Genomic DNA, 112,993 nt, shown 5'->3' with positions numbered 1-112,993 from the left:
TTTAAAAAACTATTTCCAATACATATAGCTAATAAAACTTATGTATCCTAAATATACCATGCCCAGTGGTGACATCATTTTTCAAAAAGAAGTCTGACCAAACAAACTGAAATTCTTCAATTTTTTTGTAACACTTATTTAGTTATTTCACATTTGTGGCTGAAATATAAAATAATAACAAAATTATCAATATTAAATCATATATAAAGTAATAAAATAATTATTAAAATATATTAAATGTCTTCCATGTGGCAAACTTTGACAATTTCTGATTTATTTTTATTTCAAATAGATATGAACGGAAAACATAAAAAATTGACAAAAGGTAGTATTAAATGAAGTGAATGTACAACATCAACTATTTCTGCTACAAGGCATATAAGAAGCAAGAAAGAGAACTTTGGAGATCTGATTTGAGGTATTCCACAGGGTAACCATGTCTTTAAGAGCCAGAATACAAACTAGGGCTGGTATTTCCATGTTTTACTTACTAGAAATCTTTTTCTTTGAGAAAAACAGACCCATCATTTGGTCTCTAATCTGCTTGGTCTTGACACCATATACCAGGGGATTGACTGTGGGGGGAACTAGAAGGTACAAACTTGCAAAAATTATGTGGATACTTGGAGGTACGTTCTTGCCAATGCGGTGAGTTAGGAAGCTAAAAAGTGCAGGCGTATAGAAGACAAGAATAGTGCAGACATGGGCAGCACAGGTGCCCAGTGCTTTAGAGCGGGCATTCTGGGAAGAAAGACGAAAGACTGCCTGAAGGATTTTGATATAGGACGTGGCAATGAGCCCTAGGTCCAATATCATCACTGAAAGGGCCACAGAGATTCCATATGCTCTGTTAATGAAGGTATTGGCGCTGGCCAACTTCACCACAGCCATGTGCTCACAATACGCGTGATTGATGACATATTTGGTGTAATACGGTAGCCTCTTAATAAGAAGAGGAGAGGGCAAAACCATTAGGATAGCTCGAATTACACCAATGGCACCCACTTTAACAACCACTGGTGTCGTCAGGATGGTTGTATAACGCAGTGGGATACAAATAGCTACAAAGCGGTCAAAGGCCATGGCAACAAGAAGGCCTGACTCAATAATGCAAAATGTGTGGATGAAATACATTTGTGCTAGGCAGATATTAAAGACAACCCTGTGAGCATCAAACCAGAAGATTCCAAGCATTTTGGGTGCTGTGGAAGAGGCAAGAGCCATGTCATTCACTGCCAGCATGCAAAGGAAAAAATACATAGGCTGCTGGAGGCTTGGTTCTAGCTTGACAGTAACAATGATTACACTGTTCCCCAGCAGGGTCAGGACAAACAGGAGGAAGACAGTTATGCCAATCCAGCAGTGAAAATCTTGCAAACCAGGAATACCAATCAGGAAGAAGGATGAGATGTGGTAATGTGTAGCATTGTCTCCCATGTTAAAACTTGAGAAGTTGTATGTTTAATTCAAAGTAGGCAGGCAAAGCAGGATTACAATGCGATTTTTCCATGATTCTGCATGTGGGAGAATCCAGGCATACTGTGTAATAGCCTACCTGAAGAGCTGCCATACATTTCCTGGTAAACCATTTCACCATTCTGAGTTCCCACATATTCTTCTGAAAATGAGAAGATTTAGTGTATTTATTATTTTATTTTTTCTGAGTTTTGAAAGTTCATTTAATTCTACTACATAATTTCTATTTCCTCTAAGAAAAGTAGATAGTAATAATGTAACCTCATCCTGTGCCAAAGCAAGTGTTGGATTCTGTGACACCAACAGTCTTAGAACAAAAACCAAGCTGTGTTTTCAAGGAAATTTACATAAAATGTGAAGACAAAGACACATGAACACACACATTCATGCACAAAATGATTAACAGGTGTTTCAACATGCAACTACTTTTAAATAATACTGTTATCCTTAGGAAGTATAACTTAATCAGTAATTCAGAATAAGATTTCCTAACACTAAAGAATAAAAAAAATCAAAATTAATGACAATATATGCTTTATTATGCACCAAAGGCAAATGTATGCGTATTTTAGGTTAACTACTTAAGAAGATTTAAAGATGAACAGAGTAACACAACCATGTAAAAGTAATGAGAGATTTTATTTCCCAATTCCAGCAAATGGTTTAAAATTGCAATAAATAAGAACATCAGTTAATAAGTCCAGCTTATTTTCTACAAATTGAGGGATTTAATCTATAGACTCAGCTCTGCCTCTGGCTCTTGCATCCACCTGCATTATGAGAGTAAAGAGAAAAGCATCTATAAATCAGCCTTTTAAAAAATATATACAGCAAGAGTAGCTTCTGATGACTCTTGCTCTGACCATATCCTTTAATTTTGATAACAGCTCTCTATCTTTCTTCCTAGAATCCAGTGTCTACCTCCCACCAAGAGTGTAGAATACTTGCTACACACTTATATTTTCTCCTATTATGGCAATTTCTGGTCCTAAACTTCACTGATGTAAAAGATTAAGATATCTTGATGAATATATCCTTATCACATATTGTTATAAATATTAACATGTATTTCTAATGACAATGCTTCTTGCCTCGATGTCCAAATAATACCTGTGTGGGAGAACGTTTTCTTGTTTATGGTATCTGCATTCTACAATTAAAGATATACTATGCTGGGCCTATGTAGGTGAGAGACTGAAGTGTTTCATAGTAAAGAATTGAAAAAAGTTACTGTGTCACAAAACATGTTATAAACACTCAGAGCTTCAACTCCTACTAGAACACAGAGTCATGGAACAGATGAAGCCTGTAACCCCACAGATAAGAACTTACACAAAATGAGCAAATATTTAACATTCAAAGCATGAAAGCTTTAAAAGTATTTATTAAGTTTTGCTCTTTGCAACTCCTTAAATGGCCGTTTTTCATTTGTAATTATGCTTTGCCATGTACCATTAATGTATTCGTTTCTGGGAGAATCAGATACACAAGATGCCATTGGAAAATAATAGGGTATAATGTTATAATGTTAAGCATAGAGTTGTAGTTATAAGAAACAACTTAAGCCACCTAGAAATGTATACATAGATTTTAGTGAAGCAACATTGCTTAAGATTACAAACAAGCATAATTGTGCTTGGTAAATACATATAAATATTTAAAAACCATTATCATTTAGTTTCCCATGAATTTACTTATAAGATGGCAACATTTCTAATCTATACCAAGAGAAAAGAAGTAAAGTGACTTCCCGCTAACCAAGAGAAGCTTTCTATTTGAGTATCCGAAGTGAGACACCAAGAAATTTATGGAGAATACCTCCCAAAGTGTGGTCTGCTTGTGCAGTCAACCCTCCCTCATAGAAAGTCTTCTCTGTTTCCTCTCAGGCTTAATTTGAATGAAACTCTAGAGACATCCATTTGTTTCAATAAGGCCATTCTTGACATTATCTTCAGCAGACAGTCAGCTAAGTCAATAGGAATATCTTCCCAAACCTCTGTAACTACATGTTGGCACCATTATTCTATCTGTTTCTGAACCAGATAAATACCTGATTCCTTCTGAGAGCCTGGGGTTTGATTGTTTGCTTGTTTCTGGGTCAGTCCACAAAGCCCCTTGCTGGAACCTGCCAGTTCAGCATAGATGACTCTATTTCAGTATCATGGTGTTTTCTATGCAGTCTTTATTGAAAGTACTACATATTATATATATCAGTGCATTTTAGTGACATCACATAAATATACCTCAAACTAAATTCAGTGAGTTCTTTCATTCTCCTCTACTTGATTGTATTTTATTTGGTGGAAACAACAGCCACCCAGCCATTAAAGTAAGAAATCCCAGCATTATCCTTGTCTCCTTTATTTAACTCTAAGGCTTCAGACAAGCAGTCATTAAGTGTCTCATAGAACTCTTACCGTATTATTTGCATTTTGTTTATTTTTCTGTCAGCCTCCTTCATCAGACTGTGAGCGCCAAAAAGAAGGTGCAGAATTCCAGCAAACTCGCAATAAATTTCCAGAGGAGATCAGATGTTCCTGTAGATCTTCTCTAGTCTCTTAATAATTTCACAGATGTTTGCTCTTGTTCCTGAAGCTTCCGACTTTAGAGATGGTCAGTCTATTTACAGTTTTTGCCTACCCTTCATTCACTTCAGCTTCCTTCTTAGAATATCTTCCTATAAAATTGTTTTTAGCATGAGTTGCATAACCAGACACTACCCTTTAGTATAACTTTTCAATGTTTTTCCTTAAAAAGTAGCATATTGACTACAGCTTTTTGTGTGTGTATATATGTGTGTGTGTGTTTGTGTGTATTTGTGTGTGTGTGTGTATCTTCTAGGATGATTTACTCCTCTACTAGAAATTCACATTAATTCAAATGTCCACATGTCTTTTAGAAATGTGTAACATTATTTACATGTTTATACATTTTCCTTTCTCATTTACTTCCACCTGCTTTATCTTGAATACCATCTTACAGTACATAATATAGTGCAGATTGGAATTAAAAAGCTGTTGTAACTTATTTTCTGCAAAATCACAAATGATCATTTTTTCACTGCAGCATCTAGGGAGATATCCATATGTGGAAACGGTTAAAAACTATGACAGCATTTATCATTAAAGCAGAAAGTCTCTCTGGCAAGTTGGTAGTTATAGTTGCTTTGTAATAGGCTACACAAATGCTCAGGAGTCCCCTCAAGTTTGGAAAGCTGTTATGTCCCTTAGGAGACAGAAAATCAAAAGTAAAAGGGAAACAAACATACAGCAATGTTCCTCTGGCACAGCCATGTTCACATTGTATGCTCCCTGGAGCTTATATGTGCTTAGTGTTCATGCATTTCTCCTATGAAGACCAGAGTCTCCAGAGACTGTCTTATGGTGACCAGTCAAATGATATGCCTGAGGTGCCAATCAAATGTGTAGTTAACTAGTATTACAATATCAGACAAATGTGATTTTAAACAATGAGGCAATTGTAATATTAAGCAATTGCCTCTGATTGTTTTCAATAAATGTATTGGTAATAGGCTTTCTTGCATATAGTGAGCTGAGAGTCTTACCTTGAATGTTATTAGTGTATCAGAATGATACATGGACCAATGGAATAGAATAGAGAACTCAGAAACAATGCTGCAGACCTACAATCATCTGATCTTTAACAAAGCTGAGAAAACCAAGTTTTAAGGAAAGAACTCTCCATTCAGTAAATGGTGGTGGGATAACTGGTTAGCCATATGCGAAAGAAGGAACTGGACCTCTGCCTTTCACCATATCCAAAAATTAACTCAAGATAGATTAGAGATTTGAATGTAAGACTATAAAAATCCTGGGGAAAAAAACTAGGAAATACCCTTCTCAACAGTGATCTTGGCAAGTAATTTATGGCTATGTCCCTGAAATCTATTACAACAGCAGCAACAACAACAACAACAAAAATCAGAAATGGGACCCAATTAAACTAAAGAGTTTTGTTGCAGCAAAAGAAACTATCAACAGAGTAGACAGACAACCTACAGAATAGAAGAATACATTCACATCTGACAAAGTTCTAAAATCCAGAATCTCTAAGGTAAGTAAACAAATCAACAAGCCCCCAAAAAATAACCCCAATAAAATGTTAGTAGCGAACCAGAACACTTTTTATTTTTCTTTGAGACAGGATCTGGCTCTGTCACCCAGGCTGTAGTGCAGTGGCACTAACACAGCTCACTGCTGCCTCGACCTCCCAGGCTCAAGCAATCCTCCTGCCTCAGCCTTCTGGGTAGCTGGGACAAAGGCATGCACCACCACATACAACTATTTTAAATTTAGACTGGATCTCACTCTATTGACCAGGCTGATCTCAAACTGCTAGCCTCAAGCAGTCCTCTCACTTGAGCTCCCAAAGTGCTGGGATTACAAGTGTGAGCCATGACACACAGCCAAACACACACTTCTTAAAACAAGACATACAAGTAGCCAGCAAACATATGTGAAAGTGTTCTTCATCACTAATCATCAAAGAAATGCACATCAAAACACCAATAAGATAACATCTCACACCAGTTAGAGCGGCTACTATCAAAAAGTAAGATAATAATAGATGCTGGTGAGGCTGCAGAGAAGATGGAAGGCTTATGAATTGTTGTTGGGAAGTAAATTAGTTCAGACCCTGTGGAAAGTAGTTTAGAGATTTCTCAAAGAATTTAAAACACAGCTATCATTCAACCTAGCACAATTGCTGGGTACATACCCACAGAAAAATAATTTTTTCTACCAAAAACACACATGTACTCATATGTGAGTCCATGTCAGTAAAGACATGGAATCAACCTAGGTGCCTATCATCAGTAAATTGAATAAAGAAAATGTGGTACATACACATCATGGAATACTATACAGCCATAAAAAAGGATGAAATAATGTCCTTTGCAGCAAGATGAATACAGCTGGTGGTCATAATCCTAAGCATGATTAACACTTGCACAGAAAATAAAATACCACATGATCTCATTTTTATAAGTGGGAGCTAAACATTGGGCATTCAAGGACATAAAGATGAGAACAGTAGACACTGTGGATGGCTAGAGGGTAGGGGAAGGTGGGAACACAGGTTGAAAACTACCTATTGGGCACTACGCTCACTCCTTGAGTGATGGAATTTACAATCCAAACTTCAGCATCACACAATATACTCTTGCAACAAACCTGCACATGTACCCTCTGTCTCCAAAATAAAATCTAAATTTTTTTAAAAAACATAATTAATAGAGTAATAAGACAATCCATTGCTTTAAAAACTATTTCTAATACATATATCTAACGAAAGTTATGTATCCTAAATATAAATTAAAAAGATAGAAAATTCCAAATAAGTAAAATGAGATGGCACAAAAAATGTTCCAAAGCCATGAATGCGGGGATAGCGTAGACAATAATAATGAAAAGAGATGAACTACCTTCTTCCTTCTGTTTCAACTGAGTTAGAAAGTTAAATATAAAGATTTGACAATAGAAAGAAGATAAAATTGTGTAAATTAACATTATGCATTAAACAAGAACTATTCATGGGCACTGCACTTAAAAATATAGGACAATGACAAAAAATATTTTCCTATGTACAAACATTAACTCTCTCCCCTACCTAACACTAGCTGCTACTACTACCACCACCACCACCACTACTATTCAATACTCACTTTTTCTCAAAAAACAAAAAATCTTGCCCAAATTCCTTTTCTTTATCTAACACTTATTGCATGATCTTAATATCCCTCTAATCTGAAAGTTGCTAATGTTTGCCATTATGTTGCTTTTCCCATAGGAGTCCTTTTCTGCACTTTTCCCAGTTATACGCTCATAGTACCCTCCTCATGCTCCTTGATACTGTCCCATCATACCTTCTGGATCTCAGTTACAAATTTGTAAAAGCCTTTGTTACATGGTTCAAACATTCTATAGTTCCATTTGAACTTCTATTATTCTTTTCATGTCCACAAAATGTATACAGATTAAACTTTTTCCATCATGCTACCACCCTAGTTTCTCCATTTGCTTGTTCCAATTACAATGTCCATCCATTTTTGTAATCACACTGTGTTCCTCATCACCCAACATTTCTTCCCATTTTCTTTCCTCATCTATCATTTATTCTGTTACCTACTGAGTCGGTAGACTTTTTTTTTTTTTTAAAGCACAACTCCTGTGAAACTACTCTTGTGAAGGCAGAAATGCTGCTAAACTGAAACAATCTTGGAGTAGTCCATTCTGACATTGCTATGAATAATTACCTGAGACTGGATAATTTGCAAAAAAAAAAAAAAAAAAAAGGTTTAATTGCCTCACAGTCCTGCAGGCTATACAGGAAGATCGAGATATACTCGAGAGATCTCAGGAAACTTACGATCATGGCAGAAGGTAAGGGGAAGGGAGCATATCTTCACATATCAGAGAAGGAGAAAGAGCCAGTAAGAGGTTTTAAAGTGCCACACAGTTTAAAACAACCAGATCTCGTGAGAACTCACTCACTATCATGAGACCAGCAAGGGGAAACCTGCTCCCATGATTCAGTCACCTCCCACCAAGCCCCTCCTCCAACACAGAAGGATTACAATTCCACATGAGATTCGGGTGGGGACACAGAGCCAAACCTTATCAGCACTCTACATACTGATATAGGAGTTAAAAAGAAATCACTTAGGCAAATAGTAAGGGTGTGGGAGTCTTCGGTAAGGCTTTCTCTTTAACGAAAAGCAGCCCTAAAATATTTTCTAACAAGCAGCAGCCTGTAAAGTTGAGCTGCAGATATAGACAAGAAAGCTGGAAGTTTGCACAGGCGAATGCCAGCAGGAACTAGAGACTAGACATGTTCAAGATGGTGGCTCCATCTTCCCTTCTCTTTGTCAGCCACATGTAGAGACCAGACAAGATGGCACTGATCAATTGGAAAGCTCATTTGCATAATAAGATTAGGGTGGGGCCACTAGCCTTCATCAAGTACTATGTAAACGTCATACCTGTTGAACCAATCTGTAAGCCCTATGTAAATCAGACACCGCCTTCTCCAGCCTGCCTATAAACCTGCTGCAGTCTGCCACCTCCCCCTTTTTGGTGGTCTCTCTCTTGCAAGGAATTGCTCTCCTCTCTCCTTTTTTCTGTCTATTAAACTTTCCGCTCTTTAACTTACCCACATATGTCCATGTCATGAATTCTTTCTTGGCAAGAGACTACGAACCCCATGGTATATACCCTAGACAATGTAGCTGTTTCAGTTGGGTGTTCTCATCAGGGATCAAGACGAGAATGGAAGGTAGAATCATTGGTGTGGTAAGTATTGAGTGAACCTCAAAATCTGTCCTTTCATTCCAAAGATCTCAGCCCCCATTTTAGTATCAAATGAAATCAATAATGGGACCCCATAAGTCATTTTAAAATACAATTATCATGGTTGCATTCTTAAAGACTCGGATGTCAGGCTTACTGTGGAGAAAATGGAGGATCCCCCCAATACCCACGGGTTGCTAGGCATATTGGCCACATTCGAACCAGCTTCCTTTCATGGAGGAAATAGTCATTGTGTAGGAATGGAAGAAGTCTTGGGGCAGCTGTGGATTTCTGGCCGGGCCTATCCCCAGTGTTATCCAAAGGCTTCTGGACTGACCCCAGCCTCCGACTGCCCCAGTGGGGTGTCAGCAACAGGATCTATAACTTTCTCATTGTAAATTTCTCTTTTCCTGTCTGTGATCATCATATCTCTTATCCTGTCTGTGTATGCATTGTACAGAAAGTTTTACCATTCAGGGAAGTAATCTTGTTTGGCAAGATCGGTGAATGTCTTAATAACTGGGGAGATAGCTCACAGGAAGGCGTCTTTGTGATTTTATAGAAACAGAGGATTTCCCCCTCCACGGTGAGTGTCACTCTCTGCCCTTGGACTGAAGAGCACATGGCATTTCCAGGTCTCTCACTGCCCTTGGTCTGGAGAGCACATGGCATATAAAGGTCACTCTGCCCTTGGTCCAGAGAGCATATGTCATATCAAGGTCAACACTGCCGCCTAGTAGAATAGGGATCCTCTCCTCGAGTCATCTGTGAATGTGAAACTTTCCTCATGTGTTTTTATTTAAAGGATTCCATTCCAGAACTGTCTATTATCACTTGCCCCTCAAAAAAAAAATTATTCATGTATTTTATTCAATGTTATAGTTGCTTATGGTATAAAGCTATGTTCATTTACCATTATAACCCTCTTTCTTTATTAATAAATTTTGTTACTTCCTTGCTGATGCATTAAAGGTAAAAGTTATCTAATATATTTTGTTTGAGCTGTGAGTTGAAAATATCCCATAACACTCTTTTACCATAACTGGTGTCTGCATTCAGGCACTCACAGTGAAAATATATGAGATTTGTGGTTTCAAGCCTGAGTTGTCTGTGGTTAGAGCTAAAATGAGAGAATGCTTTTCAAGTGTTTTTTTTTTTTTCTTTTTTTTTTCCTGTTTTTCAGAAGATCTGACTCACAGATGATACATACAAGAGTTGAAACAAGTCTGGGATAAGGGTGAGGTCCAGAAGAGCATCAGTGACTCCTGAATTCAAACTCCACAGACTCTTTGGGTGAAAAGGGTTATCTGTATTTCTTGGAGAATGTGTGCTCCAAAGGCAGTTCCATCTTGCCCAGTGAAATTAAGATGTCAACCAATTTTTTGGAAAACAAAAGATGATTTATATTGTGAGGAATCCAAAAGAGACAGATGAACTCTGAGTAAATTTACAGAAATTACCATCTTGAATTGTATGATTACCAGTGTACTTATGACACAAAACCGGATTGGGGATGCAGAGTGGAAAATGTAAAGGTGTTTCAGGCACTTCTTTTTCTTCTTTACTCCAAGTCCTACCTTTATTCTATTTCAGCACATTATTTTGTGTATTCCCCGCTTTTCTGATTTTTTTTCACTTGCTCTAGAGAAATTCTCCTTGTAAACACACCCATGTTGATATGTATCAACGGTTTCCTTAGTGTTACATGGTCCATTTGAAAGTGCCAGTATTCACCACATACACACTATTGTTCTAAAACTGAGTTGGGTTCACTGGGAAAGAAAGTATAGAACAAATTAAAAGTGAGAATGTAGATGCAGTTGGAGAAAATTTGGTATCACTCTCATCTTTAAGATGTAATAGTATTAATATTAATAATAATTTGTAGTAGTAGTAATAAAATAACTGATATAGTTGTCTACAGTGATTCTGAACATTTTACATGCAGTATACTACTTAATCTTTACAGTAGCCTTAAATTATGTCCTATTTGTATCCATATTTTATGGATAAGAAAATTGCTGCACATTAGCAGTTAAGAGTCCATCAAAAGACATACACTAGTAAGTGATGGTGCCAGGTATTAGATCCGTCAGAGACTGTCCTCTACTATGCTGTACTCCTTTTATTTGGGTATAGTTATTCTTCCTGGGAATAATGTGAATATCCTCTGAAATTAAAGAAACAAGTCTGTAGCCTCTTTTATAGATTTGATTGTAATATAAATATAAGAACCTAATTTTATGCACATCACATGACACTAACATTATTTTGAATAAGCGATATGGAGGCATTAGTGTTTGAGAGGAATTAAGATATTTTATGGCAATTACCCTGTTGATTGAAAGACACTTTTCTCTGATATCATTAAATCTGCACTTGGTTTCACATAAATTCCATGTAATTTACCAGGTTATGTTGTGAGCTACAGAGAACTAGTTTTGTGAAATTTCGACTATAAAAATTTTGCCACATTTAGCTCACGTAGACATTTTTAGCAAATAAATAGGGATTAAAGTTTGATTCAAAAGGAATATAAGCTAACCAGATCCAAATCCTCTGTGATGTTTACCGTGACCGAAAATATCATCTCAATTTTCAAAACTATTTCTTTGCCAGTGACCATCCTGCCACAGGTGAAATTTTGGATATCTTGGGGTACAGAGAAAAATCATGGCCTTCTTTCCACATATTATTTTCTGAAACTAAAGTTAAGCTTATTTCCTTGAGAGATCTTGTTGAGAAAGAGTAAATGAAAAACAGAGCTATAAACCTTCATTCAGATAAGATTAAGAGATTTTTGGGGAAGTATTTCTGTAACTTACTAAGCCATTTGTTGATTCCTTTTTCTTGTTACATTTTGTTATTAGGGAAATATAGAATACATTTAGAAGAAAATAAAAACATTTCTAAGTTTATCTAGTTCAAATATCTTATAAAATTTGGGAAAATACTATGAAGTAAGCTACTGTTAATGTCCCTTCATGGGAAAGCTTTTAAAGTAAAAAGTTCATCTTTAAAAATCAGGGGTCTCACCCAGGTGCAGTGGCTCATGAGTAAAATCTAAGTATTTTGGAAATCCTGGAGGAGGCAGGGGGATTGCTTGAGACTAGGAGTTCGAGATCAGTCTGGGAAATATAGAGACATTCTGTCTCCACAGGAGACAGAAATATCTCTTGATCCCAGATATTCAATGCTGCATTGAGCTACGACTACTCCACTGCACTTCAGCCTTAGCCACAGAGTGAGACCTTGTCTCTTTAACAAAGTACAAGTGCTAGACTTTACTCTTTTCTTCACTGTTTTTATGTTTATTATAAATTATAATTTCATATACATTAATAAAATTAAAGATTCAAATTTAGAACAACAGAAAAGTAAAAGAAAAAACTTTTAATTTTTTTCAACTGATACCTAATTTGACAAATATCTATCACATTTCTACCATGTTTCAAAAAATTGCTGGAAGCAAAATATACAACAGTGAACAAAATGACACTTCCCCTGTAGGAAACATAGATGAATATGGAAACATATACATGCAAGTTCTATATAAAATAATAAATATCATAAGGCTAGAATTGTAGTTAATTGTTAAGATAATGTAGGTGATGAGCCCATTATTCTAATTCATTAGACTTGGAATGAGCACAGGTTGGAAAATATATTCTGGTTATACTAACACTTAGGGTGACAACTCAAAAGTTTTTTTAGTTACTAGAAGATTTCGCATCATTCTGAATCTCTAAGAAGCCATAAAATATTTGTATTATTGCTATAATAGTGTATTTTAGGGAACGAACTCAAAAGAGATAGAAGATTTAGAATAGTATTTATTTTAATGATTCCCCATCTAACCTAAATAAGGGATTTCAGAGTGAACATGTGTGATGATTTAATATTTGGGTAGCAATGACATACTTACCTTCAAAAATATTTCATTAATTTATATCCACATTAAAATACATATAAGTACCTCTCTGTAGAATCTTACAACTTCAGCAATAATGGATATTGATAATTACATACATTTTTCCAACTGTAAACAAAATATGCAATAATTTTGACCTATGTTTAAAAAGTTTTTGTTGTTCAATTTTAAATGAAGTTGAGCCTCTTTAATATATGTCAACAATTTGAATTTCTTTTCTAAGTACAGACAATTTATATCTTGCATTGTTCCAGTGGGTTTATTTTTTCTCTTACCATGTTGATTTATATAATGCATTCCCTATGTAAATTAATTCTTGTCAAGTGTTAAATTTTAAATATTTTAATAGTTTGATATTCCTCATAACTGGAGTATATGTGGTCAATGTATTTATCCTCACTTTATAAATTCTTGTTTTCTGTCCTCATGTAGAAGGCACAGCTTATTCAAAAATACTTTTTTTGAACAACAGTAGTTCCTTAATTTCAAAGTTCAATTTTTACACATATAATATTCATCTAGTTACAGGTTATTTTGGAATATTGGAATATTTGTATTTGGGTTAAGAAATTAGGCATACATTTAGCTTTAAATTTTCCCAGATGGCTATTACATAATACATATTTTTCCAAATAATAGAAAATATCACTTAATATCACTAAATGTTTCACTATGACTTCTATGTATCTACTGTTCTGTACTTCATGTTCTGTTACAGCGAAATATTTGTGGATTCTTCTTTCACCTACTTTACTATATAAAATAATATTGCTTTATAATACGTTTTAGTATTCTTAAAATCTAGTCCAACGTATTACCTATAAAGTACTTTAAAAATTTTTCTTGTTTCTCTGACTTTTAACCTTCCCTAGGAAGCTATAAACATTTGGCTAGGTTAAACCTATTGTCATTTGTTTAATTACAGCTCAGCTATGGAGTTGTTTTAGGACAGCAAATCTAGTTAGAGTGAGGAAAGTGTTTCTGTTCTCTCAAGTGTCTGCTCTTACCAGCCCCTGTCAGGGTGTTAACAATTTCTACATGTGTTACACATAATTGTGCTCACAGTTGCTACATTTTTGCATAGGATGTGTCATGCTATCTTACTTTCAAATAGTGTTTTTACTGTAAAGAAAAATCTTATTTTAAAAATGTATTCCTTGCTGAATGCTTATAATTTTAACAGATTATTAGAAAAAGCTATTAAATTTTACACATTTATAGTAAGTTTTCAGTAAATAATTACATTTCTTCCATTGCATTCTTCTACAATATATATCTTAATTTTCTTAATTTATTTTGTTGATTAATAAGTATAATATTACAGTATTATGCTGTTCTTGTTTTTTACTCTTTTGTACTTATAGAAAATATAAACAAAAATATATGTGAAAAACATTTTTATAAACAAAACAGTCATTGCTGTTTTAAACTCCACTTCTTTTACTATAAGTTAGATGGAGTGAAAACTATTTCCCTAATTGGATTATGGATGATGGTTCTACTCATTTCACAAACTGAATAAGCATATCAACCATAGATCTTTGGCCAGACACATTTATGTCATAGCTTTATTTACATTGTGGAAATGGCTTCCAGGTTTCTAATCATTTGACTAATTTTTCTTACTTTCCAAGTTACTCTGGACAATTTACTTTTTGGTAAACAATTAAATGCGTTTTAGTTAGAAATTGAAAAAGTACTAATGTTGTAACCCGAATGCCGTATTACCCTTGAGGTGAAATTTTTAAAATCAGTCTACTGTACAAATTATTATTTGTTCAAGCCTTAAATTTTCAAAACATAAGTGAGGACCCAAATAATCTAATAACAACCCTACATTTTCCTTGAGTAAAATAGTTAATAAAATCTTCTTATAACTCCATCTTGTAAATTTTTCTGATTTGTATTAGGATTTAAGAGTTATCAGTTTATGTATTTTTGTATTTGTTGCCAGCCAGCTTACCTCATACACATCTGTGTGCCTTAATATATTTCACATTTATGTCAAAACCAGCACAGCCCCTTCAAGATAAATGCTATGAAGATTAGTCATGGGATTAATGAGTCAAAACATATGTTTTAGAAAAGGGGAGGCAAATATAAGTAAGAATATCTGGAATTTTTTTTTCAGGAGGTTTACCAAGTTTCTTCTCAGAAATTTATGGCAATTTCACGAAGGAATGAAGATTCGCTTTATCTAGTAGCATATATGTTAATTTTTTCTGGGGATTTTTTGGGGGGATGAGGATAAGGATGCTGGAGATTACTTTTTGCTGGAGATAAAATAGTTAACAAAACCTTCTCCATTTGAAGGTCCTTATGAGGCTTTATTATTTTCCAAATTGCTAGCATTGTTATTTTCTTTTTTTTATTTTTTATTTTTTATTTTTTTTATTTTTTATTATTATTATTATACTTTAAGTTCTAGGGTACATGTGCATAACGTGCAGGTTTGTTACATATGTATACTTGTGCCATGTTGCTGTGCTGCACCCATCAACTCGTCAGCACCCATCGACTCGTCATTTACATCAGGTATAACTCCCAATGCAATCCCTCACCCCTCCCCCCTTCCCCCTCCCCCCTCCCCATGATAGGCCCCGGGGTGTGATGTTCCCCTTCCCGAGTCCAAGTGATCTCATTGTTCAGTTCCCACCTATGAGTGAGAACATGCGGTGTTCGGTTTTCTGTTCTTGTGATAGTTTGCTAAGAATGATGGTTTCCAGCTGCATCCATGTCCCTACAAACGACACAAACTCATCCTTTTTGATGGCTGCATAGTATTCCATGGTGTATATGTGCCACATTTTCTTAATCCAGTCTGTCACTGATGGACATTGGGGTTGATTCCAAGTCTTTGCTATTGTGAATAGTGGTGCAATGAACATACGTGTGCATGTGTCTTTATAGCAGCATGATTCATAATCCTTTGGGTATATACCCAGTAATGGGATGGCTGGGTCCTATGGTACATCTAGTTCTAGATCTTTGAGGAATCGCCATACTGTTTTCCATAATGGTTGAACTAGTTTACAATCCCACCAACAGTGTAAAAGTGTTCCTATTTCTCCACATCCTCTCCAGCACCTGTTGTTTCCTGACTTTTTAATGATTGCCATTCTAACTGGTGTGAGATGGTATCTCATTGTGGTTTTGATTTGCATTTCTCTGATGGCCAGTGATGATGAGCATTTTTTCATGTGTCTGTTGGCTGTATGAATGTCTTTTTTTGAGAAATGTCTGTTCATATCCTTTGCCCACTTTTTGATGGGGTTGTTTGTTTTTTACTTGTAAATTTGTTTGAGTTCTTTGTAGTTTCTGGATATTAGCCCTTTGTCAGATGAGTAGATTGCAAAAATTTTCTCCCATTCTATAGGTTGCCTGTTCACTCTGATGGTAGTTTCTTTTGCTGTGCAGAAGCTCTTTAGTTTAATGAGATCCCATTTGTCAATTTTGGCTTTTGCTGCCGTTGCTTTTGGTGTTTTAGACATGAAGTCTTTGCCCATGACTATGTGCTGAATGGTACTACCTAGGTTTTCCTCTAGGATTTTTATGGTATTAGGTCTAACATTTAAGTCTCTAATCCATCTTGAATTAATTTTCATATAAGGAGTAAGGAAAGGATCCAGTTTCAGCTTTCTACTTACGGCTAGCCAATTTTCCCAGCACCATTTATTAAAAAGGGAATCCTTTCCCCATTTCTTGTTTTTCTCAGGTTTGTCAAAGATCAGATGGCTGTAGATGTGTGGTATTATTTCTGAGGACTCTGTTCTGTTCCATTGGTGTATATCTCTGTTTTGGTACCAGTACCATGCTGTTTTGGTTACTGTAGCCTTGTAGTATAGTTTGAAGTCAGGTAGCGTGATGCCTCCAGCTTTGTTCTTTTGACTTAGGATTGTCTTGGCAATGCGGGCTCTTTTTTGGTTCCATATGAACTTTAAAGCAGTTTTTTCCAATTCTGTGAAGAAACTCATTGGTAGCTTGATGGGGATGGCATTGAATCTATAAATTACCTTGGACAGTATGGCCATTTTCACGATATTGATTCTTCCTATCCATGAGCATGGTATGTTCTTCCATTTGTTTGTGTCCTCTTTTATTTCACTGAGCAGTGGTTTGTAGTTCTCCTTGAAGAAGTCCTTTACATCCCTTGTAAGTTGCATTCCTAGGTATTTTATTCTCTTTGAAGCAATTGTGAATGGAAGTTCATTCCTGATTTGGCTCTCTGTTTGTCTGTTACTGGTGTATGAGAATGCTTGTGATTTTTGCACATTAATTTTGTATCCTGAGACTTTGCTGAAGTTGCTTATCAGCTTAAGGAGATTTTGGGCTGAGACAATGGGGTTTTCTAAATATACAATCATGTCATCTGCAAAGAGGGACAATTTGACTTCTTCTTTTCCTAACTAAATACCCTTGATTTCTTTCTCTTGCCTGATTGCCCTAGCCAGAACTTCCAACACTATGTTGAATAGGAGTGGTGAGAGAGGGCATCCCTGTCTTGTGCCAGTTTTCAAAGGGAGTCCTTCCAGTTTTTGCCCATTCAGTATGATATTGGCTGTGGGTTTGTCATAAATAGCTCTTATGATTTTGAGGTACGTTCCATCAATACCGAATTTATTGAGCGTTTTTAGCATGAAGGGCTGTTGAATTTTGTCAAAAGCCTTTTCTGCATCTATTGAGATAATCAAGTGGTTCTTGTCTTTGGTTCTGCTTATATGCTGGATTATGTTTATTGATTTGCGAATGTTGAACCAGCCTTGCATCCCAGGGATGAAGCCCACTTGATCATGGTGGATAAGCTTTTTGATGTGTTGCTGAATCCGGTTTGCCAGTATTTTATTGAGGCTTTTTGCATCGATGTTCATCAGGGATATTGGTCTAAAATTCTCTTTTTTTGTTGTGTCTCTGCCAGGCTTTAGTATCAGGATGATGTTGGCCTAATAACATGAGTTAGGGAGGATTCCCTCTTTTTCTATTGATTGGAATAGTTTCAGAAGGAATGGTACCAACTCCTCCTTGTACCTCTGGTAGAATTCAGCTGTGAATCCATCGGGTCCTGGACTTTTTTTGGTTGGTAGGCTATTAATTATTGCCTCAATTTCAGAGCCTGCTATTGGTCTATTCAGGGATTCAACTTCTTCCTGGTTTAGTCTTGGAAGAGTGTAAGTGTCCAGGAAATTATCCATTTCTTCTAGATTTTCCAGTTTATTTGCGTAGAGGTGTTTATAGTATTCTCTGATGGTAGTTTGTATTTCTGTGGGGTCGGTGGTGATATCCCCTTTATCATTTTTTATTGCGTCAATTTGATTCTTCTCTCTTTTCTTCTTTATTAGTCTTGATGGCGGTCTGTCAATTTTGTTGATCTTTTCAAAAAACCAACTCCTGGATTCATTGATTTTTTGGAGAGTTTTTTGTGTCTCTATCTCCTTCAGTTCTACTCTGATCTTAGTTATTTCTTGCCTTCTGCTAGCTTTCGAATGTGTTTGCTCTTGCTTCTCTAGTTCTTTTAATTGCGATATTAGAGTGTCAATTTTAGATCTTTCCTGCTTTCTCTTGTGGGTATTTAGTGCTATAAATTTCCCTCTACACACTGTTTTAAATGTGTCCCAGAGATTCTGGTATGTTGTATCTTTGTTCTCATTGGTTTCAAAGAACATCTTTATTTCTGCCTTCATTTCGTTATGTACCCAGTAGTCATTCAGGAGCAGGTTGTTCAGTTTCCATGTAGTTGAGCGGTTTTGATTGAGTTTCTTAGTCCTGAGTTCTAGTTTGATTGCACTGTGGTCTGAGAGACAGTTTGTTATAATTTCTGTTCTTGTACATTTGCTGAGGAGTGCTTTACTTCTAATTATGTGGTCAATTTTGGAGTAAGTGCGATGTGGTGCTGAGAAGAATGTATATTCTGTTGATTTGGGGTGGAGAGTTCTATAGATGCCTATTAGGTCTGCTTGCTGCAGAGATGAGTTCAATTCCTGGATATCCTTGTTAACTTTCTGTCTCGTTGATCTGTCTAATGTTGACAGTGGAGTGTTGAAGTCTCCCATTATTATTGTATGGGAGTCTAAGTCTCTTTGTAAGTCTCTAAGGACTTGCTTTATGAATCTGGGTGCTCCTGCATTGGGTGCATATATATTTAGGATAGTTAGCTCTTCCTGTTGAATTGATCCCTTTACCATTATGTAATGGCCTTCTTTGTCTCTTTTGATCTTTGATGGTTTAAAGTGTGTTTTATCAGAGACTAGTATTGCAACCCCTGCTTTTTTTTGTTCTCCATTTGCTTGGTAAATCTTCCTCCATCCCTTTATTTTGAGCCTATGTGTGTCTCTGCATGTGAGATGGGTCTCCTGAATACAGCAGAGTGATGGGTCTTGACTCTCTATCCAGTTCGCCAGTCTGTGTCTTTTTATTGGAGCATTTAGTCCATTTACATTTAAGGTTAATATTGTTATGTGTGAACTTGATCCTGCCATTATGATATTAACTGGTTATTTTGCTCGTTAGTTGATGCAGTTTCTTCCTAGCCTCGATGGTCTTTACATTTTGGCATGTTTTTGCAATGGCTGGTACCGGTTGTTTCTTTCCATGTTTAGTGCTTCCTTCAGGGTCTCTTGTAAGGCAGGCCTCGTGGTGACAAAATCTCTAAGCATTTGCTTTTCTGTAAAGGATTTTATTTCTCCTTCACTTATGAAACTTAGTTTGGCTGGATATGAAATTCTGGGTTGAAAATTCTTTTCTTTAAGAATGTTGAATATTGGCCCCCACTCTCTTCTGGCTTGGAGAGTTTCTGCCGAGAGATCTGCTGTTAGTCTGATGGGCTTCCCTTTGTGGGTAACCCGACCTTTCTCTCTGGCTGCCCTTAAGATTTTTTCCTTCATTTCAACTTTGGTGAATCTGGCAATTATGTGTCTTGGAGTTGCTCTTCTCGAGGAGTATCTTTGTGGCGTTCTCTGTATTTCCTGGATTTGAATGTTGGCCTGCCCTACTAGGTTGGGGAAGTTCTCCTGGATGATATCCTGAAGAGTGTTTTCCAACTTGGTTCCATTTTCCCCCTCACTTTCAGGCACCCCAATCAGATGTAGATTTGGTCTTTTTACATAATCCCATACCTCTTGCAGACTTTGTTCATTTCTTTTTCTTCTTTTTTCTTTTGGTTTCTCTTCTCACTTCATTTCATTCATTTGATCCTCAATCGCTGATACTCTTCCTTCCAGTTGATCGAGTCGGTTACTGAAGCTTGTGCATTTGTCACGTATTTCTCGTGTCATGGTTTTCATCTCTTTCATTTCGTTTATGACCTTCTCTGCATTAATTATTCTAGCCATCAATTCTTCCACTTTTTTTTTCAAGATTTTTAGTTTCTTTGCACTGGTTACGTAATTCCTCCTTTAGCTCTGAGAAGTTTGATGGACTGAAGCCTTCTTCTCTCATCTCGTCAAAGTCATTCTCCGTCAAGCTTTGATCCATTGCTGGCGATGAGCTGCGCTCCTTTGCCGGGGGAGATGTGCTCTTATATTTTGAATTTCCAGCTTTTCTGCCCTGCTTTTTCCCCATCTTTGTGGTTTTATCTGCCTCTGGTCTTTGATGATGGTGATGTACTGATGGGGTTTTGGTGTAGGTGTCCTTCCTGTTTGATAGTTTTCCTTTTAACTGTCAGGACCCTCAGCTGGAGTTCTGTTGGAGATTGCTTGAGGTCCACTCCAGACCCTGTTTGCCTGGGTATCAGCAGCAGAGGCTGCAGAAGATAGAATATTGCTGAACAGCGAGTGTACCTGTCTGATTCTTGCTTTGGAAGTGTCCTCTCAGGGGGGTACTCCACCCTGTGAAGTGTGGGGTGTCAGACTGCCCCTAGTGGGAGATGTCTCCCAGTTAGGGTACTCAGGGGTCAGGGACCTACTTGAGCAGGCAGTCTGTCCCTTCTCAGATGTCAACCTCCGTGTTGGGAGATCCACTGCTCTCTTCAAAGCTGTCAGACAGAGTCATTTGCATCTGCAGAGGTTTCTGCTGCATTTGTTATTGTTTACTGTGCCCTGTCCCCAGAGGTGGAGTCTACAGAGACAGGCAGGTTTCCTTGAGCTGCTGTGAGCTCCACCCAGTTCGAGCTTCCCATCGGCTTTATCTACTTAAGCCTCAGCAATGGCGGGCGCCCCTCCCCCAGCCTCGCTGCTGCCTTGCCGGTAGATCACAGACTGCTATGCTAGCAATGAGGGAGGCTCCATGGGTGTGGGAACCTCCCGGCCAGGTGTGGGATATGATCTCCTGGTGTGCCCGTTTGCTTAAAGCGCAGTATTGGGGTGGGAGTTACCCGATTTTCCAGGTGTTGTGTGTCTCAGTTCCCCTGGCTAGGATAAGGGATTCCCTTCCCCCTTGCGCTTCCCCGGTGAGGCAATGCCTCGCCCTGCTTCAGCTCTCGTTCATCCCCGCATTGTTATTTTCTATGATTATTAAGAAATACATGAAATTCCCATATGAAAAAGTCTTGCCTTGCTAATATTTATCAAACCCAGAAAAGATGAGCAGTAACAACTATGCAGATAAGTGGATCATTTACTCTGAACAGTAGAATGATACCAATTTCTGAAAGACTAGAATTAAGATTGTGATGTTAGTGACTATTTATGGAAATGTAAAATGTAAAATACAATCTCATTGATATGTGGAATCTAAAAAGGAAAAAAATGTCAAATATATAGAAATAGAGAATAAACCGATAGTAACAAAGGTCAAGGTCAGGGGAAGAAATGGAAAGATGTAAGTCAAAGAATGCAAAGTAGTAAATATGTAGGATCAGCAAGATAACATATTCAATGTACAACATGAGGACTATAGTTAATAATAATGTATTGTATTCATGGTTTTTGCTGAATGCGTAAAGTATATCTGCTCTCATCATGGGCTATTGCAGATGGGTAACTATTTGAGATTATGTGTATGTGTATTTGTTCTAATACAGTAATTATTTACTACACATATATGTTATAATATCATGTTGTATACTTTAAATATACACAATAAAATTCATTTCTAAAATGATGATGATAAAAGGTCCTCTGCAAAGCAAGTAACAGAGTCATCTGTTCACGGGTTAGTGAGAAGAGTGATAATGTTTTGGAATGGTTCATGAGTGAACTATGAACATAGAGTCTGATGATATCCATTTGAGGTTAGAGACCAATTGTAGATCAATTAATCTATGTTGATCAAGACAATATCAAGTGATTAAATTGTGCTTCCTTTGATGGATATAAACTCTGTGTTTAGATGATTTCTTTGTAGATATTTCTTACACGATAAATGCATATGGACAATTGAAATATTATCTTTTCCTGCACAGAAATTGTAGGCACATGTGATGCATAACTCTACTATTAGAAATTTCAACACTATATGTGAAGGCAAAAACATGGGAAATAAAACCAGGCTTGATCCATATAATTCTTACAGTCAATGCCATATTGTATAAAGTCTTATTTCTTTGTTATCTTATTTTTACCTTCCTTATATAAACGTATTTCTTTCCCTAACCTGCCATACTGTTCCATATCGAAGACACTTACCCCTGTTTGATTTAAAGTGTTTTACTTTCTCTTCAAGAAGAACCACCTCTGAATTCTGACACGGATCTGTTGTGTCTTCACACTATAGATGATGGGGTTCATGAGAGGTGGGAAGATGATGTAGATGTTGCCCATGAGGACCTGGACCACAGGAGAGAGGTGCTTCCCAAAGTGATGCACCATGGTGAGGCCAATGATTGGGATGTAGAAGACCAGGACAGCACAGACATGAGAAACACAGGTCTGCAAGGGCTTCAGTCGCTCTTCTCGGGATGCAATAGCCAAGACAGATTGCAGGATCAGCATGTACGATATGATAATTAACACAGAATAAAATAAAAGCGTACAAATCACCAGAGCCAAGGCATAGAAGCTGTTGAAGCGGATGTCAGAGCAGGCTAATCTCAGCAGATCTTGGTGAAGGCAGAAAGAGTGAGAGAGGACATGGGAATGGCAGTAATGAAAATGCTTTAGGCGGATTATGGGTGCCATGATGAACGCAAAACTCCTAAATAAAATTCCCAGCCCAATTTTGATGATCCTGACATTGGTGAGTATAGATGTATACCTTAGAGGGTTACAGATAGCTGTAAAACGATCAAAGGCCATGGCGAGGAGGACTCCAGACTCCATAATTGATAGACCATGAATGAAGAAGGTTTGAGCAATACAGGCATCCAGACTAATCTCCTGGCTGAGACCCCATAAAATTCCCAATACTGTGTGTACTGTACACAGCCCCATGAACAGGTCAGTGAGACCCAGCATGGCCAGGAAGTAGAACATGGGCTCACGCAGGTTCGGCTCTGTATGAATCACACGCAGCACCAGGCAGTTCCCTGAAAGTACCATCATGTAAATACAGGAGAAGGGAACAGAGAGCCAGGGATATTCTCCTTCTAGGCCGGGGAAGCCTGTTAGGAGAAAGGTTGAGGAGTTGGTATTGTGAGCAGAAAAAGCATGCATTTCAAATTCAAAGTGTTATTTCTATGGCTCGAAAATTATTTCCATTTGGTAGATCACTTTCATACAACTCCTTTTTCTTCTTACAGGACAGATTTGAGCAAAGATGAGGGATCATATAATATGAAGTTCTCTAGATTAGTTTACAAAGCCACATTTACTGATGTTCACATCCTCTACCCAAGGACATCTCCATATTAAGAATCTTACTCTCTTTCTGTCTAGCAAAGAAGGAAAGTAAAGAAAGTTAAATGTGATCTAAACAAATTTTCCCTTTTCTCAAGTAATTTAAGATTATGATAGAATTTGATTCTAAAATTCATATTAAACTTCTATTTTCATTGGAAAAACTAGTTACCTATCACCTTTTCATGTACGCTGAAATTCAGTCTGTTTCTTTTATTCTTGTTCAAATCTTAACTCAGTTGCTCAAATCTCAACTCAGTTGCGCAAATCTCAACTCTAAGACATATTTGCTTCTCTAGTCTCACAAAGATAGGTTATATCTTTTTAAGTTCTTGCATCAAGAGAGAACTCTAGGGCTGTGATTTATATTATCAGAGAAGAGACTATTGGGCATAACATTATTCCATATCCCCAGAGACATTCTGTTACTTCTTAAAGCAAAAGATGAAAGTAAAAATCATCTGACTGCAGTTGGGAATTATTTACAGACAGCGCATTTGTAGTATGTGACAAACACATAACTCATCTGATGTGCTAAGCCCATCCAGGCTTTACAGTTAGTAATGTGAGTTCAAATCAGGCTTAAGTAGTTTGCCAACATTATGAAGCTAATAAATAGTCAGTATTTGAATTCAATTCAGCAAGTCTGATTCTGTGCCCGTGTTCTTTACTACTCTACTGTTTTAGGTTATTGTATTCACTAGGACTTCCTGAGTTCACATTTAGTCCATGCATATTGAGCTGCATATTCTTCCAATATTCTTTTGAAATGGCATTTTCCTTGCCCGAACCTCAAACCTATGTTAACACTTACGTGATGGGCCTATCTGTGGTGGATAACAGATTGTGGTTAATTATTATAGACTATAGAATGCTATAAACAGAATAAATAGTCACTTTATCCAGATAATCATTACTAGATTTGTAACTCTAATGTTATGTCTTATTTCCCTTAAGAAAACTGGTGTTTTCCCAATCATGAAAGAGAGTAATGGGGTCTGGAAATGATGACTCATACCTGTAATCCTAGCACTTTGGGAGGCTCTGGTTTGCAGATCGCTTGAGCCCAAGAGTTAGACATCAGCCTGGGCAACATAGTGAGACTTTATCTCTACAAAAAACAAAAACAATAGCCAGGTGTGGTGGCATACGCCTGTAGTCCCAGCTACTTAGGAGACTGAGGTGGGAGAATCTCTCGTACCCTAAAGTTTGAGGCTGCAGTGAGCCAAAATCGTGGGACTGCATGACAGAGTGAGACATTATCTAAAAGAAGAATAAGAAAAGGAGGAGGAGGAGGAGGAGGAAGAATAAGAAGAAGAGGAAGAGGAAGAAGGAGAAGAAGGGGAAGGAAAAGAAGGAGAAGAAGGGGAAGGAGAAGAAGGAGAAGAAGGGGAAGGAGAAGAAGGAGAAGAAGGGGAAGGAGAAGGAGAAGAAAGGATTGTTTTTCTTCTTGATTTTAGTGTACACCCTCAAAAGATGCGCACACCATCAAAGACAATAAATATAATCCTGTTCGAAAGAAATAATATAGATAGCCCTAATTCAATCTACTGCCTTTATTCTATACTCTTAAAAACACTAAATAAACATTAACAATTATGATTGCCTATTATCAATTTTATTATTATTAAAGCATAATAAAATTATTGCAAAATATCAGATTCCAAATTTGGCTAATTGGTATAAGTAACAGAGGCAACAATTAATTTTTACCAATTAGCAGCATTTCTAATAATAATAAAAATTGACATTATTTTAATTTATTTGTTATAATTTTCAGCACATAAAATTTATAATCAAATTTATACAACAGCTCTATAATTCATATGCAGTTTATCTCAAGTAAGGTACACAGTATTCCCCCATTATCCACAATGAATATGTTTCAAAACCTTCAGTGGATGTCTGGAACTGCTAATAGTATTTAGCCCCATATATCCTGTATATATATTCTATATTTTTCCTATAGCATAGTTATTATAAAGTTTAATTAATGCATTAGAAAAAGACTGACAATAACTAGTGATAAAATAGAACACTTACGACAATATAATAAAAGTTATATGAATGTTCTTTCTCTCTCTCTCTCTTAAAATATTAATATCTTTATTGTACTCTACTCACCTATTTTCTGGCCATGATTGGCCATGGATACTGAAATCATGAAAAGCAAAACAACAGATACCATATGTGCTTTATCTTTTGCTGTCCTGCAAGTTATCTATTATATAACTTCATTCTCTCCTATTAACACATTCTCAGTGAAAAATAAAAGCATGTTCAAAGTAATAAAACTAGAAAAAATTCTAATATTTATTTTTATGATCATGTACTTCATTTTATTTTTTAGTTGGGAACATCCTTTACAAATCAACGTTGTAATTAAAAATCAAGCAACTAAATATGCAAACATCTATGAATCTCTTTAATGAATTATGTAAGATATCTACCTTGAAATCTGTGTGATAAGTTAAGAAGACTCAGATAAATGGTAGACTCACACTTATGATTGAATTTAAAGACACAGTATTGTAAATAATATGATTTTCCCTATAAAGATATTCAGATTCAATGCAATCTCAATAAAAATTTCTGAAAGTCATTTTGTGGAAATTTTCAAATAGCATTGAAAGTTTATATGAGATGTAAAGGTCCTGAAATACTCAAGGTTTTCCTGTAAAACAAAAACACTGAGGGATAAACACAACCAGATACAAGATTGATACTAAATAGATGTCAGAACCATATTTGCTGTAGTTTGACTCAAGGATAAGCAAGTAGGCTAATGAATCAAAATAGACAATGTAAAATCAAACCACTAATATAGCACACAAAGACAGTGTACTACTTTGAGAAAATGATTTTTTAAAGGAATGGTGATGAAAATAGCTCATGTATATTAAAAAAACAAAATGAATCTCAATCCCTCAATGGCACTATATACTAAAATTAATCCCAGAGGAATTTTAAATCATAATATAAAAGATAAAACGATAAAGTCTTTAGAAAAAATGTTGGAGGGAATGTGGAGAAAAATGAACTCCTATATGCTGTTTGTGGGAATGTTAATTGGTATTGCTATTATGAAAAACAGAATGGAGGTTTCTGAAAAATCTAAAAATAGAACTACCATATGAGGCAGCAATCTCATTACATCAAAAGGAATTAAAATCAGGATGTCAAAGAGATATCTGTACTCCCATGCTCACTGCAGCACTATTCACAACAGCTAAGACATCAACCTATCCAGAAAAGATAAAGAAAATATGATATGCTATGTATACACAATGGAATACTATTCAGCTTTAACAAGGAAGAAAATCTTGTCATTTGCAACAACAGAGATAAAACTGAAAGACATCATGTTAAATGAAATAAGTCAGGCATGCAAAGACAAATACTGCATGATATCACTTATATGTGGAACACAAAAAAGCTGAACTCATAGGAGTAGATAGTAGAATGGTAGTTACCAGAGCTGAGGAAGGTAGGCAGTGATGGGGAGATACTGGCAAAAGGGTACAGAGTTTTAGTTAGACCAGAGGGGCAAGTTTTTGAGATCTATTTTACAGTATCTTGACTATAGTCAATGATAATGTATTGTGTATATCATAACTGCTAAGAAAATAAATTTCAAATGTTATTACCACAAAAAATAAGTATATGAGTTGATTTATATGTTAATTGGATTGATTAGATATAAGACTCATCTGAAATGAGTCTTATTGCTATGCATGTGCGGTCCCAGATGAATTTCTTCTCTTTCCTTTCTTCTTTTCCATTTTGACTACTCTTGTCATCTGGGACTCTTAATACTGGAAAATCTTGCTAAGACCCTCACTAAGCCACTCTGATAGTGCACTGAATATTAATGTTTTGTTCTTCTTGACCGCAAGAAGATTGGGCACTTTTCTCATAGACCTAGGCATTGGCTAGAATCCCACTGATCATTCATGGACATTCAGAACTATGATGACTCCAACCATTGATATGGAGAATATACTCACGCAGCTGTGTTATAGCCACACAATTTTACCTTCTTCACTAGTGAAACATTCTATCTCCAAATCTTACTTTATGATGCCTCTTGGGACTGCATGTTGTACTGTTGACTACCTTTTTTTTTTTTTTTAATCTCTAGCTACTACTGCTGTCCAGTCTCAGCTGTTACTCCTACTCTTATAGGTTGCTGAGAACCCAGCATATTTTTCATCAAAGGCTGCTCAGTTTTGAATCAGCCACAAAATAGCCATATGTCTTTGGTCTTGACTTTAATGTTAATAGTAAGAAAGGTTGAATTTTATAATCTCCATTTTTTTTATTCAATATACTTGCAGTTAAAAATGTCACAACAATAAGCTTATGGGCATTACTTAATATCCTAAATATATGAAATATTATGGAAAAAGTCTCATATAGAAAATTTCAGGTATGGATTATAATAGGTATGCAATTATAATTGCTGATTATGAAGTGATTATTGTTCCATTAACTGCATATTTGACAGAAGAGTATATTAACTAAAATAAAATCAGTTTATCATTCAGTTTCCTGACATCATTTCAAAGTTAATATAAAAAATAAAAATAAGATCCTTATTCATCAGATAATTTTAGAAGAACACTTTAACAGTTATACATATTAGAAGAATAAAGTTATAATAAAAAATAATAATGCACTTATGACTAGAATCATCAATAGAAATTTAAACTCATTTAATTTAAATAAAATAAATGACCAAGAAAGTTAATATTAAAAACCAGTGGTCATAGGCAGGAAAGTCACAGCAGGAGGATATATAAAGAAATAATATTTTGGGGCTGGGGGCGGTGGCTCATGTCCCAGCACTTTCGGAGGCCAAGGCAGGCAGATCATGAGGTCAGGAGTTCGAGACCAGCCTGGCCAACGTAGTGAAACCTCATCTCTACTAAAAATACAAAAAATTAGCTGGGCATGATGGTGGGCACTTGTACTCCCAGCTACTCAGGAGACTGAGGCAGGAGAATCGCTTGATCCCTGGAAGCAGAGGTTTCAGTGAGCCGAGATTGTGCCCACTCCAGCTTGGGCAACAAGAGTGAGACTCTGTGCCTTGTCCACAGTAGATGTACAGTACCTATTTGCTGAATTACTGAATATATCTGTCTGATTTTCAGTACCGTGCTTGGATTAAAGTGACTGTTTTGTCATGTAGCATTGGAAACTCACCACTGCTCCATTTCTGGCTCATGCTGTACATTACAGCAGGGTTTCTTACAAGTGCTATCTCATAGGCTCCTACTTGCTGGTTCTAGGTTTGTCCTCTATATGGCACACAGATCAAATATAATTATTTTCCAGTAAAGCAACATTCAGCCATTTGAACATAGCTGCTAATCCATCTGCTCCTGAGCTTTTTTTTTTTTTTTTTTTGGCTAATTATTATTGTCTCAATTTCAGAAGTTTTTATTGGTCTATTCAGGGATACAAATTCTTCCTGATTCAGTCTTGAGAGGGTGTGTGCCTCCAGGAATTTATCCATGTCTTCTAGATTTTCTAGTTTATGTGCATAAAGGTGTTTATCTCTGGTAGTTGTCTGTATTTCTGTGGGGTCAATAGTGATATTTCTCTTATCATTTCTGATTGTGTCTATTTGATTCTTCTCTGTTTTCTTCTTTATTTGTCTAGCTAGTGATCTATCTAATAATTTTATAAGTTTTTCAAAAAATCAGCTTCTAGACTCATTGATTTTTTGAAGTGTGTTTTTGTGTCTCTATCTCTGTCAGTTCCACTCTGGTCTTGGTTGTTTCTTGTCTTCTACTAGCTTTAAGGTTTGTCTGGTATTGTTTCTCTAGTTCTTTTAGTTGTGATGTTAAGGTGTCGATTTTAGATCTTTCTAGTTTTTTGATGTAGGCATTTAGTGCCACACATTTTTCTCTTAACACTGCTCTAGCTGCATCCCAGAGATACTGGTAAATTGTCTCTGTTCTCATTAGTTTCAAAGAACTTCTTGATTTCTGCCGTAATCTCATTATTTACCCAGGAGTCATCATTCAGGGGCACATTGTCCAATTTCCCTGTAGTTGTGTGGTTTTGGATGAGTTTTCTTAATCTTGAGTTCTAATTTGATTGTGTTGTGGTCTGAGATGCTGTTATGATTTCAGTTTGGGTTTTTTTTTTTTTTTTTTTTTTTTTTTTTTTTGCATTTGCTGAGGACTGTTTTACTTCTAATTATGTAATTGCTTTTAGAGTAAGGGCCATATGGTGATGAGAAAAATGTGTATTCCATTGTTTTAGGGTGGAGAATTCTGTAGATATCTATCAGGTCTGCTTGATCCAGAGGTGAGTTCAAGTTCTGAATATCCTTGGTAATTTTGGTAATTTTCTTCTCGATTATCTGTCTAATACGGACAGCAGGCTGTTAAATTCTCCCACTACTATCGTGTGGGAGCGTAAGTCTCTTTGTAGGTCTCTAAGAACTTGTTTTATGAATACGGGTGCTCCTATATTGGGTACATATATATTTAGGATAGATAGCTCTTCTTGTAAAATTGAAGCTTTTACTATTATTTAATGCCCTTCTTTGTCTTTTTTGATCTTTGTTGGTATAAAATCTGTTTTGTCAGCAGAAACTAGCATTGCAGCCCACGCTTTTTTATGCTTTTTATTTACTTGATAAATTTTCCTCTATCCCTTTATTTTAAGCCTATGTGTATCTTTGCACATGAGATGGGTGTCTCAAATACAGCACACCAATGGGTCTTGACTCTTCATTCAGCTTTCCATTCTGTGTCTTTTAATTGGGGCATTTAGCCCACTTACATTTAAGGTTAATATTGTAATGTGTGAATTTGATCCTGTCATCATGATGCTAACTGGTTATTTTGCAGACTTGTTGATGTAGTTGCTTTATAGTGTCATTGGTCTGTGTACTTCAGTGTGTTTTTGTAGTGGCTGGTAGTAGTTTTTGCTGTTGTTGTTTGTTTGTTTATTTTTGAGACAGAGTTTTGCTCTTGTGGCCCAAACTGGAGTGCAATGGCATGATCTCGGCTCACTGCAACCTCTGTCTCCTGGGTACAAGTGATTCTCCTACCTCAGCCTCCCAAGTAGCTGGGATTACAGGCATGTGCCACCATGCCTGGCTAATTTTTTTGTATTTTTATAGAGGTGGGGTTTCTTCATGCTGGTCAGACTGGTCTTGAACACCCGACTTCAGATGATCCACCTGCCTCAGCCTTCCAAAGTGCTGGGATTACAGGCGTGAGCCACCGTACCCGGCCAACAGTTTTTCTTTTTCATATTTAGTGCTTCCTTCAAAGTCTCTTGCAAGGCAGGCCTGGTGGTGATGAATTCTCTCAGCATTTGCTTATCTGAAAAGGATTTTATTTCTCCTTCTGCTACGAAGCTTAGTTTGTCTGGATATGAAATTCTGGGTTGAAAATTCCTTTCTTTAAGAATGTTGAATATTGGCCCCCTATCTCTTTTGGCTTGTAGAGTTTCTGCTGAGAGGTCCACTGTTAGTCTGATGGACTTCCCTTTATATGTGACAAGGCCTTTCTCTCTAGCTGCCCTTAACATTTTTTCCTTCATTTTGACATTGGAGAATCTGCTGATTATGGTTTTAGGTTCAATCTTTTCATGGAATATCTTACTAGGGTTCTCTTTATTTCCTGAATGTCAATGCTGGTCAGTTTTGTTAGGTTAGGGAAGTTCTCCTGGATGATATCCAGAAGTATGTTTCTCGACTTGGTTCCATTTTCCCCGTCTCTTTCATGTACCCTAATCAGTTGTAGTTTTGGTCTTTTTACATAATCCCATAGTCCTCAGAAAGTTTGTTTGTTTGTTTTCATTCTATTTTTTTCGAATCTTGTCTGCCTGTTTTATTTCAGCAAGATAGTCTTCGAGCTCTGAAATTCTTTCCTCTGCTTGGTCTATTGTTATTGATACTTGTAGTTGCATTGTTAAGTTCTTTTGTTGTGTTTTTCAACTCCATTAAGTCATTTATGTTCCTCTCTAAACTGGTTATTCTGGTTAATCACTCCTGTAAAGTTTTATCACGGTTCTAAGCTTCTTTGCATTGGGTTAAAACATGCTGCTTTAGCTCAGCAAAGTTTGTTATTACCCACCTTTTGAAGCCTACTTCTCTCAATTCAGCCATCTCGGCCTCCACCCAGCTCTGTGCCATTGCAGGAGAGGTGTTGCAATTATTTGGAGAAAAGGTACTCTGGTTTTTGAGTTTTTGGCATTTTTTCATTGATTCTGTCTCATCTTATTTAGTTCATCTAGCTTCAACTGTTAAGGCTGCTGACCTTTGGATGGGGTTTTTGTGGGGACATGTTTGTTGATGCTGCTGCTGTTGCTTTCCGTTTATTTGTTTTTCTTTTAATAGTCAGGCCCCTCTTCTACAGGCCTGCTGCAGTTTGCTGGGAGTGCACTCCAGACCTTATTCATCTGAGTGATCTTTTGATATTTAGTAAAAGGTTATAGAGTCTAGAGGGTATATCCAATCATCTACATATCTTCATCAGAACTTATTACAGATCCCACAGCCTTGTAGTTATTTATCATTATTTATCGAAAATTGTCAGTAGAAAGTGTTACTATTAATGAATGAGAACCATATACATAATAAATTCGCCTTGCTCATGAAACACTTTCTTGAATGGTAGGGTACAAATTATGCCAGCAATTATTTACAGATCTCTCCATACTCTTGCACTTAGAATACCTACTTTGGTACATTAAATGAATAAATTATCAAAATAAATTCATACAAAATAAGAAATTTCCTGTGGGCCACAGAATTTTAAGAACACAAAAGAGACAGCAGAAAAGGATGGATAAAAGCATAAAATTTGTCATCAGCCTCTGCTAAGTGCCTCATTTGATTTAATTGCTTCAAATGTCCAATGCAGAAATTGAGGTTTGTGGAAATTAGTAACTTTCACAGTATCAAACTAGTCCATGGAAGCGCTGACAGTCAAACCCAGGTATGCTTGACTTCAAAACTGATTTGTTTTCCACTGTAATTCTTCCTCTTAATCAAACATTCTACATTCTAACCTTTGTTTTTACATCAATATATGCTCTCTTACTCATACTGAGTTCTAAACTTCATTGCTTTTAATTTAACAGCATGTATCCCTTTCTTATTCTTGGGTGTCTTTCCTTGAGTTATTTCAGAAATGTCCTTTAGAGAAATACCTTCACTTAAAACACACACACGTGCGCGCACACACACACACACACACACACACACAAAATCTATCTTCCAAAGAACGTTTCAAATATTTCGTCATTAACCATGTCTTTCCCCAAAATCTTTGACCTTAGCATTCAATGTGACCTTTCTCTTCTTTTAAACTCCTTGGTATTTTGTACATACAGTTCTGATAACATGTATTAAAGTCATATTTTACACTCCTGTTATTTTGATGTGTGATACATTTTCAAAAGTACCAACGTTTCTTCATAATATATAGTATGTCTTGCTCTTTTTGCATTTCGTATCAAAAGCATTGCACTGTGGAAGAGACTTTAACAATCCCCCAGTATGGATTCTGTCTCTGTCCCAGTAACAGAGTCCTCTCCACCTCCACCAGCCTGTAGTTTAAGCTCATCTCATAGCCACTCATCTAGAGACTGCATTTTTTTCACTCCTGTCCCTGGTTGTGACCATGTGGTTGGGTTTAGGCCAAAGGAATGTGAGAAATGATGCATATGACTCCTTTGACATAAATAAAAATATTTGAATTAAATTCACAATATGATGCTACTGTACACATGCAAGAAAATGAAAGATTGATGACACAAAATGCTAGCAAAGATGTGAAGCAACTAGAACACTTAAAAATTGCTTGCCTAGGACTTAGGTGTGTGTTGTTCTCATTACCCAACCTTTCTTTATCTTGACACCTTAAGTTCTGATGTTCAATATTATAGTAGGGTGACAATGGTTAACAACAATATATTGCATACTTAAAAAACAGCTAGAAGAGAAGATTTGAAATCTTTCCAACACAAAGAAATGAAAAATGTTTTAAGCTGTGGATATCCCAAATATCCTTACTTGATCATTACATGTTGTATGCATGTATGAAAATATCTATTAGGCTGGGCACAGTGGCTCACGCCTGTAATCCCAGCACTTTGGGAGGCTGAGATGAGTGGTTCACAAGGTCAGGAGATCGAGACCATCCTGGCTAACACAGTGAAACCCCGTCTCTACTAAAAATACAAAAAAATTAGCCAGGCTTGGAGGTGGGCGCCTATAGTCCCAGCTGCTTGGGAGGCTGAGGCAGGAGAATGACGTGAACCAGGGAGGCAGAGCTTGCAGTGAGCCAAGATTACACCACTGCACTCCAGCCTGGGTGACAGAATGAGACTTTGTCTCAAAAAATCAAAATCAAAATAAAATATCTCATCTACTACCTAAATATCTATAAATATGATTTGTCAATAAAAACTGCAAAAAAATCCACTGTAATCTTACAAGTTGCTACAATTACTTTTTTGCAAAATCAGTTTTCAAAAAAATTTTTTATCAAGATCTGTTAATATTAAGCTTAGGAATATCATATTATCTCGCAATTCTAATTCTATACATATACTCCTTTTAATACAGCGATATATTATCAATACTATGTAAAGTAATGCTCACAGCAACACTACTTTTGATAGAAAAATATTGTGTATTACCTAGCACCCCCACAAAAAAAGTATATAACATGTAAAGAAATTGTAGTATATTCATAAAATTGAATTTTATAACATAATGAGAAGAAATAGCTCATTTTTATGTGCAACAATACAGATAAATCTTAAAAACATAAAGTTGAAGCAAACAAATGAGTATTTGCTTCAATATTTCATTTATGTACATTTCTCAAGAAGCCAAAGTTGTCTTGGTAATAGCAATCGGGACAGTGGTTATCCAGCGTGGGTAGGGACAAGGAAACAAGTGAAGGAGAATTTCTGCTTTGACAGTCATGTTGTGTTTCTTGATCTGGATGCTTTTTTTGGCTCAGTCTGCCCATTCTATGAAAATTCGTGGCCAGGTGCAGTGGCTTACATCTGTAATCCCAGCACTTTGCAAGGTGGAAGTGGGAGGATAGCTTGGGCCCAGAAGGTCTATACAAGCCTGAGCAACATAGAGAGAGCTTCTCTATACAAATAAAAATAAAAATAAAAATAAATTAGGTGGGTCTAGTGGCATGCACCTGTAGTTCCAGCTACACCAGAGGCTGAGTAGAATTGCTTGAGCTCAGGCAGTTCAGGTTGCTGTGAACCATGATTGCGCCACTGCACTCCAGCCTGGACAATTGAGTGAGAGTAGAGCTCAAGGAAAAGAAAAGAAAAGAAACATGTAGTATTAGGACTGGTGCACCTTTCTAATTGTATGATATACTTCAATGAAACGTTTAAAAATTATAATTTGAAATAAGTTAAAAATTAAAGAAAAAGAGAGATAAGAGATACGGAAAAATTAGAAGCCAATAATTAGATGGAGGATTTAAATATAGACATATCATATAACACTACTTAGTTTGGTGTGAAATTATTGTTTGTTTTATTGTTCTAGACCCTAAGCATGCAAATGGAAGCTGGTTTCATTGAATAATGGATTTAGATAGGAGAAATCTCTGAATCATAGTTTGCAAGTTATAATGTGCTTTCACTTATCTCTTTTGGCAGCATCCAGCCACACTATTGTGGGTGAGTGGGTCTAATGGTGGGTGTTTGTGGAAGGCAAGTGGAAAGAAAAGGTGTAATTTCTGTTTTAAGAAAATAAATAAGCTAGGTGTGGTGGCTCACACCTGTAATCCCAGCACTCTGGGAGGCCAAGGTGGGCAGATCACGAGGTCAGGAGATAGAGACTATCCTGGCTAACACGGTGAAATCCCGTCTCTACTAAAAACTACAAAAAAATTAGCCAGGTGTGGTGGCGGGCACCTGCAGTCCCGGCTACTCTGGAGGCTGAGGCAGGAGAAAGGCGTGAATCCGGGAGGCGGAGCTTGCAGTGAGCAGAGATCACACCATAGTACTCCGGTCTGGGCTACAGAGGGAGACTCTGTTTCAAAAAAAAAAAAAAAAAAAAAAAAAAAAAAAAAAAAAAAAAAGAAAAGAAAAGAAAAGAAAAAGAAAAAAGAAAAAGAAAAAGAAAATAAATGTAGCAAATTCTGTTAGGTAAATAATAATGGCAGCCTAAATTTACTTTTTTTGTTCCAGTTGATTTTTGTGTGTTGTGCTGCTTGGATAACTTTGAACTGAGTAAAAAAAAGTCACAACATGATGGTGTAGGCATATCATTAAAGAAAAGTTGAGAAAGGAGGATAGGCTTTTCTTAACAGAAGCTTGTTGCAGGAAATTTCACTAAAGCTGTCTAATAAGGTTTAAAATTAGTACTTTAGTATCCCATACATTTGTTTATAAATCTTACAAGGGCTAAAGAAACATCTCAGGGAGTACTAATTTCTATCTTATTATCTAATTTTTCTTCAGGGGAAATTCCAGGAAAATAAGCTATCAGTAAACAAACAATTAGGTTTGGCTCCAGAATTGATATCTGCAATCAAAAATGTCAAAAAAAAAAAAAATACTTGTTCTTTACGACATCAAAGTATTCTAGAACTTTACTAATTAAACTAGTAAAGCATGGTGGTATGAGGACAGTCAGAAAATAAGGACAGGAAAAATACACAAAGTTATGGTAATATATTAAACGAAAAAACACAGAATAACATGGAAAGATAATAAATTGCTTAATACAAACGCTATTTAGCAAAATAGAGTTTCTTCTATTAAGCTTCCTCCATTAAGCTGTGTAATTCACTTTTTGCACAAAAACAAAATCCAGTGTGAATTAAAAATAAACTCAAAATAAAACCATGTGACTTTCAGTAACAAAATTATGGACTCTTTTTTTTTTATTTTTTGGTTAAATTTTAATAATATAACACGGGGAAACAAGTACTTGAATTTTGCTTATGGAAGTATGAGCTACTGAAATTGTCTAAAATGAAATGACAATACTTATCAAAAATTAACAGAACAAACTTTTTATACTGCAGTTTCATTTCTATTAATATACCTAGAAAAATGCTTGCACAGATATGAATATATATATGTGTGTGTATATGTGTGTGTGTGTGTGTATACAGACACATTAATTTATTCATCAATCATAATGATACCCCAAACCATTGACTGGATCTCATAGGTCTAGTAACAGATGAGCTGTTACCTTTTCGAAGAAACTATTTCAATCAAATTTCAAGCCTCATCTTTGGAACAGAATATTTTTACTATCTCATCTCTAATGTGCTTGGTCTTTATCCCATAGATAAAGGGGTTGAGGATTGGTGGGACTAGTAGGTAAATACTGGACAAGGTGATGTGTACATATGATAGGATATAAGATCCAAATCTGTGAGTACAAAATGAAAAAAAAGTAAGGAGATAGAATTGGAAGAAGACACATATATGGGGAATACATGTATTAAATACCTTAAGTCATGCCTCTTTCAGAGGCAAGTGAAAGACAGTGATAAATACTTGAATATAGGTGAGGGTGATGAAAATGAAGTCAAGCCCACCAACAATAAATGCTCCAAGGATGCCATAGAACTTATTAATGTAAACATCCTCAGTGGCAAGCTTCACAAGGGCCATGTGTTCACAGTAAGTGTGGGATATTAACTTGGTTCGGTAGATTTTCAGACGGCATTTTATAAGCAATAGACGTGGAATTACCAGAATGGCAGGCTGCAATGTCACTCCAACTACAATATAAGTGACTAGCTGTCGAGTAAATACCATAGCATGCCTCAGAGGATAACAGATCACTACATAGCAGCCCAGAGCCATGGCTAGCAGGATTCCTGATTCGATGCCTTGAAATGTGTGGATGAGCCACATCTGAAAGAGGCAAGCATCAAAATATATCTCTGGCAAATGGAACCAAAAAATACCAAGCATCTTGGGCACAATGCTGGTGCTAAGTGAAATGTCTGTGGCTCCTAGCATGGCCAGGAAGATATACATGGGTTCCTGGAGGCTTGGCTCAGATTTGATGATGATCAAAACCAGAGAATTTCCAATCAGAGCAATGATGTACATAGCACAGAATGGAATCCCAATCCAACACCGTACAGATTTCAAACCAGGGATCCCAATAAATGTCAGCACAAAGGGCATGAACAAGGTACCATTTGTAATAGGCAGAGCCATTCAGGGGTCTTCTTAGAAAGGGGAGAGAGTTTGCCAAGCTGTGATTCTCTGTACTTTTATATATTTTATGCTTATCCAATCACAAAGTTGTTGAATAGCAAGAGTAAGAGAACCAACACCATCAGTTTACTTATCTTTTTTTTAAATGAATGAAAAAAATGCCAATATAGAGACCCATAGAAAGGTTCACCAGTTTACACTTTAGCAAAATCATCTAGCCACATTCAGTGATATCCACAGTGTGAAGACTTTGAAAGTCTTCACTTACTACACTTACTGCTGAAGGAAAGTCGAAAGCTTTATTTTTTTATCTTCTGGGAAAGTTGACATAAGAAAAATATGATGGGATGTGACTATTTGAGAATTCTTCAAGAAATTCCATAGGAAATAATTGACAAACATGTTGAAGTAGAAGTGCCTTGGGAAGCCGCAGAAATAGAGAAACATCCAAAACAAAATTCTGGTTGCAATATAAAGGCTGTGGCTGGGACGCTTAACAATTTCTAGTAACCATATACCAGCAAATAACTATGGTTCAGTTGCAGGGCTGATAACACAATATTATGCATCACTGATTTTTTTTCTTTAAAGTGAGAGCAGAGAGGTTATGCAAGTGATGAGTTGTCTAGGTCTAAATCAAGGTGATCTATATATATATATATTTTTTTTCTGTGAGATTAAGCAGTTTTCTTTTTTTTTTAATTTATTTATTATTATTATACTTTAAGTTGTAGGGTACATGTGCATAACGTGCAGGTTTGTTACATATGTATACTTGTGCCATGTTGGTGTGCTGCACCCATCAACTCGTCATTTACATCAGGTATAACTCCCAATGCAATCCCTCTCCCCTCCCCCCTCCCACCTCCCCCCTCCCCCCTCCCCATGATAGGCCCCGGTGTGTGATGTTCCCCTTACTGAGTCCAAGTGATCTCATTGTTCAGTTCCCACCTATGAGTGAGAACATGTGGTGTTTGGTTTTCTGTTCTTGTGATAGTTTGCTAAGAATGATGGTTTCCAGCTGCATCCATGTCCCTACAAAGGACACAAACTCATCCTTTTTGATGGCTGCATAGTATTCCATGGTGTATATGTGCCACATTTTCTTAATCCAATCTGTCACTGATGGACATTTGGGTTGATTCCAAGTCTTTGCTATTGTGAATAGTGCTGCAATAAACATACGTGTGCATGTGTCTTTATAGCAGCATAATTTATAATCCTTTGGGTATATACCCAGTAATGGGATGGCTGGGTCATATGGTACATCTAGTTCTAGATCCTTGAGGAATCGCCATACTGTTTTCCATAATGGTTGAACTAGTTTACAATCCCACCAACAATGTAAAAGTGTTCCTATTTCTCCACATCCTCTCCAGCACCTGTTGTTTCCTGACTTTTTAATGATCGCCATTCTAACTGGTGTGAGATGGTATCTCATTGTGGTTTTGATTTGCATTTCTCTGATGGCCAGTGATGATGAGCATTTTTTCATGTGTCTGTTGGCTGTATGAATGTCTTCTTTTGAGAAATGTCTGTTCATATCCTTTGCCCACTTTTGGATGGGGTTGTTTGTTTTTTTCTTGTAAATTTGTTTGAGTTCTTTGTAGGTTCTGGATATTAGCCCTTTGTCAGATGAGTAGATTGCAAACATTTTCTCCCATTCTGTAGGTTGCCTGTTCACTCTGATGGTAGTTTCTTTTGCTGTGCAGAAGCTCTTTAGTTTAATGAGATCCCATTTGTCAATTTTGGCTTTTGCTGCTGTTGCTTTTGGTGTTTTAGACATGAAGTCTTTGCCCATGCCTATGTCCTGAATGGTACTACCTAGGTTTTCCTCTAGGATTTTTATGGTATTAGGTCTAACATTTAAGTCTCTAATCCATCTTGAATTAATTTTCATATAAGGAGTAAGGAAAGGATCCAGTTTCAGCTTTCTACTTATGGCTAGCCAATTTTCCCAGCACCATTTATTAAATAGGGAATCCTTTCCCCATTTCTTGTTTCTCTCAGGTTTGTCAAAGATCAGATGGCTGTAGATGTGTGGTATTATTTCTCAGGACTCTGTTCTGTTCCATTGGTGTATATCTCTGTTTTGGTACCAGTACCATGCTGTTTTGGTTACTGTAGCCTTGTAGTATAGTTTGAAGTCAGGTAGCGTGATGCCTCCAGCTTTGTTCTTTTGACTTAGGATTGTCTTGGCAATGCGGGCTCTTTTTTGGTTCCATATGAACTTTAAAGCAGTTTTTTCCAATTCTGTGAAGAAACTCATTGGTAGCTTGATGGGGATGGCATTGAATCTATAAATTACCTTGGGCAGTATGGCCATTTTCACTATATTGATTCTTCCTATCCATGAGCATGGTATGTTCTTCCATTTGTTTGTGTCCTCTTTTATTTCACTGAGCAGTGGTTTGTAGTTCTCCTTGAAGAGGTCCTTTACATCCCTTGGAAGTTGGATTCCTAGGTATTTTATTCTCTTTGAAGCAATTGTGAATGGAAGTTCATTCATGATTTGGCTCTCTGTTTGTCTGTTACTGGTGTATAAGAATGCTTGTGATTTTTGCACATTAATTTTGTATCCTGAGACTTTGCTGAAGTTGCTTATCAGCTTAAGGAGATTTTGGGCTGAGACAATGGGGTTTTCTAAATATACAATCATGTCATCTGCAAACAGGGACAATTTGACTTCTTCTTTTCCTAACTGAATACCCTTGATTTCTTTCTCTTGCCTGATTGCCCTAGCCAGAATTTCCAACACTATGTTGAATAGGAGTGGTGAGAGAGGGCATTCCTGTCTTGTGCCAGTTTTCAAAGGGAATTTTTCCAGTTTTTGCCCATTCAGTATGATATTGGCTGTGGGTTTGTCATAAATAGCTCTTATTATTTTGAGGTACGTTCCATCAATACTGAATTTATTGAGCGTTTTTAGCATGAAGGGCTGTTGAATTTTGTCAAAAGCCTTTTCTGCATCTATTGAGATAATCATGTGGTTCTTGTCTTTGGTTCTGTTTATATGCTGGATTATGTTTATTGATTTGCGAATGTTGAACCAGCCTTGCATCCCAGGGATGAAGCCCACTTGATCATGGTGGATAAGCTTTTTGATGTGTTGCTGAATCCGGTTTGCCAGTATTTTATTGAAGCTTTTTGCATCGATGTTCATCAGGGATATTGGTCTAAAATTCTCTTTTTTTGTTGTGTCTCTGCCAGGCTTTGGTATCAGGATGATGTTGGCCTCATAACATGAGTTAGGGAGGATTCCCTCTTTTTCTATTGATTGGAATAGTTTCAGAAGGAATGGTACCAACTCCTCCTTGTACCTCTGGTAGAATTCAGCTGTGAATCCATCTGGTCCTGGACTTTTTTTGGTTGGTAGGCTATTAATTATTGCCTCAATTTCAGAGCCTGCTATTGGTCTATTCAGGGATTCAACTTCTTCCTGGTTTAGTCTTGGAAGAGTGTAAGTGTCCAGGAAATTATCCATTTCTTCTAGATTTTCCAGTTTATTTGCATAGAGGTGTTTATAGTATTCTCTGATGGTAGTTTGTATTTCTGTGGGGTCGGTGGTGATATCCCCTTTATCATTTTTTATTACGTCGATTTGATTCTTCTCTCTTTTCTTCTTTATTAGTCTTTCTAGTGGTCTGTCAATTTTGTTCATCTTTTCAAAAAACCAACTCCTGGATTCATTGATTTTTTGGAGAGTTTTTTGTGTCTCTATCTCCTTCAGTTCTACTCTGATATTAGTTATTTCTTGCCTTCTGCTAGCTTTCGAATGTGTTTGCTCTTGCTTCTCTAGATCTTTTAATTGCGATGTTGGAGTGTCAATTTTAGATCTTTCCTGCTTTCTCTTGTGGGCATTTAGTGCTATAAATTTCCCTCTACACACTGCTTTAAATGTGTCCCAGAGATTCTGGTATGTTGTATCTTTGTTCTCATTGGTTTCAAAGAACATCTTTATTTCTGCCTTCATTTCGTTATGTACCCAGTAGTCATTCAGGAGCAGGTTGTTCAGTTTCCATGTAGTTGAGCGGTTTTGATTGAGTTTCTTAGTCCTGAGTTCTAGTTTGATTGCACTGTGGTCTGAGAGACAGTTTGTTATAATTTCTGTTCTTGTACATTTGCTGAGGAGTGCTTTACTTCCAATTACGTGGTCGATTTTGGAGTAAGTACGATGTGCTGCTGAGAAGAATGTATAATCTGTTGATTTGGGGTGGAGAGTTCTATAGATGTCTATTAGGTCTGCTTGCTGCAGAGTTGAGTTCAATTCCTGGATATCCTTGTTAACTTTCTGTCTCGTTGATCTGTCTAATGTTGACAGTGGAGTGTTGAAGTCTCCCATTATTATTGTATGGGAGTCTAAGTCTCTTTGTAAGTCTCTAAGGACTTGCTTGATGAATCTGGGTGCTCCTGTATTGGGTGCATATATATTTAGGATAGTTAGCTCTTCCTGTTGAATTGATCCCTTTACCATTATGTAATGGCCTTCTTTGTCTCTTTTCATCTTTGATGGTTTAAAGTCTGTTTTTTCAGAGACTAGTATTGCAACCCCCGCTTTTTTTTGTTCTCCATTTGCTTGGTAAATCTTCCTCCATCCCTTTATTTTGAGCTTATGTATGTCTCTGCGTGTGAGATGGGTCTCCTGAATATAGCAGACTGATGGGTCTTGACTCTTTATCCAGTTTGCCAGTCTGTGTCTTTTAATTGGAGCATTTAGTCCATTTACATTTAATGTTAATATTGTTATGTGTGAACTTGATCCTGCCATTATGATATTAACTGGTTATTTTGCTCGTTAGTTGATGCAGTTTCTTCCTAGCCTCGATGGTCTTTACATTTTGGCATGGTTTTGCAATGGCTGGTACCGGTTGTTCCTTTCCATGTTGAGTGCTTCCTTCAGGGTCTCTTGTAAGGCAGGCTTAGTGGTGACAAAATCTCTAAACATCTGCTTATCTGTAAAGGATTTTATTTCTCCTTCACTTATGAAACTTAGTTTGGCTGGATATGAAATTCTGGGTTGAAAATTCTTTTCTTTAAGAATTTTGAATATTGGCCCCCACTCTCTTCTGGCTTGGAGAGTTTCTGCCGAGAGATCTGCTGTTAGTCTGATGGGCTTCCCTTTGTGGGTAACCTGACCTTTCTCTCTGCCTGCCCTTAAGATTTTTTCCTTCATTTCAACTTTGGTGAATCTGGCAATTATGTGTCTTGGAGTTGCTTTTCTCAAGGAGTATCTTTGTGGCGTTCTCTGTATTTCCTGGATTTGAATGTTGGCCTGCCCTACTAGGTTGGAGAAGTTCTCCTGGATGATATCCTGAAGAGTGTTTTCCAACTTGGTTCCATTTTCCCCCTCACTTACAGGCACCCCAATCAGACGTAGATTTGGTCTTTTTACATAATCCCATACTTCTTGCAGGCTTTGTTCATTTCTTTTTCTTCTTTTTTCTTTTGGTTTCTCTTCTCGCTTCATTGCATTCATTTGATCCTCAATCGCAGATACTCTTTCTTCCAGTTGATCAAGTCGGTTACTGAAGCTTGTGCATTTGTCACGTATTTCTCGTGTCATGGTTTTCATCTCTTTCATTTCATTTATGATCTTCTCTGCATTAATTACTCTAGCCATCAATTCTTCCACTTTTTTTTCAAGATTTTTAGTTTCTTTGCGCTGGGTACCTAATTCCTCCTTTAGCTCTGAGAAGTTTGATGGACTGAAGCCTTCTTCTCTCATCTCGTCAAAGTCATTCTCCGTCCAGCTTTGATCCGTTGCTGGCGATGAGCTGCGCTCCTTTGCCGGGGGAGATGCGCTCTTAATTTTTGAATTTCCAGCTTTTCTGCCCTGCTTTTTCCCCATCTTTGTGGTTTTATCTGCCTCTGGTCTTTGATGATGGTGATGTACTGATGGGGTTTTGGTGTAGGTGTCCTTCCTGTTTGATAGTTTTCCTTCTAACAGTCAGGACCCTCAGCTGGAGGTCTGTTGGAGATTGCTTGAGGTCCACTCCAGACCCTGTTTGCCTGGGTATCAGCAGCAGAGGCTGCAGAAGATAGAATATTTCTCAACAGCGAGTGTACCTGTCTGATTCTTGCTTTGGAAGCTTCCTCTCAGGGGTGTACTCCACCCTGTGAGGTGTGGGGTGTCAGACTGCCCCTAGTGGGGGATGTCTCCCAGTTAGGCTACTCAGGGGTCAGGGACCCACTTGAGCAGGGAGTCTGTCCCTTCTCAGATCTCAACCTCTGTGTTGGGAGATCCACTGCTCTCTTCAAAGCTGTCAGACAGAGTCGTTTGCGTCTGCAGAGGTTTCGGCTGTGTTTGTTATTGCCCTGTCCCCAGAGGTGGAGTCTACAGAGACAGGCAGGTTTCCTTGAGCTGCTGTGAGCTCCACCCAGTTCAAGCTTCCCAGCAGCTTTGTTTACCTACTTAAGCCTCAGCAATGGCGGGCGCTCCTCCCCCAGCCTTGCTGCTGCCTTGCTGGTAGATCACAGACTGCTGTGCTAGCAATGAGGGAGGCTCCGTGGGTGTGGGACCCTCCCGGCCAGGTGTGGGATATGATCTCCTGGTGTGCCTATTTGCTTAAAGCGCAGTATTGGGGTGGGAGTTACCCGATTTTCCAGGTGTTGTGTGTCTCAGTTCCCCTGGCTAGGAAAAGGGATTCCCTTTCCCCTTGCGCTTCCCAGGTGAGGCAATGCCTCGCCCTGCTTCAGCTCTCGCTGGTCGGGCTGCAGCAGCTGACCAGCACCGATTGTCCGGCACTCCCCAGTGAGATGAACCCAGTACCTCAGTTGAAAATGCAGAAATCACCGGTCTTCTGTGTCGCTCGCGCTGGGAGTTGGAGACTGGAGCTGTTCCTATTCGGCCATCTTGCTCTGCCCCCCGTGATCTATAAATTTTATAAGTGGAGTGCTAAGCATTTCTAATGTCTCTCCAGAACTCAAGTCATCACATCCAAATATTATTCTGTGTTCTTCCCTGGCCCCCATCACCATAATTATCACAGATTTAAACTCTGTAATGTTTTGGAGATCATTATATTGTTAGAGCCCAGAAAACTAATATCCCTGAATATAGCACTTTAACATTCTGAACTAAAGAAGCAACCGCAAGGTTTCTCTGACATCCCCCAGGCCTTCCTGTCTTTCACTTCTTTGTCTTTCCCAAAGCATGGGATGAGGCTATTATCTGAAGTTCCCTTATCTACCTAGACACCAGACCCCTAAAGAGGAACACGATTGCCTCCCATCCCTTCCCTGAAATTCCATTAACCAGAGAAGATTAAAACTCATATTACAGAGGACGACACTGAAAACTAAACACCACACCTGGAACCCAGATGAACTTCATCTCAAACTATTGTCTCTTCTCAGGTCCCATTCAATCTCTCCCCTCCTCTATAAAGGAGGAAATATAAGCATCTATCCTTAATTCAGCTATCAGGTGATCATTCTCCTTAGATTTCTCCATGCTTATGCATGTTAATAAAATTCTATGTCTTTTTCCTGTTAATTTGTCTTTTGTCAATTCATTTTAACAGACATAGACTTGAACCTTCAGAGGGGCAGTTTGAACTTCCCTATACACTCATGATCCTTCTCTCTTTCAGGTAAAACATCTGCAGGTCTAAATTACTTCTCCAATAGCAGGATCCTAACTGCCCTTAACATCTCAATCTTCCAAAGCAGATTCTTCAACTTATCATTATTTTTCTTTAATTGTAGTTCATAGAATTTCAAAGTCAGACCCTAACAAAAATATACTTATACTCTTCATGCTTATGATTTGGATTTTTTCTGGAGTCTACATTCATTACTGCACTTGTACTCATACTTCAAGATGTACTGTTTCACCTCCACTTGAGCTGTACACATTCCTAACTATAATTTACTCAATATCCAGAAGCAGCAGTGAGAAGTGACTGGCACAGAGGAATGTTGCTCTTTGCTGGTCCCAGCTGTGGAATATTTGTGGTTTGTAAAATAATTTTCCCTGATTACCAAAATTTTATTAGCCTCTCTCAAATCCTGAGAGATATTGTTTTTTTTCCTAGGGCAAAGATGGAAGTTTAAAGCCAGAGGAACAGATGCCACTTCTAAGGGTTAGCGTCCTGCTCAATTCCCTGGGGGCCTGGCATATCTAGTATGGCCAGGAGATGGCAGTGTTGAACCATCTTCTGTTAGTAAAACACATTCCTGTCTCTCAGAGCCCCAGAGATAGGGTTTATCTTCTTCTCACTTGTGACAAAGAAAAAGGACGCTAAAATAAGGCAATGCATCGATTGAGACTCCATTTCATTTCTGAACAAATTGGACAGCGTTATTGTATGCTTGCTAAGGAAAAGGAATAGAAAACAAAACAAATATTGTATCTTATATTTACTCTTGACCATCAAAGGACTTCCAGAAGGCATTTCAGTGATAGAAGGAAGGAGTGTGTTTGGAAGTGGTAGGCAGAACAGGGTTTAGAATACAGTAATCCCTGTAAGAACTAAGACTTGCTAAGAGAAAGGGAAGAAAATCAATTATGCACAGATGATTTTTGGTCCCATTTTAAGAGACAGAAAATTATAACAGTCCTTCCTAGAAAAGTAAATTACAGGCCTTTTTTTTCTTTCTTTCTTTCTTTTTAATCTGTTGATCCCAAGAAGTTCCCTACTCTTAAATATCTTTAATAGAGAGTTTAATTTAAAATGCATATATGTTTTGGCTTTTAGTTTTTCCTTATGTAAAATTAATTAATGCAGAATGACACAAAGTAGAGAACCTAAACAAAATGGACTAATTCCTGGAAACATACAACCTCTCAATGTTGAGCCAGAAAGAAATTGAAATTTTAAGCAGACCAATAACAAGTTCCAAAATTGAATCACTAATAAAAAACCTACCGACCATTAAAAGCCCTGGACCAGATAAACAGCTAAATTCTACAAAGAAGTATAGAAAAGAGCTAGTACCCATCCTACTAAAATGATTCCAAAAAGTTGAGGAAAAGGGACTAATCTCTAACTCATTCTGTGAGGCCAGATTTGTTCTGATACCAAAACCTGGGAGAGACACAAGAAGAAAAGAAACCTTTAGGCTAATATCTCTGATGAACATAGAGTCAAAAATCCTCAACAAAATACTAGCAAACCAAATCCAGCAGCACTTCAAAAAACTAATCCTCCAAGATCAAGTAGGTTTTATTCCTGGGATGCAAGGTTGGTTCAGCATACACATAACAATAAATGTAATTTATCACATAGACAGAACTATAAACGAAACCGCATGATTATCTCAATAGGCACAGAAAAGTTTTTCATAAAATTCAACATCCCTTCATGTTAAAAGTCCTCAACAAAGTAGGCATTAAAGGAACATACCTCAAAATAATAAAAGCTGTGTATTACAAACCTACACCCATCATATTAAATGGGCAAAAGGTGCAAGCATTCCCCCTGAGAAATGGAACAAGACAAGGATGCCCACTCTCACCACTACTATTCAACAAAGTACTGGAAGTTCCAGCCAGAACAATTTGACAGTAAAAAGAAACAAGAAGCAAAAGGGATCCAAGTAAGAAAAGGGGAAGTTAAACTATCTCTCTTCACCTGCAATATGATTCTATACCTAGGAAACCCCATAGTCTCTGCTCAGAGGTTGCTAGAACTGCTAAACAACTGAAATAAAATTTCAGAATACAAAATCACTGTACAAAAATGAGTAGAATTTCTACACATCAACAACATCCAAGGTGAGGGCAAAATAAAGAATGCAATTCCATTCACAATAACCACAAAAAGAATAAAATACCTAGAAATACAGCTAAGAAGGGAGGTGAAGGATTTCTACAATGAGAATTTAAAAACACTGCTCAAAGACATCAGAGTTGACACAAACAAATGATAAATAAAACATTTCTTGCTCTTGGATAGAAAGAATCAATGTTGTGAAATGACTGTATTTCCCAAAGCAATTTACGGATGCGATGTTATTCCTATCAAATTGCCAAAGACATTTTTCACATAATTAGAATAAAGATTCTAAAATTTATTTGGAACCCAAAAAGAGACTGAATAGCCAAAGCAATCTCAAGCAAAAGAACAAAGTCATGAAGTCACACCAGATGACTTCAAACTATACTCCAAGGCTACAGAACTAAAGCAGCATGGTACTGGTACAGAATTAGACACATAAACCAATGGAACAGTTTAGAGAATTCAGAAATAAAGCTGCATGCCTACAACTATTTGATCTTTAACAAAGTTCACAATATGAGTAATTGGTAAAGGATGTCCTATTCAATAAATGGTGCTGGGATAACTGGCTAGCCATATGCAATCTTCTGCATCTGTTACAGAAGATTGTATTGGCTAGCCAGTAATCCCAGCACCATTTATTGAATTGAACATCTTTTACCATATATAAAAATCAATTCAAGATTAATTAATGTCTTAAATATAAGACCTCCATCTATAAAAACTCAAGAAGAAAATCTAGGAAATACTATTCTGGACCTTCTGCACAGCAAGAAAAACTATTAACAGAGTAAGTAGACAAGCTATAGAATAGGAGAAAATATTTGCAAAATATGCATCCAAGAAAGGTCTACCAACCCCATTAAAAAGTAGGCAAAGAACATGAACAGATATTTCTCAAAAGAAGATATTCATGGGGCCATCAAGCATATGAAAAAATGCTCATCACTAATCATTAGAGAAATACTAATCAAAAGCACAATAAGATATTACCTCACATCAATCTGAATAGTTATTATTAAAAGGTCAAAAAGTAACAGATGCTGGTGAGGTTGTAGAGAAAAAAGGATGCTTATACACTGCCAGTGAGAATGTAGATTAGTCTATCCAATGTAGAACGCAGTTTGGAGATTTCTCAAAGAACTTGCAACAGAACTACCATTCGACCCAGGAAGCCCATCCCTGGATATATACCTAAAGGAATGTAAATTATTCTACCGAAAAAACACATACACTTCTGTGTTCATCACAATGCTATTCACAGTAGTGAAGACATGGAATCAACCTAGATGCTCATCAGTGGTGGACTGCATAAAGAAAATGTAGTACATGTACACCATGGAATACTATACAGCCATAAAAAAGAAAGGGACTATATCCTTTGCAGCAACATGGATGCAGCTGGAGGCCATAATCCTAAGTGAATTAATGCAGGAACAGAAAACAAAATAACACATGTTCTCACTTATAAGTGGAAGATAAATTTTGAGTACACATGACCACAAAGAAGGGAACAATAGACACCAGCATCTACTTGAGGTCAGAGGGTGGGAAAAGGGTGAGGGCTGAAAAACTACTTACTGGGTATTACATTCTCTATCTGTTTGATGAAATCGTTTGTACATCAAACCCCAGTGGTATGAAATTTTCCATGTAAAAAACCTACACCTGTACCACCTGAACCAAAAATAAAGTTAAAAAAAAAAAAAAAAAAAAAAAAGAACATTGATTCATCCCCAAGGAAAAAAGAAAAATGTACAGTATAGGAAAATTTAACATAGTTCTCTTTGTAACTGAAAAACAAGGCAATAATTAAGCTTTAAAAATTCTACAAACATCATATTGACACATAGAATATATACTTCAATGTAAGAAACGGGGCTGCACCTTTATGTTCATTGCCTTCATGAAAATTCCTTTATCCTAAATTCTAATCATAGTTCTTAAAGCATGGAATAATCTTAATAAATATTTGCTAAAGAAACTAAAACACATTAGGAGATATTTTTACTATGAATATAAAAATACTGTTTATCTTCTGTTAAACTCAGTGGTTTGCCAAGTACTACATCAGGAATATATTCACTTATCTTTTTTTACCAAATATATACAATAAAAATATATAAAAAAATAAATAAAGCATAACTAAAAATCCCATGTAACCCATCACACTGTTTCTTGAGGGAAGGTTCAATACAATTGAATCATACTACTTCTGCACTTCCACAATATTTCCCACCCTCCTTCCAGAGATAATTAATATCCTACAACTGGAGAGTATTATTTCTAATGTTATTCTTTGTATTTTTACCAGTTCACTCTCCTCAGTCTGACTTCAACAACACTTTGACAGAATGAGACACATTAAATCTGTTGATTTCACCTTATTTCTGCTGTGCTTCATTTCTTTCACAGTTCATCTACGATCTTGCTTTCATTCTTTGCTTTCCATTCAACTATTTTATCTCATCTGGTCTCATCATATCTAATCTCATCTTTGAATTTAAACATACACTTTGTCTATTCCTTCTTCCCTGAAAATGAATTTTACTGAAGAAAAATGTTGATGAGACTGGTTTTAAATGTATGACAAATAACATCAAATGGGTCTCTTAGTGATGTTTTTTAATGAAAGCTAATGATAGCCAAAAAGTGAAAGCATTGTAAATGTCTATCAACTGATGGCTAAATGAATAAAATGTGGCATACCCATATAATGGAATATCACTCAACCTTAAAAAGAAATGCATTACTGATATATTGTACATGGATTAACCTTTAAAATATTACATTAATATAAGAATTAATTGAAAAGAGTTGAAAAAAGTCAATAGAAGAGTTCACATATGAAATGCTTTATTTATATAAAACATCCAGACAGGAAAATCCATTGAAACAGAAAAGAGATTAGAGATTGCTAAGACTGGAAATGGGGGGAACAGAAGTAATCCGGTGTGGCTACTAATGTGTATAGATTTTTTTTTAGGACGACAAAAATATTTTGGAATTAGGTAGTGATGATGGTTGCACAGCCTTTATAATACACTAAAAATCATCAAATTGCATACTTTAAAATTACTAATATTATGTCATGTGAATTCTATCTCAGTAAAAATAAACAGTTGAATAAAGATCACCAAGGTATTCTGTTGTCTCAGTTGGCATGTTTCTGAGCATGTTACACACACACTCTGCCCAAAGACATTGACCTAGCTCCAGCTAGAGGATCGTCAGCCACACAGCTATCCTGGACTCTGCTCCATTCATTTCTGTCTCTTTGCACTTAAACCTGAAATCATTTTTCTCTGAGTCTTAATTCTCAGAGTATGTACACCTGGGCCTACATGTTTAAGGTGTGTTTTAGCCTAGATCTGTGCTACATACTTGAAGACCCTTTTCTCACATATTCCTCACAAGTCTCTGAGGCTTGTATTGTTAGCCCCATTGTAGAGAAGAGGAAATAACATGCCCAGGGGTATGTAGAATGTTAAAGGAAGGATAATGGAGAATCACAGACCTTTTTGATTCCTAGCTTTGATACCTGTTTATCCATCTTTAACTTAAGGCAATCCCTTCGAGCCCTCAAACAATTCACTCTTGGAATAAATGTCTCGTTTTAAGATGTTCGTTGCATCATAGTCAGGGCATATGAGTCTGACTCATATCTCAGCCCTCTAGCTGCTATAAGTGGCTGTCCATTACCTCAGACTCTGCATCCAATTAGCCAGAGCCCTCAATTGAAGAGCAATGGAGCGGACTCCCAGAAAATATCTGCACAACCTCATTTTGAAGCCAGGTCTCTTTTTTTACACCTTAAAAAAAGGTAATATGAACCCAGATCTTCAGCACGGAACAAATTTGACCTGTAAAGAAGACCAAAAGGCAATCAAGAGGTCAAACAGATCTGTGTGCTGACTGGCACCTAGCTGAAACCAGCTGGACCAGATGCCATACTCCATGTGGAGATTGCTTCAGCAGACTGGCTGGGGTTTCTTTAGCAGAGAACACTGGACAGGGACAACAATGTTACAGAAACTAGTAATATTATTATGCGCTGTAATTGTTCTTTTTATTAATTACAGATTTAAATGACTTGAAATGCCAACCCACAGTCTAATTATGACACAAATTTTTCATTTAATTTTTTCCATTAGATAATGTGCGTTTTTATGATCTTTGTTGTTTGTGTTCCCTCATACTCCAGAGAAGGAAAAACAACATGTGTTTTTTAGGATATTTAATGTGTTTTTTCTGATAGACTTATGTTGAATTTTTATTTTCTGTTGATATTTTCCAATATGGGTGTTTTGTCTATTTTCATTTATATAATTTGGTGCATTTTTATACCAGATACTTTGAAATACAGTTTTTTCATTCACTCGTGATTAATCTGTAGTTATCATCATATTGTTTGTTTTGGTTTCTTATTTAGGAATATCACATGCTTATTATCTTTATTCTTTATCCTTCATGCATACTAACTTTTCTGAAAGAATTCATATATTTATGACTTTTTTTTCTTTTGGGAGAATAACTCCTCATTAATTATTCTTTCTGCATTATTAATGGCATAACTACTGAAATATTTAATGCTCTAATACAGAATTAAAATGGTTATTTCATGATTAAGTTTTGCTTATATAATTCAACAATTTTTAACATGTCTGCCTATCAACTAACATGTTGTTTTATCTTTTGTCATTGTATTTTTGATTCTTTCTAAATACAGTTAATGTTTACATAAACTTTATTTAACAAACAAACATATTATGACTCAAAGTTATTTCTACATTATTGACAAGATTTTTCCCCAAAATTACATGAATCTATATCTGCCTCTTGAATGATATGATTTTTTACATCAGAACGTTTTACTGTATTATTTATTCCTTCGACCATGCATCTTTTCAAAATTAGTGATTCAGATGACTCTCTCTGTCAACTTGATTCTTAGGAAAAAAAAAATTATTTGGTTCTGTCTTGACTAAAGTCCTTATTCAGGAGGTGGTTTCTTATATGTCAGTTCTGTGTTTAGCCAATATATTATTTCAGGTTTGCATAACGATTATTTCAAGTCTTCACCTTTCTTTTACCCTGATAATACGGAAATAAAATCTCTAGTATGCAGGTTTTCTGTATGGTAAGATTGCATATTACCTTAGAGTCTCCAAATTTGTGGCTTTTGAATACCATTAATTGACACAAATAAAATGTTTACTCTGTTCATTATTCAATGTCATTTTTACTTAGATTCTAAGCAATACAGAGGCATTGTCCTCTGTATTGCTGATAAAGGGTAAATAAGATACAGTTTCTGTACTCAAGATGCTTTCAGTGGGTAACAGAATTTGTATGTTCAATTATTGAACTTAAACTTCCAAACGTGAGTAAAACTCAAATTAGGTAAAAATCAATAAAATTATCTGGTTCTAGAAGGATATTTGATATGTAAACCCAGATCCCTGATTTTATTTTTCTAAAAATGATATTTGTGAATATGTTTAATATTTTTCAATTTTTTTGCATTCTCTCCTTGTACATTCCTTGGTGTTTATAGTCATTGGTTGAATTACATAAGTTTCATGTTGCAGATGTTGGTATTACTGATTTCATATTATTTTTATATTGATAAGTATTTCAGATAAAGTAGATAAGACACATAAATGATTCCAAATTTATCAAAATATAGATTCAAAGCAAATACTAAAAAGTGAGGTGTACTTTAGAATTACAGGTATGTGTTGAGCTAGTAGTTTGAGAATATTGATCTGTGACTTTCATTACATTTAGGTTTTTACTTAGAACCAACCCTAAATCTCTATAGGAGTCACTAATGATCAAGTTACTTTTTTGAAGAAAAACACTTTCAGAACATGGTCACGAATTTGCTTGGTCTTCACTCCATAGACAATAGGGTTGAGAAAAGGTGGAACTAACAGGTAAAGATTTGACAAGAGGATATGAACATATGGTGGTATATGTGAACCAAACCTGTGTGTGAAGAAAGAGAAGAAGGCAAGAAGGTAGAACTGTAGGAAGACACAAATGTGGGCAATGCATGTATTGAAGGCCTTGAATCGTGCCTCCTTCTGGGGCAGCTGAAAGACAGTGATAAAAATTTGGACATAGGACAAGGTAATAAAGATTATGTCAAACCCTAGGATTGCGAAGGCAACAAATAGGCCATATATCTTGTTGACTCGGATATCTTCAATAGCCAGCTTCACAATGGCCATGTGCTCACAATAAGAGTGAGAGATGACTGTAGTTCGATAATGTTTAAGACAGCATTTGATGAGCCCTAAGGAAGGTATTATAAGAATGGCAGCCCTGAGTGTCACCCCAAGTCCAATATGAGTTAAGAACTGCTGGGAAAAGATGGTGGCATGTCTCAAGGGGATACAGATGGCCACATAGCGATCCAGGGCCATTGCCAGAAGGATACCTGATTCAATTGCCTGGAATGAATGAATAAGCCACATTTGCAAAAGACAGGCATCAAAAGAAATCTCTGGCAAATGGAACCAGAAGATGCCTAACATTTTGGGAAGAATGCAGGTGTTAAGTGCAATGTCTGTGCCTGCCAACATGGCCAAAAAAATGTACATGGGTATATGGAGGCTGTTTTCATGTTTGATTATAACTAAAATTAGGGAATTTCCAATCACACCAATAAGATACATGGCAGAGAAGGGAATCCCAATCCAACACTGTACTGACTCCAGACCGGGAATCCCAATTAGTATAAACGCAGAGGGCATGAAGACTGAGCCATTGAATGTCGGCATGATTTGTTCAGCAGAATCAAGTAGTAGATTTGCTGTTTCATCTTCTATTCTCTGTTGAGCCTTGATGAATTAAAATTAAAAATATGTTAATTTATTTTAGGAAAATATACTTTAGTTATTTTAGGAGTGTATCATGTTATATTTTCTATTCTAACTAATCTTCTCGAATTTTCTCTCTCCTTTACCAAAGTCACTGAAAGATGAACATCAGGTTCTATTTCTCCATGTCTTAATCATTTTCAGTGGGCAAAATTAGATGGATTAGATCGCTTCTTTCTGATTCATGACTACTGGATCAACAGTATTTTATGTTTGTTACTCAGCATATGTGCTTTTTCTGTGACTTACCAATTGAAATTGTAAAAAAAAAAAAAAAAAAAAAAAAAAAATAATGCAAAGCAAAGAATTTTAAAATGAGACTTCACCTACATTAGCCATAAAGAAAAGATCCACAGGCCGGGCGCGGTGGTTCACGCCTGTAATTCCAGCACTTTGGGATGTCAAGGCCGGCAGATCACGAGGTCAGGAGATGAGACCATCCTGGTTAACTCCGTGAAACTCCGTCTCTACTAAAAATACAAAAACTTAGCCGGGCATGGTGGCAGGCGCCTGCAGTCCCAGCTACTCGGGAGGCTGAGGCAGGAGAATGTCGTGAACTACTCGGGAGGTGGAGCTTGCAGTGACCCGAGACCGCACCACCGCACTCCAGCCTGGGCGACAGAGCAAGACTCTGTCTCAAAAAAAAAAAAAAAAAAAAAATTTACTATAATCAGTTTATGTGTGTGTTCAGTAAACATATATTAAACAGCTGCATACAGTGGAGACTGCATTTAAATATATATAAACATGAACCATCTCTCAACCACACGGTGTACTATATTTAAATGTTTATAAATATAAAATATCTCTCAATCACATGGTATAATGAAGACATACACATTGAAAAATAGTTGCACCATGGCCAGGCTTGGTGACTCATGCAGGTAATCCCAGCGCTTTGGGAGGCCAATTTATGCATTGGACTTAATTAAAATTAAGAACATTTCTAGTCATCAGACACATTATTAAGAAAGTACAGGCCGGGCACAGTGGCTCACGCCTCTAATCCCAGCACTTTGGGAGGCCGAGGCAGGTGGATCATGAGGTCAGGAGATCAAGACCATCCTGGCTAACCCGGTGAAACCCCGTCTCTACTAAAAAATACAAAAAACTAGCCGGGCGACACAAAAAACTAGCCGGGCGAGGTGGCGGGCGCCTGTAGTCCCAGCTACTCGGGAGGCTGAGGCAGGAGAATGGCGTGAACCTGGGAGGCGGAGCTTGCAGTGAGCTGAGATCGTGCCACTGCACTCCAGCCTGGGCTATAGAGCTAGACTCTGTCTTGAAAAAAAAAAAAGAAGAAAAGAAAGGATCCACAGTGCTGGTAGACCATTCTGGTCACATTCAGAAGACAAGTTTGAATGAAATGTTTTTTAGTTTTGAAAATCATTGACTGCCTTTTTTTTTTTTTCCCAGGTTAGTTTTTTTCATAGTCTGATTCTTCTCATATAGACTCAAAATTCTTTCAACTTAATTTTTCAAACTTTCAGTGTCTTCTCAAAACCCAAACATATGTCGTATACCTAGTCCTGTGCATTCTCTAACAAAATTAATTCCTTATTTTTGAATTCATGGGTCTTTTCTTCAGCACTTCCTATGAAAGCTTGTTCTCACCTACCATGCTCTGCCATGTGCACATCTCTTGTATTTAATATCAATTGCCAACATATACATTTTAATTCTCATTACCTGGAAATAGGCATTGTTACCTCCCAAAGCCTGAACCATCATCTCTTCTTAACAACTTGAAATTACATGAAAAATGTTATTTTTTTTCTTTACATAAAGCTTTATATATCTATACATCTTCTATCCACTCAAATACAATTATTTCTGTAGAGGTGAAAATTTTCTTTGGCACATTATTTTGCATAGGAGTATTTCAACACATTTTCTGTCTCTGCCCTTCACTGGTAACTCCAACATGTAACACTCTAGGCTTTCAGAGCCTCCTATCTCTGTTACCAGGGGACAAGTTTCAGTGTAGAGTGGCTTTGCCTTTTCATCATCCAAAGCTCAATGGCTTTTTATTGTCTGAATTAATCTCTATTTCAAGAAAATATTTGCACCACAAAATATGTAAAATATTAAATAATTTATATATTACCTGTATTTTCTTTTAGTAATTGCAAAACTCACTTTCTGAAGTAATTTAAGTAGACTGCAAAATAGATAGAGATAGTAGTGGAAGGCCAACAAGGAAAAATCCCACCAATCTGCCAGCCTCATCACCTTTCATTTGTCTGTTTGTTTAATTTTTTCCTTTTCCGCTGATATACTTAGATTATTTCCGGGAAGTGAAAGAGCACATATAAGCTATCTCCAGTAATTGCAGAAATATCTCTTTCTTTCTTTCCATAAAACTTATCCAAGAAATAAATTAGATGTTTATTATTTAATGATTTTAATTAACAAAGATTTATTAAGTATCCACTATGATCCAAATACTGTTTGAAGCTATTGAGAAACAAAGATAATTTTATTTATTCCATATTTATTAATTATCTACATTTTGCTGAATGCTTGGACTTCAAAAAGTAACATGTACTATTTATTAAATATGTGTTAAATATCACTTAATTAATATCTTTAAACATTTTACATTGTTTTACCATTCTTAACTTACGAAATTACCATTGATTATATTAATATATTAATGTTAATATTAATATAGTTGATTATATTAATGAAAGCCTAGGACTTCTTGTTATAAGTAAATATACTTGGATCAAAATTTTATGCTGTATTTACCCAGAAAGAATAAAATATGCAAATTTGTGTCCTCTGAGATTTTATAAATATAATTCTATAAATAAGGATTAAAAGATCTGTGTATCAGAGTATAATTACATCAGGCTGGGTGATGTAAAAATATACCAACTATTTTCATCAGTGAACTTGTTAAGATTCTGATGGACATTACTCCTCAGTCACTTTAATTTACCACATAGGTATAGGACACACAGTATAGAGCATGTTTATTATATGCTACCTGTTTGATATATGTCCACTTCTTGAAAACATACCATCCGAATGTAAATAAAAAATAAAAGTTTAAGTCCCTTCAACCATTTGAATGGACTTTCTCCTGATCCAGGGCACTCTAAAATTTAACCTGAAAGGCTGGTTCAGGCCATGAAGGGAAGTAGGGGTGAGACATGCCTCATTATATCTCTCCAGCATTAACATCAACACAGACCTTAAGTCTAATAAGAAACATTTACAATCTGTTCTCTATCAAGCTTGCTACTCAGAGACTTCATCTGCATGATAAAACTTTGATCTCCATAACCTCTTATTGTAACTCAGATATTCCCTTCTAATTGCCAATTAGAAAAATTTTAAACCTACCTACAAACCTGGAACCACCCCTGATTCCTGGACATAATCAACGTATTTCTTAAATGTATTTTATTGAAGTCTCATTTCTCCCTAAAATGCATAAAACCAAGCTGCACCCAGACTACCTTGGCACATGTTCTTAGGACCTCCTGAGCACTGTGTCCCAGGCCATGGTCACTCATATTTGGCTCGGAATAAATCTCTTCAAATATTTTACAGAGTTTGACTCTTTTTGTTGACACATATACTGGGCAATAATCTCCAATTTGGCTCAAAAATATTTAGTATTGCCTTTATCAGAAATAGTGCCTTGATTAATTCAACAGGGTCACTTGAGTAATAGTTGCACTGGAGACTCCTTGAAAGGTAACATACAAATTCGAGCTTTGACAAAGTATGTACTGTGTAGTCAGAGAAAAGACAGCAAAAAGAGATGATGAAGCAAGTGACCAAAACAGCAAGTAAATGAAATAGAAAGCAAGCCTTCAATCAAAAAGCCCATAGATCAGGTTGAGAAAATAATGACCTTTCTTCTGGATAGTTTTTTATTTCCATTTCTATTTCCACCTCCACTTCCACCTTCCAATAGGCCTAATTTCTTTTTCTAGGGCAGGCTTTCTCAATCTCAGCACTGACATTTTAAGCCAAATAAATTATTTATTGTGGGAGATATCATCCGTATTGTAAAAGGTTTAGAAGCATCTCTGGCTCTTATCCATTGAATGCCAGTAGCACTTCCTTGTAGCAACAATAAAAAATGCCTTAAAGCATTGCCAGATGTCCCTTGGATGCATGGAGAGGGACATATCACTGGTCGTTAGCAGTTATAACCTAATACTTCATATTAGAGGGGAAAATAAGCCCTTAATTAAATAAAGATTGATGAATTTATGTATTTTAAATCAAACTGGGCAGAATAAAACTGGGTATTGAGAGAAATAATTCTTCAGTAGATACTGGCCAGATAAAGGAGACAGAGAAGGACATTCCTTAAAAACAAAATAGTTTGTATAAAATCACAGAAGTATGAAACATATGCTGAAAATACATATCAATAAATATTTTACTACATAAATTAGTTCATAAGCAGAAATATTAGTTGGTCAAATGTAAAAGGGAAAAGATCAAATGTAAAGTTACTATTTTAAGCCAAGTAATTAAAAGTTTGTAGATCATAGGCCAGAAATTTGGCCTTTTAAAAATTTTATCTGCTAGCAAGTTAGCAAACGATTTTAAGGGAGTGAAAACTAGGGCACAGTAAGATCTTGCTAGAAATGTATTTGTGATAGTCCAGATGGAATATTATAAAGTAATGTAACAATAGTGAAGGATTAACAACAAATCAAAATCTGTGAGGACTCACCCACATGATGTAAGGGTAAATTGAGAGAGGAGCAAAACATGTTCTTGCACTGAGAATTACTGCACTGGATGAGAAAAGGCAGCCTAGGGAAGAACTTTGTTTGCACAAGTATGCATATGTTTAAAGGAAGAAGAAAGCTTCCTGAACCCCTTGAAATTCCTGGGCTAAAGTCAACACTCTAGAAACTTACATCTTGGATGTGTGAATAAACCCTAAATAACTACCACTCCAGTTCTGACACAAGATAATTCCAAGGATCTAAAAGTACTAAGGGATTTAGGAGTCTAAATTTACACTCCCTCCTAAAGTTAATCCATACTATCCACAATATCAGAAATCTCATCCCTTTATATCATCTTTAAAGTTCACAATTTGATCTCTGCCTGAAACCTTCCCATGACAGAAAACTCTCTCCCTCTTTTTTTTTTTTTTTTTTTTTTTCTGAGATAGTGTGCCACATTGCAGTACAGCTTCCAGCCTCATCTAGGTCTTTATACGTAGCCCCAAACTGCCTCCCTCTTAATTTCTCATGAAGGTCTGAAATCTACATTTTAATAATAGACACCAGTCATAGTGTCTATGACAGTGAATTCTACAGAACCTGGAGCCAGTCAAGAGAGGTCAAATCCTAGACCTGCTATTGCTTGACTTTGTATGCCCTTGAGCCAGTTGTGAAATTCTAACTACCTCAGTTTCCTCATTGGTAAAATAGAAAGAGACACATTACAGAGTGATTGTAAAAATTAATGACATAATCCATTTCAAATATTGAGAAATAAACAAAAACGTGTTAATTGGCACCAGCTATTTTTCCATAAGACTTTATCCTTCTTATCCCATGAAATAACTTCACATATTTGATGGCACAGTGAGCATTTCTCCTAAATCTTCCCCAGTCTAGGCACGTTCAGTTTTCTTGGCTTTTAACATTTGCTTATCAGCCCAGATAATCATTCTCTAGATGTCCTCCCATTATTAAATCTCACTCTAAAATTTGTCACCCAGCATTTCATCAACTGATCCGTAAATATTCTGAAAACCATGAGATACCATGAGACATCATTTTAGAGTTTGAACACTCAACTATTTTAAGATTCTGTTGCATTTTTATCATTCTGGCATATTGAATCACAGAAGATATATGTTCTCTTTAGAATGAATTCTCCAATTTCCCAAATACAATGCAGAATCTCAAGCTCAAAGACTTACCAGGGATATCAATGGACTTATAAGTAGAAGTCATAGAGTAGAACTCTCTCTCTCTCTTTTTTTTTTATGTTTCAGGCAGTGAGCCCTCAGCGTTTTGTATTATAAAAGGCCCCTTTGGGATTGGGGTCTCACAAATCTCTGGCCAGCCTTGAGGACCACTTGGGACAAGAGACAGAATTTGGTTAAGAACTCACAAGATTCATTAACTAATCGTGCTCTGTATCTAAAAATAAAAACAGAAACAAAAATACTAAATCTCTTCAGGACTTGGAACCAAAATGAACTCCCTTTTACAAATTCACAAGAGATGACAGTGTACCATGATGACAATGTCATCACAGCACTTACTTATAAAAATAATGAGCCAATAAAGAGAAATTAACATGTCTTGAAATATTCAGACTAATAAGTGTAGACAAATGCTGACAGATAATTAAAGGAATATTTTTGTAGTTTAATTACAGTATGACAGGCAATTATTTCTCATTAGGTTCACGAAAGAGGCTGACTTTGAAAAGTGTACCTCAGGGCCCCAATCACAGTCACTCTCTAGGCCTCTTGTGCATGAGCTTTGGTGACACAAATCTTTCTTATATACAAACCAGCCTTCCTCAAGTTGTCCCAGTCATGTCAGAATTCTGACACAATGATATGTATTTTGCAAAAATTTTAGTGTAGTCATAATATCTGTATCAACTTTGCATTGGAGACTAGAATTTTTTAACATTTATTTCCTTAGTTGTGATAAAAGAAAAACTTCAGCCAAATTAAATTTAGAAAAGTTTAACTGAGCAGTTTGCAAATTGGGCAGCCTCCCCGCTAGAGTAGGCTCTGAGACTCCAGCGCAGCCACATGGGGGAAGATTTATGGACAGAAAAAGGAAACTGAGGTAACAGAAAAGAGAAGTGAGGTACGGAAACAACTTAATTGATTACAGGCTGGCATTTGCCTTATTTGAACATGGTTCGAGCGGTTGTCTATATTTGATTGACAAAAACTCAGTGATTAGCACAAGTATAGACTACAGTCTGTTTATACCTCCACTTGCTATAGTTCACAATATACAGAGAAACCCTTGGGCCGAAATTAAATTATGTAAGGAGGCAGCTTTAGGCTAAACTTGATTTTACAGTTGAAAAACGTTTGTGCCTTACAAAATGGATTTTACAAGTTAAACTCATAAATACAAAGAATAAAGGATGGTTACCAGACTTTTGGAAGATGGGGGGATTGGGGAAATGTTGGTGAAATGACAAAAAAAAATTCAGTTAGATGGAGAAAATCAGTTCAAGAGATATATTGTACATCAAGGTGACTATAATTAATCAACATATCATTATATATACTTGAAAATTGCTAAGAGAGCAGGTTTTTAAGTGTTCTCACAACAATAAAAAAGATAAATATGTGAGGTGCACATGTCACTAATAGTTAGCTCTATTTAATCATTCTATAATGTATACATTTATCAAGCATCATGTTATACACCATAGATTTATATAATTTCTACTCATCAATTAAAAAGGAAAAAGGAAAAGGGATTGATAGCTTTGGCCTAAAGTAGACAGAGGGAAAAGATTCCCATTCTCTGCATGGTACAAGACTGTATTTCTTGCTCTGCCTGAGAGATACGCTCTTACCAGGAATCACACTGCTTTTCTCCTGTGTTATTGGATCTGGACTTATTCAGGAGACCTGTTCTTTTTACATGTAAAAAGCATGTGACTCCATCTTGTCAGTAACTTCCCATAAAATTATACCCAGCCTAGAAAAACCAATGGTATTGAATTAAGAACAGTTATATACTAGAACGAGCTCATATCATGCCTGTAAGGGCTGGTTTCAAGCATCTCTTTCCAGCTTTGCTTTCACTGACTTCATGTTGGTAGCTTGAAATCAGCCGTGGTCAGAGTATTTACAACAGGAAAGTGAACAAACAATGCAAACAAGGATTACAATCCCCGACACAAATAACAACATATGAACTCCAAATAAAATGAAACATCTTCGGGAAAAGTAAGATAAATACTTTTCAGATAGATATGAAGCAGGCTCAGGTAAAATCTGTACACTTTTGAAATCTAAATACTACTTTATTATTTATAGAGTAACTAACAAATATAGACCTACTGAATGGCTCCAAAGACACTTTTGGAAACATGCAAAAAAATGTATGAACCTCAAGGAATCACAATGCTATAGAACACTGGAGACAAAAATATTACTAGATACTATTTAGTTAAAACCCATTACTAGATACTATTTGATTAACACGGGGTAAACTTCTGTTTTAGGCACAAGATGACTCACTACTTTGGTGACTGATATGGATCCTTAGTACTCATGCTAATAAATAAAAATAATTGTTTGCATAAGCATTTTAATGGAAATGTATACCTCTGAAAAATGTAATAGGAAATAAAAAGTGTTTTTTTAAAAAGACTCCTATCTGCACATATTTTCCAGAGAAAAGCAGAAACAAAGCATTTGAGTTAAAATATAACAGAAACAAAATTTGAATAGCTTTTACTATGGATCGTTGATAAAATTCATCTAGTGAAAAGAAATGAGTTTTAATGAAATATGAAAATTTAAAATAGAAAGGCCTGGCCATATGTATATGATGTGTAGAATTTTACGAATTAAGATGGATGTCTTTACCACCCAGAAAAAGAAGGGATCATGGAAGTTTATATTGGCCAGAGAATTGCCTACTAAGTTCAAGAGTAGACTCATCTATATGATGGACTGTTAATCATAAAGAGAAATGAAGTTCTGACTTATGTTAAAACATCGATGAACATTGAAAAGATTATGTTAAGTGGAAGAAGCCAGACATAAAAGGCAACATGTTGTATAAACTCGCTTATATGAAGTATCCAGAATACACAAATCCATAGGGACAGAACGTAGATGAGTGATGACCAGAATTTGGAAGCAGGAAGAAATGGAGAGTGACTGCCAGTGGGTATGGAATTTCATTATTGGTGTGATTAAAGTGTTCTGAGGCTGGGCTTGGTGGCTTATGCCTATAATCTCAATGCTTTGGGAGGTCGAAGTGGGCAGATAACCAGAGATCATTAGTTTGAGAGTAGCCTAGCCAACATGGAGAAATCCTGTCTCTACATAAAGCAAACAAAAAAAAAATAATACAAAAATTAGTTGAGCATAGTGGCACATGGCTGTAGTCCCAGCTCCTTGGGATGCTGAGGCAGGAAAATTGCTTGAACCTGGAGGTTACAGTGAGCCGAGATCATGCCACTGCACTCCAGCCTGGGTGACACAGTGAGACTCCATCTCAATAAGAAAAAAAAAAAAAGTTCTGAAATTACAGGATGGTGATAGTTGTATTATTTTCTAACTGTACTAAAATCCACTGACTTGTACACCTTTAGCAGGTTAATTATTTGATATACGAATTATATCACAATTAAAAAATAATAATTGGCTTAGCATGGTATACACATACTATACAAAAAAAAGCACTAGATATATGTTTTGAAATATTAGGATCTGATAAATAAATATGGTGATGTAATTTGATAAACAAGGAGGAAGCATAGCTTCAAATGTAAATGCAAAATCTTTATTCTGGGTAGAAGGGATATATGGAAATCTTTTGTACTTTCTACTCAGCTTTTCTGTAAACCTAAATTTTATCCAAAAACCAAAGTATATTAATGAAAAAACAATAAAATAATAGAAAAAAATTTTTTTTTTTTTTTTAGGCAGAGTCTCGCCCTGTTTCCCAGGCTGGAGTGCAATAGTGCAATCTCAGCTAACTGCAACCTCCGCCTCCCAGGTTCAAACTATTCTCCTGCCTCAGCCTCCCGAGTAGCTGGGATTACAGGTGTCCACCACCACACCCAGGTAATTTTTGTATTTTTAGTAGAGATGGGGTTTCATCATGTTGGCTAAGCTGATCTCAAACTCCTGACCTCATGATCCGCCTGCCTCAGCCTCCCAAAGTGCTGGGATTACAGCTGTGAGCCACCGCACCCTCCAGAAAAATCTTTATCCTACGGTAATAAAATATTATGTAACTAATTTATTTTAGTCTGGAACACCTCTTAATTCATGTGTCCTTCCGATTAATCCCAGCACTTTGGGAAGCTGAGGCGGGCGGATCATGAGGTCAGGAGATGGAGACCATCCTGGCTAACAAGGGGAAACCCCGTCTCTACTAAAATACAAACAATTAGCCAGGCGTGGTGGTATGTGCCTGTAGTCCCAGCTACTCAGGAGGCTGAGGCAGGGTACTTGCTTGAACCTGGGAGGCGGAGTTTGCAGTGAACCGAGATCACTCCACTGAACTCCAACCTGGTGGCAGAGTGAGACTCCATCTCAAAAAAAAAAAAAAAGTACACAATTCAAGTGCAACAATTAACTCTCATGCACATTGTTAAAGATTTTAAATGTCTTTACTTTCTAATTGCTTTATCCAATATGTTTTTATTAATGGCTAAAATGTTTGAAGGTTGAATCAAACTGACCATGAACTACCTTCGAACTTTCAGTCAATCCTCTTTTCTAAGCTGTTTTTTGTTGTTGCTCTTATTTGCAAAATAAAAAGTTCTAACTGATGTGGACCATGAACAAACTCAAGACAAACCAAAAAATATTTGTAATGCAAATGACAAGTAGTTAAAATTTCCAATATACATATGGTAATTTTTATATGACATGTTTCAGAAAGTCACTAGAGTTAGCATTGTAACGTTAACATCTAGTCATCTTCATGTATTACGTTTTGTTTTTCAGAGAGCCCTACGCTTCTTTCATTTTCTACAGAAAGGAAGCTGTTTGAGGCATCTGTCTGCTGTCCTTTATACTACATTTGCCCATACTTGTACTTTTTTCACACTATACATCAATATTAAAAAGAAAACAATATTTTAAAATGTAGAATATATGGATAGCCAGCTTATATAAGATGAAATACAAATGACAAAAGAACAATGTAAATAGACACTGAAACTCACTATAAGTTAAAGAAATATAGGCTGGGAGTGGTGGTTCATGCCTGTAACCTCTGGGAGGCCAAGGCAGGAGGATTGCTTTAGTATGGTAGGAAATCATTTTTCATTTATAAAACTGGCAAGAATAAAAAAAATTGATGTTACTTGGGGCTGAGTTTATATAGAGAAACAGACTCATACTATTAAAGAGAGTGTACATTGGTGCTAAATATGAATTCTGAATTTCTCTTCAAAGAATTAGTATGTCAGTATGTTCAATTCTTTGCCTTCTACTTTTAAACTTAACTTCCTCGTAAAGCAACGTTTTCTGATTACCTGCTCCACCCTGACTCATTCTCCACCTTGACTCGTTCTCCACCTTGACTCATTTTGATTACCTACTCCACCCTGATTCATTCATTCCGATTACCTACTCCACCCTGACTCATTCATTCTGATTACCTATTCCACTCCAACTCATTCAGATTCATTCTCCACCCTGGCTCATTTCATAAACATTTTTCCTGCCAAACCACTCACCCTGTCACTCTCTTTAAATCAGTCAGTTGGAATTAGTTTAGCCTGTGCGGTCTAACCCTAGCCAATAGGGGAATGACACAGCAGTAAGGACCACGGGCGTCAGGAATAAGAACCCCTTTCCTTTCCTTGTCCAGTTGTGTACTCACCATTACTCCAACTGTAAGGGCACACCCTTCTGTAGAAGTAACTTGCCTTGCTGAGAATTAAAAAGAAAATTTTATATTTGACTGCTATTTCCTTTGTGGCACCAAAACTTTATTTATAACATTGATGACTTTCAAGAGTAATTACACAATTTCTATTAACTTTCATAATATTTATAGATTATTATTATTTATATTTATACATTTAAAGATTTTTATATATTTATATATTATTACAATATTTATAGATTGTTATTATTATTATTATTGAGACAGAGTCTCATTATGTCACTCAGACTGGAGTGCAGTGGCATGATCATGACTCAGCAGCCCCAACCTCAGGGCTCAAGTGATTCTCCCACCTCAGCCTCCAGAGTGGCTGGGACTATAGGTAGAGGCCAACATGTCCAGATAATTTTAAATTTTTTAGTAGAGATGGGATTTCCCCATGTTGCCAAAGTTGGTCTCAACACCTGGGCTCAAGTGATTTGCCTACCTTGTCCTGCCCAAGTGCTGGGATTACAGACATGAGCCACTGCACCCAGCAAATATTCATAGCTTTTAACTTATCAATTCCACTCCTGAAATCTTAGGCTAAAATACCTAAGCAAGTAGGCAGAGTTATATACAAATACCTTGTAACACTGTTTATAATAGTAAAATACTTAAAAATTCCAGTTACTCATCAATTCAGAATTAGTTAAATAATTTAAGTTACATCTATGCTATGGAAATATTTTATAAGCTTAATAAAGGATGAAGAGATTCTATATACTGCCAATGAAAGGTGATTAAAATACATTATGTGAAAAAATAAAACTAATATGATACTGACAGACAGGGCTAGCTGGATTTCCTAGGCCAACTTAAGAATCTCTGAGTCTAGCTGGGAAGGTGACTGCATCCACCTTTAAACATGGGACTTGCAACTTAGCCCACACCCAAGGAATCAGAGAGCTCACTAAAATGCTAATTAGGCAAAAACAGGAGGTAAAGAAATAGCCAATCATCTATCGCCTGAGAGCACAGTGAGAGGGACAAGAATCAGGATATAACCCCAGGCATTCCAGCCGGCAACCTCCTTTGGGTCCCCTCCCCTTATATGGGAGCTCTGTTTTCACTCTATTTCACTCTATTAAATCTTGCAACTGCACTCTTCTGGTCCGTGTTTTGTTACGGCTTGAGCTAGCTTTTTCTGGCAGTCCACCATTGCTGTTTGCCGCCATCACAGACCCGCTGCTGACTTCCATCCCTCCGGATGCAGCAAGGTGTCGGTTGTGCTCCTGATCCAGCCAGACGCCCATTGCCACTCTGGATAGGGCTAAAGGCTTGCCATTGTTCCTGCACAGCTAAGTGCCTGGGTTCGTCCTAACTGAGCTGAACACCTAATTGAGCTGAATCACTGGGTTCCACGGTTCTCTTCCGTGACCCACGGCTTCTAATAGAGCTGTAATACTTACCACATGGCCCAAGATTCCATTCCTTGGAATCTGTGAGGTCAAGAACCCCAGGTCAGAGAACACTAGACTTGCCACCATCTTGGAAGCAGCCCGCCACCATCTTGGGAGCTCTGGGAGCAAGGACCCCTTGGTAACAATACATTGTAACTATAAGTTACATAGTAAAATCATCTGAAAGAACCTCATCATACTGTTAACAGTGATTATATGTGGGAAATGGGATTAGGGTTCAACTCAGCCTCTATTCTGTCAGATGCCCACATACACACATATACACATACACATACATAAATACATAGACATTTCTAGCCACCACCAGGACCAGATCCTGCCAATCATACTAAACTGCTACTTTAGTTTCTTACCTGATATTTAACCTGTTTCAAGCTGTTTTCTACTTTATGGCTAAAGAAGAGTGGGATGGTACATGTTTATGGGGGATTTTATACCTGCAGTAAAACTGACTACAAGTTAAAAAATGTGCCATGAATTGTGTGGATCGTGAGCATACAGATAAATTAGACGTATGATCTTGGTGAAGGAAGCAGTTACATAAAGAAAAAAAATTGGAGAGCAATGTGGTAGCTGCTATGAAAACTTGGATGAGAGGGGTAGACAAAACCAGGGAAATGGCCAAAATTTACTTTAATTAAACAACACTTCTAACTAAATTGTCTTAACTAGAGTCTAAAAGCTGGCTAGCAGTGCAAAAAGGTACAAGTGTTGGCACACACGGTATAAAGAACAGCAGACAGATACATCAAGCAGCTCAATTTCTGTGGAAAATGAAAACAAAAACGTAAGCCTCTCTGAAAAACTAACATAATACATGAAGATGAAGAAATAGATTTTAATGTTATAATGCTAACTCGAGTAACTTTCTGAAACATGTCATATAAAAATTACCAATAAACGAAAGATGCAACGTTTCATTATTTTACATACATTATTATGAAAGAGTGAAATAGGAAAGAAGTAATGATAGATTTATTACTTCATCAGTGGGAGAGAAGGAAATACTTTTAAGAATTATTTAACAAATCACAAAGAATTGGTGATTAAGTAGGTGTATTGTATGAAATTGAGGTCACTTTCAAAGAAAATGACTAGATTTTTGGATGAGTCAAGTGAATAGATAGTGGTGTTTTTTCCTGAATTGAGGATGGTTTAAGAAATAGTGCCACTTTAAAACTTTTTAACTATTTATATAATTTTAAATATATAGAACTTTGCAGTAAGAGTATGAGAAACTCCCTTATAACATGTATACAAAGATTCACACGTACCCATAATCACGAACTCTTCATATTTTGCCCCATTGTGCTTTATCACTAGTTCAGTAGGTAGGAAGATGGAGAATTTTTTTTTCTGATTGGTTTACAAATAAATAGAAGGCATGATGCCCCTTTACATCTAAATTTTAAAGCTTGTATTTCTTAAGGAAAAGACATTATATTGTATAACTATGGTATTATAACCAAGATGAGGACAGTTAGCCTTTAAATAAAATTATAACCTAATATAAAGTCCATGTTTAAAGTTAGACAGTAGTCCCAACAAGGACTTCTATAGCTGTATTTTCCTTTTTCAGAATCCAGTCCAGGAACAAATAATGCAGTTACTTTTCATGTCTCTTTAGACTTCCTGAATTTTCAAAAGCTCCTCAGTTCTTCTTTTGCTTTCTTGATAGTGGAATTTTTGAAGAACATCCATTTGTTATTGAGAATTAACATCATTTTAGTTTCTTTGGCGTTTCCTCATGACTAGGATTCAGGTTATACAGTTTTGCTTGTTTGTTTTTAATGCAACAGAATAATGTAGCCTTTCTTCATGCACAATATCATTAATCATATGACGCTGATATGTTCTAATATTAATGTGGTTAGTTTCAGTCACTTGGTTAATGGGATGTCACTCTGGATTCATGGTAAGTTGCTATTTTTCTCTTTGTAATTCATAGAAATCTGTGAAAGTATATATTTATTGAGACTATTTAAATGGTCCGCTCCTCAGAGCACTTTCACTCATGAGTTTTATTATTCTGTTTATGAATTTTTAAATGCATCATACCTTTTCTCTTTATTTATTGGCATTACACTATAAGGAAGAGCATTCCCCTTTCCCAAACTTGTATTGCTTTACTTACATTTGTATAGATTCACAGAATCTGATTTTATTCAATGGGCTACAATCCTTTGCCATAATTATTTATTTTGATGCTCAAAATTTTCTAAATTATGCCATAAGGAGCTCCTTCCAACTAGACCTTGGGTCCTTTCCACATGTTCCAATCATGCTTTGAGTACTTCCTTATTTTCTATCTCTGCATCGTGATTTCAAATTACTTTATGCTTTTTCAGCTCAAGCCACAGAAACAGATATTTTTCCAAAAAGCCCTGATCTTTTTCTGTGAACAAAGTTATTAAGAAAATCAATATCTTGAAACAAGGATTGTTTTTTCATTGCCATTGCTTGTTCCTTGCTTTTGGTTCCTATAAGTGAACAGAGGAAATACATGCACACACACGCGATTATATAATTACGTTTGCGTATGTCTGTGTCTCTCTTTATTAAAAACAATGAATCCGTACTTGCAATTGCAATTGGAATCCAAACCTTCAAGATTCTTTCTAGTCTCAATACTTTCCATAAAAGTAATTATTTTCTTCACAAGTACAAAAATTATCTTCCATTATCCTCAACAGTGTTTGTTTATACTCTTTTGTTACTAAGAAAAGACAGTAAAATGTATTGATCTTAAGCTTATTTTTTGCAAATATGTTACTCATTATCCTATCAAGATATAGAATATTTCCTGCACTCAAGAAAGTTTTCCCAACATGACTGTTCCCACCTTTTCAGGGGAAAGCATTGTTGTTTAAAAAAAAAATTACTTTCAATTAATTTTACCTGTCCTAGAACATCATATCAATAGAATACTAAAATATGAACTAATCAGTTTTACTAAGTAAAAAGTTTTTTTCTAAATTATGATCCATACTTTTGCAGAGCTTATTACTTTATTGCTTTATGAAGTGTCTGGTAAAGTGTTTTGCACATTTTTGTTTTTTACATGGAGTTATAAGGGTTATTTATATAAAATTTTAAAACTATTTATATAATTCAGATTTAAGTTTTTTTGCATGATTTTATAGTCTGTGTATTGCTTGCTAATTTTCTTAGCAGTCTACTTTTGCTGAAGTCCAAATTGTTGATAAGATGATATCTTGTTGCTTTCTGTGTTGTAAGAAGGAAATCTTTGCCAATCTTCAATATATTAAAGTATTCTGATTTCTTCTTCCTAGAAGTCTTATTTTTTACTTCTATATTATCCCATTTGGATTAATATTTTGTGTGGTATTAAATAAATTTTTAGATTAAACATATATATTTATAAAATGTATAGATATATATGAATACCTAATTTTGTTTAAAAGGCTGTCTATTTTCCATTGAATTGCTTTGATACTTCTGTATAAAATCAATGGGTTGTACAAATGTGGGCTTACTTATGGGCTCTCTGTTGTGTTTCATTAGCTGTCCTCATGCTGATATCACACTGTCTTTATTATTAGAATTTTGTAGTAAGTCTTGATGTTAGGTATTCTCAGTACTTAACATTTATTCTTTATTTTGAGATTGCTTTGGCTGTAGGTCCTTTGATTTCTCATGTAAAATATAAAATTAGCTTCTCAATTCATGGCAAAAAAAAAAGGTTGTTATGATTATATTTGGGATTGCTTTGAATCTTTACATGACTTTAAGGAAATTAACATTTTAACAATAATGAGATGTCTAATCCGTGAATATGGCACAGCTCTCTATTTCTTTATATTTTGCCTTTCTTTCAACAATGTTTTGTAATTATCAGTGTAAAATTTTTGTAGTTTATTGTGTGCCTAAATATAAATTGTGTATCTTATGCTTTTACACTTTATGGCAAATTATTGTTATTTTCTAATTATTGGATTCCAGTATGTAGATTTATAAACTATTTTTATGTAGACTTCAAACATTAAACTTTGCTAAATTCACCTACTAATTCATGATATCTGTTGTATTTGTATACCTTTTAGGATTTTTCATGTTAAAAAGTTGTGTTCACTACAAATAAAGGTTGTGCAATTGTCATTGTGTATGTTAGTCTCAGACCTTGCATGGAGGGGACAACAGTTACTGTCCTCTATTCCCGTCCTCGACTCTTTAGAGAGTCATCATCTAAAAGACACTGAATCTTAGAATATAGGGCAGAGTTATTTATCAGAACTCTATCATACATTTCACTCTTAGCTTTTACTTCTTGAATTGAATATCTTTTTTTTAAGCATTTGCACTTATGCCAGAAAAGTTTGATAGCCTTCTGCTTGAGATTACTCTACATTTCTAGATTAAGTTTAAAGAGAATTGATATCTTTACAATACTGAGATTAGCACATCAGTGGTTGAAGGTGGATGAATTCCTACAAGCTTTATTTTGTCCCAGTGTTCTTTCTTTAGTAACTTGTAAACCATGATGTTGAGTCTCTGACGTCGGGAGGTGCTGTAGTTACCTGCTCTCTGCCTTGGTTTTTTTAATTCTGAATAGTTGAAGGTGTCAATTTAATTGGGGCACAGTGCCCAGATTCTGGTCAGATACTATTCTGGATGTTTCTGTGTGGGTATTTCTGGATGAGACTGGCATTTAAATTAATAAATTTTGAGTAAAGTATATTGTCCTTTATAATGTGCCTTCCAAGCAGTTGAAGGCCTGTATAGAACAAAAGACTGACTTGCACCAATCAGGAAAGAATTCTACCAGGAGGCTGCCTTTGGACTTAAAGTACAACACTGGCTCTTCCCTGAGTCTCCGGCCTATTGGCTCTCCCTGCAGATTTTGGATTTGCCAGCCTTCATAAGTGTAAGTCAGGTTCTTAAAATTAATCTATCTCATATAGATACATAGATACAGATATATATGTATATGTATACCTACCTGCATATATGTGTATATACATACATGTATGCATAACCTATTGGTTTTTTACCCTGAAGAACCCTTATTAATACAAATTCTGAGCAATTTTAGAAATTATAAATAGATGTGGTAGGATATCGCTTTTTTTTTTTTTTTTTTTTTTTGGAGATGGAGTCTCACTTTGTCACCCAGGCTAGAGTGCAGTGGAGCCATCTTGGTTCACTGCAACTGCCACCTCCCGGGTTCAAGCAATTCTCCTGCCTTAGGCCTCTCGAGTAGCTGGGAATCACCTGCATTTTTAATACTGTTTAAATACAGGCATACAGCTTAGTATTAAAGTCAAATAGGCCTGCTAACCAAATCTCAAAAGGTCATAAATTTAACAATAAATTAAGGATAATACTGTTGTATTCTCACATTGCAATGGAGACTACTTAGGAATATCAACATAAAAGGCTTGTTGCCAAAGGACAGTTCTCTACCAAGAAGGGTGGAAATGAGCCAAATGTTGCAAGTTATTTTTCCCAAATTGAACATTTAAATGAAGGGGTGCAAAAAGCTAGAAGGGTCAGTTCCTGAAAGCAATTCTTTTTTGGGAGGACAGAGTCTTACTATATTGCCCAGGCTGGAGTGCAGTGGCACGATCTCGGCTCACTGAAAGCTCCACCCTCTGAGTTCAAGTGATTCTCCTGCCTCAGCCTCCTGAGTAGCTGGGATTATAGGCGCCTGCCACTGCCCCGGTCTAATTTCTTGTGTTTTTGGTAGAGACGGGGTTTCACCTTCTTGACCAGGCTGGTCTTGAACTCCTGACCTCATGATCCACCCACCTCAGCCTCCCAAAGTGCTGGAATTACAGGCGTGAGCCACCACGCCCTGCCTGAAAGCATTTTTTTTTCCCAACAAGTGTTCTGCTCCTAATAGGTCAAATATCTCCAATATTAAGACTTTTTCCTTTTCCTTTTCTTTTCTTCTTTATGCCTGAAGTCACTTCTACAAGAAAATGCCAAGAGCCTATTGGAAATCCTCGGGTAAAGTCCTGAGCAATAAAGCCCTTGGAAATAATTCAATATTTACTCATCAAATTTTAAACTCAAGAAGAAAATAAATGGACACAAATTAGAAAAATGAACAAAGGAAACAATGAAGTACTTCACATAATATACAAACGGAAAAGAAGATAGCAGCACAAATATTTCTTTGTTAAATGATAATTATAAAGGGAATCATATTTTACCTATCAAGCTGTCAAAGATAAATGTCAGTAATAACTAGTGTTGTTGAAAATTTAGACAAACATTATTTTAGTCATTGTTCAAATTGATGTAATCTCCTGGAAGTTAATTTTGTGATTTCTAGAAATCTTTCTTTAAAATTATCCTTACAAAAAATATTATTATCTTTCAAGCGATTTTATGTTTAAGAATGTTTTCAATAATTGTCCCTGTCGAAGTGTGTAAGAGGGTAGAGGGTCCTGGTTATCCTCTTTTCCTTGTAATGACCCATTTGTTTTTTCTATTTTCTATCAGTAAGTCTCAACTTGAGACTGAGCCTGAAATTTGAAGACTATAGTAATTAAACAATATGAACTCTGGACTACATATTTTATGAGATATTAAAATTCGGAAATGGTGCAAATATGTTGTAGTTTCACATTATTCTCTTTGTTGGTCCTATATTACCACATATTTTCTGTGGTGCTGCTAAAAGTGGTAATTGTTTAACATCCCAAACCTGGCCTGCTTCCTGTTTTTCTATAGCCCACTAGTTAAGAATGATTTTCACAGATAAACATTTGTAATCAATTTGGTGATAGGGAAACTCTAACTTTCAGCTACATTTTGTAGAAAAAAAAATGGATTCTATTATTTTAATTAGTAGACCTTTAATTAAAGACAATGCAATTCTTATTGTTGTTAATATTGTTTGAATTTCATAAAAATTATTTGTGGACATACATTTTTCTGTCTTGTTATATTAATGCCTACGTGATATTCTTGAATTTGCCTCTTTTTCCATAAAGCCTAAGCTATATATTATTTGGCCATTTATTTAAAAGTTTGCCGAATTCTGGCTAAAATATTAAGAAATAACATCAGAGGCTATTTTATTTTTGAGAAAATTATGTTACTTAAGAAAAACCATCCCTATTGGTAATCCAATAAAATTAGTTCTCGTAAATATTGAAACTTGAAACAGTATCAAAAGATCCCTTAAGATAGCCTCTATAATCATTCTCAGCAGCCATGGATATCTGCTAAGTCCTAATCCCTGAAGCCAGAGGATCCACCAGGTAGGTGTATGACAAGCAATCTAATATTTCTTATATTTGCAGTGGCTTTAATCTGGTAAATCAAAGTATGGACATCTGCATATATGTGAATATTTTCCATAACCTTGAGAAAAATGATCTATGACCTGAGGTTTTTCAAGAACAATTAACTAGCCGTAAGTTCTTATGCCACTAATTTTAGACAATATATTCCTCCTCTTCGCTAACACAATAGCCCTAGACTTATTTATATTTGCTGTGTGGTATGCTGTCACATGCCCAAGCAGACACACACACACACACACACACACACACACACGTGTCTTACTTGTAGAACACAAGCAAACAAATGAACACTCTCCAATGGCACATTATAGCTTTTGGAATAAAGTCTAGCAACTCTCACAGCATTAATAGCCATTTTTGATATTCGTATTTTCCTTGTCTCCCCAAGTTCTACCTTGCACTCATACCATATTGAAAAAACTAGAGTTACCTTAAACTACATTATCTAGTTTAAATCTGCTCTTCTATCTACCTTGGCCACTCATTCATCATTCCTCAGGAATCAGAGGCAACTGCCTAACCAAAAAACAAAATACAGTAAATGCAACTCTTCTGCTTTAGTTAGATTTCAATGCTTCATTCTCTCTGAATTCCACATCCCATGTGTACACTTGTTATTTCTTCCTTCTTTCCCCTGCCGGCCCATCCCCCACCTCTTTTCCTTTCAGTCTCTCTTTTCCAGAATTACATAGGTACAAGCTCATGAGAATTACTCACTGTACCAAATTTACTATTATGTCACAATTCTGTAGTATAGTATTTATAATATTGTAGGTTTTTGATAAAACAATGAATTAATAAAGAAGTAAATTTTGGGGTTAGCAAAACAACAACAACAACAACAACAAAAGTTGATGTGTCAAATGCAACAACTGGTTCTAATTTTTGTGCCTGTAATTCCCTGCATGACTCTGAAAATGTATTTAAATTTTTAGGCTTTATTGTCTCTTGATATTCATAAGGTTTTCTTTGATAAGAACACCATTAACATGTACTTCCTTTGATTTTTTTCTTTTTTTAAGGCAAGGATAATGGAGAAAATGAAAGTCAGCAACTTGTTTTCATTGAGTACCTGGACGTTTCAGAACGAGACTTAGGTGCATTTAAATTCAGTGACAAAGGCATAATTTATAAATCCTCCTTGAGAAATATTCTTAGAGGAATAACTCAACCAGGGGCTAAAGAATAAAGGAGAAAAAACAAACAGTATGTATTCACTACTTTACTCTTCACACTTCCCAATTTCATTAGTCAGGTAGAATTTACAACCCCATTGATTGATATGCTATGATGATCTAAAACCAGCTATTATGCTGGCAGATTTCACAAACCAAGCATCTCAAATAATACGTATTGTTGTTTTGTTTTGATATGGTTACTATTGCAAAAGAAGGAAGCATGTGGGCATTAATTAAGGTGGATTTTATGAACAGAACATTTTTACCACATGAATGCGAATCTGCGTGGTCTTTGCACCATAGACAAGTGGATTGAGAAATGGAGGGACCAGCAAGTAAATGCTAGAAAAGAGAATATGGATATAAGGGGGGATGTGAGACCCAAACCTATGTGTGAAGAAGGAGAAGAAGGCAAGGAGGTAGAACTGGAGGAAGACACAGATGTGAGCAACGCAGGTATTGAATGCTTTAAACCTAGCCTCCTTCTGGGGCAAACGAAACACTGTGATAAATATCTGGATGTAGGACAATGTGATGAATGTGAGGTCAAATCCTGCAACAGTGAAGGCCACAAACAAACCATAGATTTTGTTGACTTGAACATTTGCTGCAGCTAGTTTCACAATGGCCATATGCTCACAGTAGGAGTGGAGGATGACTGTTGTGTGGTACAATTGAAACCGGCACTTTATCAGTACTAGGCATGGGGCTACAAGAATAGCAGCCCTGAGTACGACCACAGTTCCTATCTGAATGACAAGCTGGTGGGTGAAGATGATGGCATGTCTTAGTGGATAACAGATGGCCACATAACGATCCAGGGCCATGGCCATCAGGATGCCTGACTCTATGCACTGAAATGTGTGGATGAACCACATTTGAAGCAAGCAGGAATCAAAATAGATTTCAGGCATATTAAACCAGAATATTCCAAGCATCTTGGGCATAATGCTGCTAGCAAGTGCAATATCTGTAGCTCCTAGCATGCCTAAGAAAATGTACAAGGGCTCATGGAGACTGCCTTCAGATTTGATGATGATCAGAAGCAGGGAATTTCCAATCATAGCAATGAGATAAATGGCACAGAATGGAATCCCAATCCAGCACTGCACAGATTCTAGGCCTGGGATCCCTATTAGTGTCAACACAGAGGGCATGTAGACTGTGATGTTGGAAATGGACATAGTGTCCTTGGGCCTCCTGATGCAAACAAAAGAAGTTTCTCAGTCAGTGTTACTGTTCCTCTTCTGCTTTCTGATTTTATCCAAAGTCATTGTATTGAGTCTGTCTGATTTGGGTAGAACTCTAAAATCATCCATCTTATTCACAGTTTTGAAAGGAAAAGATGGATTCATGGAGATAACATCACTGTTTTCAGGTAGGGCATTCACAGGCACTGTGCCATAATAGGACGTTATGCACATGGCAATCCAAATACATTAGAACCAGCAAAATCACCTGGACAGGGGATTGGACCACTGGCCTGTCTGTTATTTCTTTCCAGACCTGTGGACAAAAAAATACATAGAAGTTTATTTTTATTGGATATTGCATTTTAATGAGTGTAATAAACTTCTCCATATTTCACATTTCAGCTATTCCTCTAGTATTTAACTGTTTCCAATTTTCTTTAAGTTAAGAACATTTTAGACCAGCAGATTATCAGACTCTGACCAGTACATTGGTGTAAAAGATTCCCAATGAAAGAGAATAGAGGTAGAAATAATTGACACCCAAGAACATAATATATTTCTTTTTATATTCAGAAGAATGTAAAGAGAGTGCTTTAGAAGGTATAGAAATCCTTATACTTTTGACAAATCTAGGCCAAATCTCCTGATTGCTTTTTAAATTTCTTTAAAGTTAAAGGGAATTATATTTTTTCCTATATATTTTTAACAGCTGAAATTCTTGAAATGTTGTGAGTTTAAAAATTCTGTAGTACACTTTATAGAATACCTAGAGAGAAGGAACTGCTAAGGGACAAGATGAGTAGCAACAATGCATACAGCAAGAGGACGTGCTCCTGATAAACCACAGATAATGAATAAGGACAAATGAATCATTTAGCCAGGATAGAGTCCAGTTTCCTGGTTTTAAACTGTTAAGAGTTATAATTAGCATAATATGACCCAATGAAGGCTCATTAGTTCTTAATGAAATATAGGTGAGAGGCTTATATAATTTTGTGAGCTCTGACATAAGAAATTAGTAAAACTAAAAAAGCTAAAGGACAGATTTCTTAGAAGAAGTCAAATGTAGAACTAGACAGGGAAGACAGGACAAACTTGGGGATACTAAAATTGAGAAAAGCACTATGAATAACTGAAGAAAATTTAGTCACTTTTCAATTTCACTGATGACTGAATTTTCTGAAAAACCTGGGTTCTTATGCGTTATATGAAAGTTCTCTGATCAAAATAGTTATTTTCTAAAAATTACTTATTTTGGATCAGTACATTTTAAGCTACACATTAGAGAAATGTTTGTGATTCAGTGAAAAGTAGGGTTAAGTTACTTCATTCTTTCCTAGACATTTCAATAAAGTTGCTTTATCTCAGCAAGCTCATGAATGAGCTAACCACATACTTAATGTCACCAGTATACTGGAAATTCAGGAAGCAACTCTTCTTTGAAAGAAAAAGCAGCTGTTTTTTGAAAGAAAAAGAAGGAAGGAAAGTAACAAGGAAGAAAGAGAAAAGAGGAAATGGATCCAAGTTCACTCAAATGTTCAACAACAAATGTTCAACTGTTGCTGAACTTCAAATCAAAGAACCAAATCAGCAGAGGACATTTCACAACAGGGAGGTTGTATCAGCTAACATATATTTACTGTAAATTTGTAGGTCAATTAAATACTGTGATTTCCATAGATTTGATCCCCAGTGCTTAGTTTTGTGACACTCCCATCCCTAAGTCACTGGCTTTTTCTAATAGGGCAAATTTTTTCTTCTCCAAAGATAATCACAATTGGAATAAGAATCCTTTAAGGGCAATCACAATGTCTGACTTACTCAAGATTAAAGAGCTGACATGTGAGGACTACCTGACATGCACAGATAGCAGGGTTGCAGGTGGTGGTGTATGTAAGTTCCTGGTTAGTTGGATAGGGTGATTGTTATTGGAGAAGCTGGCAATTAAATTATGGGGGGAAACTTGGAATTCATGAGACTTACTCCTCAATTATTATTGAGACCTGGTTTTACTCTTACCGAATGCCTGAAGAATATTGTCCATTTTTCATAACATTTTCATTCATCACTCACCAATTTTTCTTCTCCAGTGATTCCAGTCGCATTCCCTTAAGCTGCGGGTTCTGTGATGGCTGTACTTTCTGTCTGCACTCTGTGTAACAGCATCCAGCTAATGTCATAAATTTTACTCCGTTCGGTGCTGGGATATGTGCTAATATAATATACTGTGGACATTTTGCATATGACTTTTTACACTTTTCATTTATCTCTAATACGGACACTCTTCTTCTTCTTCGGGAAGTCTGTCTGAGACCATTTTTGTGTGCTCATCCTCCAGTAAAACTCAAAGTGGCATTCAAAACACGGGATAAATTTATTGAGCTCAAATTGGATAAAAAAGTTGCTAGCCACCAATTTAATGTTCCTTTATGAATGTGTGGAGAAGTAGGAGGAGTTATGAGCATGAAATGAGGGATTCCCTAGTTGATAGCCAAAACCACAAGGGACCCAGCAAATTTTAAGTCAGCCCTCTTGGGTTCATTGGCACCTAATATCCCCGTAATTATTTCTACACTTGCAGAAATCTCCTTTCTCTCTTCTTCTCTTTTCCCTCAGGCTAAATGCAGAATAATTGATATGCATTTTTTTTTTACAAGCTATGTTCCTTTTCTGCCATTTCTATTTGTAAAATTCTAAAGCCCATTTAAATGCAAACATTTTTCTATGCCAATTCCATTCTATTTAAATAAATATCTTGGTGACACTTTCACTGAGGCAAGGTTTTTCTCTTTTTTTCAGAAAAGAAAAATCTGTATTCATAACTACTTTTTATCACACAATTTCCTCCTCAGTCTTCTTCAGTCTCATTCTTCCCATTTTATTTTATTGAAGTTTTTTTTATCTTTTAGTAAATTATGTAACATTCTTATAGTGACAAATTATAATGGACATTTCTAAGTCCTACAAATTTAAAGCTGGAAGCAGCTTGTTGAACATTTGAGTTAACTTGTATCCATTTTCTCTTTTCTCTCTTTCTTCCTTCTTTTTCTTTCAAAAAACAGTCATTATATTCCTACTATATATGAGGGAGATAATGTTATATAGTCTGAATGAAATGAAAAAAATTATAAATAATCTTACCTTTACATTATTAGTAAAATGGGATTATGCATTAAAATTTCATTTATCACATAAGTATCTGATAAATTCCAAGCAAGACTTATGCATATGACGCTATTCTCCTTGACATTTTACACCTGGTTTCTAGGCTTTCTTGAATGTAGCTAAGAGACACTTGATATAATGTTTAGACATTGGCAAATTTAGGAAGCATATTAATGGTGGAGAATATTTATAGTGAATTTCTAGGAGAATAAGGAATACAGATGAAAAGGCAAGGAACCCTATGTGCTTTTTCCAGAATTTCCTCTGTGAAGGAGCATAAAACAATGGTACTGCTGCATGTTGGATGAAATTGATTTAGAGAGCATATAGGAGCTAATCTAATATTCAGGTTATTCTTTTGTCACTAAGAAACAATTTAGACTAGTATACCATTTGATTTCTTCCTCTTCTCTTATACTGATTTTATTTAAACTTGGGGGCTCTCCAAAATTCTATCCTGGGTCATTTCATTCTAAAACTATTCATATGTGCTAGTGACTCCATCTACTCCAAATAATTTAGTTATCACCTTCATGTGCTAACTCCTATAGCAATATTTCCATCCCAGATTTTCTCCCTGTGTTCCAAGTACGTAGGAACAGCATGTACTGTCCAAATTTTAGTTCATATGTCAATCCTTTGAAACACTGTCAGTGAGTTCTACACTTAATTCAAGGGTTTTTTTTTTCATTTTACTTGTAAATATTGGAAGACTTTTACATATGAATCAATACCTATCTCTAGATTTTTTTAGCTAGTCTACTGAATATTTTTTAAATTTATTTTTATTAAGGTAAAATATACATATGTAATTGACCATCTTTACTTTTTTTTTTTTTCCTTGAGGCAGAGTCTCACTCTGTCATCCAGGCTGGAGTACAGTGGTACGATCTTGGCTCACTGCAACCTCCGCCCTCCAGGTTCAAGCGATTCTCCTGCCCAAGCCTCCCGAGTAGCTGGGATTACAGGCGCCTTCCACCACGCCTGGCTAAGTTTTTGTATTTTTAGTAGAAACAGGGTTTCACCATGTTGGTCAGGCTGGTCTCAAACTACTGACTTCGTAATCTACCTGCCTTGGCCTCCCAAAGTGCTGAGATTACAGGCATGGGCCACCATGCCCAGCCCATCTTTACCATTGGTAAGTGTACAGTTCAGTGGTAATACATACATACATAGATATACAAATTTATATATATACACATACATATACACATTTATATATATATACACACACACACATATACACACATATGCACACACACACACACAGAGAAAGAGAGAGAGAGAGAGTGGGAGTTTTTTTTTTCCGCTTCATTTCTCCTTCTTCTCTTCCTTCCAGCCTCTGGTAACTACCAGTCTACTCTTTGTCTTCATAAGCTCCACGTTTTCAGCTTCCACACATGAGTTAGAAAATGTGATATTTTTCTTTCTGTGCTTGGCTTATTTCACTTAACATAATTGCTTTCAGTACCATTTGTGTTACTGTAATTGATAATATTTCATTCTTTTTATGGTTGAATAATATTCCATTGTGTGTGTGTGTGTATATATATTTTTTTCTTTATCCATTTATCTGTTGACAAATACGTAGGTTGATTTCAAATCATAGCATTTGTGAATAGTGCTATAATAAACATGGGAGTACTGATATATCTTTGACATACTAATTTCCTCTTTTACCTAGGAGTGATATTGCTGGATCATGTGTTAGTCCTACTTTAAATTTTTGAGAAATCTCCATACTGTCCTTCATAATTGCTGTACCAATTTATATTCCCATATGTGTTAATTTAATATTGGTTATTATTTGCTTTAATTCACTATTATGCACTCATTGAATACATATGTATTATGTGTCTATTCCATACAATAGACTTTGTGAGATGTCAGTGAGTTGGAAAATATTTTAAGGATAACATTTTAACTTAAGTAATAGATGTTGACATAAATAACTATAATATTATGGCTTCATGTTATTGGTTCAAGTCTCTGCAGAGGACAGTGGGAGTGTTGTACATTTCATCAGAATTTCAGACTGACTGTAAAAAGTGCGGTGACTGAATTGAAACCCCACTTCTTAGCTCTATGTAGGAAAAGTCAATCTGGATTAAACCCTAAAATATACTTCTCTGTTCTCAATTATCTTTATGTATTTTTAAGTTAAAATTCCTGAAAATAGTATGTCTGAAAAAAATTGAGAATTTCATTATTTTAAAGTATTTTTTTTCAATATCTTTGATCTTTGAGTGCCTTAGCAAAATGCAGTGGGCATTTTGATAGACACCAACCTTTTAAGTGTGTTTGAGGTTTTCTATGGATTGTATTTATTTCCATTCCCTAAAACAGACTTTTAAATTTTAACAGCATACACTGATAGGAGAGAAAAGCAAAATCACTCGATCTTTAATTTGTTTGGTTTTCACCCCATAAATGATGGGGTTTAGCATAGGGGGCACCAACACATAGAGATTGGCCACTAGAATGTGAATGTGGTGAGGGATGGTTTTACCTCCAAAGCGATGGGCAAGAAATGAAAAGAATGCTGGGGCATAGAACGTAAGTGTGACACAGATATGAGAGCCACACGTACTAAGGGCCTTGAACCTGGCAGCCCAGGAAGGTATCTGAAACACTGCGTAAAGGATCATTACATAGGATATAATGATAAGCACTATATCCAGTCCTGTAGAGAGTAGGGCCACAGTGAGGCCATAAATGATGTTGACATTGATACTGCCATATGCCAAACTGGCAATGCCCATGTGCTCACAGTAGGAATGAGGAATGATGTTTCTCCCACAATATGTAAGTCAGTATACCAGGAAGACGAACGGACAGCAGATGAAAAAGCTCCTGACCACAGTTGCTATGCCAATCTTCCTGATGGTTGACGAGGTTAAAATGGTGGTGTATCTCAGTGGGTAACAGATGGCCACATAGAGGTCAAATGCCATTGCCAGGAGAATAGGAGATTCTGCCACAAAGATGAAATGTATGAAGAACATCTGAGACACAGAGCTACCAAAGGATATATCCGTAGAGTGGATAGCCAGCATCTTAGGGGCTGCAGCGGTGGAGAGCAGGAAGTCTGCTGAGGCCAGCATGGATAGGAAGAGATACATGGGCTCATGGAGACTGTGCTCAGTCATGATCAGGAAGATCAAGAGGATATTGCCTGCAACAGCCACAGTGTACACAAAAGAAAAAGGGATGGAGATCCAGGTATGCAAGCCTTCCAGCCCTGGGATTTCCATTAGGACATACCACACATCCTGGGGATTAGTGTGATTATGAAAGAAAGGAGCCATGTGTACAGTTTATTCCAGGCCTAGTGCCATTAATGAAAGACCACAAGGTTGAGGATATAGAAGCACCACCTTAGGCTGAATGAGGTCTGATCAGATTTTTTTTCTTTTCAATGTTTTCTTCTCTGAGAATGGAGAGTAAAATGGGTTAATAAACCTAATATTTAAGTCCTACCAAATAATTTTTTATACCTTAAAAAAGAATAGATATTATTTAATAACTGCTTAATATGTGTTATACTACCTTACAAATATTAACTTATTAAATCTTCACAATAACCTATTGAAAACCCCTTTAAATTACCTTTATATAAATACTATTATTTCTACAGATGTAAAAAAACCCACAGACTTTCAGCCTCTTACCCTAGGCCCTATTGGATTTAAAGTAAGGCAGGGTAAATCTGAAAACTTTGATCTTTACTACCATCCAATGCTGCCTATCAAGATAAAACTAGATACAAAACACAGCATCAAATTTTTTATCATATCCCTAAGGAAAATAGAGAGTTAAGAAATGGAGTTGTACTGCTTACAGAAATGGGAGGGAATAAGTCTGACAAAATAGATTTCAAGCAATATAGCTTATATGCCTTCTTCTACATTTATTGGCGTTAACTTATTGTTAAGCCGTATGCTAGCCATTGAAGACACACAGCCAATTAAATTGTTCTGCCAATTAATCTATTCCTCAAAAATATAAGATAAGACATTATAAACTTTAGCTATTTGCAATGCCAAACTGAGCTGGGTTTTTAAATGTATATGCCTGCTGGGCACGGTGGTTCATGCCTGTAATCCCAGCACTTTGGGAGGCCGAGGCAGGTAGATCACAAGGTCAGGAGTTCGAGACCAGCTTGACCAAAACAGTGAAACCCTGTGTCTACTAAAAATACAAAAATTAGCCTGGCGTAGTGGCGTGCACTTTTAATCCCAGCTACTCAGGAGGCTGAGGCAGGAGAATTGCTTGAACCTGGGAGGTGGAGGTTTCAGTGAGCAGAAATTACACAACTGCACTCCAGCCTGCACTCCACAGAGCAAGACTCCCTCTCAAAAAAAAACAAAAAAACAAAAAAACAAAACTGTATATGCCTCATAGATGATAAAGAATAAAATATTTCATTTCTTCCCACTTCAGTCACTGATTGATAATGAGACAATACATGTTGTATTTCTAAGTACCACCACAGCAGCAAGTAATTTAATGTATTCATATTATGAAACAGGAGTCTATATTACTTTAATAAATTACTAGTTATTACCAATTACTAGTTCCAAAAAATGTGGATAGAAGCAAATTTAATATTGGATGAAAAGGAAGATTAGAAGATAAAACACCAGGGTAGGTGACATATACACAGAAAAATTAGATAGGTAGATAGATAGATTAAAGGAGACAGATTAGATAGATAGATAGATACATAGATAGATGCATGGGTATAAACATAGATGATAATATGCAAATGACAGGTGGCTTCTATACTCTATCAGTCCCCTTTCTCAAATAAAAGCTGGCTAAATTTCTTGTTTTTTTGAGGTGGCACAGGAGCTTAAGAAATGACTGCTCCTACATCTCTTGATTCCATTACAGTTCAATATACTATTCTTTGTATAGCATAGTCTACTACCTTTACTTTTGTTTTTTGTTAAGTGCTGAATATTCTGGTCTCAAATTTTATATGATGGAAATATTTGGACCCCATTTTTTGAGTTACAGTTTAGAATATAAAATATTCACACAGTTGACCAATTTAGCCTTGCTTTAAGTTAGCATAAGGTTCTTTAAAAATATTAAGATAAAATTTGAAGTTATTTAACTCTGTGGATCCATTTTATTTACATAAACTAATTGTTTTACTATTTAATATGTATCTCACCTTGTTAGAATATTTTAAATAAACTCTTGATGTTTCAGAGACAGAAAAGATTAATTTTGAAGAATTCCTGACACAGTTTTAGGCCAGAGTCATGCATGTGAGTGAAGTGTAGTTATAGAAGGGAGGGTTACAGTGACTGGGCCTTCATCTGGACATTAGGGATGGGAGAGAAGAATCTAAGAGGAAAAAAAAATACAGAATGAAGATAAGAAGGAAAGAAAACAGACTTTTCAGGCCTTTAAATTTTTTTCTGGTAATCTTTTGTGATATCAATGGTTTTTTAATATTTGTTTGTTTGTTTTTCCTATAACATTGTCACATGTGATTACCCAGATTATAGGCCTGGGTTCTTTGTAGCATTATTCTAGGATATTTCTGACAGCATATTCTGACTGACTCATGAATGTATCCACAGAGCAAAGACAGTGTGGTGTAATTGGAACAGTATAGCTCTAAGGACATATGTAATTGTATTTAAATACTTGCTAAATCTTATTCTGACTCTTGGACCCTGGAAACATCATTTAATTTGAACTTTAGTTCTCTTGCTTGTAAAATACCTAAAAATAAACATAAATTTAAAACGTAAGTCATTTCTGAAGTCAGTGTTTTAGGATGGTAGCTACATAAGTCATTCATCTCTCTATCCCAACAATAGATGACATCAGGGTACTAACAAAATTGTAGCAATTAAGACCAAAATTATTGTCAACTTGAATAAGTTTAGCTTTTGGGACTTCAGGCGTATTATCCATCAAACTGAGATTTAATTGATTTAGGGTATCCATAAATACCAGGAATAAATTTCTTACACTGGGTACATGATATCAGTTGGTAATCTTCACCCCGAATCTGTCATTTACTTTGATGAGGTGCAAATAGTTCAACATGGTGATGGACACATGAATTTTGAAATGGAGTTTTATTTTTGCTCCATCACCAGGATAATATCTTTGTTACTCAGGGAAGAGAGTTAAAAATTTTGGAGTACCAACTTCTTAATCTGTGCCTAGGCTATTACCTGATGCATAATAGTCAATTAACTACAGAACAAGGCATACGCACACACACACACACACACACACATTAAACTACTAAAATTTTTTATTACTGAACCTTGTTTTAACTACTACAATATAAATTCATTGAGTCTTTATACAACATTCAAATCTGCATATCAAAGAAAATGAGCATTATATAAACATATTCTAAGAGAAAAATAAACTACTCTTTTTGAAAATGACTCACTTAATACAAGGACACAAAAAATACTACAATTGCAAGTCAACTCCAGCTAAAGCCAAGTCCAGTACTCCATGGGTCAAAAATCAAGGAAAATGTGAGATGGTTAAGTTGTTGGAAGAATGATCAGCTTCTGCAGCTTCTTGACTTTTTTTTTTCTGGTGTCATTTTCTACATGTTTTCATTGATCTTAACTCAGTTTACTTACTTGTATTTTCTAGAATCCTGAAGATATTTAGCAGGTTGAGAGGAGACAAAATAAAAGCAAAGAGATATCCAAACATGATAGGAAACCTGGAACCATTTATACTTCTTTCAAAGCATCTCTTGGGCCAAGGTTTTCAGCTCCAGAGGACTGAATTTTACTCCTCCCACGGAAGGAGATGACACGGAGCTGGTTCTGGTACATAGCCCACAGGGAGAAGCATACTGCATTCTGTTCCATTATAATTTGGGCATTTTTTTCTTCAGCCAGCACTCTCTGTCACCTAAGTTAACACATACATCTACTTGTCCAGATCTTTCGTCTCTGTCATATATGGTTCCCAATGAACCATTAGCAAATATAGGTTGCCAAAGAGACATGTGGGAAAAGGACTTTACACATCTTAGATGGCGCCTAAAAGTTAATTCTCTCATTTTATTTCCCTTTAATTTTTAAGGCTCTATTGCTTTCCCTGTTTTTTCTTGGTCACATGGTAAATGGGTCAGAATCAGAAGGGCCAGTAAATTATATTGGCTACTGTAGAGATCCCATTCCCTTGAAGTATACTTTAATGAGGAATACAGATGAAGATAAAAAGATAGAAACAAATACCATGATATTCGTGGAATTAAAAACTGGTTTCACACAGATAAACCAGATTTATGGAGAGAGATGTTTTCTTATTAACTTCTCTCAAGTGGAGCCTTCCAAATATCTGTGATTTTCTGATATTTTGCAAGGAACCCCTAAAAGTTTTTTTAACCTACATTAGTAAAACTTAGTTAAAAAAAAAAAAAGATAATAAAACATCCCTATAAATATGATGTTTGACATCATCTGACCCTGACTGGATCATCTTGACTGGATGCTAGGCAAGTGCCCAGGTCCTCCAGTCGGTCATCTAGACATCTTAGTTCTCACTGGCTGAGAGAGGTCATGTTTTATTACATAAGCATGAGTGTTATATGGAAGGAGACATAAGAATTACCACATGCATTTAAAGTGCTTTCCATTCAAAGGTCTTAAAACCATAGTGAGAGTAAATTGGATGGCTTCGTCTTGCTTTTTCAGATATTAAAAAAAAAAAAAAAAAAAGGATAGTACTGGATGGGCGCCCTGGCTCATGTTTGTAATCCCAGCACTTTGGGAGGCCAAGGCAGGTGGATCACGAGGTCAGGAGATCGAGACCATCCTGGCTAACACAGTGAAACCCTGTCTCTTCTAAAAATACATAAAATTAGCCAGGTGTGGTGGTGGCCACCAGTAGTCCCAGCTACTTGGGAGGCTGAGGCAGGAAAATGGTGTGAACCCAAGAGGCAGAGCTTGCAGTGAGCCGAGATTGTGCCACTGCACTCCAGCCTGGATGACAGAGGGAGACTCCGTCTCAAAAAAAAAAAAAAAAAAAAAAAAAAGGATAGTACTTATCTTCCCTCCTATCCTTGGAAAACAAATTAAAAGAATCAAAGGATATTAGAGAAAAAGAGATGAATAAAGCACAAGGAGAATTTAGGGGACAATAGGAATTGGTGTCTGCATCTGGCTGCCTGGTAGTGACCAGAAACAAAGAATGGAATCCACGAGGTCTACTGATAACTTATTATAATATTTTTAAATTTGGATACTCTAAAGTTTTAAGAATTTTTTTTTGAGCAAAAGTTTTCAGTAAATAATGATTTCTGATACATATAATAAGCAAGAGGTCAGGGATCCAAACTACTACTACTGTCATACAAGTACCACATTACTACTTTAAAACACACCTCCAGCAATATTCTATGCAGATGAAATAATCGTTATCCATAACCTTTAATGTGCTTAGTTTTTTTGTTTGTTTGTTTTTTACTTTTTTGAGATGGAGTCTCGCTCAGTCACCCAGGCTGGAGTGCAGTGGCGCGATCTCAGCACAGTAGTACCCCACTCTTAGTACCAATTTTCTGTATTTTCCATTCTCCTATTGCTATAAGGAAATACCTGAGACTCACTGCAAGCTCCACCTCCCGGGTTCACGCCATTCTCCTGCCTCAGCCTCCCAAGTAGCTGGGACTACAGGTGCCCGCCACCACACCTGGCTAATTTTTTGTATTTTTAGAAGAGATGGGGTTTCACTGTATTAGCCAGGATGGTCTCGATCTCCTGACCTCGTGATCCGCCCACTTCGGCCTCCCAAAGTGCTGGGATTACAGGTGTGAGCCACCGGGCTTGACCTAATATGTTTAGTTTTCTTATAGAGTTTGACAGTCTTTGAGCCACATGCTTTAGAAAAATAATTTTCCAGTTTTTATAAAAGTTACCTAATCATGTTCTTGATATCAAATAACAATATCATTGGAGTCTTGGTATGCCCTTAATAATCATATATCTATATGATTATCTAATATACCTAGGTATTTTTGCAGGGAACATGTATTATGTACAATAAATAAAGATTTTAAAAATTCTCACATAAGTTCATGTGAGAAATTGCCATCACTTTAGAACAGATTGTGCTCTTAAAAGATTCAGTTTTTAAATTTCTATGGATTTCAAGAAAATGGATAAATGATTGTGGCCCTGTTAACCAAAATAGCAGTAAAAAATGGCTTTGGCTACCGATTTAATTTCTGTAAATTAAGGATGTTGGTTGCTTGAGATTTTAGCTCTAACTCTGCTTCAATATGTAAGATACTTCTAATTGAGTCTAGATAATTGTTCTACAGGTAAATGAGTGTCCTGGATGCTAGTGCTTCAACCAAAAAATGAAAAAGATACAATTAAATGAAAGCTTTCATCTTACCATAGGACATGAGTGGAGGAAATCCAAGAGAAGAATTCCAGATGGTCCTTTCTTTGAACAAGTAATTTGGCATAATTAGACGCCTGGTTTCTTCTCATTTGTGAGTTAGTAAAGCTGAGAGTTGGTGCCAGAAAACAGAGCAGAAATATTAATTTATTTCTTCCTTTTTTGTAGGCTATAGAGAAAGCCTGTCCAACCTGTGGCCCGGGGTTTGAATGCTGTCCAACACAACTTTCTTAAAACATTATGAGATTTTATGGAACATTTTGTGATTTTTTTTTTTTTTTTGGCTCATCAGCTGTCATTAGTGTTAGTGTATTTTATGTGTGGCCGAGGGAAGCTGAAAGATTGGATATCCCTGCTGTGGAGTTTCTTGGTGGTTGGAATCAGTGTTTGTGGAGCCTTGTAACTTTTTCAAAGTTTTTTTTCCATGCCACATTGAAGAATAGCTTGAGCAATAGCCACTCTTCTTTCCAGGTGGAGTTTGTGAACTACTTTAGAGACTATCTTTATCTGGGAAGAATCACTAATATATTATCTCTTAGTTTAGCTAGTGTAAGGTTATTAGGTACTTTTCCTTAAGGAAGGATACATCAGGATCTGCCTTAAGGCTTGATGACATTTGTCTTCCTTCTAATACATCATAATATGTGTGTCCTGCAGAGATAAACTTGTATAGAAGCCAATGTGACTACTTGTGTTAAAGAAACAAAGTTTAATTCTTTGTTTTGTTGTTGTGTTTTGCTTACATTTTATATATTTTGTTGAATTGTGTTTAATTACAAGAGTAATGCATGCCTGATATGGTTTGGATCTGTGTCTCCACCCTAATCTGTTCGATTGTAATCCCTAGTTTTGAAGGTGGGGCCTGGTGGGAAGTGATTGGATCACAGAGTTATCATAAATAGCTTAATACCATCCCTTTCGGTATGTATAGTGAGTGAGTTCTCATGAGATCTGGTTGTTTAGTACCTCCCCCGCTCTTCTTCCTGCTCCAGTCATGTGAGGACACCTACTCCAGTTTTGCTCTCTGCCATGATTATAAGTTTCCTGAGGCCTCCCTAGAAGCTGAGCAGATGTTGCCATGCTTCCTGTACAGCCTTTAGAACTGTGAGACAATTAAACCTCTCTTCCTCACAACTTACCCAGTCTCAGGTATTTCCTTATAGCAATATGAAAATGGACCAATACAGAAAATTGGTACCGGGAGACGGAGCAAGATGGCCGAATAGGAACAGCTCCAGTCTCCAGCTCCCAGCACGAGTGACACAGAAGACAGGTGATTTCTGCATTATCAACTTAGGTACTAGGTTCATCTCACTGGGGAGTGCCTGACAATCGGTGCTGGTCAGCTGTTGCAGCCCAACCAGTGAGAGCTGAAGCAGGGCGAGGCATCACATCACCTGGGAAGCACAAGGGGGAAGGGAATCCCTTTTTCTAGCCAGGGAAACAGAGACACACAACACCTAGAAAATCAGGTAACTCCCACCCCAATACTGCGCTTTAAGGAAACGGGCACACCAGGAGATTATATCCCACACCTGCCCAGGAGGGTCCAATGCCCACGGAGCCTTCCTCATTGCTAGCACAGCAGTCTGCGATCTAACCACAAGGCAGCAGCGAGGCTGGGGGAGGGGCGCCCGCCATTGCTGAGGCTTAAGTAGGTAAACAAAACCCCGGGAAGCTCGAACTGGCTGGAGCTCACAGCAGCTCAAGGAGGCCTGCCAGTCTCTGTAGACTCCACCTCTGGGGACAGGGCACAGCTAAACAACAACAACAAAAAGCAGCAGAAACCTCTGCAGACACAAGCAACTCTGTCGGACAGCTTTGAAGAGAGCAGTAGATCTCCCAACACGGAGGTTGAGATCTGAGAACGGACAGACTGCCTGCTCAAGTGGGTCCCTGACCCCTGAGTAGCCTAACTGGGAGACATCCTCTACTAGGGGCAGACCAACACCCCACACCTCACACGGTGGAGTACACCCCTGAGAGGAAGCTTCCAAAGCAAGAATCAGAGAGGTACACTCACTGTTCAGCAGTATTCTATCTTCTGCAGCCTCTGCTGCTGACACCCAGGCAAACAGGGTCTGGAGTGGACCTCAAGCAATCTCCAACAGACCTACAGCTCAGGGTCCTGACTGTTAGACGGAAAACTAACAAACAGGAAGGATGCCCACACCAAGACCCCATCAGTACGTCACCATCATCAAAGACCAGAGGCAGATAAAACCACAAAGATGGGGAAAAAGCAGGGCAGAAAAGCTGGAAATTCAAAAAATAAGAGCGCATCTCGCCCGGCAAAGGAGCGCAGCTCATCACCAGCAACGGATCAAAGCTTGACGGAGAATGACTTTGACGAGATGAGAGAAGAAGGCTTCAGTCCATCAAACTTCTCAGAGCTAAAGGCGAAATTACATACCCAGTGCAAAGAAACTAAAAAGCTTGAAAAAGAGTGGAAGAATTGATAACCAGAATAATTAATGCAGAGAAGACCATAAACGAATGTACCGAGATGAAAACCATGACACTAGAAAATACGTGACAAATGCAAAAGCTTCAGTAACCGACTCGATCAACTGGAAGAAAGAGTATCAGCGATTGAGGATCAAATGAATGAAATGAAGCGAGAAGAGAAACCAAAAGAAAAAAGAAGAAAAAGAAATGAACAAAGCCTTCAAGAAGTATGGGATTATGTAAAAAGACCAAATCTATGTCTGATTGGGGTGCCTGAAAGTGAGGAGGAAAATGGAACCAAGTTGGAAAACACTCTTCAGGATATCATCCAGGAGAACTTCCCCAACCTAGTAGCGAGGCCAACATTCAAATCCAGGAAATACAGAGAACGCCACAAAGATACTCCTCGAGAAGAGCAACTCCAAGACACATAATTGCCAGATTCACCAAAGTTGAAATGAAGGGAAAAATCTTAAGGGCAGCCAGAGAGAAAGGTCGGGTTACCCACAAAGGGAAGCCCATCAGACTAACAGCAGATCTCTCGGCAGAAACTCTACAAGCCAGAAGAGAGTGGGGGCCAATATTCAACATTCTTAAAGAAAAGAATTTTCAACCCAGAATTTCATATCCAGCCAAACTAAGTTTCATAAGTGAAGGAGAAATAAAATCCTTTACAGATAAGCAGATGCTTAGAGATTTTGTCACCACTAGGCCTGCCTTACAAGAGACCCTGAAGGAAGCACTCAACATGGAAAGGAACAACCGGTACCAGCCATTGCAAAAACATGCCAAAATGTAAAGACCATTGAGGCTAGGAAGAAACTGCATCAACTAATGAGCAAAATAACCAGTTAATATCATAATGGCAGGATCAAGTTCACACATAACAATATTAACCTTAAATGTGAATGGACTAAATGCTCCAATTAAAACACACAGACTGGCAAACTGGATAAAGAGTCAAGACCCATCAGTCTGCTGTATTCAGGAGACCCATCTCACACGCAGAGACATAAATAGGCTCAAAATACAGGGATGGAGGAAGATCTACCAAGAAAATGGAGAACAAAAAAAAGCAGGGGTTGCAATACTAGTCTCTGATAAAACAGACTTTAAACCATCAAAGATCAAAAGAGACAAAGAAGGCCATTACATAATGGTAAAGGGACCAATTCAACAGAAAGAGCTAACTATCCTAAATATATATGCGCCCAATACAGGAGCACTCAGATTCATAAAGCAAGTCCTTAGAGACTTACAAAGAGACTTAGACTCCCATACAATAATAATGGGAGACTTCAACACTCCCCTGTCAACATTAGACAGATCAACGAGACAGAATGTTTACAAGGATATCCAGGAATTGAACTCAGCTCTGCAGCAAGCAGACCTAATAGACATCTACAGAACTCTCCACCCCAAATCAACAGAATATACATTCTTCTCAGCATCACATCACACTTATTCCAAAATTGACCACATAATTGGAAGTAAAGCACTCCTCAGCAAATGTACAAGAACAGAAATTATAACAAACTGTCTCTCAGACCACAGTGCAATCAAACTAGAACTCAGGACTAAGAAACTCAATCGAAACTGCTCAACTACATGCAAACTGAAGAACCTGCACCTGAATGACTACTGGGTACACAAAGAAATGAAGGCAGAAATAAAGATGTTCTTTGAAACCAATGAGAACAAAGATACAACATACCAGAATCTCTGGGACACAGTTAAAGCAGTGTGTAGAGGGAAATTTATAACACTAAATCCCCACAAGAGAAAGCTGGAAAGATCTAAAATTGACACTCTAACATCACCTATGAAAGAACTAGAGAAGCAAGAGCAAACACATTCAAAAGCTAGCAGAAGGCAAGAAATAACTAAGATCAGAGCAGAACTGAAGGAGATAGAGACACAAAAAAACCTTCAAAAAATCAATGAATCCAGGAGTTGGTTTTTTGAAAAGATCAACAAAATTGACAGACCGCTAGCAAAAGTAATAAAGAAGAAAAGAGAGAAGAATCAAATCGACGCAATAAAAAATGATAAAGGGGATATCACCACCGACCCCACAGAAATACAAACTACCATCAGAGAATACTATAAACACCTCTACGCAAATAAAATAGAAAACCTAGAAGAAATGGATAATTTCCTGGACACTTACACTCTTCCAAGACTAAACCAGGAAGAAGTTGAATCCCTGAATAGACCAATAGCAGGCTCTGAAATTGAGGCAATAATTAATAGCCTATCAACCAAAAAAAGTCCAGAACCAGATGGATTCACAGCTGAATTCTACCAGAGGTACAAGGAGGAGCTGGTACCATTTCTTCTGAAACTATTCCAATCAATAGAAAAAGAGGGAATCCTCTCTAACTCATTTTTTGAGGCCAACATCATCCTAATACCAAAGCCTGACAGAGACATAACAAAAAGAGAGAATTTTAGACCAATATCCCTGATGAACATCGATGCAAAAATCCTCAATAAAATACTGGCAAACCGGATTCAGCAGCACATCAAAAAGCATATCCACCATGATCAAGTGGGCTTCATCCCTGGGATGCAAGGCTGGTTCAACATACACAAATCAATAAACGTAATCCAGCATATAAACAGAACCAAAGACAAAAAACACATGATTATCTCAATAGATGCTGAAAAGGCCTTTGACAAAATTCAACAGGCCTTCATGCTAAAAATTCTCAATAAGCTAGGTATTGATGGAACATATCTCAAAATCATAAGAGCTATTTATGACAAACCCACAGCCAATATCATACTGAATGGGCAAAAACTGGAAGCATTCCCTTTGAAAACTGGCACAAGACAGGGATGCCCTCTCTCACCACTCCTATTCAACATAGTATTGGAAGTTCTGACTAGGGCAATCAGGCAAGAGAAAGAAATAAAGGGTATTCAGTTAGGAAAAGAGGAAGTGAAACTGTCCCTGCTTTCAGATGACATGATTGTATATTTAGAAAACCCCATTGTCTCAGCCCAAAATCTCCTTAGGCTGATAAGAAACTTCAGCAAAGTCTCAGAATACAAAATTAATGTGCAAAAATCACAAGCCTTCTTATACACCAGTAACAGACAAACAGAGAGCCAAATCATGAATTAACTTCCATTCACAATTGCTTCAAAGAGAATAAAATACCTAGGAAACCAACTGACAAGGGATGTAAAGGACCTCTGCAAGGAGAACTACAAACCACTGCTCAGTGAAATAAAAGAGGACACAAACAAATGGAAGAACATACCATGCTCATGGATAGGAAGAATCAATATCGTGAAAATGGCCATACTGCCCAAGGTAATTTATAGATTCAATGCCATCCCCATCAAGCTACCAATGAGTTTCTTCACAGAATTGGAAAAAACTGCTTTAAAGTTCATATGGAACCAAAAAAGAGCCCACATCTCCAAGACAATCCTAAGTCAAAAGAACAAAGCTGGAGGCATCACGCTACCTGACTTCAAACTATACTACAAGGCTACAGTAACCAAAACAGCATGGTACTAGTACCAAAACAGAGATATAGACCAATGGAACAGAACAGAGTCCTCAGAAATAATACCACACATCTACAGCCATCTGATCTTTTATAAACCTGAGAAAAACGAGAAATGGGAAAAGGATTCCCTATTTAATAAATGGTGCTGGGAAAATTGGCTAGCCATAAGTAGAAAGCTGAAACTGAATCCTTTCCTTACTCCTTATACAAAAATTAATTCAAGACGGATTAGAGACTTAAATGTTAGACCTAGTACCATAAAAACTCTAGAATAAAACCTAGCTAATACCATTCAGGACATAGGCATGGGCAAGGACTTCATGTCTAAAACACCAAAAGCAACGGCAACAAAAACCAAAATTGACAAATGGGATCTAATTGAACTAAAGAGCTTCTGCACAGCAAAAGAAACTACCATCAGAGTGAACAGGCAACCTACACAATGGGAGAAAATTTTTGCATCAGACAAAGGGCTAATATCCAGAACCTACAAAGAACTCAAACAAATTTACAAGAAAAAAACAAACAACCCCATCCAAAAGTGGGCAAAGGATATGAACAGACATTTCTCAAAAGAAGACATTCATACAGCCAACAGACACATGAAAAAATGCTCATCATCACTGGCCATTAGGGAAATGCAAATCAAAACCACAGTGAGATACCATCTCACACCAGTTAGAATGGCAATCATTAAAAAGTCAGGAAACAACAGGTGCTGGAGAGAATGTGGAGAAATAGGAACACTTTTACACTGATGTTGGGATTGTAAACTAGTTCAACCATTATGGAAAACAGTATGGTGATTCCTCAAGGATCTAGAACTAGAAGTACCATATGACCCAGCCATACCATACCATTACTGAGTATATACCCAAAGGATTATAAATCATGCTGCTATAAAGACACATGTACATGTATGTTTATTGTGGCACTATTCACAATAGCAAAGACTTGGAATCAACCCAAACGTCCATCAGTGGCAGACTGGATTAAGAAAATGTGGCACATATACACCATAGAATACTATGCAGCCATCAAAAAGGATGAGTTTATGTCCTTTGTAGGGATATGGATGCAGCTGGAAACCATCTTTCTCAGCAAACTATCACAAGAACAGAAAACCAAACACCACATGTTCTCACTCATAGGTGGGAACTGAACAATGAGATCACTTGGACTCGGGAAGGGGAACATCACACACCAGGGCCTATCACGGGGAGGGAACGGGGGGGATTGCATTGGGAGTTATACCTGATGTAAATGACTAGTTGATGAGTGCTGACGAGTTGATGGGTGCAGCACAGCAACATGGCACAAGTATACATATGTAACAAACCTGCACGTTATGCACATGTACCCTAGAACTTAAAGTATAATAAAAAAAAAAAAAGAAAATTGGTACCAAGAGTAGGGTGCTGCTGTAAAGATACTTGAAAATGTGGAAGCAACTTTGGCATTGGATAATGGCAGAAGTTGGAAGAGTGTGGATGACTAAGAAGAAGACAGGGAGATGAGGGAGAATTTGGAACTTCCTAGAAACTTGTTGAATGGTTGTGACCAAAATTCTGATAGTGATATTGACAAAGAACTCCAGGCTGAGGAGATCTCAGATGGAAATGAATAATTTATTGGGAACTGGATCAAAGGTCACTTTTGCTATGCATTAGCAAAGAGGTTGTCTGCACTGTGCCCCTACCATAGAGAATCTGTGGAAATTTGATCTTGACAATATTATTTAAGTTATGTGACAGAAGTTTCTAAGCAGTAAGGTGTTCAAGATGTGGCCTGGCTGCTTCTAACAACCTATACTCACATGTGTGAGCAAAGAAATCATGTAAAATTGGAAGTTATATTTAAAAGGTAAGCAGAACATAAAAGTTTGGAAAATTATCTGCTTGGCAATGTGGTAGAAAACAAAAGCTCATTTTCAAAGAAGCAATTCAAGCAAGCTGTAGAAATTTGCATAAATGAAGAGGAGCCAAGTTCTGATAGCCAAAACAAAGGGCAGAATGCCTCGAAGACATTTCAGAGACCCTTTTAGCAGCCCCTCACATCACAGGCCCTGTGGCCCAGGAGGACTGAATGATTTTGTGGGTCAGACTCAGGACCCTGCTGCCATGAGCAACCCTCAGGACACTGTTCCTTGCATCCTGGCTGCTCCAGCACCAGTAGTGGCTCAAAGGGGCCCAGGAACAGCTAGGGCCACTGCTTCAGAGGGTGCAAGACGTAAGCTTTGGAGGCTTCCCCTTGATGTTAAATCTGTGAGTGTGCAAAGGTCAAAAGTTGAGGCTTGTGAGCCTCCACTTAGATTTCAAAGGATGTGTGGAAAAGCCTGAGTGTTCAGGCAGAAGCCTGCTGCAGGGACAGAACCCTAATGAAGAACTGCTAATAGGGAAATGTGGAGGAAATATATGAGGTTGAAATTCCCTCACAGAGTCCTCACTAGGGCACTGCCTAGCAGAGCTATGAGAAAAGGGCCACCGTCCTCCAGACCCCAGAATGGTAGATCCACTGACAGCTTGCACCACACACCTAGAAAAGCTGCAGACACTCAATGCAAGCTCTTGAGAGCAACAGCATAGGCTAAACTGTGCAAAGCCATAGGGGTGGAACTGCCCAAGGACTTGGGAGTCCACCTTTTGCATCAGTGTGTCCCTGATGTGTGACATGGGGTCAAAGGAGATTATTTTGGAGTTTTAAGGTGTGTATTTGTCCATTGTAAACTCCCATGAAGAAATACCCGAGACTGGGTAATTTATAAAGTAAAAGAGGTTTAATGGACTCATAGATCCATGTCGCTAGGGAGGCCTCACAATCATGGTGGAAGGTGAAGGAGGAGCAAAGACACATCTGACATGGTGGCAGGCAAGAGAGCATATGCAAGGGAAATACCCTTTATAAAACCATCAAATCTTGTGAGACTTATTCATTATCATGAGAACAGCATGTGAAAACCCACCCCCATGATTCAGTTACCTCCAGTGGGTCCCTTCCACGACAGGAAGGGATTATGGGACCTACTATTCAAGATGAAATTTGAGTGGGAAAACTGCCAAACCATATCAAGGTGTAATGACTGCCCTGCTGGGTTTTCTACTTGTGTGGGACCTTTAGCCCCTTTCTTTTAGTGCATTTCTGTCTTTTGGAATGGGAATTTGCACCCAGTGCCTGTACCTCCATTATGTCTTGGAAGTAACTAACTTGTTTTTGATTTTACAGGCTCATTGGTTGAAGGGATTTGCCTTGTCTTGGATGACACTTTGGGCTTTGGGCTTTCGAATTAATGCTGGGATGAGTTAAGACTTTGTAGGACTGTTGGAAAGTAATAATTGTATTTTGCGATGTGAGAAGAACACGAGATTTGGAAGGGACCAGAGGTGGAAGGATATGGTTTGGATCTGTGTCACCACCCAAATATCATGTTCAATTATAATCGCCAGTGTTGGAGATGGGGCCTGGTGGGAGGTCATTCAATCATAGTGGCGGAGTTCTCATCAGCGAATTAGTACCATCCCCCTTGGTACTGTATAGTGAGTGAGTTCTCATGAGGCTGGTTGTTTAAAAGTGTATAGCACCTCCTACCCTGCTTCTCCCTGCCCTAGCCATGTGAAAATTCCTGCTCCTGCTTTGTCTTCTGCCATGATTGTAAGTTTCTTGAGGTCTCCCTAGAAGCTGAGCAGATGCTGCCATGCTTCCTGTACAGCCTGCATAACTGTGAGCCAATTAAACCCCTGTTCTTTATAAATTACCCAGTCTCGGGTTTGTTTTTTTTTTTTTTTACAGCAGTGTGAAAACAGGACAATACAATGCCAACAACACATCCAACAATAAATAATATGTAATGCCACCATTAATAATCTTTTCTTCTTCCTTTCTTTGATATTCCATGGGATCAAGGTTTGGGAATTAATGATTTTGCTCCTCTTTACTCAAGTCTAAAATGACATGAAACCTGTATCTAAGTGTGTTATCTCCATGGGAAGATACTAAATGTTTTATTTATTATCTTATTTTTTAATAAATCATAACATTACCCAAGTTATTAAATATTAATCTATTTCATTTTATGTAACAGCTACCTGAAACTAAGTCAAAGAATGTACCATACTTTATTCACTATTTGTCTATTATTGAATATCTACATTTGTTTGAGGAATAATGATCAGAACAGAAGGATATGAAAGACTATAGGAATGGAAGTTTCTCAACAGCAAGATAAAATAGGTTAATGGAGTAATAGGTAGAGAATGATGACTATAACTAAAGAAAATGGATTAAGCAATATGCAGTTAAAGCTCTTTATGTATTTTCACAGCTTGATAGACCTTTATTTAAATCACTGAATAATATTCTATCCTACGGATGTTCCACAGTTAGTTTATCCATTCATCTTGGTTGCTTTCAACTTTTGGCAGTTATGAATAAAGTTCCTGTAAGTCTTGGTTAGTTCATGTCTGTGTGTGGACATAAATTTTCAACTCATTTGGGTAAATACATAGAAGTGTGATTCTTGGGTCACATGAAAAGACTACGTTTAGTTTTGTAAGAAACTGTAAACTGTCTTCCAATTTGGCTGCTCTATTTCTCATTCCTACCAGCAATAAGTGAGCATTCCTGTTGCTCCACTTCCTTGCCAGTGTTTGGTAGATGTCAGTACTTTGGAATTTGGCCTTCTAATATGTGTGTAGAGGTTGGTATCTTCTTGTTTTAATGTGCAGTTTCTCAATGACAGGTGTTATTAAGTATATTTTCATGTGCTTGTTGCAATCTATGTATCTTCTTCGGTAAAGTGTACAGATTTTTTGCCCACTCTGTAATCAGTTGGTTTGTTTTTTATTGTTGAAATTTAAAAGTTCTTTGTATAATTTGTATACAAGTCCTTTATCAGATAATATGTTTTGCAAATATATTCTGAGTCCATGGCTTGTTTTTTTCATTCTCTTAACTTACTATGAATTTTTATTTTATTTTATTTTGTTCTGGGTATTTTGTGGATACTCTCAATTTCAACTGCTATGTTCTTTTGTTCACAAAAATGTCTTGATTGATCTCTAATAAGTTCATTCTACATGTTCTATTTTCACTCTCTCCTAAACTCCAGTAAGATGTTGGAGTTCCTGACTTCACCCTATTGTTTCCTTCATGTCCCCATATTTATTCCTTTGTCCTTTTTTTCTGCATTCTTACATCTACCTCCTGTCCCCCTTATTGGCTACTTCATCTCCCATATTTTTGTTTAATTTACCAATATTTATCATGTCCTCTATTTATTATTAGTACTATTCTGTTCTTATATCAAGGATCTAAAATGAGTAGTTATTTCATTAAGAAAATGTATTACATACTTATTTTATTATTAAGTTTTATTTTCTGCCCTGAATAAGCTGTGCTCCTTCAAGTAAGTTTTCTCTATTAAAATTGATTCTAGGTATGTAATTTTTGTGTTGGTGGACTTAATTGCATTCCTGATCATCTTTGGCTGTCCTTCCATATTTCATCATGAAGAACTAAGAATATAGTGGCAATTTCTATGAACGTGGTATCTGGCCATGAACATTAGGTACCTGGCCAGTTACTTTGAAGGCTGATCAGAAAGAAGCCTAGCTAATCCAGTAAGCGAATACTCAAATGCCAATATCTATTATTCCTTTCTCTTGAGACAGTTTATCAGCATTCAATATGTATTCTTTTGCATAATCTCTCTGTTTCATATATTAACATCTTATTCCTAGCATCCTTTGCACCGAATTTCCCAATGTCTGGATCATCATTGATTTCGTTACTACAGACACTAATCATTTTGCCAGAACTAAAGAGAAATTAGTACCTGGCTATCTTTTAGGTAACCTTAAACAGGTGTTTACCTTTTCTACCATTTTCAGCCCTACCCCTCACAAATGCTTTATAAGTAATTCCTGTGTTTTTCCAGAAACTATTATTTGCAGATAATGTTTTTTCTCATTGGTATCCTTTTCTGTAGATGTATAGATTTCAGATTAATCTATCCTGCTCTGTTTCTTAAAAAACCATATTTAAATGTATTATTTATCAATTTGTTTATACATACACTGCTATTATTTTCTTCACAATGTCTCTGTGTGTATATCTGTAGTTTTAGTGGATTAGAGAAAGTAGCAGAAATGAACACATATTCAATCTGCCAGGTTTATATGTAAATTGATACTTTCACTCATATTTCTTAAATTTATATTTTATTATTCAGTACAGAAAAATACATAAATAAAAATAGTTTGATAAATGACACAAAATTAGCAAAAGCTTTTAACAAACACTCAGACCAAGAAAGAGAACATTACCAGCATCTCAAAAGCTAAACACTGATTCTGATTCATCAGTACTGGCTGGAACTTGAAAGCCTGCATTTTCTATGTGTTATTACATGGTGCCAAGACTGTAGGGCCAGAAACCACACTTTTACTGGAAAAGCTTTAGGACATCAACTCCTACTGCAGGGGTGTTCTTGGCTGGTTTGGCGTTATTTTTTAAGTTTCTGCAAGAGACTTCTGGGAAAAGGTACTATTTTTATTTCCTTCATCTGGAGGCCTCTATTCACTACTCTAGCAATTCTCTTCTGCAAGTAATGGCCACAAATATCCAAGGAAATGCAGACACAGCCTCAAGTAGAACATCTCTTAAGTCTATTTAACAATAAGATTTTGATAAGCCTAGGAAAATAGGGAGGCATGGTGTAGAGCAGTCCTGGCCGCTTACCAGTACTGGTCCGTGGTCTTCTAGGAACCTGGGCTCACAGCAGGGAGGTGAGCAAGCATTACTGCCTGAGCTCCTCCTCCTGTCAGATCCACAGTGGTGTGGCAGCATTAGATTCTCATAGAGGCATGAACCCTATTGTGAATTGCATATGCAAGGGATCTAGGTTGTGTGCTTCTTATGAGAATCTAATGCCTAATGCTCTGAGGTGGAACAGTTTCATCCCAAAACCATCCCCTCTTGCACCTTGTCTTCCACAAAACCAGTCCCTGGTACCAAAAACATTGAGGACTGCTGGTGTACAGCGGACATCTGCCTGTGGATTCATTATCAGCAGATCATTTTTACTAAAAACACATTTCCAATCCTGAACCATGTCCTCTCACTTCTAAGAATCACTGATTTCTCCCACTAGACCTTAGCTTTTTGGTGTAAGAGTTAAATGAATAGAAACTGAATGGACTAGACTTTCTGATTTTCTGAATCCTACTTTTGTCACCTTGTTCTCAGCAATATCTTTTTCTTTTCTCCTTATTATAATAACTGTGACTTTATTTAAGGGAGCAGTTACAAGGATATGACAGTCTAACTGTAAAAAAATAAAAAAAATAATAAAATAAAAAAAGCAAAAAGAAGATAACTGTGTTTCTCTAACATCACTGTGGCTGTTTTTGTAAGGTTTCTCAGTGACGCTGGATAGTAGGCTTGCAGGCCTTACAAAGGAATCTGGTAACCACTTCCCACTGGCTCTGCAGTCTACCACATCAACAAGTTTCAGCTGCTGTTGCCTAATTCATGGAAAACAAGTTTCCTTAGAAGCTGGTTTTTTGAGATATATGGAAAAATGTCTCCACCTGGCTTCTTAAAAAGTAACATAGTACCAGACAGTGTTTTGTTTTGTTTTGTTTTGTTGTATTTTATTATTATTATTATTATTATACTTCAAGTTCTAGGGTACATGTGCATAACGTGCAGGTTTGTTACATATGTATACTTGTGCCACGTTGCTGTGCTGCACCCATCAACTCGTCAGCACCCATCAACTCATCATTTACATCAGGTATAACTCCCAATGCAATCCCTCCCCCCTCCCCCCTCCCCATGATAGGCCCCGGTGTGTGATGTTCCCCTTCCCGAGTCCAAGTGATCTCATTGTTCAGTTCCCACCTATGAGTGAGAACATGCAGTGTTTGGTTTTCTATTCTTGTGATAGTTTGCTAAGAATGATGGTTTCCAGCTGCATCCATGTCCCAAATCCTAGAAGAAAACCTAAGTAGTACCATTCAGGACATAGGCATGGTCAAAGACTTCATGTCTAAAACACCAAAAGCAACGGCAGCAAAAGCCAAAATTGGCAAATGAGATCTCATTAAACTAAAGAGCTTCTGCACAGCAAAAGAAACTACCATCAGAGTGAACAGGCAACCTACAGAATGGGAGAAAATTTTTGCAATCTACTCATCTGACAAAGGGCTAATATCCAGAACCTACAAAGAACTCAAACAAATTTACAAGAAAAAAACAAGCAACCCCATCCAAAAGTGGGCAAAGGATATGAACAGACATTTCTCAAAAGAAGACATTCATACAGCCAACAGACACATGAAAAAATGCTCATCATCACTGGCCATCAGAGAAATGCAAATCAAAACCACAATGAGATACCATCTCACACCAGTTAGAATGGCGATCATTAAAAAGTCAGGAAACAACAGGTGCTGGAGAGGATGTGGAGAAATAGGAACACTTTTACATTGTTGGTGGGATTGTAAACTAGTTCAACCATTACGGAAAACAGTATGGCGATTCCTCAAGGATCTAGAACTAGAAGTACCATATGACCCAGCCATCCCATTACTGGGTATATACCCAAAGGATTATAAATCATGCTGCTATAAAGACACATGCACACGTATGTTTATTGCGGCACTATTCACAATAGCAAAGACTTGGAATCAACCCAAATGTCCATCAATGGCAGACTGGATTAAGAAAATGTGGCACATATACACCATGGAATACTATGCAGCCAGACAGTGTTTTAAACACCTGTGATGTCTCCAGCTGCTCTTCCTTTCAGGACCTGGGCTGATGTCTCTGAAATTGCTTTTTCTTCCCCATGAGAAGTTTAGTTATTTTTTTTAAGTAATTGCTTCCAGATAGAGGCCTTTGCAAAACAATGTAAACTACTAATGTTCTAAACCTGTTTCTTTCTGTATAAAGCCCAGTAATCATATAAAGTTTACTTTCATTGCTTTCATTGACTCTTTTTTTTTTTTAACTGATTTTCCTCCCTTTGGCTGAATTTTAAAGATTCTGAAGTTCTTCATACATCTTCTCATTATAGTACAATTATATAGCTCTAAAATAAGCAATGATTTCTGAGGATACTCTTAGGGTTTTTTTTTTTAATCACCTGTTTTGTCATGGCCATTATTTCAAACTATTTTGGTTCACATTCTATAGGATGCCTAATCTGAAGCACAAACACTCATAGTATGAAGTCTTCAGACGAGCCTTCCTACTCTCCCTGTTAAACATAACTCTCAAACCAACAACTCAGTTGTGTCAGACATGTAGTATTGTTCAAATAATAAATATAAATTCATTCTGATGCTTCCCCATGACTAGCTGGTGGGAAACATATTGTCAGTTATTGAAGAATTCTCTGTTTCCCCAGTGTTGTGTCAGCTCTCTGGTGTATGGGAGATGGATGCTCATTCACTTTCAAATCATTAGAGGGAAGGCTCTTTGGCCATTGAGAAATCTATGAGATATTCACGTGACCTCTACAGATTCAGCAGCTAACTTCTCTTTTCATTGTAAAACTGGGGCGTAGGAATCTTGTCAGATTGGCCACATTCCAGTCTGCCAGGAGGGACCATGCAGACATTTATTGTCATTAGGGAACCTGAAGCAGTACTACCACCTGACATTCATATCAACTTTTCTTTTTTCTTTTCTTTCTTTTGAGACAGAGTCTCACTCTGTCACCCAGGCTGGAGTGCAGTGGCGTGATCTCGGCTTACTGCAAGCTCCTCCTCCTGGGTTCACGCCATTCTCCTGCCTCAGCCTCCCTAGTAGCTGGGACTACAGGCTCCCACCACCATGCCCGGCTAATTTTTTGTGTTTTTCTTTGTAGAGGTGGGGTTTCACCGTTGTTGGCCAGGATGGTCTCGATCTCCTAACCTCCGCCTGCCTTGGCAGCTACTATGATTATATAGTTTTATATATATATATATATATATATATATATATATATATAGAGAGAGAGAGAGAGAGAGAGAGAGAGAGAGAGAGAGATTTTCCCCTCTAGAACCTACCTCACAGTTTTCAGCTCTGATAGCTATACCAGAAGACACACTAGAGCCTCTTTGACATCAGGAAATTCACTCCTTTATCCTTCAGATTAACCTTATACTATAACCCAGAAGACCTAATTTATTGTTCTAGGAGTAATTTTACACTTATCTTTCTAACTAGATACTTTACTCTGTCCAGAAAAAAATTTCCTCACTTTGAGGCTTAAGCTATCAGAAACCAAAACCTGTATTTTTGTTTCCCTGAGTCAAATAAGTAGACAGAGGCTATGTTATTGAATGAAGTTCAAAGTGAATGGAAAGGAAGGCATAACTACAGGAAGACAAATCTAGTTAAGTTCCAGTTGATATCTAAAAATAAAAAGAAATATTTGCTTTTTGGTGTAAAATGAGTCTTACGCATTAACTTGTCCAATTTTAACACTTACCTCCTTACATACCTAACAGAATATAGGAAGATTAAAACAATTATTTTCTTTTTATCCATGCATAGTTCTGTATCTGATTTTCTTCCTTTCTTTCCTTCTTTGGAAAGCTGCACTAGCTTACTTAGAAAAGAACCCCTTTATGTTCTTTTTTCTTTTAAACTCAGAATAAATCATTAGCAGACAGCCTCATCTGTTCAGAAGATCCCCCACTTTAGATATAAAAGGAAAAGATCCAGAGCAAAATCTACTTCCAGCCTTGTAGCAGTGGAGTCCACATATAAAATCTAAAAAATAAGGATTCTAATTTAAATTAGACATAGTAGAAGTTGAATCCAAAGTCATATTTCTTTGTGTCATCTTTATAAACTATAGCTTCCCTGTCCAATACAGTGGCTGCTGAACTGAACTGTCCAATACAAGCACATTAAACATTTCAATATGAATTAAAGTAACTGAAATTGTAAATGCAGTTGTTCAATTACATTACCATCATTTCAAGCGCACAGGAGCCATATATTCCACTTTAGTCATTTTATGGTATTTCATAGAACATCTCCATCAGTTTAGAAAAGTTCCCTTGGACAATTCTGGTCCATACAGGTATCACAACATTCCTGTGAGTTGGCTACATTCTCCATTTTGAAGGTTGATTAAATAAACCTCAGAGAATGAAAGAAACTTCAAGTTACCTACTTTGAAACTTGAAAACCTAGACTTTTAATCCAGCTTTGTTTTACAGCAAAGGAAATGCTCAAAAGTACATTTGAGGCAAATAAACAATTTTTTTCTCTTCTTAAATATGGTCAGGCTGATAGAGTGACCTACATGTGTCCAGGTTGACACAATGGAACTTGTTTGTTGATTCTCTGACTATATTTAAATATTTTTAAAGTCATTTATCATGGACTCAGAGTAAATCTTTAATTTTAATAATTTTTTTCTTTTTTGTGGCACTGATTTTTGTTCATTATTGTTGCTGCTTTTGTTTCTTTTTTTTTAGGCAATAAATTTCAATATCTCTCAATATCTTTTCAGAGAAAAGAGTCTAAGCATTCTGGTATGAATCTGTTGGGTCTTGACACTGTAGATGATGGGATTCATTAAAGGTGGGAAAAGGATGTAGATGTTACCAATGAGAACGTGGGCCACAGGGGAAAGGTGCTTGCCAAAAGGGTGCACCATTGTGAGGCTAATGATAGGGATGTAGAACACAAGGACAGCACAGACGTGGGAGATGCAAGTCTGAAATAATTTATGCCGCTCTTCCCGAGAGGCAACTGCAAGGACTGACTTAAGAATCAGGATGTAGGAGAAAAGGATGAGTATAGCATCCAACAACAGTATGCAAATAACCAGCATCAGGGCATAGTAACTATTGAATCGGATGTCTGAACAGGCTAAGCGGAGAAGATCCTGGCGCAGGCAGAAAGAGTGAGAAAGGATGTGGAAATGACAGTAATTAAAAAATTTCAGATGGATGATGGGCGGTATAATAAAGAAAAAACTCCTACCTATTATAGTGAGCCCAATTTTGCTAATTCTGGAATTAGTCAGGATGGAGGAATAACGCAGTGGATTGCAAATTGCAATGTACCGGTCAAAGGCCATACCAAGGAGGACAGAGGACTCCATGAAGGACAGACCATGGATAAAATAGGACTGGGTAATGCAGGAATCCAAGTTGATCTCTCGAATGATCCCCCACAGGATCCCCAGCACTGTGTACACAGTGGAGAGCCCCATGCACAGGTCAGTGAGGGCCAGCATGGACAGGAAGTAAAACATGGGCTGGTGCAGGTTTGGCTCAGTCCATATCACATGGAGAACCATGCAATTTCCCAAAAGCATCATGGCATAGATAGAGGAGAAGGGGATGGAGAACCAGGGGTATTGCTGCTCCATGCCAGAAAATCCAGTGAGAAGAAAGGAAGAATTTGTGCCGGGGCTTACTGAAGTAATCATTCTGGAACTGAGATACATGTGAGAGTGTTTTTTCAAAGGAAGTGTTTCAATTTCAGCTGAATAAAATGAAATTTCTAAGTAAACAAAATAGCCTAAAAATTACTAACTTAAAAAGATAGAGCTGAGCAATTCTGTTTCTCTGAGGCATAGTATCCATCGCCTTTGAGAAAATTCTTCTTCTGATGTCATTTAAAAGTCATTATTTTTTCACTGTCTGGAGGTGAACATATCCTTAGAAGTTGGATGTAAAAACAAATAAGGAAGAGATTAGTAAAAGGAAAAAGCTAGTTTAAAAAAAAATATGTTGCTTAGACATTTTCCCAGGGATAGTGGTAAAAATTTTACACCAGTAAAGAGCCGAAGTTCTCAAAAAATTATTTTCTTCTCTCCAATTCATTAAACATTCGAAATGAAGAGTAATCTTTGGGCTTTAAATATCATTAAGTCCATTAGTCACTTTTCCATCATTTTTCATTTCATGCTGTCTCCAAGTACATTTTTTCTTCAAATAGTATTTAGTGAAGATACTCCTGTTTTCTCCCCCTCCAGATGACATAGCCAGCAATTACTTTTTCTTCCTTGGTGATAAGCAGACAGGAATATTTATGCATGAGACCTTGGGTAAATGATTTCTCACTGGAGCTCTGGCCTTTTGAGGTGTTCAGCTCATTTGTGCCTTTGTGATGTAGAGAATTAGATTGAAGACATTGAGCCTTTGATAGCAGCTCAGTGCTTCCCATTCCTTTATTTATTCAGTTAATGAGTTGATTAAGTATTTATTCGATATACATTTATTCAATGTATTGATCAATTGTGTTTTATTTCTTAGAACCTGCAATTCTACAGATCACAAATCCAGGCTCAAACAACTAAGCTTATAATTTCAAAAGTCTCATGGTAGCAGAATCAACTGGCTTCTTCTTTACATTGCTTGCCTGCTTTAAGTTCCAGACCTGAGAATCATCATAATTTTTTAAAGCTCTAATAATGTAAACAGATGTTCAAAAGTCCATACTTACTTTCATGTTTGATTGAGTAACTTCAAGATGTTAAAGTAACTTCAGATTTGGGCCGCCCTTTATGTCCTACTTTTCAGCTTTGTCTTACTAGCCTCACAACACAGTTCCCCAGACTTTCTTCTCAGTGTACTCTCTATACTACACTGATGTCTTCTAGTAGTCTAACCATTGATTTTTCTTGTCCTGACTCCTTCTCAGCATTGAACAACTTAGCTCACTATTTTTAATACTTTTTTCTCCATGGAATGCTTGAAGTTTCTTCATTGCTTGCAGAGGATTTTTCAGTCTTTTGAATACATATCTTCCTTCATTTCTCTAAATCCAATTTCTCTTCTTTCATAAGATTTTTCTCCAGATGTTCTATCTGCCTAAAATATCCATCATCTTTTCCTCAATTTCTTTCTACACTTTTTAAAACGATCTTACAACTCAACAACCACTTTTCAAGAAGTCACAAGACAAATTTATCCATGTATCTATTATTTTGGTATCATGTTTTAATTTTAAATAAAACATAATTTTGTATTTATTAGCTAAATATTTAACTAATATTTAAACTAAATATTTAACTAATATCTCTGTTACAAACTAAATTGTAAGTTCCTTAAAGTGCAGACTACATCAACTTTTTCTTACTTTTTGAGACTAACATTTGCACCTCTAATTCCTGACCCCTCCTGAGAGCTCAAATTCGTAAATACAACTGTCTACTTGATATACTCATCTGAGTGTTTAATCTTAAAATAAGAATGATGCCAATAAAGTATTTTATTTCTCCCAAAAACTCTATTTTCTGTCCCTTTTCTCCTAATATCGTAAAGTGACTCCACCAATAACAGGACTGCATAAAACAAGTCTTAAGTCATTTAAAAATTTTTTTATTTCTCTCTTTCCCTCCCTTTCCTGTCTCCATCAAATCTTTCATCAATTTCTACCATTTCCACCAGAAACACATCCCAGATATACCCACTTTTACACATTGCCCATCTTGGTTTATAATATCATTGGTTCCCTGGCTACTGTGATAATTTATTAAATTAGTAATAATTGAATATTATCACTGGCTAATATCATGATTTATCTGTTTGTCCTCTAAAAAATGTATTATCTCCAGGGAAACCAAATTGCTTTTCTACAAATATCTACTAAATCACACAAGCCTTTGTTGAAAAAAATCATTTAATGGTCACTTACCTATTGCTCTTAATGTAAAATACAAATTCTTTATCATAGTCAAAAAGCCTTGTATAACGTGGCTCACCTGCCTCGTCTATTACATCTTTAGACCACTACTACCTACACTCCTTAATATTTAGGTGTCTTTATCTTCCTCAAAACAAGTTAAGTACATGCATGTCTCAGGATCTTTGCCCATGGTCTTCTCTGTGCTCCGAATTATCTACCCCAAGTATTTGCACAGAAACTCCTTTCACCATTAACTTTTGAGTTAAAATGATTGCTTCCTCAGGGGGATTTTTCTAATACTGCTCCCCATCTGGATTGTCTCATTTCTTCAACCCCCTTAACTAAGTTACTCTCATCACAGTATGCTGGTTTATATTTATACCACTTATACACTGAATTTCCATTAGATTCATTAAAGGCTGTAGAAGATTAGGAACTTTATCTGTTTTTTGCTCAAGGATATGAAAAATAAGGTTTAGCATAGAATCGGCACTTATCAAATAATTTTTAATTAATTAATTATTCTATGAAATAAGAGCTATACAATCACAGAGATATAAAGATAATATGAATGTGAACACTCCTATCAAAGTGTGTGTAAAATCATCTGTGTACATTTGGTCTTTTCTGACCTTGGGCCACCAACTGAGTCATCGTATACCAGGTTTGAATGGTTTACAAAACAGATGCTGCTCCAGGGATCTTGCTGACCTTGAATACAACACTCAGATTTCAAACATTATTTCTCTCATTTCCAGCCTGACTCAGACATACAGTCAAGGATCTGGGATTGATCACAAAAGCTTTAATATTCTGTTAATGTAAGTAGGTGTTAAAAGTATCTACTTTTGGCTGGGCTTGGTGGCTCATGCCTGTAATCCTGGCACTTTGGAAGGCTGAGGCAGGTGGATTGGCTGAGCTCAAGAGTTCGAGATCAGCCCGAGCAAAATGGTGAAACCCTGTCTCTACTAAAATACAAAAAAATTAGCTGGGCATGGTGGTGTGAACCTGTAATCCCAGTTACTTGGGAGACTGAGGCAGGAGAATGGCATGAACCTGGGAGGCGGAGGTTGCAGTGAGCCAAGATCGCGCCATTGCACTCCAATCTGGACGACAGAGTAAGACTCCGAACCAAAGAAAAACAAACAAACAAACAAACAAACAAAAACCCCCTACTTTCATGTAGGTTTCTTCAGACTAGCTACAAAGGCTTCAGAGTAGCTACAAAGGTTAAAAATCTACTTTCATTCAGGCTTCTTCAGACTAGCTACAGAAGAAATGAGATAATCTAGATGGGGAACAGTATTATCCATGTTGCCACCATGGAGACTATCCACATTTTGGGATTACAAGAGCAAAATACATGTTGGAGGATTTTTAAAAATATGTTTTAAGAGGTAGGATGAAAGAGCATAGTTTCAATGAAGTAAATAAATGAAGATTTAAAGAAAAACAACATCAGTATGTCAAGTGTGCCAAATACTCCACCTGTATTTTTAAAAAAAAGGATTTACAGTTTTCTAAGATAGCATGTTGTGTTATGCTATCTGAGAGTCAGTGTATGGTGTCTCTCTCTGAGTCCCCAGCAACCAGAACAATGCCTAGAATAAAATAAATAGAGATGACAAATAGCAGTGAATTTGAGTCTGGAGAAATAATAGGGTTTTGGTATCCTCTCTGAGCACTGTCTGGAAGGTTGACTTGGAAAGTAAGTCTGTGATTATAATAACCAGGCCATTCTTTTAGGAGTCTTTTCTGACACCCTCTGATTAAAACTGACCTATATGTACAGAAATCTCTTGGTTTTTTCTGTCTTTTTGGAATAATTCCCTGTGTGATTACTTGCTTACTTTAAGAGAGAGTGATGATCAGTAGTCATCATTCACCCCAAAGACATAGAGAAAGCATATTGTGTTTAAAAGACAGTTTCTTTATAATTATATAGAACTAAAACACTCCTATTTGCCAAGGCAGTGGAGTTTTTGCTGTTCTTAGAACATAATTTCTGAAAGACACCCACACATGTCCTGCCTTGGACAAAAAAATTGTATGTCTATCCTTTAAAGGTCATTCCTCTAATAGTCTTTTCTGGACACCACTAGGGGTCAGAAGTAGTTCATTAAACTTTCTTCCCTCTCTACCTCAGTGGCGCATGAGGCAGATCTGCTTTAGTGTAAGCGAGGTCAGGCTCTCAAGAGTCTTGGGATGGCTGAAGAGATAAGAACACTCTATGAGACTTGTCCAAAGAATTGGCTGTTTAACGATTCGGAATATGCTAGTTCAGAGAGAACCTATGTACCACAAAACTGAAGTAGGCTTAAATTTCCAGTTTACCTGAATGGTTATGATCTAATTAGAGGAATGACTTTAAAAACATATATAGATACAAATATATATTATATAATATATTCATTATATACTATATATAGTGTTATATACTATATATTTATTATATATTATATATTTATGTAAGTATAAAATATAATAAATTGTATATATTATAATATATTATTATAGTATATATTTAATATATAATATATAAAATGTATTATACTTAATATAATATATAATGTATGTAATATAAATGTAAATTATATATTATATGATTAATATAAATATAAATTATATATTATATGAAAATATATATAATGTGTATATATATCTAGACTTTATTGCACATTTTATAATATATTTTAAAAGATTTCTATAAATAATACTCCCATCTTTACTAAAATATTTTTTTAAAAATTAGCCATGCTTTAGAAGCATTATAAAAAATATATGACATGGTCCATCTGTTTAACTGTAGTCATCTATTTGCGAAGTTTTTTATCAAGATTTATAGCATTTGATTGTACCATGACTTAAATCATCTCTTGCAAGATAATGTATTTGT

At 36.6% G+C, this 112,993-nt stretch overlaps 7 protein-coding genes and 1 long non-coding RNA gene across 12 annotated transcripts; 1 reads left to right on the top strand and 7 right to left on the bottom strand.

Moving 5' to 3' along the window:
- Positions 1-483: 483 nt before the first annotated feature.
- LOC105468911 (olfactory receptor 52P1-like) lies at positions 484-1,437 on the bottom strand. Its single transcript, XM_011719408.1, has one exon. The coding sequence runs from the start codon at positions 1,435-1,437 to the stop codon at positions 484-486; it is 954 nt and encodes a 317-aa protein (XP_011717710.1).
- A 20,855-nt stretch (positions 1,438-22,292) lies between these two features.
- Positions 22,293-23,210, bottom strand: LOC105468910 (olfactory receptor 51V1-like). The gene has a single exon (XM_011719406.3). The coding sequence runs from the start codon at positions 23,124-23,126 to the stop codon at positions 22,293-22,295; it is 834 nt and encodes a 277-aa protein (XP_011717708.3). The 5' UTR covers positions 23,127-23,210.
- A 13,501-nt stretch (positions 23,211-36,711) lies between these two features.
- On the bottom strand, positions 36,712-37,625 carry LOC105468631 (olfactory receptor 52A4-like). The gene is given in 2 exon segments (XM_011718826.1): positions 36,712-36,848; positions 36,851-37,625. Coding segments are annotated over 2 exon segments (912 nt in total).
- A 12,613-nt stretch (positions 37,626-50,238) lies between these two features.
- On the bottom strand, positions 50,239-67,157 carry LOC105468629 (olfactory receptor family 52 subfamily A member 5). Of its 2 annotated transcripts, XM_011718825.2 has the most exons (3): positions 67,020-67,157; positions 65,790-65,839; positions 53,154-54,195 (listed from the first exon to the last, which is right to left on the bottom strand). In XM_011718825.2, the coding sequence occupies exons 2-3, from the start codon at positions 65,790-65,792 to the stop codon at positions 53,185-53,187; spliced, it is 1,014 nt and encodes a 337-aa protein (XP_011717127.2). In that variant the 5' UTR covers positions 65,793-65,839; positions 67,020-67,157; the 3' UTR covers positions 53,154-53,184. The 2 variants fall into 2 exon arrangements, with proteins under 2 accessions (XP_070930054.1, XP_011717127.2); XM_071073953.1 differs by lacking the exons at positions 65,790-65,839; positions 67,020-67,157 and adding an exon at positions 60,146-60,191 and having other exon boundaries at positions 50,239-54,195.
- A 167-nt stretch (positions 67,158-67,324) lies between these two features.
- On the top strand, positions 67,325-78,564 carry LOC105468627 (uncharacterized). Of its 4 annotated transcripts, XR_011610332.1 has the most exons (7): positions 67,326-67,376; positions 69,133-69,173; positions 71,983-72,143; positions 73,185-73,457; positions 74,533-74,645; positions 75,558-75,741; positions 78,247-78,564. It is a non-coding gene; the product is annotated as an uncharacterized lncRNA (long non-coding RNA). The 4 variants fall into 4 exon arrangements; XR_011610330.1 differs by lacking the exon at positions 73,185-73,457; XR_979553.2 differs by lacking the exons at positions 69,133-69,173; positions 73,185-73,457 and having other exon boundaries at positions 67,325-67,376; positions 71,986-72,143.
- LOC105468628 (olfactory receptor family 52 subfamily A member 1) lies at positions 71,377-79,281 on the bottom strand. Its single transcript, XM_071073952.1, has 2 exons — positions 78,980-79,281; positions 71,377-77,219 (listed from the first exon to the last, which is right to left on the bottom strand). Exon 2 carries the CDS (start codon positions 76,895-76,897, stop codon positions 75,959-75,961), a length of 939 nt encoding a protein of 312 aa, XP_070930053.1. The 5' UTR covers positions 76,898-77,219; positions 78,980-79,281; the 3' UTR covers positions 71,377-75,958.
- A 3,147-nt stretch (positions 79,282-82,428) lies between these two features.
- Positions 82,429-83,379, bottom strand: LOC105468626 (olfactory receptor 52Z1P-like). Its single transcript, XM_011718823.3, is given in 1 exon segment — positions 82,429-83,379. A coding segment is annotated over 1 exon segment (951 nt).
- Positions 83,380-106,951: 23,572 nt separating this feature from the next.
- Positions 106,952-107,911, bottom strand: LOC105468625 (olfactory receptor family 51 subfamily V member 1). The gene has a single exon (XM_011718822.2). The coding sequence runs from the start codon at positions 107,909-107,911 to the stop codon at positions 106,952-106,954; it is 960 nt and encodes a 319-aa protein (XP_011717124.1).
- Between the last annotated feature and the right edge of the window lie 5,082 nt (positions 107,912-112,993).

Source organism: Macaca nemestrina, chromosome 12, assembly GCF_043159975.1.
Source record: "Macaca nemestrina isolate mMacNem1 chromosome 12, mMacNem.hap1, whole genome shotgun sequence".
Classification (NCBI taxonomy): Eukaryota; Metazoa; Chordata; class Mammalia; order Primates; family Cercopithecidae; genus Macaca; species Macaca nemestrina.
The sequence above is the reverse complement of the archived record's forward strand: the minus strand, read 5'-3'. Positions and strand labels throughout refer to the sequence as shown.

Excerpts from the sequence above, each read along its gene's own strand:
- LOC105468625 (XM_011718822.2), bottom strand. The coding sequence starts at position 107,911 with ATGTATCTCAGTTCCAGAATGATTACTTCAGTAAGCCCCGGCACAAAT.
- LOC105468910 (XM_011719406.3), bottom strand. The coding sequence starts at position 23,126 with ATGATGGTACTTTCAGGGAACTGCCTGGTGCTGCGTGTGATTCATACA.
- LOC105468911 (XM_011719408.1), bottom strand. The coding sequence starts at position 1,437 with ATGGGAGACAATGCTACACATTACCACATCTCATCCTTCTTCCTGATT.
- LOC105468628 (XM_071073952.1), bottom strand. The coding sequence starts at position 76,897 with ATGTCCATTTCCAACATCACAGTCTACATGCCCTCTGTGTTGACACTA.